The following is a 120,847-nucleotide window of genomic DNA, read 5'->3' on the forward strand; positions in this document are numbered from 1 at the left end:
AAAATATTTAATAAGTCAATCTTGTCCATAGTGTAATAATGTTTTTTTTAACAATTTAGTAGTCCATTTGCTCCATTATCATGAAATCATGTCCTGTTTGGGTTGTCTTGAAAATTTATTTATTTGGTCAAGGGGATGTGGTGAGTTACTTCTGTTTCGGTGATGATGCCAAAAGCAGAAATAAACATTTTGTATTTATATAAAAAAGATATTAAAGTTAATATTGGTTTTACATTGAAATGTACAAATTAAAGTAAACAATTTTTATTACAGTACAAAATATATTGTAATAAATACTATTTTCAATTTTTGATAATAAAGTATGCTAAATAGTATATTTAAGTTTTTGTTATTTTGAATATTTACTATAAAAAAAAATATTTTTATCATTAAAATTTGTAACATTTTGTTATTTAAAAAATCTATAGAGTTCTCTATGTCATTGCACTACGAAAATAAAAAACGGAAAGGTCATATATTCAAAGGAAGATAACTTTTGGAAAAGACGTCATTTATTTTTAATTTAAATAAATGTTACTAAATTTAAAATTGTAAAGTTTAGCTATAGATTTTATCATTATTTAACATTATCTTTTCTCTTAGTGCTATTGTTTTAAACCATAAAAATGTTCTATTTGATTTAAAGATTTATATTTTGAAGCAATAGTAGCTAAAAACAATCTCCATCAACATTTTAAAAGAAACTTTTAAAATTGATATTATATTTTATACATAGAACATGTAGGCCCTATACCTATGCGTAACCCATGACGCTATGGTAAAAAATCGGTTCATCGAGCCGAAGGTACTGAGTTCGAATCTCGGTATTGGCATTTGCATTTTTTTTTTAATCTTTTAGATAACCTTCAAATTGACAATATTGTATGAATATATTTATATATGCAGGAACTATTCCCTGCATATGTTCAACAACGAGTCCTTGGCTCAATGGACTTAACGTTACTTTTTGTGTCAAGTTGTGGAAAAACAAAATTAAGTCCTAATTTATCAAGACATTTTTTAATTGTAGTTGCAATTTAACTGTCGTGTTTATGTATAAAGGCTGACATAGTGCCTTGAGCCTCTTTTTCTTCTTTACAGCACTTCATAATTAAATTTTTAATATTTTTATAATGACTTCATTTTTTCTAGCAATTATATTCATGCCAACTGCTTTAGTTGCAACATTTAGTGAGAAATTAATTCTTGTATCTGATTTACATATACTCCTACAAAATCTATATCATGTGCTAACCATAGACTAGATATATAGTCTATGGTGCAAACCTAGGATTGGATATCGGCCAACCGTTTATGATGAAGCTAAAAAATACATCTTCAATGTAAAAAAAAATAAAAAATTACGCACTCAAAATGCTATGAGCGTTCATAAAAGGGGTTTTGAGTTTAAACCCCCTTCAGATGGGTTTGATGCTAAAAAATACCTCTTCAATATAAAAAAAAAAAAGCAAATTACACACTTAAATTATTTGAGCGTAGCCAAGCCTATTGGGGGTTTTGAGTTTAAATCCCTCTCCAATAGATGACTTTTTTTTTTAAAGTTTAAAACCCCTCCAGATGGTTTTGAGTTTAAAATCCCCTTACAGAGCGTTTTGAGGTGGAAAACCTCTATCTTCAATATTGTTCTAAAGCAAACTACAGTTACCAAATTCTATGACCGTAGCTAAATGGGTTTTTGAATTTTAAAAAACAAGAACAACTTCAGAGATTTTTTAGTTTAAAACCCCCAAAAGATGATTTTGGCGATAAAACTTCCCTTTTCGATATAAAATCTAAAGCAAACTACAGTCACCTAATTCCAAGAGCGTATTCAAGAGAGGTTCACATTTATACCAGTGGCGGGGCTCCATTAATAAACTGCAGTGAATAGTCATCTGCCGAAATTGAAAAACACTAAATGTGGCTTAACAAAGATGGCTAAGACAGATTTTAGGAGTCAGTTATAGAAATCGGGTCTAAATGAAGGAAATCCTATGACAAACTTGGAGTCGACCCCTTAGTTAGATTGTGACAGAGCGTCGCATGAGGTTTGCGGGACATGTTCTCCGACAAAATGAATTACGCATAATAAGAGTTGCTATGACATCCTAATACAAATTGGCACCACACATTCATGGAGATCCTCAGAGCAGGTGGGAAGAGGTTTCAGACATTACCAGTGACAGATTTTTGTGGAAACATCTTGGCGGCAAATGCGCCGAACGGCGCGGGAGGGTCTACATCAGTAAGAATTGCACATTAAGCATTTGCAATAAAACTTTCTAATGGCAGGAAAATGCACTGTAGATACCTCAGAATATTCTTTTTTTTTTTGGCTTTTAATACCAAAAATAGTGCTACCAGAAATAGAGCTCCTATCGTTCCCCCTAGACCCCTTGCTGGCAATGGCTGGGAGTCAACAATTTTCCCACTAACTTTAAAAGAACCTATTCTAGGGCACAATAAATGTCTTCGAAAGAATAAAGGGTCAGAATGTAATAAAGATTATGTAAACACACACACATACATACATATAAATATATTTTTTTCGCCGGGGGGGGGGTCGGGGAGAAATAAATCCCCCCACACCCCTCCGCCGAAAAAAAATCCTGGCTACGCCCATGATATATTATATGATAATATAGGACAGATGATGTAAAAATCATCTAAATCTGTTAACGAGGGTTGTCATGTGGCCACCACGACGACCAACCGCCTTTTTTTCGGAAATGTTTCCCCATCTAACGTCAGTTGGAAATGGGGGACACAGCGAGGCGCCTTAAAGATCAAGCATTGCAGAAAAAGCGAAATAATTATAATCAAGTTCTTCAAATTTCAATGTTTACATATCGTCGTTTCCGCTGATTCATTAAACATGGCGAATCCATACAAACTTAGGTGTAATCTAACCGGTCATGACAAAGATGTTCGTGCTCTTACTACATCCATTTTTCCAGAAAATGGTTTAATATCAGGTTCTAGAGACAATACCAGTTGCATTTGGGTTGAAAGCAAGTAAGGATTTCTTTGAAGATAAGACTAAAATTAGACTAAAAATACTAAAATCTAGAATTTTGTGAGTTACACACTAACACTAGGTCTAGATTCTAGATCTAGTAACACTAGTCACTAGTCTAGTTACACTGCGTTACAGTGTTACACTGACTCTGACTCTCAGTCTCTTATCTTATACTTTGTAACTTTTTTATAGATCTAGATTCTAGAAATAATCTAGATCTATATATATAATTTTATAATATAATACAGACGTTACTTCAAAAAAGATGATTACGTCCTACGGCCTATGTGTCATGCATTTAGTCATGCATATTAAAGGAAGATAGGAAAACTGCTATCTGCTTTTGAAAAACGGAACAAAATTACCGGAACTTATCTAAAATTGGACATGCTTTTTTTGTTTGTAATTTATTTGTTTTTAACATGTTTGGAGCAAAAATTGACGTGTTCAGGACTGTGCATGTCCAATTTTAGATAAGTTACTGTAATTTTGTTCCGTTTTTCCAAAGCAGATGGCAGTTATTTAGATTCTCGGTAACCATGTATGTAAAGCTGTTGTTTTAACCTCCCCTTGCAATTCATACCCTTATAAGGGATGAGGGCTATTATGAGCCTGTTTGATCGTAGGCTGATGGGCATCTTATCTTATATAATACAGACGTTACTTCAAAAAAGAAGATGATTACGTCCTACGCGTCATGCATATTAACCAATGACTTAAATTCTGTCAAGTCACTGGTTTTCCTGGCTAGCTCAGGCAACCCATTCCATGCTCTAATAGCACTAGGGAAGAATGAGTATTTGTACAAATTTGTCCTAGCGTATGGGACGAGGAATGTGCCTTTATCTTTGTGTCTTTCAGAGTATTTTATTAAATTTTGTTTTTTGTATTTGAAGATTATGGTTCAGTGTTTTATGTATGATTGCTACTTTACTTTTGAGCCTTCTGTCCTGAAGGCTTTCTAAATTTAGTGATTTTACTAAAGGTGTTACTCTAGTCAAATGTAAATATTCGTTTGTTATAAATCTCACTGCTCTATTTTGTGTCTGTTCCAGTTTCTTAATGTTTTCTTGAGTTGAGGGGTCCCAAACGGAGGATGCATATTCTATTATTGGCCTAACCAAGGTTAAATAACATTTTAGTTTTATGTTCTTATTTGATTTATAGAAATTTCTTTTAATAAATCCTAATGCTTTGTTTGATTTTTTGTAGTTTCATCAATATATGGATTCCATGACAGTTTTTCATTTATTATAACACCTAGGTATTTTGCATTTTTAGTCTGTGTTACTGGTTTGCCATGAATAAGATAAGTGGAATTAATTTGTTTTAATTTTTTTGTTACTCTTAACAACTGACATTTTTCTGGGTGGAAAGACATGCTCCAATTTGATTCCCATTTCCAGACCTGCGTATTCGTTACGCAAAATCTCCCAAAAATGACCGTCAGTACGCAAATATGCATTGAACCCGTCACGTTACGCATTTCGTATCCTTTTTTTTTTTCCTCTCTTGACTAGCTTACGAGCGGTCACGGAGGTCACGCTAAGCCGTCCTGTTGGGGGGGGGGGGAACAGAAAAAGGTGGGGGAACACATTGTGTCCAGATCTATACGTTGATTGGTTCTTAAAAGCAATTAGGTTTAGTCTAGAAATGAAGAACGCGAGAGTGAGGGAGTGGCGGGTTGGTACCGTCAGTTAGCTGATACACCAACGTGACTTTTTTTTTTTGTAAGTTCATTAGTAGTCCCTGATTCCCGTATTTATTTCTATAGAAAACAAATATCGAAGTGCTATCAATTCAAAACACATTGAGTGACATTGTAGATATCTAGTCTAGATCTAGAATGTAGATAACATTATTAACATGTTATACAGGAATAGATCTAGCTAGAGTCTAGCTAGTCATGTGCTTACGTTATGTCATGATTCTCTACATTACTCTACTCTACAATCTAGATCCAATTTAGTTGTAGTATGATTTAGATTGACTAGATCTAGATCGATAACTATACTACCGTCTAGATCTAGACTAGATTCTTAGTCTTAGTATAGGATAGATCAAGAATGAAGGTAGGCCTACGAAAGTTTGGAGTAGACCTACGTTTGTAGCGGATCAACGGCATCGGTAACACTCTTGAGCCCAGATCTAGAGTAGATTATATTCATTATATAGACATAGATCCAGATCTAGTCTAGATATCATCTCTATTGTCGTATTGATTTAGATTATAGATCTAATCATGACATCTAGATCTAATATATATATATATATATATATATATATATATATATATATGACAAAATAGTGGATCGAGTAAGTGTTACGCATTCTGGTGCCAAAATACGCATTTTGACCATCAGCGTTACGCATTTGGACTTTTTTTGGTAGGCAGGTCTGCATTTCTGTAATTCATCTAATTCTCTTTGTAAAATATCTGTGTCTTGTGTTGTTTTTATTGTTCTATATATTATGCAATCGTCTGCAAATAATCTGACTTTTGTTCCTGAAGTAATGCAATTCGGTAAATCATTCATGTAAATTAAAAATAGTAGTGGACCCAAGACTGTTCCTTGGGGTACACCTGAGTTTACTGTTATCGGTGTTGATTTAGAGCCATTTATTATTACAGTTTGTTCTCTCCCTATCAGAAAATCTTTAATCCACTGATGCAGCGGACCATTAATGCCGAAATATTTAAATTTTTTAAGCAAACTATGGTGGTGAACTTTGTCAAAAGCCTTAGAAAAATCTAGTAAGATAGCATCTATTTGTTCACTATTATCTTAACCTTTTGAAAAATCATCAATTAGTCCTATTAGTTGTGTTTCACATGATCTATATTTCCTAAAGCCATGTTGGTATGGTGTGAGGACATTATGTTTGTCTAAGTGGTTTATGATGTTGCTACATATTATAAATATCAAAATAAGCTTCCAAACATCTTTAAATAGAAATTCCAATCACATTTATACCGTTAGCTGTTAAATAAAATTTAAAAAGGGGGTGTCCAAACAAATAATAATGAATTCAGCTCATTCTCCTTTTTGAACACAGCAAAATCGTAATAAGAAATATTATTGGGATTAATAAATCTATGATTTTTTCAATGAATAAACATGACCTAGACGAGATATCTAGAATATATAAGTTATGAATGAAAGAAAAAGTGTGGGCTGCTAATTTGAAGCCTGAGACCATGCCCACTGCAGGTGATCACGCCAGATAAGCTGGCGGTGAGGAGAGGTATACACTCACCGTGTAGTGTCACAACCTATCATACAGGCAGTGGAGGGAAGGGGGAGAGAGTCATGAAAAGAATTATAAGCATCTATGTGAGGGAGGGGATGTTAAGGTGTCACAAAACGAACATTTAAATTATGAAAACAAGAAGAGGGTCCTTGGATGGGAATTAAAAGAAAGACAGAGAGAAAATACAAGTAGCCTAGTTGAAAATATCATGTCTATTAAAATAATAAAATAATTAATTTATAGCTCTTATAATCTATATACATTTATTTTTATAGATTTCTACACATAGATTATATAGGTATTTAAATAAATAAATATAAATAAATAAATATATATATATATATATATAGAGAGAGAGAGTATATGAGGAAATAGACTATAAATACATATTGCAAAAGTGAATCTACTTCGTTACTACATTCTAAATAATTTTTAAGTAACATAGATATAATTTATTAGCAATTACATCTAATAGTGGTGTTCAACAATGGTGCTCACTGTTCAACTGAAGGAGAAAGCCCAAAAACTGCGTTCAAAATAGGAGCATGAGGTGACCCAATTTATTTTAAAATAAAATCTGGACTATGGGTGGTAATACAAAGGAACACAGCTATTTTTATTGTCCTTTAGTTGAAGAATAAGAATCTGCTTTCAGTTTTTTTTTGTAAGTTAAACCTTCACCAAATAAAAAAATAAAATAAAAAATCTACCATAGTAAATCTAGTAATAATAGGTACTTACCATACTAGCCATAACTGGCGTAACTAGGTCTACGGTCTAGTAGGCTATCCCTATAATTAAGTATATATATATATATATATAATTATAAGGGCATATGCCCTATTATATACAGTAATACGTAATACACTATTATGTGACTATAACTATAGACTATAGATCTAGTACTATATAGTCTAATAGTCTCTCTCTATATATATATGTTATATTTTATATAGTAAAGTATTTAGCCTATGGGCCTTTGTAACAGTTACACTATACTTCCTATCCTATATAGTTTTTATAGCCTCTGAGTATAATATATTAACCTTCTTACGACGACACGGCCGATATATCGGCTATTGGCGAAAAAGATTAGCTGGCCAATATATCGGCCGCGATGTTTCCAACCATAGGATTGATTAGCCAGTGTTTGTATCAGCTAATCAGATTAGTTCTTACTATTTTTACACATTAGTAGACTGTAATGTTGGCTTCCTTCGACGTTTTAATGCGATAATTTTTTTTAGATTTTTTGAAGTTAGCTAGTGAGAGGTGAAAATTTTTACATATCAGCCGTTGATATTGATGAAAGCTAACTCACTGACTCTGATTTTATTTAAACTATGATAGCCCTAATAAAAATAAGAGCAGAATTGAGGAAAGCTTTAGATCTAAGTTTACACTGATACTAGATCTAGATTTATGTCTAGTATGTGTTGACGATGTCTATTCTTGGTAACATGGTTTAGTTTAGAGGTAAGAGTGGGTAGCTAGATAGAGAAGACCCATTTGAGAACCAAGGGATTAGCACCCCATAGGCTGTTTTATGCTCTTTTTTTACTATCAGTGTTCAAACTTTTGTATGGGAGACTAATAAATATGATGCCAACTTTCTGACCAACAAACAGCTCAAAAAACGATCCTTGAGTGACTGTCTTTGGGACAATAATGAAGGTGTTTGTTTCCATGGTACCTGAAGGGGGGGGAGAAAAGTAGTAAAATTATGTGATAGAAGTCTTATCTTATCTTCTTATCTTATATAATACAGACGTTACTTCAAAAAAGAAGATGATTACGTCCTACGCGTCATGCATTTAGTCATGCATATTAACCAATGACCAATTAACCAGTGTCTGAAAGATCTCAATGTGCCTTGTTTCCCTAAAGACATGTATTAGGGCTTATTAAAGCCTAAAACTTCTTTAAAAACTCTTACCTTTATAATTCTGTTCTGTTTTGAAAAAACTTTTTTTGAATTTTATGCACATAAATTATGCAAATTAGCTTGGCTTATTTTAATAAATGTTAATATTTCAGATAAAATTCCATAAGATTAAATTAGTTCATTCATTCCACTACAATAATATATATAGTTTTGTGTATATAAAGTAATTAGTTTATTTGTTAGGATTTATTAAATTTTTTAAGAGAAGGGTTAAGGCTGAAAATAGTGCTCCATCTTTTTTGGCACAAACATGCTAAAATGCTCCGTCTTATGAGGGTTAATATATATAATAATAAATGTATAGCCAGTATACTCTATACTATTACTATAGCTATATATCTATAGGAGGCTACTATAGTTATAGGCTAGTATTTGTATAGAAGGCCATATAATATATGTAATATATATTATATATATGATATTGTCGATATATATACAGTTATGGGAATTTTCCGAAAATTTTCGGAATTCAGAAAATTTCATCTGATCCACTTTTCTAACAAAAACAAATCCCAAATTTGCATGGGCATTTAAAAAAAAATTAAATTTAAATAAAAAAATAACAGATTTATTTATTTTTCCATTTTCAGAAGAATGCAAAATTTTATTTGTTTTGATTGTGCACACATCTGGTCAATGGACCCAGTTAAAGTTCTATTTTTAACAAAATCTCATTTTATCTAATCAGGATCTAGAACTAGAAAGTCTAGATCTAGGGCATTCTAGGGTATTTGAATAGATAGATCTATTCTAGATAAGATATCTAGTTTCTTTTATTTCTATACTTTTGATCTAGATTATATAGATCTAGAGCGTCTAGACTTCAATGGTTGCTTCCCAGCTTTTGAAAAATATCATAATCATCTTTTTTGAAGCAACGTCTGTATAAGATATATAGTACTCTAAATCTAGATCGTATTATAGTCTAGATCTAGATGTCTAAATCTAATCCCTTTTGAACTCATGGAAGTCGGAAGGCAGGGTTCAAATTAGAAAAATCTAGGGACATGGACCAGCAGAGCAAAAAACGCATTGGCCATCTAATAGTGCATAGTCCTGCATAGAACTTAGTTACTAACATAGCAGCTGGGCATACTAATTATGCAGGACTCCTTACCTTAACTAAACTATGATTTGTAATGTCTAATATCATAAAACATTCAATGAAATTTAATTCTTACAAAAATTATATTATATAAAAACCATTTAACAACTGTATCATTTGTTATTTCAGGGAAGCCAATTCTTTTCGCAGGGAACTTGTTTTAAAGGGACATAGTAATTTTGTGTCAAGTATCTGTGTTACTCCCCCTGATGATAACTATCCCAAAGGACTGATTGTTACTGGGAGCAATGATAAAACTATTCTTGCTTACATACCTGGAAATCCAGAGCCAGTATTCAAACTCATAGGCCATGAAGGAAATGGTAATTTCTAGGTTAATATACAACTAGTTATATTTCTTAATGAACGGAATGGATGTCTGTTCAAATCAACCCTCCAGTAAACATTTGAGATTTGCATCCATGGTGAATATAGCTGTTTCTGATTTTCAGGTTATAGGAAGTGATGATTGTCAGGTCTTAAGATTTAATTTACTAATTATTAAGTTGTCTAGTATTAAAAATGTAATTTAGATTGTAGTGTGTGTGTGTGTCAAATTAATTTATAATTTCATATTACTTAATAAATAATTCAGTCCCAAGGTTCAGCCTAACAGACACACAATACACACTCAGTTGTACATAAACTAATAAACAATGTGTATGATGATTTATACAAGGTAATGTTATATGACTAATGGTAATGATAAATGAATACAATTATATATAGCATAATATAGTCAATTAAATACTTAAATTTTATTTTGAAGAAATAGTATTGACCTCATCAATGTTCCATTTCAAGACAAAGATTTTGTAATCAGGTTCAGAGTACTTCATATACCAATGTTCACGGTAACACAAGTATCTTCTAGCCAAGACGAATGTTCACAAATAATGCAGATAACCACAGTTCAGAGTGGCACCAAAACTCACAACGTCACAATGTAACACCAAGTCTGAATATAGAAATCAGGAGCTTGAAATGAAACCTGAGACTCGAAGCCTGAAACCTCAGACTTGAAGCCTAAAACTTAAAACCCTATAGAAAGACAAATAACGGATTCTTCCAATCCTCTAATCTTCTAATCTAATTACAAAATACGAATATGACCGAATCCATATTAAAAAAATAACTTTACAGTGTGAAATAAAACTCACCCTAAACAGGGTTCAAATAATCCTTCAAGAATATATACCAAGGCCAACTCTAAGGCTATCCAATAACGAAGACACAAGGAGAATTCAGGAACTCAAAAGATACAGCCTGCTTCAGTCGAGTTATATTGGATGAATGCACCAAACAACCAAGAAGTCAAGCTTTGACGTCATATGAAAAATGACAACGGTCATCGCCTATTGATGAAAGCGGCGTTATTATATAGTGCACATTTACAGTTTCATTACAAAATCAAATAGATAGTTGCGACAATGATAAGTTAGTGATTTTAAAAGGTGTACACTAATCATATCAAATATCTCATCTCCTTTGCTTGTAGCACAAAAGTGATTTTGATTATTTAGTTGGCAGCAGAATTCAAAATAGCATCAATGACATTATGTAGTTCAATCAAAATCTCTCAATCCTTCTCTTTTTATTTTATTTTTCACACATTACCTTATATGGTCCACACATTACTCCATATCTTTTTATCATTATGTGCTATATTACTATATTTTTTTGCTTAATTAATGTAAACATTGAAAACTAAATAAAGAAGAGATAACTGTATTTAAAATCTATTATTTTATAGAGCAAAATGTGTAATTATGTCATTTTTGGGTTTTATATCAACTTACACGTTTAGCATCCTTTAGATTCAAAGACTTTGCCATAATTCTACAATTACATATTTTATTATTAAATTAGAAAAGTGTTGTTTTTTTTAATTACTTGATTATCAACCAGTCATTAGCTTCTTATACTCAATCTATTTCATTTGTTTTAATTCGAATGTATGGCTCTTAAGTGATTGCTTATAAAGTTTAAGGCTCAGCTATCTTTACTTATTTATACATTTTTCCACATTTATAAATTTTTTCACAGTATGTGCACTGGCATCAGGAATGTTTGGCTTTCTTCTTAGTGGCTCATGGGACACAACTGCTCGTGTATGGTTGAACCAAAAGTGTGTCATGATTCTTGAAGGTATGTGGAACATTTTGGTTAGATTTATTTTCAGGTTCTATAGTCACTGTTTATGATAAATGTGTATTATGTCTTTGATAAAAATTCATAGCAGACCAAAACACTGTTAGTTTAGTTATGCCCAGTAATAAACAATTCTTTTGACTGATCTGATAAATAAGAAATAAAAGCTTATATTAGCTTTTGTCCAAATAAGAGTCAAGAAGAACAGAACTGGCACATAGAAATGAATGTAAACTACTATCAGTAAACATTCATCCTAGCCATGGAATTCAAAATCTTCTGCTATTGTTTACATTTTCATTCTCTCCACGGGTCCTCTACAACTTGTTGGTACTTAAACTCAAAACAAAAGCTAGTAAATAATCCAAATGATTCAAATTATCATTTTATTTTTATACTCTTTGTTAATGATGCTTCATAATTCACTTCTTTAGCATGAAAAATAATTGATTAATGAAAACTTGTGTATAGGATTTTGTTCTCTTTCATTTAAAATATTTTCATTTGTCTTGTATATATTTGAAATCATCTGTTGTATTTGGCAGGTCATACCTCAGCAGTCTGGGCTGTGGGCATCATCTCAGGTCAAGGTGTCATGTTGACTGGATCAGCTGATAAAACCATCAAGGCTTGGAAAGCTGGCAAATGTATACAGACTTTTAAAGGTTTGAACTTCCAGAAAAAAAAAAGGTCTTAAGTGCTTAAAAGAATGAGCAGTTTAAACTACAAATTAATGATAAAATAGAAGCACAAAAAAAATAAAGACAATCTGTCGGAGACTCTCATTATACATATATTCAGCATAATTTACATTTTTAATAGGGCACTTTTTGACATAAAATTTTTTGAAGTTAGCTAGTGAGAGTGTTTATTGTTTTTTACTTGGTATTACAAGCTTTTCATAACATGAAAACTCAAAAATAAGCAATTGTTTTTAATATCTTAATTAAATATATAAAGAAAAAAAAATTAGATTTTTTAGATTTTTTTTTCTTTCTTTGATTTGATTTTAGACTGTCATTCTTTGATGGATGGATACTCCTTCATGAATGTCCACATAAAGAATTTATATTATTTTGCAGTTATTTAACAATGGGCTTTTGTTAACATAAATTTATGAATTTTAATTAGTCATGATATATCTAACATTAGTTTGTGAATCATTACAGGCCATGAAGATTGTGTAAGAGCTCTAGCAGTAGTCAATGAGAGCGAGTTTCTCTCAAGTTCTAATGATGCCACTGTAAGGCGATGGGCATTAAACACAGGAGACTGCCTAGCAATATACTATGGTCACACAAATTATGTTTATAGGTGAACTGAAATAGTGTTTTGTTTTTGCTTAGCTAGGAAATTATTTGATAAAAGATTGTTGTTTTCTTTTTTTAAAGTTCTCTTATAATAATATTTTTTTATGTTTCAGTTTATCCATTTTACCTAATGGTCAGGACTTTATAACAGGTGGTGAAGACCGCACTATGAGGGTCTGGACTGATGGTAGATGTGTACAAACCATTTACCATCCATGTGAGTCTGTTTGGACAGTATGTGCTCTGGCTAATGGTGACATAGCCTCAGGCTCCAGGTAAACTTTAAATACTTCATCAAAATGGTATTACAATTATATATTAAACTTGATATAGGGTTATTATATAATAGAAAGTTTTGAACTTTGAAATGTATATTTTTAAAATTTTGAAGCCTTTAGCAGAGATGCCAAATGGAAATGTGTATTCCTATACCTGGATATGTGTATTTTGAGGGGCAAATGTGTATTTTCCAATATATATATATATAAAGAATTATAGGCCTACCCAGAAAAGACTAAAATCATTCAAGCATATAATGTATATAAAGCTTCTCCTTCGTGATAGAAAATGAGCACATTTCTCATATCCTATGGGCTCGAAGATGTCCAATCCTCACTTGAAAAAGCCGGCCATATACGTGGCATGGGTAGGTCTGGTCAGTTGCAGATAGGCCTGCTTCTTCTCTCAGCTTTTGTTGGTTTGGCGCTCTTTCACCCTGGCCACTCTTCTTGCTTCAAATCTCGAGACTCTGAGACTCACAGCTTCACGCCATGAGAAGCGATCAAGAGCTAGTGCTTCCCAGCCATGAATGTCGATATCGCATTCCTTGAAGGAGCTCTTGAGAGTGTCTTTATAGCACTAGTATTGACCTCCTTGGGAGCGCTTTCCTGCACGCAACTCCCAGTACAGAAGTCATTTTGGAAGGAAATAGTTTGGCATGCGGACATGTCCCACCCATCAAAGTTGGGACCTTTTTACTTTCGCATTGATACTGTTCATGTTGGACAGTTTTAAGATTTTTGTGTCTGGTATGTGGTGGGACCAACGCACCTTATGGATACTTCTTAGACAGCCTAGGTGGAAGGAGTTTAACTTTTTGATGTGGGGGGAATATAAGGTCCAGGACTCTGATGCATATTAGAGTGACGGGAGTTTTGTAGGAGTTTTGTAGATATGCTGAGTCCTCTCCATTGCCACACTTGTCCTTCTATCCAATTTTAGATTTACGTAGATTATTATTGATGCTTTACATCGTAAAACCCAATACTAGATAAAATATCTAGATCTACACTTAGATCTAGTCTAGATTCTATAAAAAGTCCAATAAATTAGAACTAAATAATGAATTTATTCCAAATAGTCGGAAGACTTGAAATAAACTGACATATTGAAAAGAAGGCTTTAGAGCAATATCTAGTTGATCTAGATCTAAATATTTTATTTAATCTTCACGCGTCTGTGCGAGAAAAAAAATATATTCTAGATCTTTCGCATGGTAGGACTAGTCCATTTCCAGGCATGCACTGTAATAAATGAAATGCAATGACTTGTTTTTTTGTTTATTTTTTTTTTGTTTGTTTTTTTGCTTTTGCTTGGGAAATGCATATTTTTAGATGATAAACCTTTCATGCATATTTTTGTGTCCCTTTGCGTTTCAAAATACGCAGGATTCATACTTGTAGGGAACTCTGCCTTAAGTGATTTGATATTTCAAAAGTTCTGTATCCTAAAACTTTAGCTGCCATTTTTTTTTTTATAAAAAAAAAATACTGTGCAAATTGTTCTAATTAACAGTTTAGTTAATTTTTCAATATTTCTGTACTTTTTATCCAAGCATTTTAATTTTTCAAAAATTCAAAAATTGATAATGTTTTGTTAGCTTGAAATTTTCCCCAACAAATGTCAGGTACCCATTAGAGCTGGGTGGACTCAGAGGCACCTAAAGATCCTGAAATTAAAAATCCCAGTTTCCACCATTATTCGAACTGGACTCCAGGTTTGGAAGCCAAGGGCTTTACCCACTCAGTTACTGCGCCTCTTTAAGTTGTTTGTAATTGTAGAACTAATTTATATTAGGAAAATATTTGGATGGCTGCCTGGTCGTGCGGTTTGCACGCTGGACTGTCGTTCGGACTTATCGATGGTCCCAGGTTCAAACCCTGCCCGCTCCCATCCCCCGTCGTCCTGCGGGAGGTTTGGACTAGGAAGTAATTATCTTCAACTCTGAAGGAACATCTGAAATAAGTAAAACATTTTACAAACATATTCTAGTCTGATTAAAAAATAAATATAATTTGTAAGATTAGTTAATTTTCATGGAAAATATAATGAATATTCATAATATTTGTTATTTTCTAGTGATGGTATCATAAGGGTCTTCACCCAAGTTCCAGAGCGTGTTGCCAGTGCAGAAGTTCTAGAGGCTCATGAGGCTTCCTTAGCTTCAGCACCAGTTTCTAATCAGCCTCTTGGGGACATAAAAGTGGAAGATTTACCTGGGCCTGAAAGTCTTAGAAAACCTGGTAATCTTTTTATAATTAATTTTATAATTAAACCTTAAATGTCCTTGTTAAATTAAAATATACTGCCGTTACTTATATTAAGGTAAATATTTAAATTTCAATAAATTACAGTCAAACCTTCTGGAAATCACCTATTTCAAATAAATTCTTCATTTCTGACTGGTTAGGAGTAGGTCTAAGCACATTTACTATTTAAAGTAGTCTCTTGTAGAGTTTTACTCATTCACTTGTTTAAAGTTTACTTTGGTAAAGGGGTGGGGTCATTTCATGTCCCTGATTTGAAGAACAAAGCAAAGCGAAGTAAGTTTTCAATAGTTTGAAAAATCAATTGTAATATTTAATCAGATGATTGTAGTCTTGGCTCCTTCTAGTATAAATTAATATTTACTACTTCATTTGGGTCATTTGCAGGTAAAAAAGATGGGCAGACTACCATGGTGAACACAGGTGGGTCAGTAGAAGTCTACCAGTGGGATGCCAGTCAGTCAAAATGGATAAAGATTGGTAATGTGGTTGGCTCCAGTGGTAGCACTCAAAGAACTTCAGGGAAAACATTGTTTGAGGGCAAGGTAGGTCTCTTTGTCAAATGCAATGCAAAGTTAACTTATGATGATGTTATATTTGATATCTAGACATCCTTAAATAATAAAAATGAAAAAAAACTTAGAATATATTAATGAGATGATTTTTACAACAAATTTTGAAGATTAAACAACAAAATAGCATATTAATGTTATTTAATATTACGTATACAAAATATACACTTGCACTCTTCATCCAAGACCACACCATTGTTTATAAAACAAACTGCTGGACCAAGAACTGGTCATACCTCTAGCTCAAGCCTTAAACTAGTTCCCTGTAAATACAAATAACAATAACTTTGCATCGCTGCTTCACAGAATTTTAGCTGTGACGCAAAGTAATAACAGATGACCCGGCTAAAGTCTAATTATCTACTTATTGCAAATACCAGTAAAACACTGCATCAATAAAACTTTACTAAGAAATAAGTCACACAAGCATAGACTTCCTGGTGTACAGGACATATGATGCCCTGCCTTATTCCTTCAGTTTACACATGCAGAAGATGTCTAAAGTAAATAAAGTAGTGAATGTCTATAACCTGCAAAGGGCTTTGTGGTTCTGAGTAAACATGTTGAGCTAGACAAAAGACAAACAACATATATACATATTAATTTGATACCACTGATATATTTAAACAAGATTTTGAAGTTTCAGCTAAGCAGTTATTTAATATTTCAATGCTTCCTAAACATTATCTTACTGCTGTTCAGTGAGGTTTCTTCCTCTCCAGCCAGTTATTGATGCATTGTTTTTTTACTCCTATGTATAGTATTTATATACTCTAAAATATCTTCCCAAACATATTGTAAAGACAGTCTTACTCATTTTTAATGTTGTAATACGAAGTTATGATTAATTAAAACAGTAATAATACATACATACATGTAGTACATTTTTAATGTTAATGAATCAGGATCTGGATGTCAGGAAAATGGCCCAAGCCCTGGACCCAATCACTTTTCCAAAGAAAGGCAATTTACAACTCTGTCAAAACTACCGCACCGTCAGACAAAGTCCTGTTAAAAATTATATTAAACTGGCTAAAACTGATAGTAGATTATATCAGAAGATCAAGCAGGTTTTAGACAAGGTCACAGCTCAACAGAACAAATCCTAAACATCAGGATACTCTGTGAGAAATACTCCCAACACCATGAGAATCTTTTCCTTGTTTTTATTGATTTCAAGAATGCCTTCCACAGAGTATGGTATGTGGCACTCTGGGTGACAATGGAAAAGTACATAATGAATAAAAACATAGTAAAAGTAATCCAGAACCTCCACAAGGAGCCCACTAGCAATGGGGGACTGGTTTAAAACTACAGTTGGAGTAAGACAAGGCTGCCTACTCTCACCAACTCTTTTCAATATCTTCCTTGAAAGGATGCTCTGGCGGGCTATGAAGCTTCTGTAAGCATTGAAGGAAGAAGAATTACTAACTTGCACTCTGCAGATGACATTGATGGCCTAGCAGGGACAGAAGAACTATCTGACTTGGTGATGTGCATTAAGACTTTGACAGCATATGGTATGCTAATAAATGCCAAAAAACTCAAACTATGACCAATACCCAAAAGGGCTTTTAAAGGAACATTAGTATTGGAGGTGAAAAACTGATAGGTGTCAGTAGTTTTAAATACTTCATAGCTATTGTCTCAGATGAGGGAACCAAACTCGAACTATTGCCCTGAATTGCACAGTCCATAGCACACTCACAAAACTAAAAATAATATGGAAAGACAAAGGAATAGCCATCAACACCAAAATCTGACTGATACACTCTCTGGTCATGGCCACATTCTTTTATGCTTGCAAATCTTGGACGCTGACTGCAGAGCTATCCTAGCAATGGAATTGAGATGCTACAGGTGGATCCTAGATATCACATTTAAAGACTGCATCACAAATGAAAAGATTAGTGACAGGGTTATTACAGTGATTGGACCCCACAATGACCTGCTAACTATTGCACAAAAAATGCAAACTAAAGCTCTATGGCCATATTACAAGGTCTTCTGGGCTTGCAAAGACCTTCCTTCAGGGAACATTACTAGGAAAAGAAAAAGAGCCAGACAGAGAAAGAGATGGAAGACCACATAAAAGAATGGCCTGTTCTATCCAATGCAAAAAACAGAGAGTGGTGGACAAATCTTGTAATTGTGCCCCAACAGTTCAACAGACTTGGGGATAGGTGATGGTGAATAGGAGGAAGTGAATTTTTTTTTTTCTTGTGGACTTTCCTTGAATTATTAGTGGAGGATTCTTTGTTTTTTTAATAGTGCTAAACTATGGCCTTAAAAAATTCACAAAATCATTAAAATAATGATAAAAAAAAACTCTTCACCTAATTCCACTAGTATGTTGGCAGTGAACCCCAAATGGGTGAAAATATACTTTTTTTTTTTTTGAAAGTTAGTTAAACATTGAAAAAAATAAAACTTGAAGCTTATCTATGTGTGCAGCTTTCTGACATAAATTGTTTTTTTCAGGAATACGACTATGTTTTCACTGTCGATATCAAAGAAGGTGCCCCTCCACTAAAGTTACCTTACAATATTAGTGAAGATCCCTGGATGGCAGCCCAGAAGTTTCTTCACCAACATGAGCTGTCTCAAGCCTTTCTCGACCAAGTAGCCCACTTCATCATGGACAATACTAAGGGTGTGACACTGGGCACAGGCTCTGCCCTGGCGCACTCTGATCCCTTCACTGGTATGTACAATGTTGGGCTTCACTTATTACTTTATGTATCAGAAGCTACTCTGTTCAAAGATTTGTTTGCCTATCGAAGATTGATGTAAGCACTTTGATTGTTTTGAGAGATACATGAGGTTTCTAGTGGAGTTTATTTGTAGACATTCATGATTATCGAACTGATTTCTTTTGTGTTGTGATAGAGTCTGAAGTGTGATAAAAGTTGTGGTGGCAAGAGAAAGAAGTGTGATGTTTGTGACACTTGGAGAAATACTTTTTAGTGCTTTACAGTTAATGCCACCATATATACAATTAATTATGGAAGTATTTAATTCCATTTAGGCATATTTCCTGACTGTTCATTGACTCTAAATGATTTGATATATACCTAGGTGGTGACCGCTACATTCCTGACAAAGATGACTCCAATATGGATGTTTCACTGCATGCCTCTGACCCATTCACTGGCTCTGGGAGATATGTGCCAGATGGTAATAACATCTTAACAATATTTGCATTACAATCAAGTTTTTATTTGAAATTTTATTTTAAGAATGATTGGTATACAAGTATCTGCAGGATAAATATTGAACAATGCAACATTAATTAATTAAAAAAAATATATAAAAGTTAAAAAACAGAAACTGTTTAATTGTTTTCATTTGTTCAAAAATAACAGAAATCAATTAAATAGCTAAAGCCATGTTGTGTTCTATTTTTAGCTGAATTGGTAAAATAACAAAGCACTTTGTAGTCAGGATATACTACGGACATGCTACTGCAGACATAAAAAGTTTTAAGGATACTCTTTCATATGGAGCGATGTCTTAGTTGTATATCAATTTACAATGACAGCATCAAAACATTGGCAAATGTTTTTTTCAACTGTACATTAGCATTTTGAATGAAAATAAGACTAATAAAAAAATCTGTTTACTGTTGTTTCAATTGTGTTGTGTTCTCAGGCAATTCTAGTGCTGGTCAGATTAATACTAATGGACACTATCCAGTCAAGACCTCAGTATTCTTCGATGCTTCTTCTCCTGCTGATCAAATATTAGGTGAGTCTGATTAAAAGCACATAACAAATCCTTAAATTTTAGACCAATATCTAAATACTTATACCCAGTGCTTTTTTTTTTGTGACATTACGCACCCCTACGGCGTACCAGCACCTTTTTCAATGTGGGGAAAAAAGTATTACTTTTCTTGTCTTTTAACGTTTATTATGAATTTATTATATTATTAAATTGTTGAAATTGATTTTTTATATATATAAAGTAATAATAAAACAATTTAAGTTGGTTATTTATAAAATAAAATTGTTTAAGACATTTAGTATCTTTGCAGTTATGATTTAGCTTGCATCGAGGTGCGAACTGGTTGTTGCAAGTTAGGCAATCCATCACTGAGTACTGGCACATATTGAACTATAATTTTATAGGTTATGGGGAGGTGCTTGGTTGTTGTGCTGACCACATGACAGCCTCATTAAATGTAGGCCACAGAAACAGATGACTTTTACATCATCTTCCCTTTAGATTGCAAGGTCTGAAAGGGGAAATTTACTTAACTTTTTTTAATTTTATAACAATAACAAAAAATTATAAATATGAAACTAGATAAACAAAAAATTATAAATATGAAACTAGATAAACAAAAAATACACCTGCTAAAAAGATAATACCTCCTTTATACAACTTATAGAGCGATTACTCTGTTTTTAATTGCTAATGAGTGTATGATTTTAAAAGAATGGAACCTTTCATAGTTTTATTTCTTAACATTTCATTTTTGTTCAGGAAAATTAAAAGATTTTAATCAAACTGTAGAGCCCAGTCTGCAAGTACCTCAGGAATCTCTCAGTTCTTTAATTCATTTACTGAGTGGTCAGACAGATGCTGAAGGAGTTACAACTTTAAGCAAATTGATTTCCTGGCCTTCAGGTAGTAATAAACTTGTATTATGCTTTATAAATGTTTTTTTGAGAAAAGCTATTCAGTTCTTTTACAATAGTAACAAAAAAACAACACTGTTTTGTGTTTTTTGATAATAAACTAACTTATTCCATTCACCCTTATGGCTAGTTTTTACCTTTTATTTAAAATCTAAAGAAAGAAATGTTTTTTAAAAAGTATCTCTAATTATTTTTTTTTCTTGAGCCATTGCCTAGATTCCTTTTATGTTAAGGCCAGAGGCTGCGCACCATGGGGAGTCCCTTATACAGGGCCGGCCTTAGGGCACTGCAACCTATGCAGTCACAGTGGGCCCAGCACTTTCATAGGCCCCACGCTAACTCTAGTTGTAAATTATTTAAATTAAACCATTGCAAAGTATATGAAAAAGTCATGAGAATCTCCTGAAATTATTAAAATAACCTGAAAACTCATAAAGTATTTTGAAAAATAAACACAATTGTAATTGTCATTCAATATGGAAAACACCAATCCTACTTGCTATTAAAAAGTACGACATTGTCAGCTTTCATTTAATCGAAATAATAGGGCGAATTTTAACCAAACAGGAAGTTCCAATATTTAATTTACTGTAATAGTCGATCTCTGTGACTGAGGTAGAAAAAAGCTGGACGTTTATGCGTGATACAATCTACCAAACATCATCACTGGTCTTTGGAAACAAAACCAAGAAAAGCGAAGACTGGTTTGAAGCTAGTCTACCAGAAATGGAAACTGCCACTACGAACAAGAGAGCTGCCATGCTAATCTACAAGAAGGATCCCACCCCAAGCAACTTAAAAAGGCTCAGAGCTGCACCTAACAATGCCCAAAGAGTAGCGAGACAATGTGCTAACAAATACTGGCAGGAGCTATGCGAAGATATTCAATCTTGTGCCGACTGTGGTAACATAAGAGGACTATATGAGGGCTTGAGAAAAGCCTTTGGACCTCACACCAGCAAGTGTGCTCCGCTCAAGTCAAAAGATGGCTCAATCATCAGCGATCGTGCGCTGCAAATGGAACGATGGGTAGAACACTATGCAGAACTCTAATAGATTGAAAACGCCATCTCACCAAATGCTGTTTCCAACTTCCCATCACTTCCAGTTTTGACGGAATTAGACGAAACGCCCTCAGTAAAGGAGCTGAGCATTGCCATTGACATTCTTGCACATGGGAAAACACCCGGAGGAGATGGCATTCCTGCTGAAGTAATTCAGGCTGGAAAACATGCCCTAATCAAACCACTCCATGAACTGCTAAGCTTGTGCTGGGAACAAGGAATGGTCCCCCAGGAATTGAAAGACTCCAACATTGTTACAATTTATAAAAATAAAGGCGACCGCTCTGATTGTAACAATTACAGAGGCATCTCACTGCTTAGCATAGTCGGAAAGGCTTTTGCTAGAGTGTTACTAAAGCGATTACAGATCCTGGCAGATCGTGTTTATCCAGAGTCGCAGTGTGGCTTTAGGGCAGGAAGATCTACAACAGATATGATTTTCTCTCTGCGGCAGCTACAGGAGAAGAGCAGAGAACAAAAGCAGCCCCTCTTCATAGCTTTTATTGATTTGACCAAGGCCTTTGACCTTGTTAGCAGAAGCGGTCTGTTTGCTGTACTAGAGAGAATCGGCTGTCCAAATAAGTTAAGAAAACTAGTGTCAGCTTTTCACGAAAATATGCAGGGCACCGTTCAGTTTGAAAGTTCTTCCTCCAGGCCATTCTCCATTAAGAGCGGTGTAAAACAAGGATGTGTACTGGCCCCTACACTATTTGGCATCTTCTTCTCAGTCGTACTATCCAGTGCTTTTAAATCCCTGGAAGACGGAATATACATCCATAGCAGATCCGAGGGAAGGCTCTTTAACCTGGCACGTCTTAAAGCCAAAACGAAAAGGCGTCGTATCTTGATAAGGGAGCTGCTGTTTGCCGATGACGCGGCACTCGTATCTCACTCACAAGGAGGTCTACAGAAGCTAGTGAACGCCTTAGCAGCTGCTTGTCAAGAGTTTAGCCTTACTATAAGTCTCTCCAAGACCGAAATCCTGGCACAAGACGTTGCAGAAATACCTATAATACAAATTGGGAACCACACCCTTTCAGTGGTGCAGGAATTTACCTACTAGGGTTCAACAATTGTCAGTAACCTAGTCTTAGACATCGAGCTGACAAAAAGGATAGGAAAAGGTACCACAGCATTGGCAAAACTATCCAAGCGCGTCTGGGAAAATGGTAAATTGACCACAGCGACCAAAATCCTAGTCTACAACGCCTGTGTTGTGAGCACTCTCCTTTATGGCAGTGAAAGCTGGTCAACATACATGTACCAAGAGCACAGATTGAATAGTTTCCACTTGCGCTGCCTGAGACGCATAATGGGCATCTCTTGGAGGGACCATGTCTCCAATCAGGAAGTTTTGAGATTGGCCAATATGAACAGCATGTATGCTCTCCTGACACAAAGGAGATTACGCTGGCTCGGACATGTCACCCGCATGCCAGATGGTAGAATCCCGAAAGATATCTTATATGCTGAGCTTGTGGAAGGAGTCAGACCCAAGGGCCGCCCAAGACTAACATATAGAGATGTCTGCAAGCGAGACATGAGAGCCTCAGGCATCAGTGAAAGTATGTGGGAAAACATAGCCAAAGACCGGAGTGCATGGAGACAGACTGTGCGTGTTGGGACAACCCTTGCTGAGAATAAAAGAATTGAAGCGGCTTTAATCAAGAGGGAAAAAAAGAAAGCTGCCCTGTCTGCTAGCCCTAAATCAGAGGCATACAAATGTACGAATTGTGGCAAAGTCTGCCGTTCTAGAATTGGCTTGATTAGCCACACCAGATTCTGCCCCGTCTCAAGATTAAGCCAAAACCAGTGACTCACTTGGGCGCATCCATTGCCTTTCGAGACAAAAGGAGCCATATATATAATAGTCGATCTCATACAAATATAGATCTAAATCTATCTCTATCTTTTAAAAAAAATCAAAAGCAATTTATTTGCTAGTTGATATAGTAAATCTAAAAGGCAGGTCTGAATGTTTATTGGCTTTGTTGGAAAACTACCTTCTATTGTAGATGGCTCGTAAAATTAATTTTATTGTGATTTTGCACTTAGTAAAGTATGAATAAAATGCAATGTCGATTTCATTTTTTTAACAAAAAATCTTAATTTTCACTCATTATCCTTATCCCTACCCAGAATAGGCCCCACGCAACCTGTGGGGCCAGCACTGCCTTTATATTCTTAAATGTACCATTATTAAATGTGAGAAGTTCACTATCACTCTGGTGATGAACAATGTGGTGGATTAGGCTAAGTTTATCAGGCTTTCTTTCTAGATTACAATGTACTCTGTACTTCAAAAGCCTTTAGAAAGTTATGGTTTCTTTTCCCTATTCAGTTATTTGTTCTTATGGACATTTTCACAAGGGTGCCATGATGAGGGTGTGAACGATTACATTCACTAGATGTTGTCATCAATTTTTTTCATTTCTTTAATAATTCCTGTAATGTTCCAACTGGCCCTATTCAGGCTGGTAACTAGCAGTGTGTGAGTCATGGCAGGTAATCCTGATGAACATTTGCATGGAGAATGATAGGGTTGTGGTTATTGAGAGTTTAAAGTTTCTGATATCAAACTTTTACTTGCCTGCTGCTTACCAAACACAAACTCTGTTTTTAAACCTTGTTTTTTTGTTTGTTTCTTTCCACAGAGTTAGTGTTTCCTGCTTTAGATATACTCAGACTCAGTGTAAAGAACAGTTCCATCTGTTCCACTTTCTGCTCAAATCCCAACTTTGTGGACCTTTTGTGCCAACATGCCAGTCAAGGAAACAGCCAAGCCTGTCGCATGCTGGCCATGAGGACACTGGCCAACCTCTTCCGACATCCAGATGGTGCTGCCCTGAATATCCAAGAAATTGATGCCATTCTGCAATCTGTAATCAATGGCAAAGATTTGACCATCAAAAATGGCCAAACTGCAGTAACAACTGTTTTACTGAACTATTGCATCAAGCTGAGTGGATTGGATGACCTTGAGAGTAAATCCAAGTGTCTTCAGGCAGCTGGAGAGCTTTTGTCTGCCCAGCTGGAGCCAGAAGCTTCTTATCGAGTGTTGGTTGGCATAGGAACACTGGTTCATACAGATGATGGTTGTAAAGCTTTGTCTCACTCCATTGACTTGCCGCTGGTCTTGACAAAGTTCACTAACTCTGACACAAGTAAGCTAGCGGAGTGTGCCAAGTTGTTGTTACAAACCCTGGCCAGTTGAACAGAGTCTCCATTGCTTTTTTTTTTTTTCTTTGTTTTCTGTTTTGTTATTTATTTTTTTTGACTATTTTGTTTTCAAACATCTGATTGAATGTTACATCTTCTGATGATACAAGATATGAATCTGTTAGCTATTTGAAGAAAAGTTGTTTTGATAGTATTGATTTAAATGTGTGTACAAAAAATTACAATCCAAATGTAAAATGAATGAAACTGAAACAATAATAAAAAATGTACATAAATTGACAGTGTAAAGTAATAACAAAAGATCAAACCAGTAAGCGGGTCAAATTTGATAAATAGTTTTATTTAAAGAATAATATGCCATTTAAGGATTACACCAACAGTAATAAGTTTGAAATTCTGATTTCTCAATACCGTTGTCATGTCATATATAATAAAATAGTGTTTCAAAAAATTCTTTTTACATTGTGTAGTGTCTCATACAAAACTTTGGAGATTGAAGGAATGCTTTCTGTACACTATGAAGAATAAAGCCATGTGTGTATAATATATAGGTCAGTGTTTGTACCAATAAATTGATTGAAAAAAAGAAGAGCCAAAACACTTTGTTTCAAAATACCAAAAAGTAATGTGCATGTTAAGTACATCTGCGTGTTGGAATATTAAACTGCTCATACAAAATACTTTCAAAAGAGTTTGTTTCTTCCTGAAAGTTAGTTGATAAAGATTTTATTTCATGTTGTTTTGTTCAAAACTAATTGAGTGTCACATTTGCACAAATTAATTTTATACAAAAGATTTATAATACTTGTAGTTGAACAAGAGAATAAGTGCACAATTGAAGGTTATCCATAAGGTCTGTAATACAATCTTCAGCTGTTGAAGTACTGAAATATACATACATATTTATAAACAAGTTAGTTTGTCTTTTTTGTTTCATTCTCCCACTCGCCATATGTCCTCGTGGCTTCCAGAACACACACACAAACAACAGATTTATATGTACATCAAGTGCTTTAAGAATCACTTTTGTTTGAATGATATAACCACTGAAACAGCATTTTCCAGATCTTTGTAAAACAGATTGCATTTAGTTTGAAAGTCTACATTGGCTTACTGACATAATCTTGTTGAGACTTGGACTCACTGACCCTCAGTGACACATGGACTCATTTTGGCACTCATTGACATTTTGACTTGTAGACATTCATTGACACATGGAGAAATTGACATCATGACTTATTCATTGATATATGGACCCATTGACATTCATGCATTCATTGACACATGATCCCAATGACATTTCAACTTTTAGACTTTCACTAACACATGGATTCAAAATTCATTGAAAGAATGATGTAGTATTTTGTGACTTTCCTTGTAAAGGTTTTTTTTTTCTTGTATATAAATTCTAGTTAACATTTAATTTTGATACTATTTTAAAACAAAGGAAAACATTCTCTTTGAACATCACCTCTAGTAGGCTGACTTCTGATCAGTCCAAACATTTCCACCCTGTGGCCTTCAATGTCAGGAGCTACACGGACTGATTACACTTTCTTATCACCCAATGAACTTTGTTGGCCTTCAATGTCAGGAGCTACAGGGACTGATTACACTTTCTTCTTATCACCCAATGAACTTTGTTGGCCTTCAATGTCAGGAGCTACACGGACTGATTACACTTTCTTCTTATCACCCAATGAACTTTGTTGGCCTTCAATGTCAGGAGCTACACGGACTGATTACACTTTCTTCTTATCACCCAATGAACTTTGTTGGCCTTCAATGTCAGGAGCTACACGGACTGATTACACTTTCTTATCACCCAATGAACTTTGTTGGCCTTCAATGGCCAGAAATGTTTGAACAGAATTTCGATTCTCTTCTTGAGTAACGTGAAGAGAGCCATTTCTGTAACAGCTGTTCTTATCTGAAACTGGTGTATTGACTGCTACCGTATTACTTTTTTCATTGGAATGCACTTGTAGTCTAGAAATATCTATAGAGCTTCCAGGGCGTCTATTGAAATGTTAACATTTGGCTTGCGTTGTGTCCTCTGAGTACGATTGTGTTGTTAATTTATCCTCAGATAAATCTGGAGTGCAGTAGCTCGGGCACAGGTTCTCACTGTTGCTCTTAGAGCTCACAAGTAACGTCTTCGACTGGAACAAATTGTTGATATCAACCATCGCGTCGCCGACGTGTAACGATTGGCCATTTCGATGTTTTCCAATTTGCGGTTTGCCAGAGGGCGTAAGAGCCTGAAGGATGTAAAGAGTGTTTGAGGATGCCAACAAAGGAGTCTTTGAACGTTCTGGTGTAGACGGTGGAGGGGAAATGACAACATAGTTCGAGTCAGTAACCATCATAGATTTAGGCGGCTGGCGTTGAGGTCTGTCCATCTTAATTCCCGAGGTGTCTGGAGGATCTTCCCGTTCGTTGGTAGGCGTTCCTGGCTGGATGCTTGGCTGACAATAAGTGACGCAGTTTGTGGAGCCTACGGAATCGTAGGTAGGACGAAGTACATCTCCACATTCACTTTTTCCCGTCAATGGTCTGCCATTCAGCCATGAGTTGTCTTTCTTTTTCTCGATTAGCGGCAAAGAAACGCATTGGTTGAAAGACTGAGACATGTTGGACGTTAATACTGGACAATGACTTTCAGACTGGACCGTTTCGAACGTTCTTTTATCTGTTGGAGAATGTCCTAGCCGAAGGTCAATGAGAGGCTTTTGGTCACTCCTACGGCGACGGCTGTGGTCTTCGTGGTTAGAAGCAATGCACATCAGCCTTGACATACTTTCCATGCTCTCTAAACTTATTTCTGAATGCGCCTTTAGGAAAGGATCTTTCAAAGGTACTGATGGAGATAGATCACCCTTGCCATGCATGACCGATTTCCCCATGGTAGTTGCCTCCATAGTGAAGCTTCTGTTTCCCATGACGTACCTGACAGATGGACACCTTTGTGTTCCATTACGTGGTGGCTCTTTCTTTTTCCCGAAGCATGCTTTTAGGCGTTTGAATATCCGAAGCATGGAGTTTTTGCGAAAGATGACGTAGAGCCAGGGATCAAGAATCTGATTACAGCTTGCCATCCGTATAACGATCAAGTCTAGTTCTGGATTGTTCTTGTCAGAAAATTGTCTTAAGAAAATGTGAATCTGAAAAAGAAAAAGTAAAATATTCTTAACATTAAGTAGCAGAGTTAACTGACAAGACTTACATATAGTTTGAGATATTCTTTCCCCTCCTTTTAGTCCACTTGTAGACTTTCATTATACTTATTAGAATTTATACTTATTAGAATAAGTCATCGAATTTTTATGTAAACAGTTTATTCCTTATACAAAATATTGCCATTGTATAAACAAAATTAAAAAGCCTCCTTTACAAGAGCTTTGCAAATGAATACGTTTATCGTGATGCATGTTTTAATTGTTTATATAATTATGACTTGGTCAGTTTTGCTATGAGGCTATGTCATGCTCTGTTTCTCACAAGAATTTACTGGGGGGTCAAACTAGCAAGTAACAGCACACCAGGCTCGTGTCTTGCCATTATTGGAATGACACATTTGAACATCTAGCCTGTGCAGTGAAATATGAGACTCTACCCAAGTACATTGATGTTTCGGTCACGCTGAGTCCCATACATTGCATAGTTATTGTAGTGTGCGTTGTCGGCCTCCCCGTGTTCAGCGCCCCGAGTTATTAAAAGGTTGGCCTACCTCACCACCTCGATACTTTGAATAACTTAAACATGAACGAGTGACAAGTGACAGACAATTATCTTATTGTTTAGTGGAATATACCGATTTTCTCCGTGGGCTTTTCTTTAATAAAAAAAAAGATTTTTCTTTAAGCAAATTTTCGTTGTTAACTTTTTTTTAGCGGCCCCCGAAATGGGAAAAGACGCTATTAGTTTTGTGTGAAATGTCTGTCCGTCCGTCCCGTTTAGATCTCGTAAACTAGAAAAGGTATTGAAAATCCGACATCACAATATTTTAGACCATTCAAAGTTCTGATGCAACGGCTACTTTTTTTTTTCTGAAAGCGAGGTTCGAATCCTGGTAAAGACTGGGATTTTCAACTTCGGAATCCTTGGGCGCCTCTGAGTCCACCCAGCTCTAATGGGTACCTGACATTAAATGGGGACAAGTAAAGGCGGTTGGTCGTTGTGCTGGCTACATGACACCCTCGTTAACCGTAGGCCACAAAAACAGATGAACTTTACATCATCTGCCCAATAGACCACAAGGTCTGAAAGGGGAACCAGTTAGGCCAGGTTCACATCTAACTTAGCATTCACTACTACACAAGATCTTTGTGGGAAGCGTGGTCGAGAGGCTAAGTGCGCTTGAACTTGGCTTGTCTTGGCTACCTAGAAGGGGGCTCGAGGTTCGACACCCGACTCGGGCAGAGTTGTGTTTACTGAGCGCCTAAAGGCACGGAAAACCAACTCCTAGATACCCCCTCCCCCCCACTGGTCCACAAATGAGATTGGACCAAAGCGCTCTGAGCATGGTATAAGCATGAAAGTACGCTATATAAAAGCTATAATAATAATCTGTCAACCTTTATTCTCTATTCTTATCTCTTATTTGTCTTTGATATAATTTCATTAGGATGTTCTTTCTGAAAATATTGAAGCCTGCCTGGGTGGACCACTTCGAGGCCGATTTTGAGTTTGTGTTTCCACACAAAAACTGTCTTTGTAACCTTGTTTTTCTAATTAAAACTGTTGCGACACTAATTGAAAAGACTGTCTTGATTCAACCGGCTGTTGCCTTCAAAATATTGTATTCAGATTTGTCACCATTCACTGGACACCTTCTGATCGATTCACACGAAGAAGTAGGCTAGTTGTATAGTGCTTACAAGAGTAATAGTTGAACCATACAGTGAATGTAGGCCTATATGATCTGTTGGGTTGATGAAGACTTAGCAATTGTCAAGTTCAAAAAGTTTAGATGGTATTGTTAGGTAATTTGCGAAGATCCAACAGCATTTAAAAAAACACATTCTACAAAGTACAAAACTAGGTCAGAGAAATAGAAGACAATTGTTGATGGCCAGGAAGACATGCTGAAAGAATGCTAAAAGATGGTAAGTGGTTCATCCTAAAGGGCTTCTAGAATGCATGTCCGACAGTCTGCAATAGAGGCGTTATAATGCGGACCGTCCGAGAATGCTACAGGTCAAAAAGTATTTAATAGAGGTGGGCCGTGGGCGTTAAAATGGACGTTCTGTTGGAGGATTCAAAAAGAAAAAGTTCTGGCAAAATGTATTATAAGGAAAAAAAAAAAGGGGGGGGGGTAAATTACTATTCCATTGAAGCATAAAAAAAAGTGTTCCGATGAAAAGAAACATAGTCAAAAATTATCATCATCATCGTCATTATTAGACACTGTAGTGAGTGGAAAGGTTCTCTAAAATTTAGTAAGGTTTTTACAATTGGTATGTTTCTATCTATCTATCTATCTATCTAATACTATCAATTCACAAACACACACATTTGTTTTATAGTCATTAATGCCATTATTTTCCTCAGCTGGTCTACGAAGTCTTCAGTGATGAATTTACTCTGCGGGTGCTCCATAAACTCACTCTAATGAGCTATGAAGGTCATAAAGGAAATATTGGAAAAGTGGCCGACCTACTTTCTCAAGTAAACTACCTACTGAGAGAGAGAGAGAGAGAGAGCGTTTAATACAAATAAAAAAGAGAGCTACGTAGGATTGTAGTTTTTGCAATCAACCAATATATACAAATATTTTTTTTAAAGCTCATATTGAGTGAAATTTCATTAATTTTAAATTAATCATGTAATAAATTTGAATAGATCATTAAAACAATACATTTGTGCAAAGGGAATTACTGTATTAATTGTTTTTGTTTAGAGCAAATGTCATGGTGGAAGGCCACTGAGCTACTCGAGAACTTAAGGTTATAGAGTCTATTGTTAATTTATATTTTTAGCGAATGACCATATTCTCTACACATGGCTTATCTCCCCTTAGTCTATAGTACATTTTCTATTTTTTAAAAATTAACTACGACTAATTGATTAACTAATTGGTTAATATTTTTTTATTGACTCATGTATTGTCATCGACACAAGTTTCAACTTATTCAGAGAATGGGAATTGGGAAACATAGTGTGTAAAAGATTCTATCCAAACAAAGAGACAGACAGACAGACGGGGTTAATCTAAGGTTTATAACAAGCAAAATACACACAAATACTTTAAAAAAAAAACAAAGCTTATATTATGTGTATCAATACGTTTGGTTCAGTCATGCAATTACATTTGTACTAGATCTAGACTAACAATAATACATCTTTGCTATTAAAAATATTTCTACCTATTATTTTTTGCCTAGCACAATTTCCTGCTTTTAGCTTTCTCACTACGCTAAGATTGTAACACTTGTCTGGAATATTTGTAGAAATACAAAGCAATAGTAACTAACTTTGGTTAGAAGTAGCCTACAAGTTCCATTTCTTCAAGTCTTGAGTGAGTTTAGAAGTTTTGGGGCATTGTGGACAATGCACTATTCTGTTACTCCAAGGGTGTTACAGATCTGTAGATTTAGGTGAATACTAAGTCTTAAGTTGTTACAATTGTGTTTAAAGATTCTTAAATTTTTTTTAGAACTAAATTTAGCAAAGCTGTCCGAGAGACTTGAGTCTGTGGTGCTCCAGCAGAGCAATGCTGAAAGTTATCCGAGAGACTAGAGTCTGTGGTGATCCAGCAGAGCAATGCTGAAAGTTATCCGAGAGACTAGAGTCAGTGGTGATCCAGCAGAGCAATGCTGAAAGTTATCCGAGAGACTAGAGTCTGTGGTGCTCCAGAAGAGCAATGCTGAAAGTTGTCCGAGAGACTAGAGTCAGTGGTGATTCAGCAGAGCAATGCTGAAAGTTATCCGAGAGACTAGAGTCAGTGGTGATCCAGCAGAGCAATGCTGAAAGTTATCCGAGAGACTAGAGTCAGTGGTGATCCAGAAGAGCAATGCTGAAAGTTATCCGAGAGACTAGAGTCAGTGGTGATCCAGCAGAGCAATGCTGAAAGTTATCCGAGAGACTAGAGTCAGTGGTGATCCAGCAGAGCAATGCTGAAAGTTATCCGAGAGACTAGAGTCTGTGGTGATCCAGCAGAGCAATACCGAAAGTTATCCGAGAGACTAGAGTCAGTGGTGATCCAGCAGAGCAATACCGAAAGTTATCGGTTTTTGAAATAATGTTTATTTTGCTGCTGTTTTTGTTTAATAAGATTTTCTTTTCGTTTTCTTGTAACTTCTGGTGTTATTTGGTTGATGACCTACGTGTTGAAAACATGCATCGTATTGTCTCTCAATCACGTCTAGATCGCACTAACTAAAACAACTGTTTCTTTGTAATCCAAACCTTCGGAATTTAACATATAAAAGGCCCATTGTTTTTGTGTTTCTTTAGTTCATTTATTGTAACATCCTAGTATTAGTTGCAAAAAAAAAAATACAATTCCTACTTTATTCTTTTATTTATATGATATTTAGGAGAGAGGAGCAGAGTTCTTCAACTACCTGAGTCAAATAGGAGACGGATGATATTTAATTTTTGTGTTACAAATCAGAGACCATCTTCTGACTAACATAATTCTTGATTATTGAATTTCCGAGCCGTTACTTTGCATGAAAAACTCCTGTCTTCTCAAAGTGCTTAAAAAGCATAAGAAATTAAAAAAATAGAGCAATGAGAAATTGGACAACGTGTCAACCCTAGACCTAAATATGTTATGTCTATGGTGTCAACACATTCTTTTTGCCAAGTATATGGCTTTCTTTATATCTGTTATTATTTAGATCACCACAAAGATTGTTTTATTGATCCTTATTGGAAATTTGTTGTGATTAAAAAACTTGTGGTTGCAATGATTAGCGACACCCCCCCCCCCCAATATGCCCAGCATAGAAACACTGTATCAATTGCGAGTGGCACCCATGAGTCAGTAGCAGCCTTTACATTCAAAGCTTAGAAATACAACGTCTTTTTCGAGAGGGGGCGCCTATAAGACAGCAGCCCAAACATCCCACTATAGAAACACAATATTGTGAGGAGGCGCCCATGTGAAGAAGCACGTGCACATCTCGAGGACTTTGTGTAAAATTAATATTCATTCAAAACATCCAAGTTCAAGGTTAATAAAAATCTGGTGACAGATTAGCTCTTATTGTTATGACGTATGCACGCGATTGTCTGCCTCATCTTGTAGACCAGGGACACATTTATTTTGGCACACGCGAAATGTTGATTGCAAAGCATACACTTTTTGCAAAGCTTATATCTATTCACTCTCTCTGTCTGTCTGTCTGTCTGTCTGCCTGGTAAAAAGTTTATACACGTTATTTCTCCCACACCCTTTCTCGGATCAAGTTGAAACGGATTCGCCAATTAATTATTGGTAATTAATTATTGTGTTTGATATCAAATAATGGAAATAATTTCTACATTATTGAAAGATATAGTTATAAGTACGGAGCTCTTTCCTTTAGAGCTTTCTTTTTTTAATAAGGATTGTGTGTGTGTGCTTGTCTTGTGATTACTTCGTTAAAATAAAAAAAAAGGCGGCTCAACACTAAGACAGAGTTCATGTAAAATACAAACGTGGAATAACAGACTAACTTGAAAAGATTCTCTAGGGATGTTAGTACAGATTTTTTATGTAGGCCTAGATATCATTTGGTTATGAGTTATTATGTATTAGGACGCGTCACTTGTTGCTAATAACATCGGAAGTTGTTTTGTGGTACTGAAGTACTATCATTGTAAAATGCAGTAGTCTATCCTAGCTAATAACATCGGAAGTTGTTTTGTGGTACTGACGTACTATCATTGTAAAATGCAGTAGTCTATCCTAGCTAATTGCTCCGTCCCCGTCACCGATCCCATAATCTGCTGAACTATTGGGGCACCACACATAATCTGTCGACCGTATTTCTCCATTCCTCTCTATCTTTTGCCTGAAATAGAATCTCTTTCAATGAATGACAGGCCTGTCCATTCTTTAATGCTGCCTTCTCATCACTTTCTCTGTCTGCCTCTTCTTCTTTTTCCCGGAACTGTTCCCCGAAGGAACCTTGTGATATGTGCATAAAGTTTTAGTTTTTTTTTTTTTTTACAATGGTCAGCAGGTTATTGTGGGGCCCAATCGCCATTGTGATATGTTTCTAATCTCATTTGTGATGCGTTCTTTGCAGCTGATAGCTAGTCTCCTTCAATAACTTCTATAGTACCTTCATTCCATTCATAGGAGTCTCCTCTCTAGTTCTACAGATAGCATCCAAGGTTTGCAAGCATACAAGATTGTGGCCATAACCAAGGATCGCAGCAGTCCGATTATAGTGGCAGCGCTCAAAAAAAAAAAATGTTCAGGGGCGCTAACTATAAGCAAATTTGATATATTATAGATTCTCGGTCTTTCAAGATGTAAACTGATGTAGAAAAATATAAGGGCAATAGAGAGTGTATTGGCTTTCGTAAATTGAATTCTATTTCAGTGTTATACAATATATGTATATTTTGTCATTATATTGAAATAATTCTTTGTTCTTGTTTACTCTTGAGATAAAGCTTGTGCACTTAGATTATTCAAGATTTTAATTGAAACTGTTTCTCTGCATTCCACTCAAATGAACCTGCAAAGTGTGTATCTAGAACCACTACAGTGGAACCATACAGCAATCGTATGATAGTTTATGATAAGCTTCGACTCAGCCGAATCAATATGTATGAACTGAAACTAACGTATATTTGGGTTTATGCATGAATCATGTTGGTCGACTCGGTAGAATAATGTTACGAACTAATTGAATTGGGAGACGATATAACAAGGAAGACAAATCTCCTTAATTTATATTTGATGGGTTGACTCCCTTTTTTGCCTCTCGCACTGAACGTGTCATCGATATAATGGAACTTTCTTTCCTTCATGTGGGTTGACATCGTGCATGTAGGCGAGCAGTTATCTTTACAGTTCAGTTCGAAGGCGACCGTCATGTATAATTAATGACAAGACTCCCAGAAGATCGGCTGTGCGACAGACGTCATTTGTTTTCTGTGACAAACTCCTGCGTCATTGTACACTGACGTCAATGTCGCGCAGCAGTGAGAAATCAAACTATAAAAAGGTCATTATTTATTTTTGATTCTCCAAGGACATGACATAGAATTGTGCCACAAGCCGTGCACTGGCCACCGACGCTTTAAAAGAAGTGTCAGATGTTTAACGCGGTTAAAAAACGTTAACACTACTTGCGCCCTACACATCTCCATCCAGTTACCTTTGTAAAAATGTTTGACATGTTTCGGATGTTCCTTCTGAGTTGAAGATAATTTACTTCCAAGTCCAGACCTCCCGCAGGACGACGAGGGAAAGCAGCGAGGAGGGTATGAACCCGGGACCATCGAAGAGTCAGAATGACAGTCCAGCGCGCATACCGCAGCCACCAAACACAGCATATCCACGACGACCAGTAGTATGGTTACAACACACGTCCAACTATAAGTAGATCTATGAACATGCTATAACGTAGAGATTAGAGAATGGATTAAAGAGTTTGTCAAACCTTACAGAGTCACAGAAGCGCCACAAGGGGTTGTAACATTGCTGTTGTGGTACATTTCATGTACTAACGATCTTCAATCAGATACACATTTTTGTTATGTAACTAAGCTCGCAGGGGATGCGGCTCTCTTTGCCCGGCTCTCGGAGAGAGCGGACATAAATAATATTTGAGAGAAAAATAATGTATTTACATTTTTTTTTACATTGAAAATTACCCCCCCCCCCCTTTTTGCCGCCCAAGAAATGATGATCGACTTTGGAAAGGAAAAGAAAGAGAATGATATTGATTGTTTCAGTTAGTGGGGAGAGTGTTAAAATAGTTCAAACCTCGGCACTTTCTAAGACGATCATTAGATTTCACTGCAGCCACACATTACATCACCAAAAAAAAAAAAGATTGTGGTTACTAAGAAATATGTCATCCTTCAGTGTTAGCGCTAATGCCCAAATGTTTTACCATGCTCACATCTGTAGTTTTTTTTTTTTTTTGGGGGGGGGGGTTTACAAACACATAAAACATGGTTAAGAAACCTATAAAGATTTTTTAAGCATAAAATTGCACCCTCGCTGAGGATTTCAACATTTTAACATCCTAAAGGAAATGCAACAAACCGATCACAAAAATAAGAAGAAAAACAGACACAAGAACATTTGTGTTACCTTGGCAATGAAATCATGGAATAATTGCAACTTGCTGGATTGTACATTTCACAAGTTAGGGTTAAGACAAACTGGGGTATGAACGTAGATTTGTGTGTGTGTGTGTGTGTGTGTGTGTGTGTATGTGTGTGTGTGTGCTACCGTACAAATAGTTTGCTCTGATAATGTTATGTGTAATGCACTACTGTAGGACAAATGTACTCACCTATAATAAAATATATATTTTTTTATTATTAAAATATTTTAATACTATTATTATTATTATTATTATGTTAGAAACGAACGCGTATTAACTCTCTGACGCTGCCAGGGTCGAATTACGTTCAAGAGAAACAAAATTTAGTGTAGTCCCTTAATCAGTTTCCACTGAGGACTTTTCTGCAGCAGTACCGCCCTCTGACAGGCAAAGAGAATGCTCCAAGTAATGTTAAGGGGCCTTGAAGGTATCTGTGAGGTTAGTTGTTATTATCCCCTCGGTTAATATAACAATTAAACAATGGGTATATGAAACAGTGTTACGACGATGTCAACACTGGTAGCGGTTTTTTCTTTGTTATCAATGAACAGCAAATCAGGGCGATTAAAATCTTTCGTTTTATTGGTCTAAATAGGCGTCTCCCAGTGCAGTAGATGATCAGCACAACTCGAGAACTTGTGGCGAGTATTTGTAATCAGGAGGAGTATCCTTACTAATCAAATTACGTGTCAAAGCCAAGTGTTGGTGTATTAACTTTGCAACTTGGTTATGGCGACCTAGGTAGGCAGATTCTGATAATGTTGAACAACTTGCCATTATGTGTTCAATTGACTCACCCACATTTCCACATTTCTGCTTTTGTCAATAACATTGTGTTTTAGGATATGTTTCTCGTAATTTTTTGTCCTATTTACTCTGTCCTGTATTGCTGTAACAAGGCTATTATTATTATTATTATTATTATTATTATTATTATTATTATTATTATTATATTGTTCACTTTAAGAGACTTTGTTAATGAAATGATATGCCTGTTATACTGTTGACTTTAAAAGACAATTGTAGAAATCCTATGGCTGTTATACTGTTGACTTTAAAAGACAATTGTAGAAATCCTATGGCTGTTATACTATTAATTGATAAAAGAGATTACAACATTAATACGTTTTCAATAGAATCCAGCCCTTGTTTAAAAAACTAAATAATCCAAGACATTTCTAATTAAATTATAATAATAGTAATAATAATAATGGCAATGTCTTTGCGTCCTGCCTATTTGTTCAAATGTGATGCAGACAAAGCCGTTGTCCGCTGGGGGTTTCTTTTCGTCATCTGCGCCTGTCTTCAGCAAGGGTTACTCTTTCGGTCTCAAATGTGTGTCGAGGTACTTTTGTGACATCTGACTCTTTCAGAGGTCATCTTCTGCCAGCTACTTATCTCTATGCCAGTGAAGGCGAAATTGCGTCTGAGTTAAGAGGGCGAAATGGCGTCACAGTTAATCTTTATAGCGCTTACGGGGAGGGGAGCAGCTCTGTTACGTCGTCCTTCTTTAAGCTCGACAAATAAGGTCGCTTTTGGCATGCAGTGTGTCGCAGTTAGTTTTGTTGTGGAGTAGATTTGTAAAAATGTACACAATCAAATAGCGCCGCTTTCTTCTTTAGGCGATGACGTTATTTGCCGTATTTTATTTTGTGTAGTATTTTTTTTCCTCGTCGCTTCGTCATGATGTAGATGTGACGTCATTTTTTCTCCTTAAACGTTTGGTGCATTCCCGCCCTATTAGTCCTGATAGACAAGCTGTACTTTTGGTGGTCCTGGGTGCTCCTGTGCTTTACGTTACTGGACAGCCTGAGCTATAGCCTTGGATCTAGTCTTGGTAGGACTCTTTGACCCCTGTCTTGGAGGGTTCGGTGTTGGCATTACATATTGATACTGTGGGTTCTCGTATTACCCTGAACATTGTTGCCATTAAACTTGGTCAGAAAGGTTCTTGTCTGCTACTATCAAGAATTGATGTTTATACTATAGACAGTTTGAACAGAACCTGTTACAGAGATGAATCTTTGTCTTGAGTCGTGAAACTGAAATGTTGTTGATGTCAATGTTATCAAGCAGGTGCTTACTTTATTAATACTATTTAATTAATTACTTGGGCTAAACTTATGATTTATTATCTTCATATGTATTTGTAATTACTTATTATTCACATTATTAATTTCCATATCATTGTATAAATATAATTGTATTAAATCCACTTTTTTAAAAAATCATCATACACATCATTTATTAATGTATGTACAACTGAGTCAGTATGGTAAGTCTGTAAGGCTGAACTTCGGGACTGGTATAATTATCAAGCAAAAAGAAAACAATTAATTTTAACAACACACATATTGCATTTAAAATTACACTTTACTACCTAGACAATTAAATATCTATTAATAAATATTCAAAGTTCTGACGCAGTGTTCCCCCATGCCGGATAAGTGTCCAGCCAAGCGTAGCTGTCCAATAGTAGCCCAACTAGTGCTTCTAGAGCAGTAGACATGGAGTAGCAATTGTTTCGCTTCACTTTCTTTGTAAGCGCGTGGTTTTATTATTTCTTCTGGACGAGTTCATCTCAATCTAAGAACCTTTTGAATTGTTGAAAACAAAAGAGTGTCTAAACCCGCTTTGTCTTCCCTGAAGGAATTCTTATCAAACTTTGCGTTCACAGAGTCCTCATAGTACTTAAAGTGCATTCTCCCTTAACATCAACGAGAAATTAATTTAAAGTGGTGGACTTCTCGAGAATTTTTTTTTTTTTTTTTTTAAATCCCACACCAAGGATGTTTTGACTGGATACTATGAGCGGAAGGATCTGAAAGGTTATAGATTAAAGACTCGACATGGTTAACATTAATGAAGTCAGAGCGTCGACTTTACGAAGAAAGGGGAAGTGACTTCGTGAAGAAAGTTAAAGGGGAGATAAACAACAAGCAGAAAGTGTGATGCTCGATAGAGAAAGGTTTTCAATGTATTTATTTTTCTCTAAAATATAATATATCAAATTAATAGACTAATGTCAATACTTAGACTGTGGTTGGTTAATGAATATCTCTGACTCTCTGTTACTGTAAACACGAAGAAATAAAATTCACACAGATTGAAGTACGAAATTAGAAATCTCCAGTAATTTGTTTTACTTATAGCAGACAACGGTCTAGAAATCTCTAATGGACACAAAAGAGCATACAATTTGATTGGTAGGGAAGCAAAACAGAACCCCAGTTGGAGTGCCTAAGGTCCAAGTCCATTGCACTGGTGGGGATGGAAAAAGGCCCCCAACAAACGTCACTATCAACACACCGTTCCGCAAGGAGGAGCTTTAATGGGGGACAGCTGCACGGCCGCGCCTCTAACTTGATCGTACTGGGATACGAGCCATCGGTAATAGGGATGTAAAAAACAACATCTGCTTGGAACTCTCCAGTTTGTTTATATGTGTGGATAGAGCGAACTTTTGTGAGCCCAGAGCTCCAAGAGTCTTCAACTCTTACAAAGCAGGTTATAGAATGTTTGCAAAATAATTTTTTATTCTCCTTTTATAAGAAATCATATTAACAAAAATATTTCATTCAGTCACACACACACGCACGCACGCACGCACACAACACACACACACACATACATATTCATACATATATATATATATATATATATATATATATATATATAAACTACAAAATTCTTCAAACTTGCAATTGCTGAGATTGATCAATTTTAAGAGCTTTCGGCTCAGCCTCTCTCTTTTTTACATTTTTATTTTAAAAACATTATGTATAACAAACTAAAGTTACTTTTATATTTTGTTCTTTATTTCCTAAATGAAACATTTTCATGTAGCACTTGTTGAAAGTTTCAAGGCTTAGAGATATCCAAATGTTCATTAAATACTTTGTTATTGCTGCAAAAGGAGACCCAAGACTAGCTGCGACGTCGTCCATAACAACAGACAACGTAAGATTGCCATGTTCAGTGGCTACTAGATTAGTAGTTGTTTTTTTTTCATGGGTGTATCGCTTAGCATAGCAACAGTTGGTGTGGACGTCCAACCTTCCTAGCAAGTGAAAGCGCAAGATATGCTGCCCTTCTTTACAATCAAATGATCCCATTAATTCATTAATTTATAAACTTAGACAGTGTTATAATGAACAAAATGTCCAAGTTCCTCAATTCCTCAACAAAGTTCAAAAATAGTTAAGTATAAGTTGGTTAGTTGTGTGTCTATTTCACTTTCTAAAACTTTTGATCTGTTTTCTTTTTTAACCTGACGGGAGTGTGCATTAAATTCCAATACAATCATTCCACATGTTATTACAAAATGTAGCCTCTGTTTGAAACATCCTTGTTGGTTTATAATTTATATATAAACCTAGATATAATAAATAATATTGACATTGAAATTAATCCTTAAAGAAAATAGGATCAAGAGTGTAGCCCCCCCCCCCCTGGTTATTTAAAGTGAGTAGAGCGTGAGGCTAAGAATTGTGTAGCAACAAGACAGGGTAGAAGCGATTGCCAGTTACATTGACTAATGTTTCCCTCTAAAGGTTAAGGTGTTAGACTCCTCACCTGCCTAGTACTTGTTATTAGTAGTAATTCGTGGGAACAAGTTCCTTTGCAGGTGTAATTAGCCAGAGGTGAGATCAAGTCTCGGGATTCTAGTCTTTGTGAGAACATGGATTGGCCGTGTTCATTGTATAATGTTACCAAGTGCCACTAAGTACAGACTGTTTAACAACACTGAGTGTTTAGTATATGCAATAGAAAGTACTGAGTGATTAACTCACATTAGCTTACAATACATAGCACTGAGCATTTAACACATATACAATATAAAGAACTAAATCTGAAACACAACTACAATTTTGTAAGTAATTTAAACAAAAAAAAAAAAAACCTCAGCTCTTACAGACACACACTCACATATTCACACAAGTATAGAACAACTTACAACAATACAATAAACTTGATAAAATGTAAAATTCGTGTGACCAACTTTGTTATAAAATTAGAATGATTGATTTATGTGTGCTTATCAGCACATAGAGGATGCTAAATACACCTTCCCGCTATTTAAGAAGACTTACATACACATGTTTTAAAATGTGAGAAAGAGAGCACATTTATGCAAAAGAAGCCAAACTTTAAATCCCGAATGATTCAATTGAATCGACTTCTTACTTTTTCTTATTCCACACAGGCGCAGATAATTCCGGCATCGCAGCCTCTTAAGTAGCATTTAGTGTCACGTCTTCTCTCCCCTGGACCATATTCTGCCAACTTCTCACCCCTTAGGCTGGTCATTTAGATGTTATCCCTTTCTCAAATGGGGTATATTCACGAGTCTAGCTGACTAGACATTCTTTGGCCAATCAATATACTTTCCTCTTTTTGAGTCATGGCTTCCTGTGATCTTAGGGTCATGCTATTATTCAAGCCAATTTGTATTTCAGATAATTATCACTCCTGCTTTCTATATATATGGAAATCGAATCATTAATGGTGGATAGTTTCATAAGCCACACCCTTTTCTCTACTCGATACTTTGAACAACTGGTCAACAAATTGAAACTTTCGTTATTGAAGATCATTTAGAAGATAGATTATTTGTTCTTCATTTTAAAAATTCACTTTAATTTAAAGCAATCAGGAATACGCAATGACATCAAAGTGCACTCAGTGTTAACCATCTTAAAGATTCAGGAACACTGAATATGTTCATAGTATTAGAAAAAGTCTATTCCAAAGAAATGACTTAATTAGTTTTAGTGGATGTGTTTTCTAAGCCAGCACAGAATTATTACAATTAATAATATTCTATCCAAACTTTTTTTTAAAAATCATACTATTTTATGCATCTCTCCAAACATAAAAAATATTATGACATTAGCACGTTATTTTCTGTGATTATAAATGATTCTAGAAGAGGGGCATTGAACTTTTTCTGATCTCTCGAGCAAAGATTTGGAAATTAGCCATAGTAAACTGGGATGAACTCCTTGATAATTAGAACAGGCTCAGAGGGGATTGGAAATTAAAGGAAGAGTAACTTCCACAAGTTCGATGACACATAGGTAGTAGTTTTTTTTTTTATAGCATTAGACAAGTTAGTAGTTAGTTTCCACATACAGGTTTTGATCAGAGAACGAAGTCATTTTTGAACTATTTGAGCGAACATTACTACATGCAAAATGTGAATCATTATGTAGCGAAAGAAAAAAAATCATATCTTCAATATAAATGTATGCATATATTATGTATATATATATATATATATATATATATATATATATATATATGTCTTTCACTGTATGTTATGTGCGCAGCTTAGTGTGAATGTGGATTTGTGGATTGGTATGAATGCATGTTCAAAGTGAAAAGGGAGAGACCATACAAAAATATGAACAAAGCTTGTTATGTTGGAACCAAGAGTCTCAACTGCTCGTAACACTCATATGGAATGTTCGGAATCGAAGACGTTGCCATTATTTTATTATTATTATTATGTGAAAAACGAACTTATATTCCATCTTTTGCAATGCCAAGGTCGAGTTTGGTTAGAGAGTAACGGAATTCATTGTAGTCCCTTTATCTGTATGAGTCTTCACTAAGAAGTGTTCTGGCTATGTGACAGGTCAGCAGTAGTGTTATTATTATTACTATTATCATTCAAAATGTGTAAAGGGGAGAAAATCTAATAAGTCTGTAATACCAAAACCTAAAAGTACATTTTAAATTGTGATATTTATTCCTTTTTAAATTTTGACTAGGTTTTGATACTGGACAAAATGTTTCATCAATTTGGTTGTACACTATTAACACCTCGTCGTGTCATCACGACTCTGTGACTGCATCACTTACCAGTTGTCAAACTTTCTACAGAAACTAGTCTGGACAAATTCCTTAGTTTAATACACCTCATAAAGAATGCCAAAACAATTGAACATGTCTACAGTAGAGACATTGGCCTAAGTCGCAAACAAAATGTGATTACAAACAAAAGAACTAGAGGCGAACGCTCTCTAAACCAGAACAAATCAAATGTTAAATATGTTTTGAATTCCCAGAGCGAGGTATTTTTCAATTTATCTGAAAACTCAATTTGAAAGAGCGAGACTGTTTACTTTCACGAATCACGAAAGGTGTAAATTGAGTGAGTGTAATACGACTTGGCCTCTAAGTCCCTCCCCGCCCCTAAAGTTTCTAAACAAGGACAAAAAACAGGTGCACTTACATTTAACGGCATCCAGCAGACGGAAAAGGCGATTGTAATCAAACATAGGAACCATATCATCTGGGCTTCCATATCTGAGTGACGCCTTCCACGTATAACAGTCCCTGGAGTGGTACTGGAGCCTACTACACCAGACACAGAAAGTCTTCTATCCAGAGAAGGAGAACCGTTCAAATGCTTACTCATGCGCAGGCGCAGTAAGGTGAGCGCCACGACAACATTGCAGATAATCATGACACAAATGGCGACGATGTTTAGCACGGCAAACATGGCGGCGTAAATAGAGTCCAGGACGCTCTCCTTGTGGAAGTTAAGAAAGCACCAAGTGCCGGGGTACTGGCGCTCGTAGCTTCCAAATCCAACAAACGGGAGAGCGGTGAAGGTCGCTGTGACCGTCCAGCAGGCCAGGAAAGTCAGCTGGGCTTTTCTCCGAGTGATGTGCCTGGCGTAGAAGTATGAGAACCGAATGGCGATGAATCTCTCACAAGACATGCAGCTGACGATGAGAGGAATAACCAATCCGAACGACACCATCATAACACCATGGTACCTGCACAGAGGCGTCCCTCCAACCCACTGCAAGTTGTTGGCGTAGGTAACTATGGCAATAGGACTTACAGTCAACTGGGCAGCTAGGTCGCTCCAGGCAAGGCCAGCTAACATAACAAAAAACACAGTCCTTCTAGCTTGAGCCTGGGGACAACATAAATAATAATAATCTATATTATATCTAGATTGAATTTATTCAAAATAAAAGAAAGAAATAATTTTAAAATGAATTAAACTATACATTTTTCGAAATATTAAATTTATAACTTTTGACTATTGTATAAAAACGTTGGATTTTAACTAGTAGCAAAACATCATCAATATTTTTTATAGTTCTGTCCAGCTCTTAGGAATTCAACAAAGTGTGAAGTCTGAATTAATTATAAACAAGTATGCAGCTTAGTCGAACTAACAAAACTCGACCGAGACTAATAAAATTCGACCGAGTCTGACAAAACTCGACCAAAACGTAAAAAAAATATTTCCAACATAAGACGGTGTGGCCGGGTGTGGATTATGAGATGTGGCTGTGAAACTCACCTCTCGTCTGGACGAGTACAGCACCAACAGTGCAAGGACATTGCCAACCACCCCGATGGTCATCATCAGAATGGGCGTGGACAAACTGATGCCAAGGCCGGCGGGAATGGTGCATGTTGAGTTACTTCCGGAGCCGTTGCTCATGCAAATGAGGTCTTGCTCGCCAAGGTGTACACGAGACATATTCTGGACATGCTCTGTGCCGTTATAGAGTTCGTCAATTGACATGCTGGTACAGTTCGTGTGGCCAGATGATTGTCACGCGATGGAGCTGTAGATGAAGACAATTAGAATATATTTTTACAAATATTTTTTTTTAAATGTTTCAGCTGACCCAAAAGTGCACGAAAATGTTTCACTCAAATATTTTATAACAACCTCAAATGTGATTTTATGTTTGATATGAAGATATCTTTAAAACATTGTAATTAATAAATGAAGTTTGCTTGCAATATGCCAGAGTGTATATTTGTGTTTCAGTTCATATTATTTGTTTTTCAAGTCATGTTTTAGTATTTCAAGTCCTGTATTGGTATTTCAAGTCATGTTTTAGTATTTCAAGTCCTGTATTGGTATTTCAAGTCCTGTATTGGTATTTCAAGTCCTGTATTGGTATTTCAAGTCCTGTATTGGTATTTCAAGTCATAGGTGATGGGGGATGCGTGGTTGCTAAATGGTACAGCTTTTAGCGACAGGATTCGAATCTGCGATTTTGAAATTTGGAATTTTTAGGACGCCTCTGAGTCAACCAAAAAGCTCTTTCAATTGTACCAAAAATATTTCGTTTAAGGAATTTTCCGAAAAGAATGTCGACCACATGGATGAAGTGAATCGCCTGCACCCTTCACACCCCTTAGGTGCGATACGCGCGCAGGACAGTCGTTCGGTCGCCTCCATGGTCACGGGTTCATACCCTGCCGGCTGCCATCCCCGTCGTCCTACGGAGGTTTGGACTAGGAAATAGATTATCTTCAACTCGGAAGGAACATCCGAAACATGTTAAACACAAACAAACAAGCTCTATAGTTTAAAAAAGGGGGATAATTGTGATTAGCCTAAATTTTGAAATATCTTAAGATTAGAGTAGATTATTGATTCTTCTGAAAATGGTGTAATGTGATGTTTGCGATTTAAGAAGAAGTCCTATTGCGATGTTATTTTTCTATCTACAATGACATCGGTGAGTAGCGTGAGTCTCTGTGGTCAAAGGTTCACGTGCTCATTGTGAGCTCTGTACAATGACCGACCGCCTGGTGCGGTGAAGGCTATTATCTTGGCGGCTGTGGTGGAGGCAGAGTTCTCGGGATGTAGCGAAGAAATGAATTAATGAATAATGTATAAAGTTATTGATTGCCCCCCAAGCTACGCTGTTAGAAGGATTGGAAGGTTAAAATGGAAGATGACATGTGAAGTAACGTCTGTATATTAGAAAGATGAGTTGCGTGTAACACGAGTAATGATGTATGTTATCAGAATTAGAGATGAACGCAATAAACAACATACAACGTCACGTGTCCAACAAGACGAAGAGCCAGTCCAGTACAAAATACTTTATGAAGTGAGGACGTTCTTTTGTTGCCTCACGTCTCGACCTTATTTGTTAAAGTACAGACTCGTCCAATAGAAACGTCCTGAGGTAACCTCTAGTAGTCTGTGGTGTTAGAAAGAGATTGGAAATGTTAGTGTTTGATTTCACATGACTAGGCTCACATAACCCAGTTCTTATTAGTCATTGGATCAAATAAAATATGAAATAGGTAGATGTACCTAGCTTCCTGTCCTAATGTGTTTTAAACGGTTAGGTTTCTCGATCTCGATATACATGGCTTAGTACTTCAGGCCATGTTAAAGTAAAAAAAAAAAAGTAAAGTTTCCCTTTTAGATCATGCGGTCTATAGGGCAGATGATGACTAGGTCATCTGTTTATGTGGCCCACGGTTAACGAGGGTATCATGTGGCCAGCACAACGATCAACCACCTTTACTTTTCCCCAATTAATGTGAGATACTCATTAGAGCTGGGTGGATTCAGAAGCGCCGTAAAGATTCTGATTCTGTGGGCTGCCTGGTCGTGTGGTATGTGGGCTGCCTGGTCGTGTGGTATGTGGGCTGCCAGTAGTATGGTATGTGGGCTGCCTGGTCGTGTGGTATGTGGGCTGCCTGGTCGTGTGGTATGTGGGCTGCCAGTAGTATGGTATGTGGGCTGCCTGGTCGTGTGGTATGTGGGCTGCCTGGTCGTGTGGTATGTGGGCTGCCTGGTCGTGTGGTATGTGGGCTGCCAGTAGTATGGTATGTGGGCTGCCTGGTCGTGTGGTATGTGGGCTGCCTGGTCGTGTGGTATGTGGGCTGCCTGGTCGTGTGGTATGTGGGCTGCCAGTAGTATGGTATGTGGGCTGCCTGGTCGTGTGGTATGTGGGCTGCCTGGTCGTGTGGTATGTGGGCTGCCAGTAGTATGGTATGTGGGCTGCCTGGTCGTGTGGTATGTGGGCTGCCTGGTCGTGTGGTATGTGGGCTGCCAGTAGTATGGTATGTGGGCTGCCTGGTCGTGTGGTATGTGGGCTGCCTGGTCGTGTGGTATGTAGGCTGCCTGGTCGTGTGGTATGTGGGCTGCCTGGTCGTGTGGTATGTGGGCTGCCTGGTCGTGTGGTATGTGGGCTGCCTGGTCGTGTGGTATGTGGGCTGCCTGGTCGTGTGGTATGTGGGCTGCCTGGTAGTGTGGTATGTGGGCTGCCTGGTCGTGTGGTATGTGGGCTGCCTGGTCGTGTGGTATGTGGGCTGCCTGGTCGTGTGGTATGTGGGCTGCCTGGTCGTGTGGTATGTGGGCTGCCTGGTCGTGTGGTATGTGGGCTGCCTGGTCGTGTGGTATGTGGGCTGCCTGGTCGTGTGGTATGTGGGCTGCCTGGTCGTGTGGTATGTGGGCTGCCAGTAGTGTGCTATGTGGGCTGCCTGGTAGTGTGGTATGTGGGCTGCCTGGTCACGTGGTATGTGCTCGTGTCGTCTCGATAGCCCTGGCTTCGAACCCTGCTCGCCGCTGCAATCCCTTCCCGTCCCTTGAGAGGTTTGGGCTAGGATGTAATCATCATCAATTCTGAGGGAACATCCGAAACATGTCAAACAAACTATGAAAGGTCAGATCGCTACCTGAGACTACGATATTGAAATGCTTCCCCCCCCCCACTCCCATAAATTATAGGCGAGGTGTTCACAAGGCACAAGATATCAGTTTTCTCTTTTTTTTTTTTTGGTGGAGATTCTATAACTATCATAAATTTTTTTTGTGTGCACTAACAATTGAATCGATTTTTTCTATCATTGTTTCATTTTGTTTTGGACAATATTATCTTATCTTATATAATGCAGACGTTACTTTAAAAAAGAAGATGATTACATCCTACGCGTCATGCATCTAGTCATGCATGTTAACCAATGACTTAAATTCTGCCAAGTCACTGGTTTTCCTGGCTGGCTAAGGCAACCCATTCCATGCTCTAATAGCACTAGGAAAGAAGAAGGATTTGTAAAGATTTGTCCTAGCATATTAAAACTTACAACAAATTATAATGTTAGTGACATAACAGTAATCACACAACAAACTTAAATCCCAAATCTAATAATGAATACTACTAACTATTGTTCTTTACAGAAAAAATACGTTTGAACTCAAATGGCTACATGTATAAACTATAGTATATATATTATTCTTTTCAAACACATAATGAAATAAGCATATATAATGTGACAAAGACATTTAGTGTCAAAACTTCCAGCGCCAATTCGTCCCGCGCCAAAACGTCAAGATTCGTTCTGTTTTGACCCTGGTCTAAATGAGGAATAAATTAATGGAGAAATAGAAATTTAGTGAATGTCTGGGCAGTACAATCTACCGCAGAAACACTTTTAAATAGATAGGGTGGTTGGAAATGCAAGCCTTGACTTTCTCATAAAGGTGGTAAATTATAAGCTTATACTCCAAGGGTAGATCTAGTCATCTAGATCTCGTGGTTACTGGTACATTTCATTATTTATAGATTCACTCAATTAAGTATTCCCCCCCCCACTAAACGAGTTACATTTTGAGTAAATTTACGCTACACTCTTATTCGAATAAATGTCCTTTTTAAGACCAACATGTCCATAAACTGAGTAAGAGTTTGGAGCAATAAGAACTCCACAGAAACGTAGAACTTGATGTCAGACATTTACGTCTCTTCTGACCTTTTATACGTTTTCTGGTTGTGGAGATAAGCTTGAGGAGTATCAGTACTAACTACATTCTGTGTGTGTGTGAGAAGATAAGCTTGAGGAGTATCAGTACCAACTACATTCTGTGTGTGTGTGTGAGAAGATAAGCTTGAGAAGTATCAGTACCAACTACATTCTGTGTGTGTGTGTGAGAAGATAAGCTTGAGAAGTATCAGTACCAACTACATTCTGTGTGTGTATGTGTGAGATAAGCTTGAGGAGTATCAGTACCAACTACATTCTGTGTGTGTGTGTGAGATAAGCTTGAGGAGTATCAGTACCAACTACATTCTGTGTGTGTGTGTGAGATAAGCTTGAGGAGTATCAGTACCAACAACATTCTGTGTGTGTGTGTGTGATAAGCTTGAAGAGTATCAGTACCAACTACATTCTTTGTGTGTGTGTATGTGTGAGATAAGCTTGAGGAGTATCAGTACCAACTACATTCTGTGTGTGTGTGTGAGAGAAGATAAGCTTGAGGAGTATCAGTACCAACTACATTCTGTGTGTGTGTGTATGTGTGTAAATGTGAGATAAGCTTGAGGAGTATCAGTACCAACTACATTCTGTGTGTGTGTGTATGTGTGAGAGGTGACCGGTCACTTCATCCCCGGTCACTTCATCCCCGGTCACTTCATCCCCGGTCATTTCATCCCCGGTCACTTCATCCTCGGTCACTTCATCCCCGGTCATTTCATCCCCTGGTCATTTCATCCCCTGGTCACTTCATCCCCCGGTCACTTCATCCCCCGGTCATTTCATCCCCTGGTCAGTTCATCCCCCGGTCATTTCATCCCCTGATATTTTCATCATCTGATCATTTTATCTAACAAAAAAGTATTAAATGAGCAATATTTAATGTATTCCTTTTTTATTTAAATGACAAAATAGTAACACTTTAGATTAGAATAAAATTAAAATTAAATGCCATTAAAAAGTATAAAAATTTAGCATGTAAAAATAAAGAGGTAATGTAAAAAAAAAGTGTTTTTGTATTGATCTATCAGTAAGATTAATTTTAAGGATATAGGAATCTCATCATGACGGGTATTTATGTTCACATAACTATAGGCCCACCAGTTTCGATAGCTAAATTGAATATCAATAATCAAAATACATTCATATACATGTAGAAATGAAATATCGATAGAAATAAAGTCCTATAACACAATTTGTGACTTTAATGTTTAAAAGGAAGTCCGCCTTTATTAGAAAAAAAAAACTTTTCAACTTTTTCAAGGCTAAAAATGACTCGCCCATTTTCAAGAAAGAGCGATTGAAAAATAAAATAAAGTGAAACATCATCGTACTTTCACCACACCTTGGCCTTTGATGATAAGTTACCAGCGGCACGGTCATAATTATTCTAATCGCACTTCTATCTCTCAAAAGATTCCCTCTACTTGCACCACACCTTGGCCTTTATTGATAAGTTATCAGCGGCACGGTCATAATTATTCTAATCGCACTTCTATCTCTCAAAAGATTCCCTCTACTTGCACCACACCTTGGCCTTTATTGATAAGTTATCAGCGGCACGGTCATAATTATTCTAATCGCACTTCTATCTCTCAAAAGATTCCCTCTACTTGCACCACACCTTGGCCTTTATTGATAAGTTATCAGCGGCACGGTCATAATTATTCTAATCGCACTTCTATCTCTCAAAAGATTCCCTCTACTTGCACCACACCTTGGCCTTTATTGATAAGTTATCAGCGGCACGGTCATAATTATTCTAATCGCACTTCTATCTCTCAAAAGATTCCCTCTACTTGCACCACACCTTGGCCTTTATTGATAAGTTATCAGCGGCACGGTCATAATTATTCTAATCGCACTTCTATCTCTCAAAAGATTCCCTCTACTTGCACCACACCTTGGCCTTTATTGATAAGTTATCAGCGGCACGGTCATAATTATTCTAATCGCACTTCTATCTCTCAAAAGATTCCCTCTACTTGCACCACACCTTGGCCTTTATTGATAAGTTATCAGCGGCACGGTCATAATTATTCTAATCGCACTTCTATCTCTCAAAAGATTCCCTCTACTTGCACTACACCTTGGCCTTTGATCATTACGCTATAGATAAGTACACATCCAGATTTACCATATAATATTAGATTTCTCATTAAGAATACAAAGTGGAAGAGGAAACACCATAAACCCATTAGTAATATGTCTTAAAATGTCAAAAAGAAAGCATTCTAAATAATCATATTTATATATAAAATATTTAATTGGGGATGAAGTGACCGGGGGATGAAGTGACCAGGGGATGAAATGACCAGGGGATGAAGTGACCGGGGATGAAGTGACCGGGGATGAAGTGACCGGGGATGAAGTGACCGGGGATGAAGTGACCGGGAACCGTGTGAGATAAGCTTGAAGAGTATCAGTACCAACTACATTCTGTGTGTGTGTGTATGTGTGAGATAAGCTTGAGGAGTATCAATACCAACTACATTCCAAAAAAAAAGTGTGTGTGTGTGTGAGGTGGAGGCAAGGTAGATTTGAAAAGGTGCATATAAAGTTATACACTTTTAGTATTTCTCTAATTGCGACATTTATAAATAGACATGTCACATATCCGCTAGTCACTAACACCTGGTGGTCATCGATTTCGACGGATGCAATGCGCAGCAAACGTTTTCGATTTTTGAAAGGTTTGAAATCACGTGGTCTTTTAAAAAAAAATCTTATGTTCCAAATAGATCTATTACATGGTGATACAGTCATTAATCTTTTTAACATAAAGTCATTAGACCGCTGTTTCTTTTACCCACCTAAAAAAAAAATTGAGAAATGTAATGAAAAGAAAAAAAACTTGAGGATTTATAATTATAACACGATATCAACTATAATTATAACACGATATCAACTATAATTATAACACGATATCAACTATAATTATAACACGATGTTCCTGTTTTTCCTTGCTTAAAACTTTCCAGTATGCTTCACATCGACATGTATGCAGAAAAAAAAAAAGAATTATCTTTGGTAAGCATTCAATAAAAATAGTTCTTTTTTTTTTGGGGGGGGGGGGAGTAGTGCTTCGTAGGTAATAAAATAAAAACACTCCCAGCACTAAATCGACACCTTTAGCCAGCAAGCGGGGGTCGGGGATGAGCCTCGTCGTCGAGCTTTTTTCTTAATTCTGAGATTTAGTAATTAATTTTCCTGACTCCTGCAACGCATTTTTTTTCTCATAAAAATAGCGCAGGTCGAATAAAGTTTAAGTACGAAATAGTGTTATGGACTAATATTGAAGCATTTTCCTGAACTCTGACCAGCAGGAAGTCATACTTCTGTTATTTACAGAGAGCACTATTCCTCCAAGTAAAACAAAACAACAACAACTGGTCAAATGAAGTCTAAGGAAGACGGTGACAGCACTGGCCAATATAATAATGTAACATTCGAGGTGCATGTAAGTAGAACACAAGTACGTGATATTTCATTTTGTTTTCAAGGCGGCACCATAAGGTCGGCAGAACAATGGGGGTTTTGGAACATTACTTATGTCAAACAACGCTTCTAGGACTGTACTCGTGTAATCTTCTTGTTCAAATTTTGTAGTGGTTTACATTGGCTCCTGTAACAAAATTAATACCAAGATTTTTAATCATTTTAAACTGTGATGTCCGAATAACGGCCATATCCTGCCTCTCAAAATTCCTGCCCCACTGCATATTTAAACTGCAGAGGCTCATTTACATTGGACACCATGAACATTTCCGGTCACGTGGTCCGTAGCATGCAGGCTCGAAATTTTTTGGCTTCCAGAAGGAAATGCGTTGGGCACCAATCAAAAATAAAAAAACAAAATAAATAAATAAAACTGTCCAGAGTAACGCCAAGACAGAAAATGTATCCTGCTTTATGTCTGAATGTGTCTGCACCCAACAATCTGACATCAATTAACCTCAATGTACGCTTTTCTTTGGATTGTATTGTGAAGCAGTTTGGCATTTTGTCAATAGCGCTTTAGTCTAATTAGTTTGAAGTTGTTGTTTTTTTTTTCACATTGGCTGCAAATTTATTTCTATTCAACTAATGTCAATTATCCATTAGAGTTGGGTGGACTCAGGGGCACCCTAAAAATCTCAAAATTCAAAATCCCAGTCTTCACCGGAATTCCAACCCGAGACCCCTCCGTCAGGAAGTTTAACACTCAGCCACCTAGACCCTTTATGTTTAATTCTTTATGAATACATAGTTTCAATCAAACAACTAACTCAACTCTTTCGTTAACTCCTAGCCTCCCTTGAGGTTTGACTTGACATGGACTTGTTAGGCGCTTCCGCGCTGTGTCTAATGCAGATAAACCAAACAGAGGTAACACTGAAATAACGAAATCCAATCTTAAGGCGAAAGGCCATAAGATAAGTTAGTGGACGCTGATAGTGAATATCGAAAAAGGAAACAAAAGTTACCCTTTCAGACCTAGTAGTCTATAGGGCAGATGATGTAAAGGTCATCTGGTTCTATGGCCAACGGTTAACGAGGGTGTCATGTGGCCAGCACAACGACCAACCGCCTTCACTTTTCCCCAACTAATGTCAGGTACCCATTAGATCTGGGTGGACTCAGAGGCGCGGATTCGAACCCCGGTCACCGGTTCAGAAGCCAAGCGCTTTACCGTTCAGCCACCGCGCCTCCATCGAACAAGAAGTTTTATAATAAACCGTCGAATATCGTCAAGATAAATCTCTACGTTCACGAAAGACTCCTCTCTCTAAAGTGGTCTAAAGGAGTCTCTTTGCATCGGTTTACATTTCTCTACTCTTTCTCAAAACGTAGTCTTCTTTCTACTAGTCGCGCTATTGTCTTTAAGTCAAAACTTCCCATATTTACGAAACAAAAAACTAATTTCCATTCGTGCCACGACAACTAAAAAGGTTCCAAACTACCCACTATTCTCCCCTCGTACTTCAAAAAATAAATTCTCAAATTGTTCAAGAAAGGACTTTAAAAAAAAAGCTTTTCGTCAATCCAGCTTAAAACTATTTCGTTGTAGCACTGTTCTCTCGGTCATGTGACACAGGTCATAAAGCCCCTATTGTTATTCCACTAGATCAATACGCTCCGATTGTACGCAAGATAAACATTCATTAATTACTACAGCCATTCAATCCCATCCTACGCCGGCATAAATAGTCCTGGAAAAAGGAGAGAAAAAAAGTTCCACCCGGACAATTACTCATATTTGTAGGTCTACACTTTGGATAAAACAGTATTTAAAACAAAAACTTAAAAAAAAAACAACTGAGCAATACAATTGTTCATGAAATAAGGAGACCTTTCTTTTTATTGTAAAATCACATTTTTTTTGTATTGTTCATCATTTAGAAAAACTCATTTGGTATTTGTACAGTGCAAAAAAAAAATAATAAATTAGGAACATATCTCCCCTGGAGACGTTGGTTGTCACGAAAGGCAATAAAACTTTGTAACATTTCCGCTATATTACGCTCTGTACTTTTTCATTACTTTACTCTCAATAAGTGGCAGTGCGGTGAAGGTTTAAAGCCATTTGCTGCCCTTTTGATACCGACCAATTTCTCACTCACTCACTTGTAAAAACCTGAAAGTTTTAAAAAAATTACTTAGAAGTATCTAAAATGTAAACTGCTTCCGTGAATCATAAAGAAATAAAATCCTCTACTAGTCATTCAAGAGATTTGATTGATAGCTTGATACGTGTTAATTATTCTGAAATCTAAGTTCTGGCATTTCCCTAATACTCCAACTTAATTAGACCACGTTCTTGTTTATAGCAATCGCCCTCTGTACAGTTCATGACCTTTAGTTCAGACATTGACTGCCCCGTCTTCTATAGCTAAACACACACACACACCAGACTTGCCCATCATTATGCGCCCTAATATTTACAGAGATATACAAATATATATTTGAACAGCCCATAAGTCTAGGACTATCAGAGACTGTAGTTTCTGCAGACACACTTTCAGGAGTAAATCAAATAATGCTTAGACTAATTCAAACAAACGTTTCCTGACTCGTTAAAAGACGAGATGTCAAGCGCGTGCCTCTTGAACCCAGGGTTAAGGCTCTTTTCTTGGTTAAAAAAAAAAGGAAATATTGATTAAAACCAAATGCACCATAGTACGGATAGTTGTTCCTATTTTCCGTTTCAACAAAATATCACTTCTAGCACGCAGGCCTGTAATAGATCAACAGGTCATATCACTTCTAGCACGCAGGCCTGTAATAGATCAACAGGTCATATCACTTCTAGCACGCAGGCCTGTAATTGATCAACAGGTCATATCACTTCTAGCACGCAGGCCTGTAATAGATCAACAGGTCATATCACTTCTAGCACGCAGGCCTGTAATAGATCAACAGGTCATATCACTTCTAGCACGCAGGCCTGTAATAGATCAACAGGTCATATCACTTCTAGCACGCAGGCCTGTAATAGATCAACAGGTCATATCACTTCTAGCACGCAGGCCTGTAATAGATCAACAGGTCATATCACTTCTAGCACGCAGGCCTGTAATAGATCAACAGGTCATATCACTTCTAGCACGCAGGCCTGTAATAGATCAACAGGTCATATCACTTCTAGCACGCAGTCCTGTAATAGATCAACAGGTCATATCACACAGAGAACAAAATAAACACAGCTAAAAACATAAAACATTTGATCTATGCCATTAAAAAAAAATGACCTCTGACCTCCCACACAACAACATTGAAAAAGAAAAGCCTGGAGCCATTTCCTATTGATTTTTCTAGTCTCTCATCGACTTTGAACATTGTCCACAAACAGAACAGAAGTCTACAAGTTTGAGATATAGATAATAACATCAAATATTTTACAGTGATATCAAATAACTTTATTTAAGGAAAAAATACTAAAGGGAAATCTGTGTAATCAAAACGATAGCTTCGAAACGTGAATCTAAAACTATTTGAAAAAAAGATTATCTGCTCTGAATTATAAAAAAAAAAACGTCAGTCTCATTCGTACTCTATACATTCAACTGAAACGCATTTATACACTTTTTGAATGTTCTATGAGTTTAAGTAAATACTAAGTGTCACAGATATATATATATAATTCTCTTCATGGCCCAACCATGCGTTTCACCACGATAGAGTCATGGAAAGACAACTCTTTTATTTCTACAAGTCGGACTAGAGTTATCTCACGTAACTTTCACCTCGACAGAGAACCGGTACGTGACGTTTTGGCGCCGCCGTTTTGGCGACGGGACGTTTTGGCGCGAGCCGTTTTGGCGACGGGACGTTTTGGCGCGAGCCGTTTTGGCGACGGGACGTTTTGGCGCGAGATATCATTTGACGATTATTTAATAAGCACGTAGCTTTTATAACAATGTTTATTTCACTCTACCATAATATTGTATGTATAGTATGAATTCTAACACCGTTCAGCGAATTGGTTTTTTTTTAATTACAAGGTTTTGCTTATTTCATGAATATAGGCCTATAATAAGTCAGATTCCTGAATGGTAATGACATGCTATATGTGAGTTCTGCTAATCGCACTGGATGACATTTTTGGATTTCTATCCAAAAGATTTTTTTTTTATTTGACAATAGTGTAATATACGAACTAGCTAAGTGTCACACTTTAATATAACAAAAACCACTTTAACATCTAAAGCTCTATTACGCTGAATGACGACAATAACTCCACACATAGTAAAGATCAAGACACAGAATGTAAACAAACACTATGGACGACAATAGATAGAAACAAATTCACGACACTAAGATACTTTGAAAAGATATATTTTGAGAAATTGGGTAGGGGTGATTTGGGTGACAATACAGTCATTAAATAAACCAATGTTAATGTAAACAAATAATTGCATCAATTTTTAGTCTATCATCGTTTCATTTTGTTTTTGATTTTTGTTTTTAATTTTAAAGTAATATCTTAAAAAACTTTTTTGACAATAACAGTGTGCCTCTTAATAAACACACATACACAAGCCAAAATGTTTATTAAAGAAAATGATGTGAAAACAAACACACATTTACATTTAGAACGTGAAAAATATGTCTTAACACACAACACTCATGCAAAACATAGATATGAATAATTCTTTTAAAAGAAATAATACAATAAACGTACATAATGTATTTAGCGCCAAAACGTCCCGTCGCCAAAATGGCTCGCGCCAAAACGACATTCGCGCCAAAACGGCGGCGCCAAAACGTCCTGCTTCGACAGAGAACACGGCTCAGAAAAAAAAGAGGGGGGGGTGGGGTGGGGAGAACAAGTAATCTTTCTCTTTATACATTCTAAATTTGACGAATTTGCATACGCTGCCGCCTCTTTCGGTTTATCTATAAACCTCGGGAAAACAGAAGTCATGTTCCAGAAGTCACCCAATAAAACTTACTTAGCCCCAATGAACGTATGCCAAAGGCGGTCTTTTTTTGGTGAGCTCAAAGGTGGTCGACATAACAGAGTCGCCCCACGGAAACGCTTCAAAGACCAGCTTAGGCGCCAACTTGCCTTAGCTGACATAGAAGAGAGCACCTAGTTGCATGCGGCCTCAGAACGAGACAGCTGGAGGTCACTCACAAAGGCGCGGGATACACATTTCAGACCAAAAGAAAATCCGCTGCGCAGAAAATCTAAATCGACCACATGCGGCCAATGGCTATAAATCTGTGTGAAGCGAACTAAACCATTTCTCAGTAAGCAACCATTAAGAGGTAAAACAAACCTTTCTGCAAAATTTACATAGAACGCTTTTGTCTGGTAGCCTACACCCAAACGCTTCAAAGAGTTATTGACAAAAAAGTTTATTTATTTGCATAAGATCTAGTTTTTTTCTACAATTTAAAAATAATATGCAGTGTTTTTTAGTTTATTTTGAAAAAGAAGTCAAAATGACAAAATACCTATTAAAATAAGTAGACCTAGGGAAAAAATTGCTTAAAAATTACGGAATATGTGTGTTGTTCTTTTATGCATTATAGATCTATATAGAAAGCGGCCCTATATGGAAATACCGAAAATAAAATACAAAGGTCTTATCTTCTTATCTTATATAATACAGACGTTACTTCAAAAAAGAAGATGATTACGTCCTACGCGTCATGCATTCAGTCATAACCAATGATCTAAATTATGCCAAGTTACTGGTTTTCCTGGCTGGCTAAGGCAACCCATTCCATGCTCTAATAGCACTACGGAAGAAGGTCTGATAGAAAGCTTGCGGTTTTTCGCGAATAGCGGTCCAAAGGTTGCGATACTGTCAAAAAACCGTTCTTAACTGGTGATTACAAGGTGAAAGAGAGAAGATATAAACAGGTTATACTGAGGTGAGATCTAAGTGGTATACATATTATACAATACTTTTATTAAGGTAATGAATGATTAAGTTACCATCAATATTGGCAGTAGCATTTTTATGTTCAATTAGGAAAGATGTCATTTAATGGGAAAAAACAACAACTTTAGAAATCAAATAGACCCAAATAATGAACATTTAATGACTAGATAAAATAAATTGTCAATGCACAAAATTGGAAATAGACTTCGCGTTTCAGTCTTGTTAGAACAAGATGACTATTTTATTCGTCTTTAATGTTCTCTGCGCACAGAACATCAACTCTGTGCTGATCTCACAAGAAATTGGAACTCATAAATTTCCAGTCCTTCTTCTTCTTCTTCGTTCTCATTGTTATGTTGGAGTGTTTAGATGACTAGACCAATACATGAGATGAACTGCGCAGTGGTTTCCAAATCAGGGAGCTCTCCATAATATAGTTTCCTTTCTATTGGGGTGATTTGAGGCCAATGTCTTATACGGGCCTCTTAGTAAAGAGAGCAGTTTTGGAGGACGTGGTCTGCATTCTCTGGTGATACTCCACATGGGCAGATTTCACTGGTTCCAATTTTGAGCTTCCGGTGCATGTGTTTTCAGTCCTCTCGCTATTTCTCTCCCTCTCTCCACATTTATCTCACCATCTCTTTCTTTCTTTCTAGCCTTTCTCTCTCTTTCTCTCTCTCTCTCTCTCTCTCTGTCTCTCTAAAGATAGATAGATAGATAGTTAGATAGATAGATAGATAGATAGACAGACAGACAGACAGACAGACAGACAGACAGACAGACAGACAGATAGATAGATAGATAGATAGATAGATAGATAGATAGATAGATAGATAGATAGATAGATAGATAGATAGATTTTACGTGCGTGTAACTGCGCACATAAGAAAATAAAAAGCTGACATAATTCGAGAGAATGCTTTACAAAATAGAACAACGACTGGATTAATTGCATGAAGAAAGTGTTTGCAGTATTTAGTTTATATTTCTGTTAGAAACCTTGTTGTTGAATGAGTTGAGTGATAGGCAACAATCAACGAAAAGGCACGAAATAAAGTTTGAGGAGTTTGTGACTCTTATAAGTTATATATTGTTGTCTAAATAAGTTATATATTGTTGTCTAAATAAGTTATATATTGTTGTCTAAATAAGTTATATATTGTTGTCTAAATAAGTTATATATTGTTGTCTAAATAAGTTATATATTGTGGTCTAAATAAGTTATATATTGTTGTCTAAATAAGTTATATATTGTTGTCTAAATAAGTTATATATTGTGGTCTAAATAAGTTATATATTGTTGTCTAAATAAGTTATATATTGTTGTCTAAATAAGTTATATATTGTGGTCTAAATAAGTTATATATTGTTGTCTAAATAAGTTATAATATTGTTGTCTAAATAAGTTATATATTATTGTCTAAATAAAAGAGTTTATTTATATTTACATCTCATAAGCTACTTATCTTGACTCATTCAATGTTAGAAACTGAACTGGTTCATATATGAAAAAAAATTGCCTTTTATTTCTTTTGTTTAAATGTTTCAAAAAAGTTTTTAAATTTATTTAGTGTTAAAGGCATTTTTAAAAATCATCAAAATGTTTCTAGATGTAATTCTCGAATGCTTTCTAACACCTGACAATGTTTACTTACCTGTATTGAACTCATGAAATGTCCAGATATTGTGTTAATTAAGATCCGACCAGAAGGACTACGCGAAGAGCAATGAACAACTTCAAGAGAAAAACATCAACTTAGATGATTGCTTTGACGTGGTTGTAACCGCTAACAAGGGTCGATAACCAAGTGCTCACCTACAGTTCAGATACGCAACTCACTCTCTGTAATGGGAGACAAACAAGAGAGAGAGAGTGAGGAAAGGAGGCAGTAACCGCTAACTCTCATGGAGAGGCTATTTTACGTTGGCCCTCGTACAGTCAATAAGCTTTCAGTTTCGTCTGCAATACGGAGAAAAGAAGAGTCTGGGATCCAGACGAACTTGAAGCAGAGGTCGTCAAGGGAGGGAAGTGGGCAAGTCGGAAATAAATGACCAGTTGAAAATATTAAAACATTGGCTCAGGCTAGATTTTAAATTGGAGAGGCCTGTATCCTATGACACACAAACCAGACGCACACATGAACAATTGAATGGCCCAGGTCTGTTTCCTCTCGCGAAGAGGACACTGGGGATCGTTTAGCAGTGATTTACTGCAGTCAAGCTGCGTTTGGGTTTGTGTTTGTATTTGTGTTTGTATGCAATAGATTGACACCCTGGAAGAGGAGGGACATATCATCTCTTTTTGTCAACAGATCGATTTCATTACTTTGAGTCTATCCCCCCCCCTTCCGTTTTCTCACTTGCAAAATCTATCACCGTGTAGTTTGTTACTGCAGCTGTCAGCCAGATAATCTTTGTCAGCCAGATAATCTTTGTCAGCCAGATAATCTTTGTCAGCCAGATAATCTTTGCTATTGGATAGCAAGTGCCTTCTTAAGTTTCCCAACAGTACACTCCGGCCATGTGCAACAGGGCGTGACATCCAGTGGAAGGTAGCTAAAAACAACAGACAATGAATGGGGCGAGGAAAGTGTGTCACAATTTATGACACATTGATTATTAGCGGCCCCCGAAAGGGGAAAAGACGCTATTAGTTTTGTGCGAAATGTCTGTCCGTCTGTCCGTCTGACCGTCTGTCCGTCTGTCCGTCCGTCCCGTTTAGATCTCGTAAACTAGAAAAGATATTGAAAATCCGACATCACAATATTTTAGACCATTCAAAGTTCTGATGCAACGGCTACTTTTTTTTTCTGAAAGCGAAAAATCTAATTTTTAAAATCAGTTATGCAAGCAGTTTTTTAAAGAGAAAAAGCTAATTAGTATGCATTATAAGTTAGACCTAAATTAAAACGAAAAGTAATCTTGTAAACTTCATTTTCGTTAACTTTTTTTTTTGTTGAGCATTCGAATAAGTAATTGGGCCTTTTCGAAACAATTACATCAATTATAAGACTTCAGTTAGGCCAGGAGAGGCGCGGTAGCTGAGTGGCAAAGCGCTTGGGCCCTGGGTTCGAATCCTGGTGAAGACTAGGATTTTCAACTTCGGAATACTTAGGCGCCTCTGAGTCCACCCAGCTCCAATGGGTACCTGATATTAGTTGGGGAAAAGTAAAGGCGGTTGGTCGTTGTGCTGGCTACATGACACCCTCGTTAACCGTAGGCCACAAAAACAGATGAACTTTACATCATCTGCCCTATAGACCACAAGGTCTGAAAGGGGAACTAGTTAGGCCAGGTTCACATCTAACTTTGCATTCACTTGTACCCATCCTTTGATCTGCTGTACTGTTGGGGCACTACACAAGATCTGTCAACCTTCCTTCTCCATTCTTATCTCTCATTTGTCTTTGATATAATTTCATTTGGATGTTCTTTCTGAAAATATTGAAGCCTGCCTGGGTGGACCACTTCGGGGGCCAATTTTGAGTCTGTGTTTCCACACAAACTGTCTTTGTAATCTTGTTATTATTATTTTTCTTTTTTTTCTGCAAACATTTGAGGTTTTCAGTCATAAAATCATACATTTATCATTATTTGAATTAAAAAAAAAATTTTGCCATGGTTTTGTTTAAAAATGTACTTAATTATATAACGTGTACACAGGGACGTCGCTGAGGTTGTGTCCCCCCCTCCCCCCCCCCCCCCGTCTCTAAGCACATTGCCCAATAAAGTATGTCGCTGGTTTACTTATGTAACTATAACATGCTACAAAGAACTAATTACCTACATTCTTTGATTTGAACACAAATGTAAAATGGGCGCCGATTCGTTATTTTATTGTTGATTATTTCTGACCTTTGATCTGATTAGTGTCACCCAGTGCATTGCTCATCCCTCACAGCCTCTACACCCCCTCCCCACGCGACGCCACTGATGGTGCACAAAGTTTATTCTATATACTAGAAATCTTCCTAAACATCCTGGGCCTGGAACTGACTGGACCTGGGCCTGGAACTGACTGGACCTGGGCCTGGGACTAACTGGACCTGGGCCTGGAACTGATTGGACCTGGGCCTGGAACTGACTGGACCTGGGCCTGGGACTGACTGGACATGGGACTGGATGTATTGCCAATGAAAACATTCATTTTTCAAGTACGAGTCTTTAACTATTTTAGTACTAATCTATTCAGTGACCTATATTTGCCCTCGCACCAGCGACCCGGCCTCCACTTCTTACTAGTATAATTTCGTATTTCTCGATTCCGACACAGAAAATATATACTGGCGGTCACTTATGATTGGGCCATGCCGACCTCTGCCCCGCCGATAACAAAACATCTTTATTAACCAGACATTACCATGTCTATATAGTCCGGTAGTTACCACGGGGAGTCAGTCTGGCACAGACAGCTCATACCGTCGTAACTTTTGATCTTCTCATTGGTGACCAGTATCAGCTGACAAGACAAAGAGAATACTTTATAGTGAAGGCTAAGTATGTTCCTCTTCTTGATATGGATGCGGGGGGGGGAGTAGGTCAACTGAGGGACACTCCATCGATCAAGAGCGGATCTATGATTTCAACATCTTGTAAAGATGAGCTGGAGTTAACATAAACGTGGGGACAGGGTCTGTCCATCTAGCGAAAGAAATTCTCTTGTTCACTTTAGGAATAAGTCTAAAATATTAAATCAATATCTAATTAAGTGAGCTTTAATAAATCCAAAGGAAACACAAATAAATGTTGTTTATGTCAGACTATAAATCTCTCAAGTATTTTCCAAATGGTCAGTAGAGAAAGAAGGCACGAAGTGTTGAAGACTTATGGTCAGTCTAGAATGGCCACAGAAGATTATCAGCGAACAGCATGGGAACAAAATAGACCCAGACATGAAATAAAACCTGGAAGCTGGGAGAGACTGGACAAATACAAAGAACAAACGGACTTTTTCCCAAAGTGCCAATTGGATGGAAACCACAACACAAAAAAACAACTAGTTGGCAGACTAAAGCAAACTTGGATGAGGCCAAAATGAAACAAACTTTGGCTGGGGGGGGGGGGTAAGAAGTGAGTGATTTCGGTAAACTGGGGGGTTTGTCTTCATATGTTACTGAGGGGTCTAGTCAGCAATATAAACAGAGCAGTAAAGAAATTGCGTGTTTTCTAAAGTATTTATGTCAAGTAAGAGTATATTGAGTATAGTGATTTGAACCAGAACCCACATTGTAAGGCTATCGGACCAATACAGAAATTGATAAGGAAACAAACAACAACGATTTCTTGGCACTTCGCTAAAAGAAAATGATATTTTGGACCACGTTATTTTAATAGTTTTATTTTAATTTTAATCTAAAAATTTCGATTTGGAAACGCAAAACGTTTTTGAAACCGTCAAGAAATCCCAAGAGTCAATGAACGACCAATCAAAGACAGAGGAGATGGGATTCTTGTAGGTTTAGTTTTCTGTTTAACAATGTGTCGATAGTCTAGAAACTATTAGTACATTGTAGTGAAGAAATATATGAATTGTTTCTACGGCCTCAACCACTGGTTTTAATGAACTATGAACTGAGTATGCCACTTAATTGTCATATTTCTTATACTGTACTAAGACCATTATTTAGACCTGACGATAAACAAGAAGGGAAAACAACTCTACTATCTTGAGAGAAATGTGTCTATTCAGAGCGTCGAGTGATGTATTGGCACGTAAGGAGGGCACTGCCAACATCGTTAGTGTTGAAGTCTCTCTTAGTGTAATCATATCTCACAGTTTGAAGTACAAACATAGCTCTTACTTAAGATTACATTATAGGAAATACATTAAGATACTTCTGACAGCGTTATATGAATAGATGGCTGCCTTGTATGCGCTTAGGACTGTCTTCTCTATAGTTCTGGTCTAGAACCCTGCCCGCCGCCATTTTCCATGGTCCTACTGAAGGTTTAGACACCGTTTAGATTAGAATGTAATACTTTTCACTTCCGAAACAGGAAAAAGAAACAAGTGCACCTGTACTTGCTGACCAATTCATGTCAACTCTTCTATTATTTCAAAACGTTTTAGTGGATATGTCTCTCTCATTTTCGGTTTTAATCGTTAGGTGTTTTAAATGAAACTTTCAACGTCTGCAACTTTTTATTTATTTTTAATTACCATTTTTTTGTTAAACATCATCAGTCTCGGATCACTCTGACCCAAGGATATAACACCAACACAATAGATAAAGCAATTCGGTTCTTCATTAGTTCAGGCTTCTGATAGCCTCCTGTTGATTGATGTTCCTCTCTCACATGTGATAGATAAAAGTCAATGGGTGCCTATTTCCTTCTAATATTGCTTCCAATGTTCGTGTCAATCAGTTTATCTACTTCCACGTTTTTTATCATGAATATAAGCTTAAGCTTTATATAACCATGCAATTTGTCTTTAGTTTGAGTTATCATCCTTGTGGATAGTTTCCAGACTTAGAAAAATTTAGATTATATTGAAATCAGATTTTGTAAAGTTCCTCCTGGCCTTCCTAAAAGCTTACTAAATGTCCAGCTAGGAGTCTCTTGTTTCTAGTCCGACACTCTCTTTTGTAATCACTTCTGTCTCTTCACCATTCATTTTTCTCAGTAGACGTCTCGGTATAATGGTCCCCTCAGGAAGAACGTTTTTAAGTCTGAGAATCTGACGACATGTCCGTACGCATGACAGTTTTATTTTCGACATAGTCATGAGGCCATCATAAGGTTTATAATTTGTATTTCTAATTCCGTTTTGAAAATCGTCATTTGATGTAATGGTTGTGTGTATTACATTTGATGTAGTGGTTGTGTGTATTACATTTGATGTAGTGGTTGTGTGTATTACATTTGATGTAGTGGTTGTGTGTATTACATTTGATGTAGTGGTTGTGTGTATTACATTTGATGTAATGGTTGTGTGTATTACATTTGATGTAGTGGTTGTGTGTATTACATTTGATGTAATGGTTGTGTGTATTACATTTGATGTAGTGGTTGTGTGTATTACATTTGATTTAATGGTTGTGTGTATTACATTTGATGTAGTGGTTGTGTGTATTAACTGTCATATTTATGTATTTTTTTCCGCTTTAAAGACCAGCTTAGGCGTCAACTTGCCTTACCTGACATAGTAGAGAGAGCCTGGTTGCCTGAGGCTTCAGAACGAGACAGCTGGAGGTCACTCACAAAGGCCGCAGGATACCAATTTGAGACAAAAGGAAAATCCGCTGCTGAAGACAGACGCAGACGACGAAAAGAAAATCTTAATCGACCACTGGCGGACAATGGTTATGCTTGCCATAGTGTGGCAAAATATGTAGGTCAAACTGGGGCTGCGCAGCCAAGAGAAATACTGCACTCCTCGTTAACCTTCGCACTGGAAGACAAGCTTTATTATGTATTGTTTATTGAGTTTTCTTGCTGGTATTGTTAGAGCGCTGTCCTTAGAATGATTTCACACAAAAAAAAAACAATAGATAGATAGATAAAGGGCCGGATTTAAGGTAGGGCAAGCGGGGCTACAATCCTGGAACCTTTACAAGAATGGGGCCTCCACAAAAGAAATGATAATATATCCTAATTTCGACGTGTCAGAAACTTTTTTCCTAACATTTTTCCCCTTTTTTTCGGCAAGCGAAAATGTGATACGCTTGTCGCATGTTCGGAATGAGTAAATATAACTTGGGATTTACGACAGTGCGTCTACCAAGGGCCTTACCGTCCATAAACTCAAAAATAGACACTTTTTAAAAACTAGAATATGCATATTAATTATTTATTTAATGGAAAGTGAAATAACATTAACAAGGACTCTAATTCTTTTTTTTTAAAGTACAGCATGCTTTAAGATATAAGTATTTTCATTTATAAGTGAATCTTTATTAAAGCTTGTAGGGGCCTCCACTGAACCCTACCCGGGCATCCACTGAACCCTACCCGGGCATCCACATACTTAAATCCGGCCCTGGATAGATAAATAAATAGATAGATTGACAGACAGATAAATAGATAGATAGATAGATAGATAGATAGATAGATAGATAGATAGATAGATAGATAGATAGATAGATAGATAGATGTACTACAGTTCCAAACAATGGTAAATTCCCTTCAAAAGAAATAGAGCGAAAAGATGTTTACCATTGTTTCTTGTAGTCCCACTCTTTAAAGTCTTGTTGACATCCTTCTAGCTCATATGTTGCGCTGACCACGAGATAGAACATTAAAGTCTTGTTGACATCCTTCTAGCTCATATGTTGCGCTGACCACGAGATAGAACATTAAAGTCTTGGTGACATCCTTCTAGCTCATATGTTGCGCTGACCACGAGATAGAACATTTGCTTCAAGCCCGAAGAGATTTTTTTCCATTAGTTGACAAGTCAACAAGTCATTTGTTTCTAACTCAGGTTTTGTTTTGTTTCTGTTCTCCCATTCTTATTTTTTCATTATTTGACAAAGCAAGAACTACAACTCTTGAAAAAAAATGTGACGGTATTTTAACGATCTCCTATCAATCAGTCACGTCCCACCAGATCTTCGGAACAACTTTCTGATCAGCGCCATGAATAGAAGATGAGTCGCTGTGAACATTGGACTCCCGGGACTGCTGACAACTTTAGTGAGATCTAAAAGGTCTGTGAGTGGAGGCAGTTGCATGGATACGACTTTCATTAAATGTTGCGTGAAGCTGATTGGTCTTACATTGTAGACAAAAAATGTGCCCTCAGAATGATAGATGCCAGATGTAGTCTCATATAAGGAAGACAGTTTACAGTTCGACACAAGCAGCGGGGAGCAGACGTGACGTTATGTACGATGTCCTCCCACGCTTACGTAAAGCTGGATATTGAAAAGCCAAACGAAGCGAGAAACAGAGCAATAAGAGTTAATAATTGAGCGAGGGATTTAAAATAATGGCCGAAATGAGCGTAGGTCACTTAGAAGCCCAAATTAAAATGTAATGCTTCATTTAAGAAAACATTTTTGTTTTCAATCACCGCCATGTAGTCGTAATCAATACTTATAGGCTTCTGTAAAACAGTTTTCAAAGCTTGAAGGGCAGATACAGATATAAACAACAGCCACAACAAATGATTGTAACTGATACTTTTACAATATCAACAGAAAGGAACTTTGCCAATGTACTGTCAAATCAGTTGACGAGACAGTTTGGCTTTCGGCTTTCCAATAAAGACGGGATTATTTCAATGGTGTTAGTGATATCATTTGCGTTGACATTCTATCACTGCTTTCCAACATTCCTAAATCAGACCAGACTTTTCGGTGAGGCTGTTTTCGGGCTACGAGACAAAGAGGATAGACGAGATCAAAGAAAAACGAATAGCACACAAAAAAAACTTAGACGTAATCAGAAAATATTGTAATAGGCTGAACCTACTACTGCCTGGAGAGTAATTGTCTTTTCAAAGCGAAGATCGGACTTTATGACCTACTTCGAGTGCATTGATAATAAGATTGTGATCATCTTTGATCACAGAGGAGGCGCTAATTAACTGACGCAATGTTAGATTAAAGCTATGATGCAATTCTCCTAAAGACATCCTGACAAATTTCTTCTCTCGGTCTCAGAACCGCACTGAAATGTCGGCCTTTTCATTTGCCAATGGTCTACAGACATTGAAATGTAGAATTTGCGTGCGGAATGTAGAAGATTATCCAGAGATATCCGCTACTACGATGACAACACGTTGAGAAGCGCTCTAGATGATTGCATCGCCAATAGCGTGTAATATCGGGTGGTGGAGAAGTCCTCTAGTCTTTGCTTCCTAATTCTACTTAATGATGTGCCAACTAAGACCAGGGAAAAGTGGAGATCATCACTGGGAAATAAAGTGCGAAGAAAAAAAAGCTACATAGAACCCGCCAACATTGTGCAATAGATAATGCAACTCGATGGGGAAAAAAAACATCTATCGTATCAAGATTGTAACAACAAATTTGATGGAACAAATAGACGGATGGAACAAATAGACGGGTGGAACAACTAGACGGATGGAACCATAGACGGATGGAACAAATAGACGGGTGGAACAAATAGACGGGTGGAACAAATAGACGGATGGAACCATAGACGGATGGAACAAAGAAGATGGAGAGTAATGAAACACTCCATGTTTAGAATGATGCCGGGAGTGCGAGAACAAGCTAGATTACAACTTGAAGTGTTGCCGTGTTTCTAGAACTATAGAATAAGTGATGGCATGAACAGGAAACATAATAGCAGCATTTAAAAGATTGTGTGTCAATCTATTTATAGTATCTTAATCTTAATGGAAGGTTTGGTTTAAAAAACTAGTAGTATTTATATTGTTGTAACCCCGCTCCCGCGCTACACTAATGGTGCGCATCTGAGCACTACTGAACACGACTAGTGAAAGACATATAGAGACAGGAAGAAGGACTGTTGTGAGCCGGCTAAAAGTCATGGGAGTCTGAACAGTCTGGTGCTGAGTGCTGTCCTGCGTGATACTAGGAAACTGTGTGTGAGACCTGGAGCGACACTGGGAAGTGTGTCGGTGGTCTGTTCTGTGTTCTGGTATGAAGTAGGACTCTTAGAACTTAAGACATATTACTCCCTGTGACTTTATAGCAGACGTCCAAGTCTAACTAGTAACTATTACTATTTGTTGCTGCTTATACTAGTTATACTAAATAAATACATCATTTACTCTTGTCAACCTGTCTTTCGTTGAGTGCCTGCCTTAGAGAGTTACAACAATATTTAATTCGTTGTGTTCCCTTTTCAACATCGTACAATGATAGAAACATTTTCGCTTCTAGCCCAAAGTGCTCTGACAGTTCGTGTCACCAAATCCCTCCACTTTCCCCGGGCAGCAGACAGCAGCTATTCTTAGAAGGATATCAAGAGAGAGGCCGGTCCATTCTTTTCTTTGGACGACCCTTTACTATACCTTGAAGAATGACTTTGAGTAGTGAGTCATGTCTTACCAGCTCAGCTTTCGTCTCTTCACAGTATTGTCTTTCCTTTTTGTCAGCCACAGTATTGACTTGTCAAAATACAAAATCATGTGTCTTCTTTTCCTGGTACCTAATAACCCAACATTTTTCTGAAGCATTAACTCTTTCTCTCCGTAATTATTTACCACATTCTGATGGAATCAACGTTTGTATCGTCGGTTAGGAGAGAAAGAGTTAACTCTAAAAGTCTTGAATTCTTCTTTCAGCCTCAGCGTTCAGTGTCTAACTTTCACAACCAAATAGAAGTACTGAGACCACTAGCGAAGAATACAGTTTTAATTTTACGTGGAAACTGATGTTACCTCCCTGTAGCGACTCTCATTAGCACCTCTCTGTAGTGTCTCTCATTAGCACCTTTCACTGGTGTCTCTCATTAGCACCTCGCTGTAGTGTCTCTCATTAGCACCTTTCACTGGTGTCTCTCATTAGCACCTCCCTGTAGCGACTCTCATTAGCACCTCTCTGTAGTGTCTCTCATTAGCACCTCGCTGCAGTGTCTCTTATTAGCACCTCTCTGTAGTGTCTCTCATTAGCACATCTGTACCTCCCTGTAGCGACTCTCATTAGCATCTCTCTGTAGTGACTCTCATTAGCACATCTGTACCTCCCTGTAGCGACTCTCATTAGCACCTCTCTGTAGTGTCTCTCATTAGCACCCCTCTGTAGCGACTCTCATTAGCACCTCTCTGTAGTGTCTCTCATTAGCACCTCTCTGTAGTGACTCTCATTACCATCTCTCTGTAGTTTCTAATTAGCACCTCTCTGTAGTGTCTCTCATTAGCACATCTGTACCTTCCTGTAGCGACTCTCATTAGCACCTCTCTGTAGTGACTCTCATTAGCACCTCTCTGTAGTGACTCTCATTACCATCTCTCTGTAGTTTCTAATTAGCACCCCTCTGTAGCGACTCTCATTAGCACCTCTCTGTAGTGTCTCTCATTAGCACCTCTCTGTAGTGACTCTCATTAGCACCTCTCTGTAGTGACTAATTAGCACCTCTCTGTAGTGTCTCTCATTAGCACATCTGTACCTTCCTGTAGCGACTCTCATTAGCACCTCTCTGTAGCGACTCTCATTAGCACCTCTCTGTAGTGTCTCTCATTAGCACCTCTCTGTAGTGACTCTCATTAGCACCTCTCTGTAGTGACTCTCATTACCATCTCTCTGTAGTTTCTAATTAGCACCTCTCTGTAGTGTCTCTCATTAGCACCTCTCTGTAGTGTCTCTCATTAGCACATCTGTACCTTCCTGTAGCGACTCTCATTAGCACCAGTCTGTAGTCACTCTCATTAGCACCTCTCTGTAGTGATTCTCATTAGCACCTCTCTGTAGTGTCTCTCATTAGCATCTCTCTGTAGTGACTCTCATTAGCACCTCTCTTTAGTGTCTCTCATTACCATCTCTCTGTAGTTTCTAATTAGCACCTCTCTGTAGTGTCTCTCATTAGCACATCTGTACCTTCCTGTAGCGACTCTCATTAGCACCTCCCTGTAGTGTCTCTCATTAGCACCTCTCTGTAGTGACTCCCATTAGCACCTCTCTGTAGTGACTCTCATTAGCACCTCTCTGTAGTGATTCTCATTAGCACCTCTCTGTAGTAACTCATTATTACATCTCAATCGAACGTCTCTTCCTATCAACAGGCTGACGATATTAAAATGGACTATTTCTTTTAGCGTATATACAAATCTAGGTGGTGATGAGGATGTGTCTACTAAAACGCTTTTGAGAAAAGTGCGCCAAATGGTCATTGTTTATCTTTGAGCAAGAAAGCATCTTTTAAGGCTAATCTAGTTACACAAAACACTGTAAAGGAAGTGTAATGTATAAAAACATTGAAAATGTCACCACGTTTTACTCAGTAGGATATTAAAGTGCATCACTGGCGCGACTGGTTTTATGTCGTATATTCAATTTAAAACAAAATTATTAGATACTCATTAGAAAGTTACAAATAAAATGTTATAAATTACTACAATGGAGAGAATTTGGTCTTTTACAATTCAATAATAAAAAAAACAACTTTAAATGGGTGCACCAATAAAATGTAAATGTTAAAAATAGCCGAACTGAACAATACCCTGGAACCTGGGTACAACAGTAACAAATAGAAGATGAACTGTGTCTATTAAGTTATGTCTGTCCATTGATCTACAATGTTTGTCATTTTATCAATTTTAGGTAAACGTTAATAAATGTTAATAATATTAATAGTATTACCATTGGGATGCGATGGATTATTAATATTATAATTATTATTAAGAAAATGTTTATCTCAAAGGCCATGAAAATGAAATATTAATTCCCCTCCCCCCCAAAAAAAAAAACAAAAGTGACTTCAAATAAAAAATATTGAATGGTTTGCTCAAAGGTACCAAGAAGAAATACTATACATTTATACTTAGTGTGGAAATTAATTCACAGACGAGCAATCGTGCATCTAGATAAGCACCATTCAATCAAACCTTCTCACACAAGTTAATCCAACCAGACCCAACTGATCAATTACACATATCGTCTGACAAACCAAACTTTTTCCAAGATAATCCTTCCATTCAAATGCAAGTTCATGGCGATTAAAAAATGCTAGACACGCTTTCTTTCGCTCTTGTCAGTTTGAAGACTTTGATAGCAGACGTAGGCAGAGACTTACATTCTATATTCGTCTTCCGAAGCATGCTTGGTGTGTGTACTTTTCCAGCAGTTAGAGACCTCACACTTCATCTAAAGCACGAACCAAACCTTCATGACAATGTAATTATTTTTGGCTCTACCAAACAATCGTCAACAACAACTATAATGTATAAAAAATCTGGCCAACAAAACTATTCACCCATTTATTGAGAAGTAACATTTGGAGCGAACAAGATTCCAACATGGACTTAAGCATCGGAGGCGATAAACTGACAAGTGTCAAATATTTCCAATACATAGGAGCTATTTATTCATAAAAAGGAATTAAACCTGAGCTACTGACTAGAGTAGCACATACAGCATCACTCAAGACTCGATAAAGACTGATGCTTGTGAATCTTGGACTGCAGAATTAGAGAGAATGATCCTAGCCATGGAGATAAGATGCTACAGACGGACTCTGTGTATCTCATTCAGATATTGCATCACAAATGAGAAAACCCAAAACAGATCACAATGGCGATCATGCCCCATGACGACCAATATAATCATTGTCAAAAAACGCGGAAAACAGTTCAAAATAATAGAACTAGAGGCAGACAAAATATATGATTGAAAGACATGATCAAAGAATGGACGGGCCTATCACTGAAAGCGACTCTAATTCTGGCCATACACAGAAAGGAAAGGAGAGAGATGGTCAACAGATCATGTGTTGTGCCCCCAACATTACAAAAGACCAAGGGAGGGATGAAGGTGATCATATTCTAAATACCTATGTAGTGCTAGTTCAAAGGAGGCAATCCACAAAGCGTTCGTTGTGATTCATGTTATAGTATACATTATTACATAACTACTATAAATGTCAAAATATAATGTCACACTGCAGAAAAAACAAATACTTATAATAATAAGTCTTAATTGTTTGTTTTTTTCTATTTTCTTGTTTATCTCATCAAATGTAACCTTGGAACTTAATTAGCACTTATATCCAAAATGAACATACTTGATATGAAGTTGTTAATAACCGGATGTTTCGCTTTAATAGACACCAAAGTTAATATCTAGGTTAATCTAGAATTTATCTCCCCTAACTTAAGTCTCACTGCAAATGGTACATATCTAAAGGCCAACTTGAGGTACTTGATAAGTCCTGTTTCTGTGACCTACCATTAATTAGACTGTTCTGTTGTCACAGATAAATATATAACATACTTTAGACATAAATCAATAATATCAATAATAATAACAGAGACTTGGTGTTTATACAAGTAGAAATAGAAGATTATCCTTTTGTATTGCCTCACTTCCTGTGTTAATTACTTTCTCACAAAACATTCACAACCAACAAACAATAACCTAATATAAACATATTAGCACAAAGACTGTGTGGCAACCGGCCAACATCACAATTATGAATTTCAGAGTCTCAACCTCAATCCGTACTTCCAATGGGATGGTTACACGAGCTCTCTAATCAACATATACATGAAGAATTAAAATTCCTAGTCAATGGGTTTGAACTCGAGGCCTTTGGTTCTGCAAGTATGCGCTACTTTTGTAAGCCTTTATTTGAAAGAAAAAAAAAAAGCGTCGAAAGGCGGAAACTAACTCCCTTTATGTAACCCAAATTTCGGAAGACCAAGAAGGCATCTATTTTTAGCCATTTCACATTCCAAACCTTACAAACGCTACGCTACCCCCAGGAATTTTTGGCATAAAGGTCTCGTGAGTTCCGTTCGAATATTAAGACTGGTAGTGGATGCGAAATCGAAAATCAATGACCATGACCTTGGTACCCTCAGCGTACTAAATACTTTCTTATCAAGAATGTGAGTGGCTCAGAATAAGAACACTGGATGCAAAGCCATCAGGACATTTGGTACTCTGAAATTACTTGGACTTGACATCTGTCTTTGTTTTGTATGTCATTATGTATTATATGGCGTTTATTTCATTGTTAATAAGGCCTATAGTTTACATGGGGCACTAGGTGGTGGCAACTCTGGGTTGTTGCAACATCTCGTTTCGCTATCAACATTTGTAAAAATAAATATTGATTGATTTATAAGGTTTATGATAATTTTGGTGTATATATATATATATAATAATAGTAATAATAATAATAATCTTTATTATCCGTATGGAAATTTGTCTTACAATTTGTGCATTACACCAAACAAAAAACATTATAACTATAAGAAACCAAAGTGTACATTCACACCAGACTCAGATATATATGTATGTATGTATGTATGTATGTATGTATGTATGAATGTATGTATGTATGTGTGTATGTATGTGTGTTACATTGTTACATCCAACATTGTTACAATTTATAAAAATAAAGGCGACCGCTCTGATTGTAACAATTACAGAGGCATCTCACTGCTTAGCATAGTCGGAAAGGCTTTTGCTAGAGTATTACTAAAGCGATTACAGATCCTGGCAGATCGTGTTTATCCAGAGTCGCAGTGTGGCTTTAGGGCAGGTAGATCTACAACAGATATGATTTTCTCTTTGCGGCAGCTACAGGAGAAGAGCAGAGAACAAAAGCAACCCCTCTTCATAGCTTTTATTGATTTGACCAAGGCCTTTGACCTTGTTAGCAGAAGCGGTCTGTTTGCTGTACTAGAGAGAATCGGCTGCCCAAATAAGTTAAGAAAACTAGTGTCAGCTTTTCACGAAAATATGCAGGGCACCGTTCAGTTTGAAAGTTCTTCCTCCAGGCCATTCTCCATTAAGAGCGGTGTACTGGCCCCTACACTATTTGGCATCTTCTTCTCAGTCGTACTATCCAGTGCTTTTAAATCCCTGGAAGACGGAATATACATCCATAGCAGATCCGATGGAAGGCTCTTTAACCTGGCACGTCTTAAAGCCAAAACGATGACGCGGCACTCGTATCTCACTCACAAGGAGGTCTACAGAAGCTAGCGAACGCCTTAGCAGCTGCTTGTCAAGAGTTTAGCCTTACTATAAGTCTCTCCAAGACCGAAATCCTGGCACACGACGTCGCAGAAATACCTATAATACAAATTGGGAACCACACCCTTTCAGTGGTGCAGGAATTTACCTACTTGGGTTCAACAATTGTCAGTAGCCTAGACTTAGACATCGAGCTGACAAAAAGGATAGGAAAAGCTACCACAGCATTGGCAAAACTCTCCAAGCGCGTCTGGGAAAATGGTAAATTGACCACAGCGACCAAAATCCTAGTCTACAACGCCTGTGTTGTGAGCACTCTCCTTTATGGCAGTGAAAGCTGGTCAACATACATGTACCAAGAGCACAGATTGCGCTGCCTGAGACGCATAATGGGCATCTCTTGGAGGGACCATGTCTCCAATCAGGAAGTTTTGAGATTGGCCAATATGAACAGCATGTATGCTCTCCTGACACAAAGAAGATTACGCTGGCTCGGACATGTCACCCGCATGCCAGATGGTAGAATCCCGAAAGATATCTTATATGCTGAGCTTGTGGAAGGAGTCAGACCCAAGGGCCGCCCAAGACTAACATATAGAGATGTCTGCAAGCGAGACATGAGAGCCTCAGGCATCAGCGAAAGTATGTGGGAAAACATAGCCAAAGACCGGAGTGCAAGGAGACAGACTGTGCGTGCTGGGACAACCCTTGCTGAGAACAAAAGAATTGAAGCGGCTTTAATCAAGAGGGAAAAAAAGAAAGCTGCCCTGTCTGCTAGCCCTAAATCAGAGGCATACACATGTACGAATTGTGGCAAAGTCTGCCGTTCTAGAATTGGCTTGATTAGCCACACCAGGTTCTGCCCCGTCTCAAGATTAAGCCAAAACTAGTGACTCATTTGGGCGCATCCATTGCCTTTCGAGACACAAGGAGCCATATGTGTGTATGTATATATATATATATATGTGTGTGTGTGTGTGTGTGTTTAGATCGATGGCGTATAATATTAAACAATATTATAATTATAGAGAACTTTCGAAGTGTGAGTCGGCTTGAAGCATGACTCCATAGAATAGCTACCAATCCTGTATTATTATATGTTTAAATATATAGAGTTGTCTGTCCACAAAAAGAAGAGAATTCCGTTGTTCGGAGTTGGTCTCTGTATGCATACAATCGTTCAGATAGTGTTTAAAATTTCAATCTGTGTCTTTGGTATTTAAAAGGAATTAGGTCTAGTTAGAGAACAGCTGACTCTGGTTGTATTTTGGTCCAGTTTGTATTTTAATCTATTTAAAGAATAGCTGTATCTGGTTGTAATGTGGTCTGATTTAAAAGCAGCTGCCTCATATTAAAGTCTGTTTGATTTCATTGCATAAAAATCCAGATCTGATTTTTTAAAAATCCTACGCCGTGTTCCGTTAGCTAAATATAAAAAGACGTTACATGGAAGATAGACACACTGGACCAGCGGTTCTCAACCTTTTTAGCTCGGCGACCCCTTTTTACAATTCCTTACTTATTGGCGACCCCCATCATTAAATTATTTTCGTGTATAAGTGTGATGTTACAAAATTATAATTGGAGGCCGAATGTAACTATCTGATTTGTATTGCCAAAGCTTAATGTTTAATTACGGTACAACATGTCATTATAGTCTTGAAATAGATATTTCTCCTTATTATCCAAATACAAATAAATGAAATAATTTCTTTATGATGTACATCTATTTACGTTAGTATTTCCTATTCACATTCCACAGACGTGACAATTTTCTGTATTTAAATTGGATAACTAACAGGCTGTTTCGAGAAATTAATATATTGTTATAACCCTATTCGCGACGCAAAAGGGTTAACTATGTGTCATCAGCTGACATATGTGACACAGGCCAGTAATACAGTTTAGAGTGCTATATTGAAAGGCAAGGGACAGTACTGGCATGAACTTTGTACGTGAATAGCGCCCGTGTTATGGTCATCTGATCATAAGCCTGCGCAGACCAGAGAGACAGTGTGTAGGAAATGGGAGTTCAAGACCGGAGAGCGTTGAGACCGGGACTGTGAGTCGACCATGAAGTCGGTCCTGGTGCAGTCCTCCAGTGAAATGTATGAGTCCAGGAAGAGATAGAGACAGTAGAGTTTTGTACTTGATGTACAATGTAACATTTTAGTTGTTGACGTGTTTGTTGCCAATTGTCTAGTATTGGCTGTTATCTACTTGACCATTATTAAAGTACCAGATTGTTTGGAGCCTTGTTGTCAAGTTCTTGATGTGTTGATGTGTTGTGTTTAGCAGTGAGTACAGAAGGCCTGATTAGGAGAGAGAATCGCAACAATATTATTGCAAATGGAAGAAGAGGGTGCAATTGAGACAAAGCGGAACATGGCTGCAAGCGCTTGATACAGAATTGTGAATGCCTATTTATAGAGAAATGTTTGACTGTTAAACTATTTATGTCTCCTCAAAATCTTTAACTTTGACTTTCATTGCATTTAGCAAGTTCTAATGAGATGACGAGTAGATTTGAAAAGTAAGGGGGGGAGGGGAAATGTCTGCACACATGCGCAAATGTTTTTTCACAGAAATTATCATTTTAACTGTTTGCCAGGTTCATGGTAATTTCTCTCATGGAGAGCACATGAAGGTTAGAAGAATGTAAATATTAGTTTCTGTACTTATGACATACTGGGGTTTTCAATTCCTGCATAAACTAATCCTGGTGCAGGCACATGAAACAGTGGTGCATGTCTTATTAGTGTCCAAGAGCTGCGGAGAGACAACTGGTGTCACTTGAACTGAATGGGGGGAGCTATGAGGAACTACTAAAAACAACAGACAGTTTCCTAGCAGGGCACTACGGGAAGCCCATGCTTTCCTCCACTGCTATCATTTGGAGTTCATTCAATGTTCATGTTGTCCATGGTGTTACGAATGTCTAAACAGAGTTTACATATTAATTCGAAATTCAAAATTTTGGATGCCTTATTCAACCTTTTTTAAAAGTACATTTTTTTAGTTTATATATTACGGATAAAACACTTTTTATTTTAAGAACACATGTTTTAATAGTCAACTAAGTCCTAAATACTTGATTAATATATTAATTATGATGACGACCACTGACGTTTAAATTAACAAATGATAGATAGTAGGCCTATAGAAGTGAACTTATACAATGTATATCTGCTGCACAAACAAAATGTTCGAAATTAATTCTGATTCAGTGGTCTGCGACATCTATCCTCGAACAACAATATATTTAGTCAATTTCAATGGAAAAAACTTATTATGTGACAAGTTTTGCATGTTAGAATGGGAAAAAAATCCATATTTTCGATGGACATAAGTGACCCCTGACAAATAGTCAATCGACCCACAAGGGGGTCGCGACCCACAGGTTGAGAACCCCTTCAATGGACATTGCCATACTTCACACAGAAACACCAATAACGTTAGAACTATTAAAAAAAAAATTTAAATGTAACATTTTAGTACAAACAAAATCACCCATATCTACTACATATAAGCAAAAATACTAATGATCAATCACGAACTCTTTTAAACTATCGTACATATCCGCATCAAATTTCGTACACAGGTTCCTTTTAACTCCTGGGTGCTCACTAAGAACGCTTTTGACAGATCCGCAACCTGACCGCCGCAATTCGCGAAAAACCGCAAGCTCTATCAAACCTTTGTAGTTTCTTTGCAGTATTTTTCGAAAAGGCCGCAATCCGATTAAAAAGCATACAAAAAAAATCACGACTATCTTAATTTTAAAGCAAAAACTTTTTTTGTATTTTGTCTCTAAGACAACTTCTTTTAAATATCTGTCTGTCTGTCGTTGGCATTTTACGTCAGTTCCACTTCCTTGTAGAAGCGGTCTTAATAAACAACAAAACAAATCCTAATAGCATTACTGAGATAGATCTAGAGTCTTTTTCTTTTTTCTCGAGAGAGACAGAGCAAGTGATTGTACTTATCTTATCTTATCTTATATAATACAGACGTTACTTCTAAAAAGAAGATGATTACGTCCTACGCGTCATGCATTTAGTCATGCATATTAACCAATGACTTAAATTTTGCCAAGTCACTGGTTTTCCTGGCTAGCTCAGGCAACCCATTCCATGCTCTAATAGCACTAGGGAAGAAGGAGTATTTGTACAAAATTGTCCTAGCATATGGGACAAGGAATGTTCCTTTATCTTTGTGTCTTTCCGAGTATTTTATTAAGTTTTGTTTTTGTATTTGAAGATTATGGTTCAGTGTTTTATGTATGATTGCTACTTTACTTTTGAGCCTTCTGTCCTGGAGGCTTTCTAAATTTAGTGATTTTACTAAAGGTGTTACTCTAGTCAAATGTGAATATTCGTTTGTTATGAATCTCACTGCTCTATTTTGTGTCTGTTCCAGTTTCTTAATGTTTTCTTGAGTTGAGGGGTCCCAAACGGAGGATGCATATTCTATTATTGGCCTAACCAAGGTTAAATAACATTTTAGTTTTATGTTCTTATTTGATTTATAGAAATTTCTTTTAATAAATCATAATGCTTTGTTTGATTTTTTTTTTGTAGTTTCATCAATATGTGGATTCCATGACAGTTTTTCATTTATTATAACACCTAGGTATTTTGCGTTTTTAGTCTGTGTTACTGGTTTGCCATGAATAAGATAAGTGGAATTAATTTGTTTTAGTTTTTTTGTTACTCTTAACAACTGACATTTTTCTGGGTGGAAAGACATGCTCCAATTTGATTCCCATTTCTGTAATTCATCCAATTCTCTTTGTAAAATATCTGTGTCTTGTGTTGTTTTTATTGTTCTATATATTATGCAATCATCTGCAAATAATCTGACTTTTGTTCCTGAAGTAATGCAATTTGGTAAATCATTTATGTAAATTAAAAATAGTAGTGGACCCAAGACTGTTCCTTGAGGTACACCTGAGTTTACTGTTATCGGTGTTGATTTAGAGCCATTTATTATTACAGTTTGTTCTCTCCCTATCAGAAAATCTTTAATCCACTGATGCAGTGGACCATTAATGCCGAAATATTTTAATTTTTTAAGCAAACTATGGTGGTGAACTTTGTCAAAAGCCTTAGAAAAATCTAGTAAGATAGCATCTATTTGTTCACTATTATCTAATCCTTTTGAAAAATCATCAATTAGTCCTATTAGTTGTGTTTCACATGATCTATATTTCCTAAAGCCATGTTGGTATGGTGTGAGGACATTATGTTTGTCTAAGTGGTTTATGATGTTGCTACATATTATGTGTTCTAGGATTTTACATGTGATGCTGGTAAGTGATACTGGTCTGTAGTTTCCTGGGTCAGATTTTTCTCCTTTTTTAAATAGGGGGGTGACATTAGCTTCTTTCCAGTCCTTTGGTACTCTGCCCTGGTTGTGAAGCCTGAAAGAGTATTGTACTTTGTAACACTGTCAAAAAATAACAACTAACCCTAATAGCATTCAAAAGATAAATCTAGATCTATTGTCATTTCACTTCAATCAAATGGTGTCAAATAAACTATTACAATAATATAATATAACAAATATAACAAATAATATAACAAAATTAAACTTTCTTTTTATTTAGAGAACAAAATACCAAGAAAAATGTAGAAATGGGAACGGGAAGGTGTACGAAGGACTTTTTGTTTTTGACGGGGGAGGGGGATGTCAAAGTGTTCCTAAAATCAACGGGACCACAATATGAGAGGCGTGTATGTGTCGGGGGCGCATTATGAAGCGGGTCTTTCCAAATCAAGTCTATGTGGGAGACATGACGATGCACAGGTAAAAAACACACAACGAAATGGTGGGGGGGAGGGGGTCCAGAGAGCTAGAGAGAGAGACAAGAAAAGAGAGAGCGGGCTGTAAAATCTCATTGTAACAGATACACTAATTCACTGGCTAAAAAAGTTTTTTCAAGTTCATCCTTAAAATGTTGCCTGTTTATTAAAATTAAAAAAAAAAGAAGGATGTGTTCCGATCATAGTAAACAATATAAAGCCTGGGAACAAATCAAGGGGTGTAACCGTGTGTACTGATAGTGTAGAAGTAACTACCAGCTTACAATCTTCAATGCAATGTTCCCATCAACTCCTTTACTTGGTAAACAGTTACAATAGCATGGATTAGCCCCTTAAGAAGATTTCTTTGTTCATCGTGGATAGTGACTTTTTAGTTCGTGAATTTCAAAAATACCTTATCGACCATTTTTTTTTTTTTACTTTTAGCTCAACTTATGACCAGACTGTCAGACTAATACCTATAGCCATTACGACACAACTATAAATACTGTTATATACGCCAGCGTTGTTTTTAGTTTTATAACAAATAGACTTCAATTTGTATCAAATATAAGCATAACATTCTTGGTGTTTTCGACTCGGAATAAAAGACATCCATTTAAGTTACTCAATGCCTTGAGTGGCTGGCCGGCCTCTAGCCTGTGTCTAAATATCACCACGTACTATCTAGTAATCTCTCTTAGCTGTTGAATGTCAGGCCGGTCCGGACAGAAGAAATATTAGCTAATTAGCACATTCACAGGGCCTGACCGCCATGACGTCATTGCCTCCACGTAACTTGAGTACTTTATCAAATGGCAAGGTCGGGTGGTAGTATCAGCCAACATTTGGTCAAACTAAATGAATGATTGTTAACAGAAAAACACTGTCAAGAGCTTTGGTGTAGCTTATAAATAGCATGCATCACACATATGCGTCACTGTTGAAACCTCATTAGAAATAGCTAGGCAGGAACAGCTTATAAATGGCATGCATCACACATATATGTCACTGTAGAAACCTCATTAGAAATAGCTAGGCAGGAACAGCTTATAAATGGCATGCATCACACATATATGTCGCTGTAGAAACCTCATTAGACATAGCTAGACAGGAACAGCTTATAAATGGCATGCATCACACATATATGTCACTGTAGAAACCTCATTAGAGATAGCTAAACAGGAACAGCTTATAAATGGCATGCATCACACATATATGTCACTGTAGAAACCTCATTAGACATAGCTAGACAGGAACAGCTTATAAATGGCATGCATCACACATATATGTCACTGTAGAAACCTCATTAGAGATAGCTAGACAGGAACAGCTTATAAATGGCATGCATCACACAGTCACTGTAAAAACCTCATTAGACATAGCTAGACAGGAACAGCTTATAAATGGCATGCATCACACAGTCATTGTAGAAACCTCATTAGAGATAGCTAGACAGGAACAGCTTATAAATGGCATGCATCACACATATATGTCACTGTAGAAACCTCATTAGACATAGCTAGACAGGAACAGCTTATAAATGGCATGCATCACACATATATGTCGCTGTAGAAACCTCATTAGACATAGCTAGACAGGAACAGCTTATAAATGGCATGCATCACACATATATGTCACTGTAGAAACCTCATTAGACATAGCTAGACAGGAACAGCTTATAAATGGCATGCATCACACAGTCATTGTAGAAACCTCATTAGAGATAGCTAGACAGGAACAGCTTATAAATGGCATGCATCACACATATATGTCACTGTAGAAACCTCATTAGACATAGCTAGACAGGAACAGCTTATAAATGGCATGCATCACACAGTCATTGTAGAAACCTCATTAGACATAGCTAGACAGGAACAGCTTATAAATGGCATGCATCACACAGTCATTGTAGAAACCTCATTAGACATAGCTAGACAGGAACAGCTTATAAATGGCATGCATCACACATATATGTCACTGTAGAAACCTCATTAGACATAGCTAGACAGGAACAGCTTATAAATGGCATGCATCACACATATATGTCACTGTAGAAACCTCATTAGACATAGCTAGTGTGATGTTGCTAGTTCAGGCTGTCTTGAAGTCAACCAATTACTCTGCAATCGTTTGGGTGTAATTGTCCGGGTGTATTACGTGTAGTTGCACAACAATACAAACAAGAACTGGCACATCGATTGTAACTAGTGAAGAGATGTAGTCAACACTGATGAACACTTGTACATCGGTTTATTCTGATAAAAGGCCACAGTAGAAGTCTCTGTCACTAAACACGTCGTTACCCTGGATTGTTCTATCGCTAACTGATTTTCCGGTCTCTAACCCAACATATCCCAAACGTCACTAGTCCCGTTCAATATGCGTCTACTATGGTGCGTCGCTAAATAACTAAAATAACTAACCTATATAAATAAGGTGTCTAACAGATTCCTCCCCCCCTTGAAAAAAAAATATGTCAATATTTTTCCACTACTGTCAAGTCTTACAAGGGCATTTTCAATTTAAGGGGAAGACCACAAACATAAAATCTTGACATTTTCATCTTGACATCTTCATCTTGACAGTTCCTCATATTCATGTCAATGTTCATAACAGTTCATAACATTCCAGAATCATCCTCCTTAGTACACAGTTCATCATAGAGGAAAATGTGGCATCCTATGGGCACCTCATAAGTCACAATTGTTCTTCACTGACAGTAATCTGATAAAATACAATATTTCAAAAAACAATTACAAACTTTATTTACACATTCAATAAATTTTTTTTTTTTTTTTTCTTACCACCCTTTTATACGCTTTTGTCCATTTTTCTTTTATACTCACCCTTTTCCATAGAACTAACTTTCGTCAATGATATATGAAATGATTCACACAAAAAAAAATATCCATACTTACTTTTAAATGCTTAACATCAAATTTACTTATCTCCCTTTTTCATAACATATAAATGGTGTCAATATATTAATATATATTACATACTCAATATAATCATAGTTTATTTACAAAATTATTTCACTTCAATGTCATTCTAGACAATAGATCAGCTACAATATTCACAGATCCACTAATAGCTTTCACTTCAAATTTGTACTCCTGTAGTGCTAAGAACCATCTATAAACACGACTGTTTTTCATGCTCTTTTGCTGTATATACTGAATAGGTTTATGATCAGTTAATAATATGAATTTCCTTCCTATTAAATAGCTCTCTAGCTTAGTAATTACCCATATTACAGCTAAGGCTTCTCTTTCAATGACACTATATTTTTTTTCTGCCTCTGACAATTTTCTACTTACATATAATATAGGATGTAAGTTATCATAGTTCTGCATTAAACAACCACCAATAGCATTACCAGATGCATCAGTTGTGACATAAAATATTTTGTCTTTATCAGGTAGTCTTAATATTAGTTCATGACTAAAAACATCTTTAATTCTGTCAATAGCTTTCACACATTCCTCATTACAAACTACTTTTTGAGGTTTTCCTTTTTTAAGTAAGTCATTTAGTGGATTCACTATTTCTGCTAAGTTTTTTATAAACTTTCTGTAATAATTTACTATTCCTAATATGCTTTTAATTTGTCTTTTTGTTGTAGGTATTTCAATATTAAGTACTTTCTTTATGTTATCTTCAATAGGGCTAATCATGTTGTTATTTACTTTATGTCCTAAGAAAATTATTTCCTCCAATCCTATTTCTACTTTTTCTGCTTGAATTGTAAGTCCACTTTCTTTTATTATTTTGAATACTTCTTTTACATCTATCAAATGTTCCTCCCAACTATTATTAAAAATACATATGTCATCTAAATAGCAAATAACATTTTCTTTGTTTCCAATTATCATGTTCATCATTCTATTAAATGTGGCAGGTGCATTTACTAATCCAAAACTCATATAATTCCATTGAAAAATACCATATGGTGTTACAAATGCTGTGTAAGGTTTTGCATTTTCTGTTAAAGGTATTTGCCAATAACCTTTAGTTAAATCTAATTTAGTAAAAAATTTTGCTCCATTTAATTTATGTAAAATATCCTCTATATTTGGCATTGGATATGGGTCAAATTCTGTGATGTTGTTAAGTTTCCTATAATCAATACATAACCTTATATCTCCATTCTTCTTTTTGGCTATCACAATTGGTGAAGCATAAGGAGATGTTGATGGCTCAATTATACCTGATTCTAGTAAATTGTCTATTTCTTTCTTTACTTTGTCTTGTAAATGTAGCGGTATTCTATATGGCTTAAGCTTGATAGGTTTTGTGTCTGTTACTTTAATGTCATGTTTAATAATATTAGTTTTTCCTGGTATGCTGGAAAAAATTTCTTTGTATTCCTGTATTATTTTAGTTATATCTTTTGACTTTTCCTTAGTTAAATTATTAAGATTAATCTTTTGCCAAGTTTGATTCTCTTTTGTTTCTATTACAGGTATTTCCTTAATATCATTTTCATTGTGATTTTCATTTGTTATTATCATCAAGCATTCTTCTCTTTCTGAAAATTTATTTTCTATTTCCTCCTGAATGTTTTGTATCAACTCATCTTCTCTATCATGATACAGTTTCAAATTATTTATGTGATATGTTTTAATTTTCCCATTTATTTCAATTTGATAATTCACATCACTAATTTGTTTTATCACCTTAAATGGACCTTTCCATTGTTTACCAATTTTATTTTTCAGGTCATTTATCAATATTAATACATTGTTTCCTACTTCTAGTGTTATCAATTGTCTTTTCTTATTTATATTCTCATGAGCACTTTGTTTGTACTTCTTATTGTTGTTATATGCTTGAGTCCATATTTCTTTCAATTCTGTTGTGATTGTTGTTTCACTGTCATTATTTAATTTATTCTCATTGCCTATTAGATTTTCTTTAAAAACATCTAATTCATCTCTGGGTTTTCTTCCATGTATTATTTCATATGGTGAAAATTGTGTTGCTTCATGGATGTTGTTTCTATGAGCAAATAGTACATAGTTAATGTAATGATCCCACTTGTTCTGATTATTCTGAATTATCTTTGTTAGTGATCTTTTTAATGATCCACCATATCGTTCACATAAACCGTTACTCTCCGGGTGGTAAACCGAAGAGTATATGTGTTGTATATTGTATTGTTTAGTCCATTTCTTAAATTGTTCTGACTTAAACTGAGATCCCTGATCACTCAATATAATTTTAGGTATACCATGTCTTGTAATTACTTTTTGAGTTATGGCATTAATGATATTTTCTGCACTTGTATTTGATAATGGGATTGCCTCTGGGTATCTACTAAACATGTCTATTACTGTTAAAATGTATTTGTTATTATTTTCAGTTTGAATTAAAGGACCTATTAAATCAATAGATACTTTCTGAAATGGTGCTGTAGGTTCATCCATTTCTTGAATAGGTGCTTTATTCACTAGGCTTTTGTTAGATCTCTTTTGACATATGTCACATGAGTTTATGTATTTGTTGATTGTTGCTTTCATTTTGGGCCAAAATACTTGTTTTGACAAATTCCTATAACATTTCTTTACTCCCCTATGTGCTGCTAAATTATTATCATGTGTCATGATTAAAACATCTTTCCAATATTTCTGTGGTAAGACAAGTTGTTTTATTTTCTTGTTATCATTACTTGTTTGTCTAAATAATATTTTATTCTCTATACAAAATTTCTCCATTGGGTTATTATTGTTTTTATCTGATATTCTTGAATAAATTTTCCCAATAATATTGTCATTCATTTGTTCTAATGCAAATGTGGGTGTTGTTTCTTTTTCACTTTGAGATATTTGTGTTTCAAGACTATTTTGTGTTTCATTTTCTATCTCTCTTTCCTTAACATCTGTATTTTCTATTTGTATTACATTACTGGTTTCTTTTTCTTTATCATTACTTATTACATTTATTGTATTTTCCTGTTTCTCATCTTGTTTATTCATTGATCTTGTTATTACCATACTTGTTATATTTTGTGTTTCTATGTTTTCATGATTTTGTCTTATGTTTTTGTATTTGTTTTGCCAGTCTTCTAATTCTTTTCTTGAACATTCTTTAACTCCTTTTATGTTTCCTACTAACATATCATATCTCATTTCTGGTATTGCAATGCCATCACAATAACCAGTGAAAAATGGAGTTTCAATGTATACCCTTATAGCTTTAAATTCCCTTACAGTGCCATCTGCTAATTCTACTTTCTTAGTAAACCCTTTATACCAATGAGGTTTGACAAATTTAGTTTTTACTGCCAAAGTGTTACAACCTGAATCTCTGATTAATTCCACTGGAATTCTATCTACAAACCCTGGGTACACTGCAAAATTGTTCCTATTTCCTTCCATGAAATATACCCTATCTGTACCTTTACTTTTGTATTCCCTACTGTAACTTCTATTTCTATAATTTCCCCTGTCATTCCTATCTCTACTCCTATATCTATTGTTATTTTGTTCAGTGTATCTATTTCTACTTCCAGACCTACTATTCCCTCTTCTACAGTTAGCTGCTATATGACCTTTTCCTTGACATTTAAAACAAGTTATTTCACTATATTTTCTATTTCCACTATTTGATCTGTTTCTATTTCTACTTCTATCAACATTTTCTTTTGTGTATCCTATTAAATCTACTTTGCTCTTATCCCTATCAGAAAATGGTTTATTTGGATATGCATTTTTGTATACTCTCATTATTTCTGTTATTTCATCTATAGTTTTTGGGTTTCTTTCTCTAATAAAAGATTGTAATTGAGGATCACATTTATTTACAAAGTTGTCCACTAGAATAAAATTTTTTAATCCTTCATAAGAGTTTGTCACTTTTTCTAATTTTACCCACTTATTGAAAAAATCCTTTTCCATATTAATGGTAGTTTGGGGTTCTATTCCTAATGATGGTATATTGTCAAAGTATTTCTTTCTAAAAGTTGTAGCATTATGACCATAGGCATTTAATAATTCTCTTTTTAAAACCTGATAGCTATCATCAATATGATGGTCATGATTTTGGCATATTGTTAGAGCTTGACCATGAACGAAGTCTATCAGTATTTCAGACCATTCTTCTTCAGGCATATTAAATGTAGACATTTTTGCCTCATATCTTTTCAGAAAATCACCAATGTCATCCTTCTGTTCATCAAAACTTTGTATCTTTCTCTTTAGCCATGTCTGCGAATTAGGGTTGTCTCTTTGTGTGGTATAATTATTTGAGTTATTTGTGTTATTTCCTTGTTCAGTTTGAGCTCTGGTTTGTGCTGCATCCAATCTCATCTTCTCCATTTTAGCTTCATGTTCTCTCTGCCTTTCTTGGTCCTCTTTTTGCTTCTCATATTCTTCCTTTCTGATCCTATCTTGTCTCTCCCTCTCTTGTCTTTGACGTTCTTCTTGTCTTTCTATCTCTTCTTTTTCCCTTCTTATTTTATCTTGACGTTCCATTTCTTCCCTCACAACTTGCTGTACATAAGCGGCTAAATCCTTTCCTTTTAACTCCATGGCCTTTCCATCCTGCATAGCGGTTTCCTTAACCTCCTTAAGGTCCACATATGATGATGTAGCCATTGTGTTTTATATTTTATATATATTTTTACTTAGCCTATATTGGTTATGGCTATACTTTAAAAGTTTTTACACACTTTTATACAAGTTTTAAGTGTTATGTCTCTATCTATAGATTTAGTAAATGTGTAAATCTAGTCTGAGTTATTATGGTTATATTCAAATCTGTATATTAGGTCCAGTATTACACACAAATTTAAATCTAGTATATTATAGTATGTATAATAATACTATTTAGATCTATAGTTATCAAGAGCACTATGACTTTTAGATCTAGTATGAATAACTATGATCAATTTTAAAATCTGGTATGACTGAAGTCACAGTGAAGTGTTTAGAGTAAATTCAAAGACTGTCTAGAGTCCAGATCTAGATTAGATTATGGTTCTATTTAACCATACGAAACAAATATGTGTATACAATGTCAAATATATCTTCAACAAGATACATATATCTAGAATGTACTACCTTCATTCATTTTTCAATTAATAATATTTCAAATTAGAGTCTAGATGATTAAATTGTACCAAAGAGATGTACAACAATTTGTAGATCTAAATTTAGCCAGACGACAGTGTTTGACTACATAGCCAGTTTCGGCATTATTCTCATGGCAAAATCATATTTGATTTTAACCGCTCAAACTAAAATTATTTTAGTCTGATTCACAGTAAAAGAATCCTACCCGCACTTTCTATCATTAAGTGAAAAAAAAATACAGATCTAATTAAATTAATAAAAATAAATAATTTAAAATAATATAAACAAATGAAATAATTAAAATGAGACTATCGCTATGGGTTGGGATGTGACAATATGGCACACAATGATAACGTCACGAAGTAACCAGGCAACAACGGATATGACGTTTATACAAACAAAACAAATTACAATCCTAAACGTATAATATAGCTTTTCATCTAAATTACGTCTTCTACCCCGACGGGTTTTAAGGCGCACCACCTGATTTTACTCAGGCTAACGTACCAAATTTAGACAAAATCTATTTCTAAGGGCAATCTAAACATATACTAATAAGAAAAATGGCACTTAGCTTTTGATAAGAAAGATCCCTTTGTTCGGACTCCCGAATATGCTAGATCACAACAAATTCCACTGCCTCTCTTCCAGTTCTGACTCTGCTCTCCGGTGCTACCAGTATCCCACGTAATGCCACAGATGTCCTGATATGCCACAGCAAAATGTTCTAGTTTCTTCGACGACTGTTGATGACCGTATGTGTAGTTCCGACGACTTTGTGTACACAGTTACTGACGAATAGGTTAACGGTTCTTCTGGCGATGACTTGACTTGTGTAGACGACTACTGACAAATAACAGTCTCTTGACGGCAACTTGATCTGGACGACTGACGAATAACGAATTTCTTGACGATGACTTGATCTGGGCTGACGAATAACGGCTTTCTTGACGATGACTTGATCTGGGCTGACGAATAACGACTTTCTCGACGATGACTTGATCTGGGCTGACGAATAACGGTTCTCTAAAATAGTTCACTGCTTCTGCTGCTACTCTGGTAGTACGACGAAGTTTGCTGTTGTACTCTGCTTCAATAAACCAAACTGTCCAATGTAGACTAGGTGAGACCAAGGTCACCTCCGACGACGTTCCGTTAGACGATTAACGGTTTTCAACCAAATTAAGTGGATGTAGCTATTTCCACAACAATATCAGCACGTCTAGATATGGTCTAGACCGACGAATACTAAATATATCAATGTTCAGTACTGATAAAGATTACTTCACTAACCTTCCAAAGGTTAAACACAGTGACCGTTATAAACGTGGCAAGCAACCGGTTCAATGAGCAAACTGCTCCACAAGAATCTCTCCAAGGGTAAGACGACAGAGCGATTTCGATTTAGTTAGCTACCAAACTTGTAGTACTCACAATACTTCTGACAGCGGGCAAACTGTCCTTCTCGAAACTGACGAGGTAAAACTTGATACTCGACGTGGCTCCTACGACGAAGAAAAAATATGTCCAACAGGTTCACTAACGATCTCTCACCCGTTATGAATGAACGGTTTCTCTGGTTGTAGGTCGATTCAGCATATGAAGATCAGGCGTTGCGATGATTACGGTCCTGACGAAGGTCACCCTGAGTTAACGGCTCGTTGAACGTGCGATCAAACAGGCGATGACTGTATGTAGATCTAGAACAAAGTCACTCTGCGATACTGCTGTGTTCAGCCGTACTCCGATGAAATCTTATATCTTCGAGTGCACGACCCTCACCTGAGTAAACGTTCTGCTTCGAAGTCCGGTTCGATGTTCAGCTTCATCAGGGGTCCGGCTTCGAGGTTCGGTTCGATGTTCGGCTTCAACAGGGGTCCGGCTTCGAGGTTCGGGGTCGCCACTGTGATGTTGCTAGTTCAGGCTGTCTTGAAGTCAACCAATTACTCTGCAATCGTTTGGGTGTAATTGTCCGGGTGTATTACGTGTAGTTGCACAACAATACAAACAAGAACTGGCACATCGATTGTAACTAGTGAAGAGATGTAGTCAACACTGATGAACACTTGTACATCGGTTTATTCTGATAAAAGGCCACAGTAGAAGTCTCTGTCACTAAACACGTCGTTACCCTGGATTGTTCTATCGCTAACTGATTTTCCGGTCTCTAACCCAACATATCCCAAACGTCACTAGTCCCGTTCAATATGCGTCTACTATGGTGCGTCGCTAAATAACTAAAATAACTAACCTATATAAATAAGGTGTCTAACACTAGACAGGAACAGCTTATAAATGGCATGCATCACACATATATGTCACTGTAGAAACTTCATTAGAGATAGCTAGACAGGAACAGCTTATAAATGGCATGCATCACACAGTCACTGTAGAAACCTCATTAGACATAGCTAGACAGGAACAGCTTATAAATGGCATGCATCACACATATATGTCACTGTAGAAACTTCATTAGACATAGCTAGACAGGAACAGCTTATAAATGGCATGCATCACACATATATGTCACTGTAGAAACCTCATTAGACATAGCTAGACAGGAACAGCTTATAAATGGCATGCATCACACATATATGTCACTGTAGAAACCTCATTAGACATAGCTAGACAGGAACAGCTTATAAATGGCATGCATCACACAGTCATTGTAGAAACCTCATTAGAGATAGCTAGACAGGAACAGCTTATAAATGGCATGCATCACACAGTCACTGTAGAAACCTCATTAGAGATAGCTAGACAGGAACAGCTTATAAATGGCATGCATCACACATATATGTCACTGTAGAAACCTCATTAGACATAGCTAGACAGGAACAGCTTATAAATGGCATGCATCACACATGTATGTCACTGTAGAAACCTCATTAGACATAGCTAGACAGGAACAGCTTATAAATGGCATGCATCACACATATATGTCACTGTAGAAACCTCATTAGACATAGCTAGACAGGAACAGCTTATAAATGGCATGCATCACACAGTCATTGTAGAAACCTCATTAGAGATAGCTAGACAGGAACAGCTTATAAATGGCATGCATCACACAGTCACTGTAGAAACCTCATTAGACATAGCTAGACAGGAACAGCTTATAAATGGCATGCATCACACATATATGTCACTGTAGAAACTTCATTAGACATAGCTAGACAGGAACAGCTTATAAATGGCATGCATCACACATATATGTCACTGTAGAAACCTCATTAGACATAGCTAGACAGGAACAGCTTATAAATGGCATGCATCACACAGTCATTATAGAAACCTCATTAGAGATAGCTAGACAGGAACAGCTTATAAATGGCATGCATCACACAGTCACTGAAGAAACCTCATTAGACATAGCTAGACAGGAACAGCTTATAAATGGCATGCATCACACAGTCATTGTAGAAACCTCATTAGAGATAGCTAGACAGGAACGCTCGAGTATAAAATAGCAATTTCTAGAGCACTAAGCTTCGAGATCCGTCCTAGCAGCGCTCAGACACTAGTGTACCATCTTAACACCAGATACTTTGTCCTGCCAATAATGACATTCTGTTCCTACATGTGTTGGGCGACGTATCGACAGGGCCAGACTTGAAACGTTGTGAGTGCCTTCTGTCTCGAGCAGTCATCACGGTCTTCTGGGAACTCTGGGATATCGTATCTAGAAGGCACCAATGAATATATTAATTTGATCACATGCGTACACTGGTGAAAAGCTCTGAAAAATTATCCTTCCGAGGTAGAGCTGAATAATAATATTATGTTAAATTTAAGGGCGATTTTATTGCACACAAAGTCGTAGGCGGCCCCTGAGGGTCAGTCGTAGTCACAAATAAATATGCGACAAAAAAGCAAGAAAATTATTTTGAAAAATACTTTTAAAAAAATGCTTATAGTAAATGTTATTGTGTCTTAATGTTTGGATTGGTCATGTCATTAAATTTGTTAAGTTTGTTACATTCATTCTTAATTTTATAAACAACAGGTCACGTTTTCAGTAGGTCACAGATAGCAGCTGCACGTGCACCCCAGAACACGATAAAGGAGTGGCGAAAACGTTTTTCAATATTTATTATTTGGATGGAAAGTCAGCACAAAAACAACAATGGATTTACCCTGCGGCCGTCTTCTTTATAATCCCTTTAACTCAATTTTTTTAGATCTATAAACTACATATAGAAAAATGACACAACATTTACATCTTACCACAAGAAAGTACTACACATGGTGTCTGCAATTCAAATAATAATTTTAATCTTTCTTAGCTATTTATTCTCTCTCTCTCTCTCTCTCTCTCTCTCTCCATTCATCCATTCAATTGTAAGACTATATGTGCGGACGTCATAAATGGATGATCCCTCTCCAAAGCGGCCGCTCTGATGGAGATCCATTTGTTAGACTTAGGTGAACATCTGTAAAGCCATTGATAAGTGACCTCTCCTAGCTATGGACAGTAAGATAGACTCTATAATGATAAATCTATGGCTCAGCTGTCTTAGAATCACGTAGTGACCTCTATAGTAAAGTTTCTTTTGTTAGCCCTTGGCGAGATCAAACTCTGAAAAGCTTATTTCTAAATGAGTGTTGGGATACTCGTGTTCGAGGTGAACAATTATTTAAAGAAAAGTTCATGTACAAAACACAAAGTGGACTGGATACATTCAACGACAGATCTTTATTTAGAGACTTACGTTCCAATCGTATGTGACAAAGTATGAGAGGTGGACTGTTTTGTGAGGACATTTGGGCAAATACCAGGGTGGGCCGGTGACTGCTGAGACCGCCACTGAACGGGCCACTTTAAATGACAGAGATGTTTGGTTGTAGAATGTTCTCTTACTTTTTCTATAAGATCATATTCAAACTTTGAAATAAAACCTAACACTAGTCTAATACGTTGTTGTTTTTTTTTGTAGAATGAAATAAAACCCAACACGTCTAATACGTTTTTCGGTATAATGAAATAATGAGAGAAACTCAACCCGAATATACGGCTTTAGAGGATCATCTCTTATAGTTACTTTGCAATGAGCCAAAAACATTATGCCTAGCTTACAAGAGGCTCGGAGTTTATAGTAATGCCCGGCCTGATTTGTAACACCCACACAGACTCTATTTTGTTTAGTGTTTTGAAATTGTGCAATGGACAAAATGCATTGTAAGCATTTTTTTTTAAAGGACCAATTTTTTTATTTTTTTTATATGTGAATTATTTGAATAATTTATAGACAATACTACTTTAGCATGTGTAGTTATGGAACTATCTATTCCTACTATTTTAATAGCTGTAGGTATGTAACTACCAATCCAATGTTTACTAATTTAATATTTGTAGTTATGTATCTACCAATTCTATTAGTTTAATATATGTAGTTATATAACTACCAATTATTACTAATTTAATAACTATAGCTCTATAATTACCCATTCCTAATTTAACAGCTATAGTTATTACTGTTATTAGTCATAGAACTTAAAGCCTAGTTGACGATTCATCGGTCGGCAGTGTATATTAAAAAATAGAAGGAAAAAAAGTGTAGTGTAAGTATACATGTATTATACACTGTTTCGGTTTGTTGTATTTAATGACACCCAGAAAGCGTGGGCAGACGACGAGTGGGGATGACATAGATCAACAAAAGCCCTCCTGTGAGACCCTCATTTCTCATTAGTTTGCCGTCAGACTGAGATTGAAAGAATTCGATGTCCGAGCCGGGTAGTGCCAAATGGACCTTCGATAGTGAATCTTTGCAGGTCGTTCACCGAAGCAGTAATGTGAAATCTCGATACCTCAGTAGAGCGGAAGAATAGAGCCCATGGCTTGACCAAAATGACCGCGTGAACTGGGACGAGTTATTAAGTAATTCGGGTTCAAACTTGGCGATTCCTTTTCAGTCCGTTTCGATTTTCTGGTATTAGCATTAAATGAGAAAAGCACGTGACCCAAGTCAGAGAAGTAAACAGAGACCAGGGAACACACAAAACACACAGACACAAAGGCACACACAAAGACACCATCAGACACACACACAGACACAAAGGCACACACAAAGACACAATCAGACACACACACAGACACAAAGGCACACACAAAGACACCATCAGACACACACACAGACACAAAGGCACACACAAAGACACCATCAGACACACACACAGACACAAAGGCACACATGTACACATTTCTAAACCCAGCCAATTTATTGATTTCTTTGTCTATTTGTGGTAGGGAGTTATTTTGGTTGTAGAGTGACCCCTGTCCGTGATTCACTTTTCACATCACATTAGAATATTACATTAGGAAATTGGCTAAAGACAAGGTCCTGGTTCTATAGATGAAGAGGACAAGGAATTGTGCTTAGTAAAACTAGAGACAACAAAGATGAATATGACGCCAAACATATAAGAATGTAGGCTTTACTTTGTTTCAAAAACTGGATCATTCATATGCAGAATAATCAGTATATTAATTCATTGTTATCTCTATTTTTATTATGTTTTCTATAGTCAGTATATGTAAATAATTTATAATTGTTATTGTGTTGTAATTGATATTGCTGCTTTTAAACAATATTTACAACCATCCTTTTTTTTTAACTTCCAGTCTATGCATTTTTAATAAATGAAAAGTCCAAATTATATTATATATTACAAGAAATTGTATTTAGTGGTTTAAGTAATGATAAACTTCAGAACAGAAAACTTAAAATAAAGTAATAAACAATAAATTAAACACTGAATTATATTTGACAAATACAAGAACAAAACCCAATCAAGTACTCAGTGGCTTTTATTGTTCTCAGTATTTGTTCACCCCTTCCTCATTTCCCCCCAAAAACGTTTACAAGTGAATGGAGCTAAAAAACGATCTAAAAGCCTCAACGTGATAACAATTGTCATGCAACAATGACTAGCGACGTTTCCTCTTTTCAGCTTAAAGGGTGTGGGTGGCAGACACCGATCTAGTCAATGGCTCTAACGATTTCCCTAGAAATTTGACAGTTTGTGTATGTCTTAGGGAGCAAAACTACTAGCTCATTGGTCACACAGGGAAAACAAGATAGCAGACATACGTTTGTGTTGAGCTTTAGATCTTTCGCAGAGTTCTTGTTAAAATACAATCTCTCATTATATGTTAAACACAATACATCTACACATGTTAAGCACAATACCTCTAGACATGCTCAATACAGTACCTCTAGACATGTTAAATAAAATACATCTATACATGCTAAACACAATACCTCTATGCATGCTACCTACAATAACTCTGGACATCTATATATAATTCTCTACGTCGCCCAACCATGCGGGACACCACGCAAGCACGCCGACTCTCTAACCCTCGATGAAAAAGTCATGGAAAGATAACTTTTTATTTCTGCAAGTCGGACTAGAGTTACCCCAAATAACTTTCGCGGTGACAAAAAGTGCGGCTCAGAAAAAAAAAAGAAGGGAAGAACAAGTAATCTTCTGTCTGTATATATAATTCTCTAAGTCGCCCAACCATGTGGGACACCATGCACGCACGACGACTCTCTTATCCTCCTCCCGCCCCCTCCCGCCCGCACCCGCGCCTTCCTCGCTCACCAGGCATGTGCAATTTTTCAGCTAACTTCGATAATTATTCCAATGGAATTGAGGGTGAATATCTCTGTTTATTGTCAGAAGTTAAATCTGATGACGCAATGTTCAAAGTCTGATGACGCAATGTTCAAAGTCTGATGACGCAATGTTCAAAGTCTTATTACCCAGAAATTTATTTTTCAGTATAAAACATGAAAGCTACAATTATGAAAACAAATTTCCTGTTTGCACTTCTCTTGTAACCTTGACGAGTACCTCACGTGACAGTTATAAATACACATTGCCATAGATATAACAAGATGTATCATAGCTAGAACACTCGGGCATTGCTTTTAATTACGTCATTGTAGCATCCAGATATTTTATCGTCAAAGTCTAAACACTGAAGATGTTGAACCAATCACCAAATAATCTAAAGATCTCAGCAGTGTCAAAGGATGAGAAATATGAATCAAACTGTCTCCCATAAACAAACCTAGAGGCAGGCAGCCCTAACAATTGTGGCACGGATTTCGCGGGGCCCAGTCTGGGAAGGGATAAGGATAATAAGTGAAAATTTAGATTTTGTATTAGAAAAAAAATTCGACTTTGCATTTAGTTCATTCTCTACTATGTATAAAATCACAATCAACCTTGACGAGCCTTGCCTAATAGTTTAATTTCTTTATCTTTGTGAATTGTTGACCTTCTTGATTATAAAGAATAGATCTAGACTTTTCATTCTAATTTTAGATTTAGATCGCTTCTCTAGATTTAAATATGTGATTTTAAAAAATATCACTTTTGATTTTGTTATAAATTAGAGATAGATATAAATCTATATTTATTTGCCAGTGACTATTATAGTAAATAAAGTATTGTAAATTGCGGTTTTAGTTAAAATTCGCCCTATTATTAGATCTACATTTTTATTAAATGAAAACTGAAAATGCCTTTTTTCGCGGGTAGGTTTGGCGTTTTTCAAATTGAATGACACCCCAAATTGACATATTTGTCTATTTTTTCAAGAGATTTGTATGAGTTTTTATGAGATTTTAATGATTTCAGGAGATTTCCAGGACTTGCTCGTGTATTTTGCAATTTCAGGAGACTTCCATGAGCTCATGGAAAATCAGGAGACCTTGGGAACCCTTTTATTATATGTTATAATGATTTAATTTAATAATTTACACATAGAATTAGATAACATTAGATAATTTTTATTGGTTCAATCAAATGGAAATTCAGTTTGACAACAATTGACCATCCCAGCGTAACTACTGTACAATTAGAATTAGAGCAGGGCCTATGAAAGTGCGGGGCCCACTGCTGCCGCATAGGTTGCAGTGACATAAAGACGGCCCTGTCTAGAGGTCACAGTGACATGTTGAAGAGAAACAACACAAGAAGTGGGGGGGGGGGGGGGAACCGAAACAGATGCGGCGAAAGAAGTGAATTGATTAACATTTGTGCCTAATTACCTTCCTTCCCTATTCTGAAAACACACACAGACAGAAGCATAGATGAAGACTAGAAACTAGTGGAAACTAAATGACTGATCAAGATTGATTTTATTGCTTTATAGCTTTTGTTGTTATCAATAAAAATGTTTTTAAGCAAGCCAAAAGACGCAGCATGTGTTTAATTAATTAATAGCATGTAAGAAAATAAACAATTTCTCTAATAAAATAATTCTTACCTGCAGTGTTGATGATAACATTTTCTTGTACTGATTGTATCTCTTCAATTCAAAAAAATAGATTTAATCCCTGCAGCAATGATTGTGTAGAGGACTCAGCATTGACTGCTCCAGAGCTTGTAACACAGACAATTGAGTCAGCCGCAACATGAGATATCCAGTGCCTTTGTACATTACATAGATCAGAATTTCTATGTGATACAAAGATCTAACACCCAATAAAGCGTTTCACTTTCACATAGTCTTTGAGTTGTGATTCGTTTTTCTATCTGAATCTGTCGTACACGAAAGAAAAGAATTGACTTAACATTGATACACATACACATACATCACATACACATACACATACACCACATACACATACATCACATACAAATACATCACATACACATACATCACATACATCACATTCACATACACATACACATACATCACATACAAATACATCACATACACATACATCACATTCACATACACATACACATACACATACACATACATCACATACACATACACATACACATACACATACATCACATACACATACACATACATCACATTCACATACACATACACATACATCACATGGACATGCACATACACATACATCACATACACATACACATACATCACATACACATACACCACATACACATACACATACATCACATTCAAATACACATAAACATACATCACATACACATAAACATACATCACATACACATACACATACATCACATACACATACACATACATCACATACACATACACATACATCACATACACATACACATACATCACATACACATACATCACATACACATACATCACATACACATACACCACATACACATACACCACATACACATACACATACATCACATACACATACACATACATCACATACACATACATCACATACACATACACCACATACACATACACATACATCACATACACATACACATACATCACATACACATACATCACATACACATACATCACATACACATACACATACATCACATACACATACACATACACATACATCACATACACATACATCACATATACATACATCACATACACATACATCACATACAATATTATTAGATTTATGACATGGAGACATGCAAGAGGGGGGAGCATCACTTCATTTTATATTTCTAGCTGTTCGTGTTATTCACAGACATGACCTATAAAACTTTAAAGACTTAAGACTTAGGCGTGCTAGTAAAATTAAATTCTTAAGATCTAGAATCTACAAGCTAAATGGAAATATATGGTTAAAGATTCATTAACTGAGTTGAAATCTTAAGAAGGAAAGACCTAGGATCGGGAAAACGACCATGTGAACAATGTGGAAATGTGGTGCCGCACACCACAGCATCTAGTGTAAACGCCTTTTATTGTTGGTGTTATAAAATAAAATAAAAAAAATTATTGCCTTTATATAGCGCTATTTTTAAGCTTATAGCATGCTCAGAGCGCTTTGGTCCAATCTCATTTGTGGACCGGTGAGGGGGAGGGGGTATCTGGGAGAAGTTTTTTCCGTGCTGCCTTTAGGCGCTCAGTAAACACAACTCTGCTCGAGTCGGGTGTCGAACCTCGAGACTCCTTCATAGGTAAACAAGACAAGCCAAGTTCAAGCGTACTTAGCCTCTCGATCACTTTTGCGTTTCATTTTTAACAGTTAAAGATTTTTTTCTAATACCTATTGTTTCGTGTGTGTGTGTGTGTGTGTTAGAGAGAGAAACAAAAAGGGGGTAGGGGGGAAGAGCTTACTGTAGCAAGCCAAAAACAAAATGTTAACACCCCATTAAAAACTGCAGAAGGTTCAACGAGTTTGGAAGACAAGAGCTTGTTTCACGCACAAAAATCAAACCTGATAATAACAGACATTGGTTGTAATAAATCATCAATGCTTGCAGACCAGTTGGGCGAGTATCTGGTCCATTTGTGTGTAGTGAATTAATTAGCAGGCAACTAGACAGCGGCTATTATTGCGATTTTGTTGTTGAGTCGTAAACATAAACAAAGAAGAGCGATACATTGTCGAACATTTGTTCATTTCTTTCTCACAACTCGTGGACATCGGAACCAAACACTTTCTCACAAGTCGTGGACATCGGAACCAAACACTTTCTCACAAGTCGTGGACATTGGAATCCAACACTTTCTCACAACTCGTGGACATCGGAATCCAACACTTTCTCACAACTCGTGGACATCGGAACCCAACACTTTCTCACAACTCGTGGACATCGGAACCAAACACTTTCTCACAGCTCGTGGACATCGGAATCCAACACTTTCTCACAACTCGTGGACATCGGAATCCAACACTTTCTCACAACTCGTGGACATCGGAATCCAACACTTTCTCACAACTCGTGGACATCGGAATCCAACACTTTCTCACAACTCTTGGACATCGGAACCCAACACTTTCTCACAACTCTTGGACATCGGAATCCAACACTTTCTCACAAGTCGTGGTCATCGGAACCCAACACTTTCTCACAACTCTTGGACATCGGAATCCAACACTTTCTCACAACTCGTGGACATCGGAATCCAACACTTTCTCACAACTCGTGGACATTGGAATCCAACACTTTCTCACAACTCGTGGACATCGGAATCCAACACTTTCTCACAAGTCGTGGACATCGGAATCCAACACTTTCTCACAACTCGTGGACATCGGAATCCAACACTTTCTCACAACTCGTGGACATTGGAATCCAACACTTTCTCACAACTCGTGGACATCGGAATCCAACACTTTCTCACAACTCGTGGACATCGGAATCCAACACTTTCTCATCATCCTAGATTCTAACCCTACACAAACCTGTACAAATGAACTAAGAGAGGCAAACCACTTTTATAATAATACTTGAAACGGTTTTAATTGTAGCAAGATCTATGACTGTGTTCATGATAACCAACAGGGGAAGAGCATTGTTGACATAGTTAAGGTCTACATCGTTAAGGGAGACAACTGTGATTTGGTCATCAATTAGGGAATCTATGTGTCAATGCACGTAGTTTGTATTCAATCTATATCTAAATGAACGTATTGAAGTTTCTAAGCTGATTGGCAGCTAGTGTTATTGATTGGTTAAGTGAAGGGACTAAGAGTTTATATAATGATGTATGAGCATGGTTGGTTGGTTGCCTGGTTGATTGGTATGCGCGCTAGACTGTCATTCGGTGGTCCCAGGTTCGAACCCTGCACGCTGCCATCCCCATCATCCGGCAGGAGTTTTTTGGCTAGAATGTAATTATCTTCAAATCTGAAAGAGCATCCCAAACATGTGACACACCGTCTACACGCTGACACACTGTCTACACGCTGACACTCTGTCACAGATAAACTCGGTGGAGCAAATAGCCAAGCTACACGAGACAAAAGTGTCTTATGTTTGGGAGGGGAATGTAACTCTACACTCAAGTAGAATATTATAATACAAAAAAAAGTATAATTATACATTCCTTGTCGTACTTTCCATTATCTGCGTGTGAACACAAGTGAGGAAATAGTATATGCTGGTCGTTCACGTCAGTCATGTCCGAGAGTTGGACTTTGTTTGTTATAAGAATAAACTATTAACATGATAGTGTCATTGACAGATATAGTGTCCAAAGGAACCTTCACAAAAGTTCAATAGAAAAGTTCAAGTCAAAGAGATGTGGAAACCTGTATGCATTACTTTATCAGACAATTCAATTCAGCTTTAAAAACACATTTTCTTTAGAACCTCTCATGACATGAACCTTTCTTCTTCACACGTTGAAATAGAACAATGTCCAAGAATCCATAGTGCTAATGAAACTTCTTCATTGACTACTTCTTGAGATCTGAAGTAAGAAGAGAACAACAAAGTCTGTTGAAATAAAAAGTTCTAAATACAAAGCATTCTAGTAGCTTTGTTGTTCCAAATGATATCTTTTAATTATGTACATTCATTAAAAGTTTCAACTTTTGTCTATTGAACATTTAACTAGAACCAGACATATCTGTGAGTGTCTAGTTCTGCCTGTGGGTGTGTGTTGGTTTGAATTTCTTACTTAGCAGGCTACTTCAAATATTAACCGTGGCTATAACAGTAACAACAAAAGCTGTTAGTAGGGTTAGTTAACACAGAACAACAGGACACTAGCAGGATATATGAGTATGTTTGTGTACAGGAGTATGTTTGTGTACAGGAGCATGTTTGTGTATATGAGTATGTGTTTGTATACATACACAGAGGCTACTGACCTTACTTTTTCCCAAACAAACATACACACACACACATACTCCCACATCCACATTAGCCCTTTTGTTCTCCATCGACCCAGCAACAATTTTTGTTTTATGATCTCCTGTAGTTTTGTTCTTAGAAATGCCATAGATCTACTTTATATACTTTAACTTCTAACTAATTCAAGCCCATTGTTTTAAAGTTTTACACCAGTTGCGAAATACAGGAACTTGTTGATGCGAGCAGTCTCCCGTCAGGAAAGTAGTTATGAATAATTCCTGCCCATTACAATGTGGATGTTTGAACACTTAGACGGAAGTAACTGCCAAGAAAGTCTCGCTAAAAGAAACAAGTTTCATGACCAACTGGTTGTACCTAGTTTGAACGACAAGAAAAAAAAAACTTAGTTCGGTATTGAACATTTGTGCATGAATGTGAAATTAAGAAGATTAATTGATGACATTAAGAATGTGTGCCACATTAATCCTGCATTGTCAGATTTGAAAAAGTAACAGGCAATTAAAAAAAAAGAATATTTTCTGATTCCAGCTGATCAGTTTTTGTTAGAGCTCGTAATAGCTAATGAAAGATAGAAAAAAACAAGAAACTTTTTCCCAGCCCCGATCTCCCCCCCACACACCTAAAAAATCCTAATTAAGCAAATGTATAAATGTCCTCAAAGTATCTAAAGATATAAAGTTCCAATGACAGGCCTATAGGTCCAGACTTAGAAGACGGTTCGCAAAATGGACCGTTCATTATTGATTTATTTCAATAGGTCTGTGATTGAACTCTTGAATTGTCCGCGGGAATACCCTCAGACGTATGTGTGTACAAGATATAGAATGTCTTTAACTCCAGATCAAATTTAATTGTAAAGATATTATATTATGGCTCCTGGTCGTGTGGTTTGCACGCTGGACTGTCGTTTGAATTTATCGATGGTCCCGGGTTCAAACCCTGCCCGCTACCATCCCCCGTCGTCCTGCGGGAGGTTTGGACTATGAGGTAAAATTCAACTCTGAAGGAACATCCGAAACATTTAAAACAACATTTTACAAACAAAATATTATTTTAAAAAATATTATTTGAGAAACATCATAACGGTTAAACCAGAGTTTAGACTGTCTGGCTATTTACCTAGTCATTCTTTTTACCAACGATATACATACATTGTTACATTTCTAGGAAAATCGATAGAGCTGTTTTCGAGAGGTCAAGATTTTATCTACGAAGAATTCGCAAGCTAATAAGAGGAATTTTAAAAAACAAATTTAGATTCTTGGATCATGGAAGGTTTTCTTTCAACATACAGTAGCAGAAGGAAAACTAAAAGAAAAAGCAACCAAATGAAACGCAGCCTAAGTTTGAAGGACGAAAGGGGCCAGAAACGATCAAGATACTATAATTAGGTCCAACACTAGTTTATCCTATACTCTTAAGCGAGCAATTCTTGTATGTATGTATGTATATATATTTATATTTATATATATATATAAATTTTATTTCGAAAACGGCTCTAACGATTTTCTTTAAAATTTCAAGGTATGTGCATATTAGTAAGAAAAAAATTCTCAACTCATTGGCCACATCGGGAAAACTCGAGGTCGACCGTTATATCAGTTTGAAAATGCCTCATTATCGAAAAATTAATTTTGGCTAGAATGTTTTATGAATGAAAATTTTCCATGACGTAAACGGGAAAAACGCTGTTTACGTCACTAGGCTTACCGCAGTATACTAAAATATTTCTTTGCAAACAAGAACGAGTTTTAAAGGATCAATAGACCTAATTAAACATTTGCGCACCATCTTACTGTAGATTGATTTATTATAGAACTATGAAAGAAAAGTAATGAAATTAAATGTGCCGATATATGATTAGTTATTGTGTTTTAAGTGCTAAATAAGTTGTTTACACTTTAATTGTGTAGAGCGGTGTAGATACCTTTTACTTTGTTGTTTATTTTGCTGGTGACCTCCAGCTGTCTCGTTCTGAGGTTGCATGCAACCATGTGCTCTCTTCTATGTCAGCTAAGTCAAGTTTGCGCCATAAGCTGGTCTTTTAAGGGTTTCGGTGTTACGTCGACCACTTTTTAGCTCACCAAAAAATCCTGCCTTTGGCATGCGTTCGTCTGAGATTCGTCTCCCATACAGGATACTGCTCTGTCCAGCGTAACTGTCGGACTTAAAGAATTCCCTCTATACAAAGGCCGCGGATACACATTTGAGACCAAAAGAAAATTTGCTGCCGAGGACAGACGCAGACGCTAAAAGAAAATCTTAATCGAGCATCGCGGACAATGGTTATGCTTGCCCTGGATGTGGCAAGATATGTAGGTCACAGCTGCAATCCTCATTAATTTTCGGACTCTAAGACAAGCCTTATTATTATTATTATTTTGCTGGTGAATTATTACCATGTGTTCATGCTTCAGTGTCTACCTCTCCTGTACCAAAACAAAGGAAATGGTCATAACACAACTTCTCTACGCCTTACTTGCTCACACTAAACATGATATCCATCTAGCGGTCAACGAGTTTGCGTACACTGCAGCCTCTTTTGATTTAACTATAAACCTCGGTAAAAAGCTTGGAGTTAGGGCCAGGAGAGATCTGAATGGATGGATGTGTAAAAGCAGGCCATAGCACCACTAGGATGGATGGATGGCAAAAGCCGGTATGAACTTCCTATAGTCCGACAGTCAGGCTGGGCAGGGCACGTAACCCGTATGGGTAACGAGCATATTGTTTGGCGTAACAGAGGTGCCCCACGGAAACGTTTCTTTAGAAAACTAATGCCATGATTTAAGTCTAATAAGAAAAAATGCGCCATTTTACTTTGTCACTAAGTGCATGTTTTACCCTATAACGTAGAGAAGTTACACTGCAAAGACTTTCTTCCAAGCCAATAATAGTAAGCCTACAATAGTTTTACGCAAAAGATGGATTGTAAAACTATAAGACGGACGTGAGCTGTAGTTTGTCTAGACTGTAGGAGGACTTAAAAGACTTTAAATTTAATCGACATGTACAATTAGCCCTACAATTAGAACTAACAGAACACTAAAACAACTCTTCAGATTAGTAGTCTTTATCCGATCGTTCATTTTCGTAATTACAAGAATATTCCCAAAATGACTTCGGGTATATAACCTTCCGAAATTATTTAACAGAGCGAGGTTCGGCCACCTGGTACAAAAATATTCTCAAAATGACTTCGGGTATATATCCTTCCTTAACAAATTATTCATCCGAGCGAGGCTCGGTCACCTGATATTTTTAGAGTAAAACCAATAAGTGACAGATGAAGATACGTCGATTGACGAGACAATCGCTTTAACTTTTGCTATGTGATAATCTAACAACATTTAATAAGTATCACATTTGATGTCATAAGATCACTTCTACTCATTGTAGACTGGTTTAACAACTTCTTACCTCGTAGAAAACTTTCCAGACAATGTTTGAATAGTGGAATTTTTTTAATGAAATGGTCTAGTCTCCCATGACAAGAAACAGTGCAAATAATGTCATAAAAAAACGTAATGTACTTGTAACTTAGAACATGTTTTATTCCATGGAAACAAAGTGTATACCACACGGTCAACGGACCTTATACATTGGTTTTAATCCTCAAACTCCACACTGGAATCCATACTAGGTCAATGATCTCTCGTGGGTATGTTTGACCAGCTACCAAAGTGTCATTTCATCAAGCCTTCTCGTCCACGATAAATCCCTGGGACCTGGCATGAATAACGTCGCCTTGTAACTGAATGTTGCATGTCCCGGTTTTTAATTGTTGGGAATAGGACTTATGGCTGATGTTTGTCCAGAATACTGGCACAGGCTTATATTCTATTTACTGTATTTACTGCATGAAATATTTTTTACTCTACTCGTAAACCAAAATATCCAAAATAACAGATGTTCATACTAACAGGATAAGCTGGCTAGCTCCTTTCAGTTCCAATTGAAGTCTTTAATACACAGATCTAATAAAGTTTTTTTATGTGAAATTTTACTAGATAGTACACAAACAGATCTATAAATTACAGACGCCACTTCAATGAGACGATTATTACGTCCTACCAGTGTACATGTGTTAATTTAATCATGCTCCTACTAGTGCCTTTAGAGCATGGAACGGGTTGCCTGAATCAGACATGAAAACCAGTGATATATCAGAGTTTTAAGTCTCTAATTAACATGCGAGAATAGATTAACACAAGGATCCGCGTAGGACGTAATTAATTTTCAATGAACGTCTGTATTGCAAAGTTTGTAGAATCTGTTATCTGAAAAAAAAAATCTGATTTAGATGTGTCACGAAATGTATCTTTATATTTATTTAACACCTCTTCTGGCGTTTAGTAAAGTTTCAGTTGTGTGACGAATGAGTATACTAACCTACTTTTCACTTGATTTGTTGTCGCGTAAGTCTACCACTGAGTACTATAACAACAAACATGTAGATTCATAACCTAACTCACTGGTAGCAAACATCACATTTATTACGTATAAAATAACAGTACACTGCAAGTCCAGCCATCAAGAAATACAAGTCTTATCTCACAGAAATCAATTTTAATATCCAATAAAATAAAGCAAGTACACAACTAGTAATACTTTTTACACTAAATGCATTATGCGTCCATTCACTTCCAAGATCAAGGTGACTACTGATTTTTGACCATGTGGTCAACGATCAAAACGAGTTGTTTTGTTTAAACCCATAATTCCCAACTAGATTTCACCTTCCACGTGAACCACAATAACTAAGTGTATTCCTTGATTCCCTACTAGTTCATACCAAACAATGTTGTGACAAGATGTTAGAATGAAGAAATGTGTAAGGTCACTACAAATTGTTCACTTTACAGATACCACATTTTTAATGGGGCTCACACTGTCAAGTAACTTATCTGTTTTGTGGTGAGCTCAACAGACAAAGATATAGGTATCTGACCAAAAACTTCATCTCTTGTCTGACTTTATAGACGAAGAATGAACACATTTCTGAATATCTAAATCCCCTATGCAGACTTTTTTAGCCATCATTTTGATCTAGTTTCGAAGTACAATCGCACGCGATAATAAGGAAACCAACAATGTAAAATCTCGCAGAGGGTTTGATTCAATGATCTCTGACAATGATTACTTACACTGTCATTAACTCTGATAACTGATACTGTCACTCTGATTACTGACACTGTCACTCAATCTGATCATTGAAATTGCCACTTACTCTGACATTGTATAACGTTCACTGTTCAACTATTATTCAAACATCAGTATGTGTGTTGCAGTTTGATTCTGTCAATGTCAGATGATTATTGTGTTGACTAAGTATGAAAACAGATTATACAAACTAGACGTGTGTTATGTCTTGCTTGATGAACAGATATTTCATCACTGCCTGATACACTCTCACATGTAAACACAGTCACTCACACATGTAAACACAGTCACTCACACATGTAAACACAGTCACTCACACATGTAAACACAGTCACTCACACATGTAAACAGAGTCACTCACACTCAACTGAAATTTAACTCCTGGTCGGTTCTGCGCGCGAACTCCTGGTGATTCAGTTTGATACCATCGATAGAGAAACTACAATAGGCCGGTCGTAGTCACACGGGCTGGTCTCTCTAAAGTGGACAAGGTCATTAATGTGGCTATTGTTCTCAGTTTTTGGCTGTAACAATGAAGGAAAGCCCGTTATGAAACAATGGCCGCCATGTGACGTTCACAATGACGTCATCATTGTATGTGTCAATTTCTATTCAAAGCATCGTTACAACTCTTACAGGGCCAGGTTAGGCCATTACTCAGCAAGGCTATTTATATGGTCCAGAAATGTGATCAGCAGGGGCGGCTCATCCTAGGTGGTGTTTATTGGTTTCTTGTAATCCTTCAATATCGCAAGAAGTCTTTGAAGTGATCTTTCACATATAATTTTTTCTGTTACAGTCTGTATGAGAAGGGGCCAGCAAAATGTACTGGAACGTCGATTTATTTATTCAACAGAAAACCACGAAATACAAAGAGTATCTTAGGGGAAGAACCCCCTATTTACAGTCATCTATCTCAATATTGTAAGATTTATTTCTTTTTTAAAATATGAAATTAAATTAGTTCATTACCACCATTTAATTAGTTAATTAATTATTTTTTTTATTGATTCGTGTTTTGTTATGTACAATGAATAATTGGGCAAACTGATAAAACAATTCAAAGTTCCTGTACCCAAGATTACCTTTTATAAACAGGATTAACTTGCAGTTAGACAAATAATAAAGTGTAATTAGATAGATTAGAAAAGGAATTCATTGCAGTTATCCATACGTAATTGTACAATGAGACCAATGAACAACTTCCCAAACTTGTCACCTTTCCAAACTTGTCACCTTTCTAAACTTGTCACCTTTCCAAACTTGTCACCTTTCTAAACTTTTCACCTTTCTAAACTTGTCACCTTTCCAAACTTGTCACCTTTCCAAACTTGTCACCTTTCTAAACTTGTCACCTTTCCAAACTTGTCACCTTTCTAAACTTGTCACCTTTCCAAACTTGTCACCTTTCCAAACTTGTCACCTTTCTAAACTTGTCACCTTTCCAAACTTGTCACCTTTCTAAACTTGTCACCTTTCCAAACTTGTCACCTTTCTAAACTTGTCACCTTTCCAAACTTGTCACCTTTCCAAACTTGTCACCCTTCCAAACTTGTCACCTTTCTAAACTTGTCACCTTTCCAAACTTGTCACCTTTCCAAACTTGTCACCCTTCCAAACTTGTCACCTTTCTAAACTTGTCACCTTTCCAAACTTGTCACCTTTCCAAACTTGTCACCTTTCCAAACTTGTCACCTTTCCAAACTTGTCACCTTTCCAAACTTGTCACTTTTCCAAACTTGTCACCTTTCTAAACTTGACGGCATTTCAACTTTTTATAAATTAAATCTCATCAAATCAAGTTTGTGTTCTATTAACCAAAAAAGAAATGGTAAGCCATCTTTCTACGATTACCTTTTATCTTTCTTTTACTCTTACATGCAATACAAACAGAGTAGGGTGGTAAGCAGTCGGTAGTCCAGTGAGATAACATACAGACATTCATGTCAGTAGACCGACATCAGTTGACAATTTATGGCAAGAAGCTTTTTTTCTTTTTTGCGTAATCCAGACCAGTATTTCTAATCCAGACCAGTATTTCTAATCCAGACCAGTATTTCTAATCCAGACCAGTATTTTAACATTTTTTTTAAAAGTTCAACGTCAAATTAAAAAAAAAAAAAGAATTACAAATAAAAGATGTCTGGAAGAGTGTTGGTCTATAAGCCTATTCTATTTTCTTTCTATTTTTTTTTTTAGAAAAAATTCCCATTAGCAACATCTGTTCACGGTTAATTGATCCGAATGAAAGATTTATCAACCTTTGAAATAGATGTCATTCGTCGAACAAAAGAAAAGGGGAAATATTCTACCTGACAAACATTTCTTATTTACAGGTCGAATAAATATGTAAGTGGTTTCCACTTTTAAAGCCGTCCCGAGATAACTTCCTGTTGGATTTTATAAGCTAACTCAGTGATTAAAGAATAGAGACACCTTTATTTCTTTCAAGAACTATTGTTACAAAGCTAAAACAAAACAAGGTTGCAAAAATAGTTTGTGCAGAAACAAGAAGTCAGAATCGGCCCGGAAGTGGTCCACTCTGGCAGGTAAAAAGGCAGTTCCGATATTTTGAGCATCAATATCAGAAGCCAAGAGCTGCAAATTAACAACAACCACATTCTCCGACCTTACAACAGAGACATGTGCGTGTTGAAAGTGTTGTCTATAGTATTGCATTGTTACATCTATTGACGACATGATACCACATGTTACAAAGACATATTAATGTTAATATTCATATGTATTTAATGAAATGATTATTAAAAAGATATAGTTCAGTGTGAGCCTGGACTAACTAATGTTAAATAATCATCTAATTTAATTCAAGTTTTTAGGAACTTTTCAACATGTACACGTCTGTGTGAACATTCCAACATCCACAAGCCTGTAGGAAACTTCATGGCAAGTCTATAGGAACCTTTCAAGTTTCAACATGTACAAGCCTTAAGAGCCTTTCAGCATGTACAAGTCTGTAGGAACCTTTCAACTTGTACAAGTCTATAGAAACTCTCAAGTACAGGTCTAAAGGAACTCAAGTCTTTATGACCCCATCTAACTGTAACCTACTTTCACGCCGCCACCGCATTAGAGGGCAATGATTAAAAAAACGCACTCAACCGTAGTAAACTACTACCTTATTATGCCTGAGTTCCACTTGACTTGCTTACTGAGCATGTGTGGGCGGAAGAGTCGGTAATACAGCGCAACCAGCAGGCACATATTTCCACACAATGAAATAAATATAAAAGTTGGTAAAGAAAACTAAAACATTTGTCATACCTTATAATGAATCGTTGACCTAACTACACAATCATCTGATGAAAATGAAAATGCTGAAAATAAAATATCAACCCACTGCAGATAATCCACGTGAAATACTGATCTATGTACAAAGAAAAAAAAAAGCATCGGTTTCCTGTAGCTGCAGAATAACAGCAAACTAAATACGAAGCTTAGATGCTAAATATTGTAGAATAATGCACACATTTCCCGCTTGACTAAGAAGACCTGTTACATTAGAAGGGTATTCGAGTTCCGGGACACAAAGAAGGGGTTAAGAATGTCACGCTTGGGTTGTACACATTGAAATATTCAATGGGACAGCGATATTCACCATTTTAGTGAGGCTGGCACTAGGAGATTTTCATACATGGGAGAAAACTATAAATAACTTTTGTGTTGGTGTCTCCGGTGTAGAAACTAGAGGAAGTGTGGATCTAAAACTCTAGGCTAGTCTTTCCACTCTGTAGCACAGCAGAAATTGTCTCTCCGTTGATAGTGATTTCAACCAGAATGAAGCTTTGGACGTTCACTCTAAAACAGTGATGCAACTTATTGAACAACACAGGGGAAAACACCAGGATACTATTGAACATTGATGAAAATCTCCTGGTTGGAAATGTTCATGATAAATGAAACAATGTCAAGGGCTCTAAATTGTACTTCAGTGTTGTCAACTAAATCAAACCTACCAACAGAAGAGCTGAGAACATTAGATTCTGCAGTGTTAGAAAGTGCACACAATTAATCCTAGAACATACAAGAAAAAACTTGCTTATCTACATTTCTTTAGTTTCTACACCGGATACGCCAATACTCGTGTTATTTAGGAATGTGCCACCATGATGATGATCTCTAGTAGCCCAGCAGTGTGGTTGATGGAGCTGTTCAAAATTTAAAAACTTCTTTTTTTTTTATTAGAGACACTTGAATTTCTCGAAAAAATCTGGCCCATTCTTTCAAATGTTAACCAAGAAGAATGATATATGTTTGATTGTTTGACATACTTCGGGTGTTCCTTCAGAATTGAAAAGTTACATCCGAGCCGAAACATCCCTTTGAGTGGCCGAGGGAAGGGGGGGGGGGGTTGACAGGCAAGGTTAAAACCCAGAACCTCTGACACCACAGTCCAGTGCGCATACTACAAGACCAGGCGGCCATATAGGTCAAGAGGAGATACCTATATAACAAATAGCATGTGCAAGTCAGTTTATGTTTCGGGGGTAGGAAGGTCACGTACATGTGAGAGAACGCTTTAAGACAGAATTTAGGCACAGAACACATGAAACTAAATGTTTGTTAGGAAAAAACAAAGCACGAAAAATGATTGCAATAATTACCACACAACTACCGCAATGATGAGATGAATCACGGATGTACACAGAGGCAGGCTTTGAGGGTGGCAACCAGAAACGACCTCCCAAAGTGCCCGCTCCTGGTTGGGCCAATTGATATAGAGATTCTTTTGTCACCATCAGCCCATCTTGCACATATTTGGAACCTCTGCCTAGTAGTTTTATGTACCGTACCAATACGTTATAAACTGAGCTACAGTGTGGTGCATATTCTATTGTTTCGGGCAGATGGAGCTCGTAAGGGTATTCATCTGAGACAGAAGGACTCTACTTCAAACTGTCTTGTTGGAACTCTACATTTAACAATTGATCTTTTTACTTAAGAAATGTCTGTATAAGATACGAAGCAATGCTAAGACATTGATCATATTTTTCAAATTTTCTTGGGAACTCATAAACAAAAATAGATTGATTGCAAACATTCTCTGACTGCTTCGTTTTAAATACGTAGGCAAAGATTATTTTTCTACTATTTACAATCTGTATGGATGGCATCATAAAATGAATGAATAAAATTGTTTCGTTGAGTAGTCCGTAAATTTCAATATGTCTATACACTCATCAAAAAGTTGTCATCATTTTAGTATTTGTATATCTCTTTGTGTGAAACAACCCAGCAAACACCATTAGAAGAACAATAAAAAGATACAAACAGGGGCTGAGTTGGGCAAACAACATAGAACATTGCAAAACAGGCTGTGGACTAAAACTCACAAGGAAAGAGAAAAGTTGAGAGATCCTATCAAACATGGAAGAGATCAGCAGAAAAAAGAAGCAAAGACCCCAACTGAGGGAAACGCCCAGAACGTATCCCGATGGTGAAGTACTGGTTCCGCTGGGAGATGAAGTGAAGTAAGTCATATTTCTTTTTAAAATTATGTTCAGTAATATATCAAATGGGAAATGACCTGCAAGATTCATTTCAAAACTAAAGCTACATAATTAGTTGAACCATTAATAAACTTTTCAAATTAGTCTGAACTAAAAAGATTAGCATTAATCACGACTGTCAATCCGTTTATTCAATTTTGTTGGTGACGTAATGAAGGTAAACAATGTCGTGTAAAAAAACAGAGATTAAATAACGCAACACTTTTGGAATGGAGACATATGCCTTCTTATCGACCTTTATATCTTAAGGATCAGTATTTGATATGTTGTCGCTTTCATTTATATGCATATTTTGTATAGATAAATTGATCTACCTGATTGTCATTGAGGTTAACTATAGGCCTACACTTCACTTAATAACTTAGTTTAGTATTGTATAACCACTTTCGTCCAACAGAAAAGATTAAAAGCTTTTATTTTGTTATAAGATAAAAACAGATCATAGCAGTATCCTTGATTGTAGTATAATCACTTCTGTGAACCACTGTGCGGTGGTGAGGAAGTATTTTTAGGACTAAATTTCCTTGCTGCCTTTTCGAAGACTTTTTTTAACAAAATTTCTTTAGTCTGAATTCGAACTCGAGGTCTCGAGCCTCCACGATATCAGCAGACCTATTCAAGTACTTATATAAATAGAAGGTTTATAGACTATTTTTTTTTAATATTTTTAGCGAACAACCTAATTCTCTACAAAAGGCTTATCTCCCCTAAGCTCAGTTTATCTATACTATAAAGTAGAAAGTAAGGCGTATGTATGTATGTTACCAATAGAAATCAAAACCAATCTTGATAACACTTGGCATAAATGTTCCTGTGGTACTAAATGGAACCGTGACGTATGTATAATAGCCCTAAAACAAACTTAAGACCCACAAAAAAAAAGTTGCCCAACTCTATGAAAGTATTATGACGTCATCAATCTAGGCCATGTCCACCATGTATACATCGAAAGGATCTAGATCTAGATCTAATTTTGAAAACTACACTCTGCACAAATAGGTTTTTACTTTGACACATGAAAATGCAAAATATAGTCTATTGATTTCATTATTTAATAAAATTAACCTTCAAATTTGTGTTTCAAAAGCATTTTTACATAAATTCGTTCTTTATATCTGCGACTTTAGAATTCCTGACGTACATTCTTTCATAAGATAATGCCCTAAATGTTACACATCTCTCTATTCCTAGGTCTAAAACTCTAATTCAACTCTAAGATGATATAACTTCTCTTCGCAAAGATAGTTTTATACGTTAACACATGAACATACTAATTATAGTCCATTCATTTCATATTTTAATCAAATTAACATTCAAATTTGTTTTTCTAAAGCATTCGTTCGCTAAAGCGGCGAAGCCGTGTTGAGATATATTCATTCATGAATCGCGTACTAAAAAAGGTCACGCATGCGCAGAGCAAAGCCTTCATTCAAGCAGCGCAGAATGAACTTTGTCCAAGCCAATATTTAACTCTAGATTAGTTTAGATCTAGATCTATCTCTAACTCAAGATTTACTTTATACTTTAACACATGAACATACAAAATTAAGTCTATTCATTTCAAATTTTAATCAAATATATGTAGGCCTACAAGCAAATGTTTTTATTTGAAAAAAAAAATGGATTTAAATCGATTAGCTATTTTGATAGCTCCATTCATACTATTTTTACATTCACGCATTCCGCATTCGCTTACTTATATTTTTTTTTATATTATTATTTCTTTTAATTGTTTACAAGGCACTCTCAGTGACTATATCGAAAGTGATACGCAAATTAAGACCCGCGGTCCGTGATTAACGTATGGCTAGTTTTCTATATAACACAAAATTAATTAATTACGACATATTGATTAAAACATTATTTCATTTTTTTATTGATTCGCGTGTTGTCATCGACAATGAATAATTGTGCAAAGTTTCAACTTGGTCCGAGCATGCGAAGTGGGAGAAATGCCGTGTGTCAGATTCCACCCAGACAGCGGGAGTGAGTTAAGATAAGCTTGGTAACTAGCATGTACTCCTTACAGAGTGCATACTACGTGACTTGTAGTCAGTTTATTCCAGAAATCTACTCACAGCTCATAAATTGTCAGCTATAGAAGCTTTTATGGATACGGTTTTTAGTTAAGAATCTAGTAGCCTATATTATGATGTGCATAAAAAGCTTTTTTTTTTCAGTTCACTATTCATTCCCTTCAAAACTGGATACACTAACTTCGACACTAGATTAACTAGATACATTAATTCTGATTCTGGATACATTAACTCGGATACAAAATCAGTATATGTATTAACTCGGATACTAGATCAGTAGATGTATTAACGGGATACTAGATAAGTAGATGTATTAACTCGGTTACTAGACCTATTTGTTGAACCTAATGGTTTGTGGATCACAAAATGATAAAATAAAGCCGTATGCATTTCTAGTCTTGCCAATGTAACACTAAGTCATACACATTGTTAATTGAAGGGCGACCATGAATGGTAAAATGCTGTAGACCATTGACTAAATGCTACTATTGATTGTGATTGCTGATGCTTGGCACCATTATACTGGTCAGTGCAATAAGTTGAGGGGTTCAGATAAATAAACAATTATAATTTCTAATTGCTAGAATAATTTGGCAGGGAAAGAAACATTGCAGTTACCTAGGAACAAAAAAACCTGGCAAGGTGCTGTCAAGCATAGATTTAGTCTATGTGCAACTTTAAAACCGATAAAATCAATACATTAGCAAAAATAGACATTATAACTTTATAAATAAAAAAAAAGACAATTAAAATTTTTTCAACGAATTCGGTTATAAATATTTTGTCCTGGATTCTAAAAGAAATGTTTAAGTTTGTTTTTTTAAATTAATTTTTGTCATTTCTGTAAAATAGTTTGAATGTATACCCTATCTTCCTATTGAATGAACATGATTTGTATATAGTGACATATTGGATGAATAAGATTGAATGTATATCTTGTCTTCCTATTGAAAAATCTGTCTCTGAAAAATACCGAATATTAAATGGCAAGCTAAAATACCTGATACTGAAGTCCTTCGATGAGCGGCCTGCAAAGCATCCACACAATTTTGAGGCAGTCTCAGCAGCGATAGGTTCCTTTATGGTCAATTAAGCAAAGGGAAGCGATCACAAGGTAAACATTGAAAACGCTTCTGAGACACCCTCAAAGCGTCGCAAGAATCCTTCAGCGTTAACCATGTTACCTGGGAGACCGAAGCTCATGACAAAGAATCATGGCATCGCACTGTGAAAACTGGCGCACACATTGCAGAGGACAAGAGAACAGCACTGGTTGAAGCGTCAGAGAAAAAAAGCGAGGCCAATGACACTTGCCCTAGCTGGAATAACCTGCCCAGAGTGCTGCCAAACATTCCGGACTCACATTGGTCTCACAAACCACATGAGGAGAAACAAAACCTGAGTCCAAAGCCCTCAGCCCCAAGGATGACAAAAGTGGCCATCATCGAACCACGATGGACGAACTATATATTGTATGAGCAAGATTTGAACGTGTACGGTGTACCATATTTTCCAATTGGAAGAACAAGATTTGAACATATACGGTGTACCTGCCAGCTGAAGTCCTGGACTGGTCTCCACCCCTTAAAAATGTTTGGCTTTCACTCCTAATATTAATATTCTCATTTATATTTCAAAAACTATATATATATACCCACTATTACAAGGTGGCAGCCAAGGGAATATTCATGGTTTTAATAGTTTTGAGGTCATCAATGACATTTAAAGCACAATAGCAAAGTTTTCCAGGCGAAAATACAAACAATAACATTCTTATGTATCTATATTTAGTATTGTTCTTTTACTCGCGTAATAATAATAATAATCTTTATTGTCCGTATGGAAATTTGTTTTACAATTTGTGCATTACACCAAACAAAAAACATCATGCATACTAGCTAACCATTCGGATATCAATTGTAATGAGTAACATTAGTAACATTAGAGGAATTGCTATGGCTAATGTATTAAGGGAATGTTTCATTGCTACATGTCGACAATGTTCAGACTGTGGACTTCTATAGTACGAACATGACGGTTACATGTAGGACTTCAGTCAGCACATTTGTAACTCAAGCAATAGCTTCAACTGAATTGTTTCTCGAGAGACCGATAAAACTTTCGTTCTTCTTCCAAAAGAAAAAATACAAAACGAAATAGCACTGAGCGTGTTAAATTACCATGGCGACGTGTTAGGCAGAACAACAATCAAACAATTATAACACTAACACTCGAATTCCTATAGAATATATGAATGCTATCTAGATCATTTTAGAATGAAAAATACATACAAAGTGAACACTTTTTTTAAGTATAAGATTTAATGAACAATAATTAGTATTGAAAATATAGCTAATAGGCCTACCTAGATCTTCATTTGTAGTGGGTAGGCCCTATATCACAATTAATTTTCATTCTGTATTACATAATATTGAAAAATAAACAAAGTATTTCTGTTAATGTTACACACTAAACTATAGAATTGCGCTGTTTACTGTCAAGGAGATTCGATTGTATTTGAGGCTAAAATAACATCTAACAAAGTCAACAGACACAAACAACTCTCTCTTCCGTCAACCTTGACCACATCTCTTCTTCTTGTTTCACCACTATCGCCTCTCCACACTCATTTAATGCGTCTTATAGTTCTCATACGTCAACGAAAGCCTGCTCCCAGAAGACTTCTCAGATCCCAGACCATCGGCAAGCATCAACTACGTCATTTATGTATAGTTCATAACTTTGTCTCTTGTAGTATTTCATCTGCTTGGCGATGGATGGATTGACGTGCATTAGATTCATGTTGTTGTTGTTTCCCACTGTTACAAAACCAATGTGTTCAATGACGTTCTCAAAAACGATTTAATAAACTAAAAGAATGGTGTGAAAATAATAATGTTGAACATGGCTCGAAACATGGGATTCTGAAATACCTTTTTGACAACGTTAAACTACTATTTTACTGATACACCAAAGACAGTGCATTGCCTGCTGGTATGACTTCCGACTGTCGCCACTGTGATCCGAGAATTAGACTATTACTATTACTTGTCAACCTGCAGGAGGTTTGGACTGAGAGGGAATAGAATTCTTTGCTGAAGAAACGTGTGGAACAAAACTGTTTCTGTGTAGCTGATAAGGAAACAAAATAAAATGTTTTCTAGGGATGTGTAGCTGATTAGGAAACAAAATAAAATGTTTTCTAGGGATGTGTAGCTGATTAGGAAACAAAATATATTTTTAAAATACTTTTTTTAAAAATCTTATACTAAGCATAGTTGTATCAATTAGTTTAGATCAGTCATGTAATTAAATGTGTACTAGATCTAGATTAACAATAAAAAAGCAATTATAAAAATAAAAAAGGTGAAATGACCTAACTTCGAACTCATGGCTCAAGCCAACACGGTAACCACTCTGCTAGTGGAGAGACTATGAACACGATTGTTTAGTTATCTATTGTTTCTATAGTCTCGTCCTATTTTTCATGTTGTGTTCTCTAAGACTCAGACGACGACATATAAAAGGGACTAATTTAGTTTATACCACCACTTCAGTCAAGTACAACTTCTTTCCCTTGTTCGAAATACCAAACAAAATAATTAATTACCAATAGTTAATTACTAATTGGTTAATATTATATTTTTTTTATTGAATCATGTGTTGTCGCTAAAAGAAATAAATGTGTAAAATTTCAACTAGATCCGAGATTGTTTGTGGGAGAAAGAACGTGTACAAACTTTTTACCAAACAGACAGACAGACAGAGTGAGTTAAAAATAAACTTTGTATAACAAAACGGTGAGCTAACTATTTAGGGTCTATATTGCTAAATCAGTTTAAGGCATCACGGTTCATTTGTTGTAATTAGTTTTTACTTAAGCTGACATTCCTTGCTTAAATTGTGCATTAAAGATCCGTTGATTAGTTTAAATTTTAGAGTCTCGATACACCAAGATCACGTGATATATTCTTATTCTCTTTATTTATATTCTCATTTGTGCATAGACAACAGACCCGAAACCAATTTCTTTTCTGAAACCTTCGGACATCCCCTCACGACCCAATGTGTGGCCTATTTATGTCATGGCTTGACCCACATGTACACGATGGTGTTGAATATAGCATTAGAGTCAGGTCAGGCCTCAGGAAATTAAGTTAGATAGAAACATTAGAGTTAAATTAACTTTTCGGTATAAAGACTCTAGCTACAATTACTACCAAGCAGACTACTATCTGACCCATGTGTCTGCTCTTTAAATAGTTTTGAAACACTAAGTTTAAAGGAAAGCGGAGGAAAAAACCTATAGAAAGAGCTACCGCGGACAACGGCTTTGTCTGTGGTTTATGAGACAAAATATATAGGTTGAAACTGGTTCTGTCTAGTTACATGAAATACTGCACTCGTCCTTAATCTTCGGACTAGAAAAAATTCTTTCATATTTTGTTTGGTGTGTAAGAAATAAAAAAAGGAAGCTGAGTATGATCTTCTGCCAACTAATGAGTCCGCACAGCAACGAAGGCCTATGGATTAAGAGTTGTAATCCGCAAAGCAATGTCTTGACTAAGAGATAGGCCTAAGTCTTCAAAGCATGTCTAGATTAAGAGTTTATTGCCAATTTGTTGAAAATGGAATAAAAAATGTTTTATAATTCAATGTGAAAATTTTGAGAAAGCAAAAGTTAAAAACATTTTCAAATATTCACTTGGAAATAGTTCAGCGGGAAATAGTTTTAATGAGCGAAACTAGTAACTCAATGGCAATACTCTTTCTATTAGATTGACGTCAATGGTTTTCTTTCATGTTTGTTATTTATCTAAAATTGCATTTTAATAATAATAATACAATTTTATTTATAAAGCGCAGTTAACAAACATAATGTAGGCTCCATGCGCTATAATAATATAACAGACATAATGTAGGCTCAAGGCGCTATAATAATATAACAGACATAAACACAAGAATTAAAATGACATACTAGTCGTAAACTGTTTTGAACATTACAAGTGCATTATCATTTGTAACAACATATATCCATCCCAGTGGCGCTACAGCCCAAGGAGGGCTCTGACCTGCTTCAACACATCCCTCCATTCAGATCTCTCCTGGGCCTTATAGGCCTACCTTCAGCATTTCTTGGGGAAATATAATACTGAAGACAGAAAAATTAGCAAGCGTAAATAAGACATTATGGATGGAGAGAGAAAGGCAGATGGAGAGAATTAAAAGAGAATTAGAGAGAGGTGATGGGGAGAAAGGGGAAAGAAAGGATAGAGAAACAAGTAATCCAAACATTTCACTTTTGCTAATTCCATTCAGCAATATTTACAGTCAACTATGCACTGATTAGACCGTATTTCTCAAATTTTGTAAGCCTAGAGATCTAGATAGATCCCCCACTGACCAGACATTAGGTGAAGGTCGAACACGTCTAATCATTTCCGGTAACTGAATTATTTAGTGTTGTTCAGGTTTTCATCGCTTGTTGATCATTGACGTCACACCATAGATATATGTCTATGCGTCACACATTTCATTGCTACTGGGTCAGATGACCAAAACAAAGCTTGAGGTCAAACGTAGACTTTTTATCATTTTGTTTTTCGTTTTATTTTTCTTTAGTTATCTCTGTGACTTGACAGACTTATTTAAGTGTCCCATATCTCTGTGACATGACAGACTTATTTAAGTGTCCCATATCTCTGTGACATGACAGACTTATTTAAGTGTCCCATATCTCTGTGACATGACAGACTTATTTAAGTGTCCCATATCTCTGTGACATGACAGACTTATTTAAGTGTCCCATATCTCTGTGACATGACAGACTTATTTAAGTGTCCCATATCTCTGTGACTTGACAGACTTATTTAAGTGTCCCATATCTCTGTGACATGACAGACTTATTTAAGTTTCCTATATCTCTGTGACATGACAGACTTATTTAAGTGTCCAGTAGGTATAAAGCAAGAAGAAAACGAAACCTAATAGATACTATATTGGCCTCTACTGACTCGGCTTTGGCCAGTGTTCAGTATCTAAAACACCAGAATTCTACATTTCTGGCTTATATCAAACTAAAATATTTTTTACCTTAAATACA

At 36.4% G+C, this 120,847-nt stretch overlaps 2 protein-coding genes across 3 annotated transcripts; one reads left to right on the forward strand and one right to left on the reverse strand.

Annotated features, from left to right (window-relative positions):
- The first annotated feature begins 2,852 nt into the window (after positions 1 to 2,852).
- LOC106061126 (phospholipase A-2-activating protein-like) lies at positions 2,853 to 25,467 on the forward strand. Its single transcript, XM_013219197.2, has 13 exons — positions 2,853 to 3,015; positions 9,451 to 9,644; positions 11,368 to 11,469; positions 12,018 to 12,137; positions 12,642 to 12,786; positions 12,896 to 13,057; positions 15,141 to 15,304; positions 15,716 to 15,873; positions 18,382 to 18,604; positions 18,979 to 19,077; positions 19,552 to 19,647; positions 20,389 to 20,532; positions 24,262 to 25,467. The coding sequence occupies exons 1-13, from the start codon at positions 2,876 to 2,878 to the stop codon at positions 24,819 to 24,821; spliced, it is 2,307 nt and encodes a 768-aa protein (XP_013074651.2). The 5' UTR covers positions 2,853 to 2,875; the 3' UTR covers positions 24,822 to 25,467.
- LOC106061134 (prostaglandin E2 receptor EP4 subtype-like) lies at positions 25,109 to 110,748 on the reverse strand. 2 transcript variants are annotated; one of them, XM_013219209.2, is made up of 6 exons: positions 110,463 to 110,747; positions 97,744 to 98,018; positions 59,651 to 59,838; positions 44,402 to 44,672; positions 43,313 to 44,005; positions 25,109 to 27,951 (listed from the first exon to the last, which is right to left on the reverse strand). In XM_013219209.2, the coding sequence occupies exons 4-6, from the start codon at positions 44,627 to 44,629 to the stop codon at positions 26,818 to 26,820; spliced, it is 2,055 nt and encodes a 684-aa protein (XP_013074663.2). In that variant the 5' UTR covers positions 44,630 to 44,672; positions 59,651 to 59,838; positions 97,744 to 98,018; positions 110,463 to 110,747; the 3' UTR covers positions 25,109 to 26,817. The 2 variants fall into 2 exon arrangements, with proteins under 2 accessions (XP_013074663.2, XP_055884868.1); XM_056028893.1 differs by lacking the exon at positions 59,651 to 59,838 and having other exon boundaries at positions 110,463 to 110,748.
- Positions 110,749 to 120,847: the final 10,099 nt, after the last annotated feature.

Source organism: Biomphalaria glabrata, chromosome 5 (genome assembly GCF_947242115.1).
Source record: "Biomphalaria glabrata chromosome 5, xgBioGlab47.1, whole genome shotgun sequence".
NCBI classification, from domain to species: Eukaryota; Metazoa; Mollusca; class Gastropoda; family Planorbidae; genus Biomphalaria; species Biomphalaria glabrata.

Bases quoted from the DNA above. Each gene is read 5' to 3' on its own strand.
- LOC106061126 (XM_013219197.2), top strand. From the start codon at position 2,876: ATGGCGAATCCATACAAACTTAGGTGTAATCTAACCGGTCATGACAAA. The intron at 13,058-15,140 runs GTAAACTTTAAA...GTTATTTTCTAG, and splicing joins GACATAGCCTCAGGCTCCAG to TGATGGTATCATAAGGGTCT. The intron at 15,305-15,715 runs GTAATCTTTTTA...GGTCATTTGCAG, and splicing joins TGAAAGTCTTAGAAAACCTG to GTAAAAAAGATGGGCAGACT.
- LOC106061134 (XM_056028893.1), bottom strand. From the start codon at position 44,629: ATGTCAATTGACGAACTCTATAACGGCACAGAGCATGTCCAGAATATG. The intron at 44,006-44,401 runs GTGAGTTTCACA...TGTTGTCCCCAG, and splicing joins TGTACTCGTCCAGACGAGAG to GCTCAAGCTAGAAGGACTGT. The intron at 27,952-43,312 runs GTAAGTGCACCT...TTTCTTTTTCAG, and splicing joins TCTGCTGGATGCCGTTAAAT to ATTCACATTTTCTTAAGACA.